A 144,179-nucleotide genomic window follows, 5' to 3' on the forward strand; every position below is an offset into this window, starting at 1 on the left:
TTGCAGAGCATGGATCGAACCCAAGTCTCCTGCATTGGCAGGAAGATTCTTTACCACGGAGCCATCAGGGAAGCCCTGGGCAAGTTATTTAAATTTTACGTGTGGTGCTCAGTTTATAGTCTGACCCAGACAGAGAGGAACAAGACAAGGGGAGGCCAGTCTCAAGTACAGCCGAGGGACAACCCGTACCCCCTACAGAGCTCCTCAGCCCCTCTGGTAACATCCCTGCTTCTGCAGAATAAAGTTCCAACCTCCTGTCTCTGCTGAAACTTAGGATGGTGGGGAGGGAAGGCAAAGGCAGAACACGGGGACAACTGACTGCAGAGACTGGGCCATCTGAGTGTGACTGAGGCCAGTGTGCCTGGGTCTAATCTTGGGATCTTTCCCACAAGGGCAGCTGCCGCAGCTGCCTTAAGATTCCAAAGGGAATCTCACCCTCAACCTTTTGTCCTCTGCCAAGTCCAGATCCAGCCTTGCTCGGTGCTTGCACCTGTGCTTGGGGTTTGAACGCCCCCAAATAAATCACTTCCTGTCCCATTACTCCTTGCAGTGGGACTTGTAAACACGAGAGGCCTCTGATACAGGAGCCTGCTTTGACCTTTGGCCCAGAGGTATCATAGAGCTAGCTCAAAAGTCTCAAGAGAGTTGACTGTTCAACTGCCAGGAATTTTGTGAGCTGGTTGTTAAACACAGACACTATTAGAATACAATTATTTAAGATAAAAGATTGTATTAAAAACACAGGTTAAGGGACTTCCCTGTGGTCCAGTAGTTAGGACTCCATGCTTCCACTGCGGGGGCATGGATTCGATCCCTGGTGGGGCAACTAAGGTGCCCTGCTGCTGCTGCTAAGTCACTTCAGTCGTGTCTGACTCTGTGTGACCCCAGAGATGGCAGCCCACCAGGTTCCCCCGTCCCTGGGATTCTCCAGGCAAGAACACTGGAGTGGGTTGCCATTTCCTTCTCCAACTAAGGTGCCCTATGGCCCCCCAAACCACAAAACTCATAGGTTAAAAAAAAACACATAGGTAACAAATACTTAAACCATTCCACTTCCTAATTATTTTACTCTATTTCACTATTTGTTGTTGTTCAGTCACTAAGTCATGTCCAACTCTGTAACCCCATGGACTGCAGCATGCCAGGCTTCTGGGTCCTCCATTCTCTCCCAGAGTTTGCTCAAACTCATGTCCCTTGACCTGGTAATGTCATTCAACCCTCTCATCCTCTGTCGCCCCTTCTCCTCCTCCTGTCCTCAACCTTTCCCAGCATCAGGGTCTTTTCCAAGGAGTCGGCTCTTTGCATCAGGTGGCCAAAGTATTAGAGCTTCAGCTTCAGCCTAATTTTACTATTATTATGTATTTAAGGTTAGTTAAAGAATGGATGCTTTTGAACTGTGGTGTTGGAGAAGACTCTTGGGAGTCCCTTGGACTGCAAGGAGATCCAACCAGTCCATTCTAAAGGAGATCAGCCCTGGGATTTCTTTGGAAGGAATGATGCTAAAGCTGAAACTCCAGTACTTTGGCCACCTCATGCGAAGAGTTGACTCATTGGAAAAGACTCTGATGTTGGGAGGGATTGGGGGCAGGAGGAAAAGGGGACCACAGAGGATGAGATGGCTGGCTGGCATCACCAACTCAATGGACGTGAGTTTGAGTGAACTCCAGGAGTTGGTGATGGACAGGGAGGCCTGGCGTGCTGTGATTCATGGGGTCGCAAAGAGTCGGACACGACTGAGCGACTGAACTGAACTGAAATGAACTGAACCCCTAATATATCTGTACAGTAGAAATATCAGATAATGGTGTTACTATTATACCTCTCTCTCCAAGTTTAGTGACTTCATGTTGCTGACGTGAAATCAGCCACGGTGGGGAGAATTTACACGGTGACCATTGGTAAGCAATACAAACCAAGGCTTATTCTCCCAGAAGGTAGACAGCTACACTTCTCAACATCCCTTTCTGCCTCTCCTCTACAGCTCTCCATCCATGGGCACATCCTCGTCCTCAGCCTGCTGAAACCATGCTGTCTGTTGTATTTGGAGAGAGCAAGGGGCAAATTAGATGGCAGCACAGCTAAGAGAATCCAGGAATACTTTCATATCTTCTCAAATCCTGTCCAATCTTCCCCATGAGGCTCACAAGACTGATTTCCTGAGACTTCCTTGTTGGCCCAGTGGTAGAGAATCCACTTTCCAACGTAGGGAACATGGATTTGATCCCTGGTCAGGGAACTAAGATGCCACATATTACAGGGTAACATGCCTGCCTGCTGCAACTACTGAGCCCATGCACTGCAACTAGGGAGCTCGCACACCACGACAAAGATCCAGTGCAGCCAAAATTACACACATACATAAATAAAAGACTAATTTCCCAAAGCCCACTGTGCGTCTACAAACCACCTCATTAGCTGGACTTCTGCTGGGAGCTTCTGGTGTAAGCCTCTCTCCAAACAGGGCTTCAATTTTCACTTCTCATTCACTCTTCTACTCTTCCCCCTCCTTTCTTTCTCATGCACACACAAGCTCTAGCCTTCATTCCTTGAGGACCCTATGCCAGGTGTTCAGAAACTCAAAGCCTGCAGGGCCCACCTGAAGGGGCAGATGTTCTCTGCACCTTGGGCATAGCTTCTGCTCAGCCTGGCTGACTGAGCAATGGAGGGGCGAGGCCCTGCTGAGCTCTTATTTTTTTGAGTAATCAGAAATCTGGATTTTTTTAAAAAGAAAAATCTCCCTTATTGTAAATTCAAAGGTATTCCAAATTTCATAAACTGCAAATAACTATGTGAGGTGACAGATGTGTTCACCAACCTTATTGTGGTCATCATTACGCAATATATATTAAACTTACACCATGTGATGGGTCAGTTATTTTTCAATGAAGCTGGGGAAAAAGAGGAAAAAGGAAAATAAAACATATTACTGTTGGCCCAGTGGCTAAGACTCCATGCTCCCAATGCAGGGGTCCTGGGTTTGATGTCTGGTCAGGGCAATGGCACCCCACTCCAGTACTCTTGCCTGGAAAATCCCACGGATGGAGGAGCCTGGTGGGCTGCAGTCCATGGGGTCTCAAAGAGTCAGACACGACTGAGTGAGTGACTTCACTTTCACTTTCCACTTTCATGCATTGGAGAAGGAAATGACAACCCACTCCAGTGTTCTTGCCTGGAGAATCCCAGGGACGGGGAGCCTGGTGGGCTGCTGTCTATGGGGTTGCATAGAGTCGGACACGACTGAAGCAACTTAGTAGCAGCAGCAGCAGCAGGGAACTAGATCCCACATGCTGCAACTAAAGATCCTGCTTGCCACAACTAAAACCTGGGGCAACCCAATAAATAAATATATATTAAAAAAAAAAAAAACACATTACATCTCTCCACTTTGGGGGGAAAATGTTTTTCATGCATACTTGGGCCAAATCAAATGATTTTGGTTGTTCATTCTCTAAGTCATGTCCAACTAACTCTTTGTGGCCCCATGAACTGCAGCACACCAGACTCCTCTGTTCTGTCCTTCATTATCTCCTGGAATTTCCTCAAACTTATGTTTGAGTCAGTGATGCCATCCAACCATATCAGTGGCTACAGTCACTGTCCACAGTGATTTTGGAGCCCAAGAAAATAAAATTGGTCACTGTTTTCACTTTTCCCCCATCTATTTGCCATTGAGTGGTGGGACCAGGTGGTTAGAGGTATTTAGCCCCCAGGCCACCTGTAGCAGACCGGATGCAATACATCACATTCCCTGGCCCACCTCATTTTACTGAGATCCCTCACACACCTTTCCAGCACCCCTCATCAAACACGGGGTGGCCATCATAGGGACACAAAACAGATTAGTAGCTGCCCAGTGGCGGTGGAAGGAGGTGACTAGGGAAGAAGCAAACTTCCAGGTAGATCATGAAAATGATCTGCTGATTAAAGAGAAGACTGCTGCTGGGTCTTGGGAGACGGTGTGAAAAGGGACAAAGGACATTCTAGGAAGGCTATTTCAACACAGATTACAGTTTTGTTGTCTTGAGAAACAGGGTCTTCTGCCGAGGCTTCGGCACACGGCACAAATTTCATTCCTATGTTCTTTAGAACATCAGTGAGGAGCTGGAAACATAAGACTCTGTGGAAGACTGAAAGTACCCTATCAGCTGAACCCTAGTTTTATCTTCAAAAGGCCTTAAATGGATTTAATTATGGTTCAACTTTTTTTTTCCCCTTTGACTGCACCATGCGGCATGCAGGATCTTAGTTTCCAGACCAGGGATTGAAACCCAGGCCCCTCTGCTGTGGAAGTGCACAGCCCTAACCACTGGACCACCAGAGGACAGGGACGCCTGGCATGCTACAGTCCCTGGGGTTGCAAAGAGTCAGACACCACTGAGTGACCGAACAACTACAAGAATGAATGAAATACTAGAGACAGTTAAGAAGTGACAACATGAAGACTTACATTCTCCCAAGTTTTAACAATGTTCACTGGATCCCAACAATCCCATTTGTAACAGAGAACAAATCTGACTCCACATTGAGTCTATTCCTTTAGCTCGAACCCTTGGGCTCTGTTGCCTATGCTTACTCATGCTGGTTCTCCATCTCCTGTAAAAATAATGTCATCTACAGCCTGAAATATATAGGAAAGCCCATTCTCAAGGCTTTGACCATTAAAGGTATAACACTTTTCTCATCACATAGAGATGAAAAGTTGCAGAATAGAGAATATTTGTGTTGTCGGAGGTTTACAGGAACAGAGTGACCTGACCTACATGGACAGCTGCAAGAACAAAGGATTCTTGACACCAAATAGTTTGCAACAACCAACCAACCCCCTCTCCCCACAACCATCCCTTTCTATCTCGGGTAACATGGTTGTTTGGGACATGAGTCCACCATCTTCTCAGTTTGTTGGCTTTCCAGATAAAGGTGCTGTTCCTTGCCACAACACCTTGTCTCTTGATTCACTGGCCTGTCATTTGGTAAGAAGTATGAGCTTGGACTTGGTAATACAGTCTCCTTCTTATTTTACAGGTGAAGAAGCCAAAACCCAGAAAACTGAATTGAGACCAGACTGAAATCACAAGACACTTTTTCTTCCACCTAGCTACGGTAAATCTGAGGCTTCGTGCCCAGCATTAAAGTGATGAACAGCAGTAGTCAGGCAGTTCCCAAGGTTAATAATTTCCCAAAAGCATTTAACCAGCACCCAGACAAAGCCATCTCAGGGGAGAGGGGTGGAAGAAAAGTAGGTTAACTGGACTTGAATTTCAGCAGTTGCCTTTCAAAGGAACATTTAAAGAGCACAAATACAACCCCACAAAAGAGTGAAGACAAGTTTTTGTTGCTTTACATTGTTTCAGATATGGTATTTTTTTTCCTCTAGAAGTTCAATTGGGATCTTTTTTATATGTTCCATTTTCTTCATCACGCTCATGTAGTCTGCCTTCCAGAACACGTGAAGAATGATTATAATGGCTGTTTTCACATCCTTGTCTATTAATTCTATCATCTGTTTCACTTCTGAGTCTTGTTTTTTCTTTCTTGATTTTTAATATGAAAAATCTTCAGATTAATGACTCAGACCTCTTTTTGGGATAATTGAAAGTGAAAGTCAATCAGTCATGTTTGACTCTTTGCAACTCCATGGCATTCTCCAGGCCAGAATACTGGAGTGGATAGCCATTTCCTTTTCCAGGGGATCTTCCCAACCCAGGGATAGAACCCAGGTCTCCCGCTTCGTAGCCAGATTCTTTACCAGCTGAGCCACTAGGGAAGCCCAAGAACACTGGAATGGGTAGCCTATCCCTTCTCCAGTGGATCTTCCGGACCCAGGAATTGAACTGGGGTCTCATGCATTGCAGGCAGATTCTTTACCAGCTGAGCTACCAGGGAATCCCTTAGCATAATTAGTAGTTTCTAAAAGTTACACTCAATCATTAGTAGGGTATCAGAAAATAAGATCTTTAGAAAAATAGCTAATACATTTAGTTCAAAAGAATTCAATGTAATATGGAATTAGAGGAGATATGAAAGACAGAAAAGTTCTAAAGGACAGAAACTCAGTGTCTATGTTGACATAAACATTTGACACAAACCATACCTTCAGAGTCCCTTGGACAGCAAATTAGTCAATCATAAAGGAAATCAGTCCTGAATATTCACTGGAAGGACTGATGCTGAAGCTGATGATCCAATACTTTGGCCACCTGATGTGAAGAGCTGACCTATTGGAAAAGACCCTGATGCTGGGAAACACTGAGGGCAGGAGGAGAAGGGAGTGGCAGAGGATGAGATGGTTGGATGGCATCACTGATTCAATGGACAAGAGTTTGAGCAAATTCCAGGAGAGAGTGAAGGACAGGGAAGCCTGGTATGCTGCAGTCCACGGGGTCATGAAGAGTTGGACACGACTTAGCCACTGAACAATAAATATTTACCAAGTACTGGCTTCTCCCTCTATTTCTAGGAAAATGTTTAAAAGTTTGGGTCTGAATTGTATCAATACATTAGTCACTGAAAACAACTGTATTTCCCCAAGTATTTTTTTTAATTCAAATAGCTTATACATTAAAGCAAGGGCCCAGATTTACCTATAGTTTTACATAAACACCAAAAAAGTTTCTAAACCATTTCGATTTTAGAAGCACCATGTGAAAAAAAAGAAGTGCACATATAGCTTAAACTTTGTAACTTACGTGTTGTTAAAGTACTCTGCTTGAAATCCCATTTTCTTCAAATTCTACCTGAAATAAGAATGGCTATCTCCAACATGCAGATTAGAAAACTGAAGCTGGCAAATGAAGCCAAGTCCTGAACTCAGAGGTCCTGGGTAATTTCTTGGTCAATATTTTCAAGTTACAACTAAAACTTCGCTGCCATGAAAAGATTTTGGTCAACTCATCAAATAACCAATCAAATTGAAAACTCTTATCATTTTTGCTTAGTCACTCAGTCGTGTCCGGCTCTTTGCAACCCCATGGACTGTAGGCCCCCAGGCTCCTCTGCCAATGGGATTCCCCAGGCAAGAATACTGGAGTGGGTAGCCATTTCCTTCTTTAGGGGATCTTCCCAACCCAGGATTGCATTTGGGTCTCCTGTATTGCAGGCAGATTCTTTCTCATCTGAGCCAGTGAAGGAACTGGTACTTAAACCTAGAACTGATCCTAAAGCTCTGCTTCCTACAACTAGGAAGCAGAAACCCTACAGATGGATTTAAGAATATATACCAAATGTATTTTCCCAAGCCTGACTATGTATGTGTGTGTACATGTATATGGGATTCCCAGGTGGTGCTAGTGGTAAAGAACCTGCCTGCCAACCTTATATGCAGGAGATGTAAGAGACAGGGGTTCAATCCCTGGACTGGGCATGGCAACTCACTGCAGTATTCTTGCCAGGAAAATACTATGGACAGAGGAGCCTGGAGGGCTATAGTCCATGGGGTTGTATGGGGAAGGAGGTGGGAGGGGGGTGGTTCAGGATTGGGAACACGTGTACACCTGTGGCGGATGCATGTGGATGTATGGCAAAACCAATACAATATTGTAAAGTAAAAAAAAAAAAAAAATTATAATAATAAAAAAAAAATTTTTTTTACAAAAAAAAAAAGTCAGGCACAACTGAAGCGACAGAGTACATATATTTTGTGTGTGTGTGTGTGTGTGTGTGTGTGTAATGAAATTACATAACCAGGTTGTGTGCTCACAGTGCTGCAAAGGTTCCCTAACAGAGTAGACTGCTTGGACTCAGGACACCCATCCCTCCACTTACAATGCAGGGAGCCCCACAATGAGGTTCCTCATTCCTCACTCTTGCTGAGACCAGAAATTTTATCTTCTTGAGGAAGAGAAAGGCACTACAGAGCCACACCCACTCAAATCCTTGCTCTCAAGTATACTGATCACCTTTGTAGGCTACAGTCCATAGGGTCGAAAAGAGTCGGACACGACTGAAGCTACTGAGCACGTGTGTGTATATACACGTATCTATTGTTTATAGGTAACATTTTGAGAATGAGTGCGGTTTTTCTTTCCTTTTCATAATCTCCCAGGTTTATGGTTTTCAAGTGAAATGCAACACACATACATATGGTACAGTGCACAGATCATAAACTCACAGTTCAATGTAGTTTCAAAACCTCAGTACATCCAGATAACCAGCATCCTGATTAAGAAACAGAGCAGTACCAGTCTCTTTTGTTTCCTCTTCTTAAGCTTACCTTCTAAGGCAGCCTTCAGTATTCAGAATCCGAGACGAATATCTATCAGGAGCCACAGGGAAACAATATTCATTTTCTGACTCAAAGACCAGAAAGAAAGAGATAGGGTAGAAGGCTCAAGAGGTTCATTTTAAAAAATTATCTTTATTTAGGTTCTGATTCAGCACATGTATCAAAGGCTAATCAACATAAAGAAGTAAATAAGACATTAATTGGAAGTCTTACATCTCTCTAAATTCTGACCAAGAAATGTCAAGATTGCCACTATTAGCAGAACTCCAACCTAGTCAAGTTGTAGACAAGCTATTATGAACGACATACAGTGTGCACAGATACGCAGAGGCCGAAGACATGCTAGCACTTGGCTCTCTCCTCTTCCTCGCTGATGTCTTTCCTCGGGACGGCCCACTTTTGCTTTCCATGCCTAGTTCCCAATAAAGTCCAAAGAAGGCTCAGGGTCAACCTGATCCAACACTCTGCTGGAGGAATGCATTCGCAAACTGTTGTGCCTGCAACTTTGTTTTTGCCAGGATGAAGTTCAGATCGAGATGTACAATACAATCTAGACGACAGTGCAGACTAGGTCAAGAACTAAAGTTGAGCAGTAACCCCAGTTAAGGCATGAATGCACACACACACGCTTGCACACACACATCACCCACACTATCATGAACAGAAGATTCCTTCCATTGCCTAGCAAGAGGCAACCAGGGCTTGGCAGTTAACCGCAACTGCTGAGCACTCTGGAACATGCTCCCTAAAATTTTATCCTAACAGCTGTGTGTGTTTTATCCAAAAAAGAAAAAAAGAGAGAGAGAAAGAAAAAGGAAAGAAACTAAAAAAAAAAAAAAAACAAAAAAAAACACCCCTAACAACAAAAAAAGCAAAACCAAAACAAAACCCCAAAACCTAAAAACCCCTTAATCTCTTACAATGGCTCTTGAGCATGGAACTCACGTAGCAGCGTCAATGGCTGGCTCTTTAGTAATTTGGAAATAAAAGGTTGTTTTACTATGCATTTCTTTGGTAGTCATCACTACAAAGTTATCAGTGTTGGTTACCTATAATACAAGTACTAGATAGAAGAATCAAGTTATGCAGAAATTATTTCTTCTGTATCGATAAGATAAAAATAGTGAGCTCTCCAAGCACAAGTTACTATGCTTTTTCTTGCCTTATTGTAAGGGCATCCTCTATAAGCAAGGCTTCGTGCAGGAAAAGTTCATGTCTACCTAACAAAGGGCGATAACATATTCTATCTTTCTACAATTGGAACAGTTAACAAAAATTCACATTATCCATTATTTCTGGTCAAATCAGTGAGAAGCCAATTACAAAGGGGCGGCAGCAGCACTTGGTGTCAAAGCCACATTCTGGTCACACATTCATTCCATGGTTGTGGTCAGGCTCTCAGGAGCTCAAAATTTCAAACTCCTTTCAAAGAACAAAGGAGTGAGTTAGATCAAATCTTAAATACTTCCACCATCTGCCACATCACTAGAAGTCTGTCTAGAAAGCCAGCATGCTGAATGACAGAGAGCAGTTCAGAGCCCAGAGAGGCATCAGGTGTCAGGGAAAGTAATTTGGTTTTGAATAAAAGGCATGGTCATCTGGCGACAAGTACTTACTCTATTAGCAGCACAGTGATAGCCAAGGGTCTCTGTCAGTGAGACAGGAAAACGAAGCTATTGAACCTGCTGTGCCTCCCACCTGCCTTCCAAGGCCTCTGGGAGTCAGTCCAGGGTTGCGGGTGGGCAACAGGAACAGCAGAAACTGCATTCAGCCCCCCAAAGACATGCTCCAGGTATGTCAGCTTCCTGTGGGCGAGGGGGCTTTTGCCTCTGTGCTCTTGACGTGGAAATCTCTGGGGTCCTTGGGGGCTAAACAACTGCCAAGGAGCTGCCCTAGCAGGTACTCCCCAAGTGTGACAGGCTCCCCACGGGGATACAAAACACTCCAACAGGACCCAGAATGGCATCAGTTCAGAAGAGTAGTGTTTGTTCTATCAATCCAGAATGTCCACTGGGAGAGGCAACAGATTTACAGTGAAAAATGCTATTTGAAGGAGCTGTGTATCATTTTGCAATGAAATGACGAGTCTAGGGAAACTGGCGTCACCTTCCTGTAGAAATCTGAATGTTAAGGACTGTCTCTAGAAGGCATTTATCAGAACTGTTTGCTCCTCCAAGTGCTTTTTCAGTCACCATAGGACAATGTGTTAACTTTTGTGCTTTCCGGAGATCGCTAAATTGCTAGCAAGCAGAGGGAAGATCATTACATTTTAGACTCTCTTGTTTGAATGCAAGACCCTCTATCCAACAGCACTGAAACCTACAGTCTTGTAGAAAATTCTTGTAAACATAGATCATATTTCTCCTCTAAGAAAAACTGAGAACTGTACCATGCAGGCAACACCTGTTTGCCTGCTCTCAGAATTCCTCAAAATGGCCAGATACCAGGAGGGACAGTGAGCCATTGGTGAAATACCCAGGTCAGACAGGACCCCATCTGATTGAATTAAAAACCTCAAGCCTCAATAATCAAATGCCAAACTTCTTCCCCGTATTTGAGAACTGTACTATGATTATGTATATTACACATTATAAATAAAATTTATATAGACTTATGATTTCTTTCAAACAATTGAGGAGCAATGCTCTCAGTTTGGGGGTGGAAACTGAAAGAGCTGGAAAAAAAAAAATCCTATTGTTGCTTTTACTTTCAAGTTCTTAAGATGCTAGTCAAACACTATTAGCCAACAAGACTTTTTCTCATTCTGTAACTCTTAAATATGCATTTGAAGGCAAAAATGGAGGTTTCTCTACTGTACAATATTAAGTATCTACAATGTTATGGTTCCTTATACTTAGGAGTGTGGTCAGTAAAGAGCTAGCTATGAGAGGTGGTAGTCACAAAACATGGACTCTTAAAAATTATGGATAAATTAATTTTCAGTTCTCCGATTATATCCAACAGATACACATTCTCATCATAAAATATACATTCTCTAGTAAGTTATTTCCGTCCACAGCATATATAAATATGCAAACACAGGTGGTAAAAATCACTTTACTACCAAAGTACAAAACAGTAACTGCTGAAAAGCCAAAATAAAGGTGTTCCAAGTGTTAAGAAAAGAGTGACTCAGTGTTCCACTTTAAAGTGAAACCAAACAATTTATTTGTGCTGAATGAATGAAAATAACGCATTCAGGATATATTTCTTTGAACACTGCACTTGTTTTTACTGGGCAAAATAAGCAGTCCTCAAGGCTAATGTGCTACTTGCCTCTACAGCTCTTTCCTGCTAAGAGATAAAGTATTTTGTGGCCATTATACCAAGGTATTCCTATAATGTTCATTGCAAAGTCTTTTCTAATAGTATTTTTGCACCTTTAAAATATCTGTTCGAAGTCTATTTTAGGGGAACACAAGTAAAGAATGGAAAGGGAAAATAGCTGTTTTTGTTACAATCACACTGCCTTTGGCAGCAGAAATCACACGGCACGTTCTTATCAGCCATCGCAACCACCGGTGGGTAGTTAGCAACTCACAGGAGAGGGGGCTAGTGTGGGTAGGTTAACATCAAGGGTAAAGACAGAATCACACCTAGATATACAATAATTATCCATCCCACGTATATGGAAAAGATACAGCCATGTGAGCCAATACTTTAGGTGACCTCTTTTACAAGAGATGTGGGTGTTGAGATATACTGAACATACCCCATACAAAGTGTATCTGTTAGAAAGCTCTGTTAAACATGATCTTGGGCACTGATCCAGCTAACTTTCTGTTCTATACTGAGAGCTAGATTTTCAAAGGTCTGAACTGTAGTGCTGAATTATTGGTTTGCTTGGTAAACACCATTATAATGGGGGGTGGGGGGTAGTCATAACAGCTCAGTAATTTCCTGCAAATTCATGGAAAAAAATATAAAAAAGAGATCCCTTTTTATTTTACAAACCTAAAAGCCAGGAAAATGAAGCTCTGGGGGCCAAGCGAAAAATTGCACACTGCTGCTTAACTACCAAAGAGTCGAAAAGCCGAGGTCCCAGCCAGGGAATGGACGCACATGTAGATTCAAGTAGAACACCGATGGAAAAAAGTCGTCTGTTTAGTGTTGTAGACCCACAACACTGGCTGCGTTTCCGACACACATTTACAACACAATGAATGGTGAAGCCTAGATAACCTCAGTGCAAATAAGTCAGATCCGAATATGCCAGGGAAGGAAGCCTTTGGCGTCAAGTCGACGGCTCCACTGTATGAACGAGTCCCCAGGTGGGGTCTGGACTAAGCACATGCGTTAAGGCTGGGAGGAAGGGTGCACCGAATGTTGCGAGGGGGCAGGCTGCGAGGTGGCTGCCGAGGGGACCGCGGGCTGCATGGGTGGTGGAGGTGGAGGCGGCGGCGGCTGGACGGGGGTCTGTGTGTTGGGAGACGGAGGCGGCGTGGGCCGTTTGAATTTGTCAGGACTGTTGCTTCTCCGCGGTGAAGGCCTCTGTAGAGAGGACAGGAACAGCAGGTCAGACCAGGCATACAGGCTCACCCCTAACCCAGCTTGACTCGGGGCTAAGGCTGCCCAGAAGTGGACCCACGGAGACAAAACACCAGCCATGTCCTTGTCCCTCCCCAGTGGTTTTCAAACTCGTCATGAAAACTTCAACAAGGTAGAGTGTGCACTGACACCTATGAAAAGGCTACACAAAATCACCATGACATGTGATCAAACGACTGGACTTGGGGCCTTCAATGAGACTGTCTGAAAATGAAAAAACAGCTGTCACATCCTCCCCTTAAACTTTTTCTCTCTGTTGTATGCCTCTAGTTCCTTCAATCCCTCAAATAAGCTGAAAGCTATGGCTCAACCAAAAATGCCTGCTTTTATGTAAAGCTCATCAAACCAGCAAAACAGCTTCAGAAATATCTTACACACTCTTTTTTTTGTAGAATAGGGTTCTTCTTTTCAAGATTCCCTCACTGGGAACACCCTCCATTCTACCCTGTTCTCAAATCTCTTTTAGTGACATTTCCAACAAGCCTCTTATTCAACTACATAGCCAGCTCTAAAGAAAACACTCCGCTGAGTAGGGTCCGAACCAGATACACATAAGGTTCCTTCTAATTTCAGGAAAGAAAATTCTGGATGAAACTAGAAATGAATCTAATTTCAGGAAGAATATTGAGGGTCAGCGAACTGTGAAGATGCAGACAATAAATACTTTCAGATGTGATGGCAACCAACAATAATTCACTATGGCAAGGAGCATAGAATTCAATCACGGCATTGGCCAGAGTTCAAAGTACATTTCATGAAGGGCAATCTTTCAAAGAAAGTGAAGGTCAAGTTTTTGCCTCCTGAGAAGGATTTCAGTTTCAACACCACAATGCGGCATCGGATTGCTGGGAGATATCTAGAAGTTTAGGATGAACTGAAGGAATAAGAAAGGTAAAGTTCTAAGGGCATCAACATCAGCTCCCACGTCGCTATACCAGTCGCTACCACCATCAGGCGTCAAGTGCTGCTTCCTGCGTGGATACTTACTGTGATACCATGGGATGCTCCCATATGCTGCACATGAAGACCTGGAGAATTGTAATAAGACATTCCGGCTCGAGTCAGTGAAGTTGGTGGCGTGAAACCAACTGTGTGACTTGCATATGAGAGACCTGAAATATAACAACAACTTGTGAGTACTACTCTGGACTCAACTCTCTGGTGTCTTAAGCATCTAGGAGGCTTAAAAATAGGGAAGTTCTGGAACTTCCCTGGTGGTCTAGTGGTCAAGACTCCAAGCTGCCAATGCAGGGGGCACAGGTTCGATCCCTGGTTAGGGAACTAAGATCCCACATGCCTTGAGGCCAAAAAAAAAAATGTAGAAGTTCTTATTCATCCACAAAAATGCAAACAGGTAAGAGGAGTGATGGGCTTACCAAATGGCCTGATGGATGGATAACAAAGGATATAAAAGTCAAGCCCTAGAACAGACTAGACAGTCCAGATATAAGTCCACGCATAAATGGTCAGATGATTTCAATGAAGGTGCCAGGAATATGTGATGGTAAAAGGGTGGTCTCTTCAACAAATGGTGCTGGGAAAACTTGACATTCACATCCATAAAGAATGAAACTGGAGCCCTAACTTACACCACACACAAAAATCAACTCAAAATGAATTAAAGACTTACACATAAAACCTGAAACCATAAAACTCCTATAAGGAAACACAGGGGAAAGCTTTATAACGTTGGTCTTGGCAATGATTTCTTACATATGACACCAAACACACAGCCACAAAAGCAAAGATAGCCAGATGGGACTACAGCATACTGAAAAGTTTCTGCTCAGCAAAGGAAATAATCGACACAAAGGTAACCTATGGAATGGGAGAAAATATTTATAAATCATGTATCAGATAAGGGAATAATATGGAATAATATCCAAAATATGTAAGGAACTCATCCAATGCAAAAGCAAATAAATAACCTGATAAAAAACGGGCAGAGAACCTCAGCAGACACTTTTCCAAAGAAGGCAAACCGATGGCCAATAGATACATGAAAAGATGCTCAACATCATTAATCATCAGTGAAAAGCAAATCCAAACCGCAACAGGATATGATCTTACATCTGTCAGCATAGCTATTAAAAAAAATAAAAATAAACATTTCTAAAGGTCGGCAAGGATGTGGAGAAAAGGGAACCCTGTGCACTGCTCATGGGAATGTAAATGGGTGCGAATGCTACAGAAAGCATTATGGAGCTTCCTCAAAAATTAAAAATAGAACTACCATAAATGATCCAGCAATCCCACTCCAGGGTATTTATCCAAAAGAACTGGAAACAGGATCTTGAAAAGAAATTTGCACCCACAGGTTCATAGCAACACTCTTCACAGTAGCCAAGACATAGACATGACCCAGAAGTTCCATCAACAGACGAATGGATAGGGAAAACATGATGTAAACATGCAGTGGAATATTATTCAGCCTTTAAAAAGAAGAAAACTCTGTTTTGTTTTTTTTTAAAGAACATGATGAACCTGGAGGACATTATGTTAACCAATACAAGCCAGTCACAGAAGGATGGATACTGCATGACAACAGATACACAAAGGATCTAGGTCAAATTCACAGAAGCAGAGAGCAGGACGGTGGGTGACCGGGGGTGGGGGTAGAGGGAATGGGGGAATTATTATTTGATGGGTATAACGTTTCAATTTTATAAGAAGAATAAGTTACAGAGATATGCTGCACAACACTGTATCTATTTAACAGTACTGTACAGAACAGTTAAAAAGGTGGTAAGAGGGTGGATCGCATGTGAAGTGCTCTTACCTCCACTAAAAAAAAAAAAGTCCAGGCTTGAGAGGAGTACAACTGAGACATTACAAAAGTAGAAGACAGACGAAGTAAGAGTAGAGTGGAAAAAACAGAGTGAAGGGGTAAAGACCAGATGCAAGAAAAGGGAAGGTGTCAAAAGATACACCAATAATAACAAGACCAAACCGCCATGTTTGTTGTAGCCACAAAGGCAAACAGAAAGCCACCACGGAAAACTTGGCGACTTCAGGATATTAAACGAAGAAAACGAGAAGCTCTATAGATTCCAATGTTCCTCCCCAAAGAAACAGGTATTTAACCACTTCCCGAATTGATGTTCTCAAATTGTGGTGCTGGGCAAGGCTTTTGAGAATCCCCGGGACAGCAAGGAGTTCAGACTAGTCAATCCTAAAGGGAATCAACCCTGAATATTCATTGGAAGGACGGATGCTGAAGCTGAAGCTCCAATACTTTGGCCACCTGCTCTAAAGAGCTGACTCACTGGCAAAATTCTGATGCTGGAAAAGATTGAAGGCAGAAGAAGGGGACGACAGAGGACAAGATGGTTAGAGGGCATCACCGACTCAATGGACATGAGTCTGAGCAAACTCCGGGACATAGTGAAGGACAGGGAAGCCTGGGCTGCATGCAGTCCACAGGGTTACGAAGAGTTGGACACAACTTAGCAACTGAGCAACAACAACCTCTCCTTCAAGGCTCGTCTCAAAAGCTCTCTAAGCTGGTGGCTCTTTCTCCTTTGAATTTTTCTTGAAATTAGTTTTTTTTAATTATACCTTCTAATTTTATCATAAATTTTTATTTAGAAATAGTTCATGATTCATAAGAAGTTGCAAAAATACTCCAGGATCTCTGTCTACCCTTCATCCAGCTTCCCTCAATGATGTCTTACATAACCTCAGCACATTGTCAAAACCAGAACAAGTGACTAAGAGACAAACTCACTGTGTGTGTGTGTGTGTGTGTGTGTGTGTGTACACGTACAGGTGTAACTTTATCACCTGTGCTGATCCAAGTAATTGTCACCACAATCAGCACACACAATCATTACAAAACCACAAGCAAACTTCTTTGTGTTGTCCCTTTAACTGTTACGCCCTCTCTCTAATCCTAACCCCTGGCAAGGACTGATCTGTTTTCCATCACTGTAATTTTCTCACTTTGAGCATGCTATATTAATAGATATGAAATTATACAGTATACAATCCTTTGAGATTAGTTTTTCATTCATCACAATGCCCCTATGATCCTTCCAAGTTATTGTATATATCAAGTTAATTCCTTTTTAGTGCTGGGTAATATGTCATTGAGTATGGATGCACCACAACTTAACATTTTAGGGGATATAAAATACATGAAACTCATTATATTTGGCCTTGCATTAACAGTATTTTATTTCTTATGTTTTCTTAGGCCCTGTTGTTGGTCATAAGCATTAGAGGCCAGAGACCATGTCTTAAAATTTTCTTTTTCTCCTAAGTTATAATCATCATATATCTGACCCTCAGGCCCAGGAATATAATAAAGGATAAAAATCCCCCCAAAAATCTAAATAGAAAATGCCTCCTAAACAGAATACTGCGGCTTTATGAAGTTATTGTTGGAATAAATTGCTCTTGCTCTACTACAGAAATGCATTGCCTAGAGAAAAATTTTAAGATTTATACTTCATTGTCCACTAGCTCAAGATTGTGAATTGAAAAAAAATGATTCATTAAAAGCAATTCATGACAAAATACCACTAAGCAAAATGAAGATACCAATGTATACATAAACAATAGAAAATCAACTACCGAAACGGAAGTTGCAAGACATGTGGGAGGGGAGACATGGGGAGAGAAGACACCTGAAAACACTAAAATCTGAACACTTTGGATATAAGGATTCTGGATGGTTTTATGATTATTTCTGCTTCTTCCGACTGCCCCCAAATTCCCTCTAATGCACCTCTGCTAAAGGAAAAAAGATGGGATGGATGTGAGAGTTGGACTGTGAAGAAAGCTGAGTGCCAAAGAATTGATGCTTTTGAACTGTGGTGTTGGAGAACTCTTGAGAGTCCCTTGGACTGCAAGGAGATCCAACCAGTCCATTCTAAAGGAGATCAGTCCTGGGTGTTCATTGGAAGGACTGATGCTGAGGCTGAAACTCCAATACTTTGGCCACCTCATGCGAAGAGTTGACTCATTGGAAAAGACCCTGATGCTGAGAGGGATTGGGGGCAGGAGGAGAAGGGGATGACAGCGGGTGAGATGGCTGGATGGCATCACTGACTCGATGCACATGAGTTTGAGTGAACTCCGGGAGTTGGTGATGGACAGGGAGGCCTGGCGTGCTGCGATTCACGGGGTCACAAAGAACAGGACACGACTGAGCGACTGAACTGAACTGAACTGAAAGGAAAAAAAAAAAAAAACCAACCACCATACAACCAAACAAAAGGCAGAAGTTTGAAGATTCTGTTCCTTTGGATATTATTTTAGTTCTACAAGTCATTCATGAAAACACTGTCTCTGTGAACATTGACACACTAGAGATAAGATTTCTCCTTTAGCCCTCCCTGATCTGGCTCTGTCCTCATCACTCCATCAAGGCTGCTCTTGCCAAGGCAGGCAGCGTTCCTGCGCTGCCAGCTGTATTGCTATTCTCCGTTCTTTATTGCAATTGGCCTTTATTGCAATTGGCCTTTATTGCAATTGGCCTTTATTGCAATTGACCTTGGGGCAATGAGGACAGAGCTGACCCCTCCCTTCTTGCTGAAAGGCTGGTCTTCACCTCAGTGATATTGGATACTGGTTTCCTTCCCCTTCCCTGGGAGCAACTTCCCAATCTCCTTTGCCAGGTTTCCTCCTGTACATGACCTCTAAATATTACAGTCACTTCTGGATCAGACGGAAGGGCTTTTCTCTTCTCCCTGTACCTTCCATGACTAGGTGATCTTCTCTATTTTAGTAGCTTTAAAATAGAGTTTTTATTTTAGAATAGTTTTTGGTTTACAGAAAAGTGGTGAAAATAAGTATAGGGAGAGCTCCTGCACTTCACACACTCAGATTCCGTATTATCATTATTTGATCACACCACATGCTTTGGAGGATCTTAGCTCCCCACCCACTCCAGTACTCTTGCCTGGAAAATCCCATGGACGGAGGAGCCTGGTAGGCTGCAGTCCATGGGGTCGCTAAGAGTCAGACACGACTAAGCAACTTCACTTTCGCTTTTCACTTTCACGCATTGGAGAAGGAAATGGCACCCCACTCCAGTACTCTTGCCTGGAAAATCCCACGGACGGAGGAGCCTGGTGGGCTGCAGTCCATGGGGTCTCTATGAGTCGGGCACGACTGAGTGACTTCACTTTCACTTTCATGCACTGGAGAAGGAAATGGCAACCCACTCCAGTGTTCTTGCCTGGAGAATCCCAGGGACAGGGGAGCCTGATGGGCTGCCGTCTATGGGGTCACACAGAGTCGGACACGACTGAAGCGACTTAGCAGCAGCAGCAGTTCCTCAACCAGGGAGTGAACCCATGACCTTGGAATTGAAAGCGTGCAGTCCTAACCACTGGATTGCTGGGGAATTCCAACAGATTCCCTATTACTAACTTTTTATGCCACTGTGGTACTTCTGTCACAACTAACAAACCAATGTTGATACATTACTACTAACTCAGGTTCATACATTATCTGGATTTCCTGAGGTTTTCCCTATTGTCCTCTTCCTGTTTCAGGAATCCATGTTCTACGCATAGTTGTCATGTCTCATTAGGCACCTCTTGGTTGAGATAGTTCCTCAAACTTCCTTGTTTTTTTATGACCTCGTCAGTTTTCAGGTGTACTGATCAGGTATTTTACAGACAGAGTGTCCGTCTACTGTCTGACATTTTCCACGTGGGGTGATGAGCTTTGGGGAGGAAGACTGCAGAGGTAAAGGGCTCTTCTCATCACATCATATCAAGGCTGTGTGTGTGCTAAGTCGCTTCAGTTGTGTCTGATTCTCTGTGACCCTATGGACTGTAGCCCACCAGGCTCCTTTGTCCATGGGATTCTCTAGGCAGGAATACTGGAGTGGGTTGCCATGCTCTCCTCCAGGGGATCTTCCTGATCCAAGGACCGAACCTGCATCTCTTATGTCTCCTGCATTGGCAGGCGGGTTCTTTACCACTGGTGCCAAATGGGAAGCCCTCATATCAAGGGTACATACTACCAACATGACTGACCACTGTCAATGTTGACCTTGATCTCCTGGCTGAGGCAGTACCTGTGACGTTTCTCCATTATAAAGGTACTCTTTCCCCTTCCTTCTCACATGACATTCTCTGCAAGTCCTCATCTGCAGTCCATATTTAGAGATCAGGGAGCTAGTTCCATTTCCATGAGGACAGACTATCTGCATCAATTATTTGGCATTCTTCTGTAATGAGAGATTTATCTCTTCTCCCTGTCTATTCACTTAGCCATTTATTTAGATCAGTGTGAACTGATGGATATTTGTTTTCTGTTTGGGTTACAACCTACCATTACACTGCTTATCGTTCAAATGTTCCAGCTTTGGCCTCTGGGAGCCCTTTCGGCTAGCTCCTGTGTCTCTTGGAACTATCCTTATCTTTGTGTTTTTTGCGCTTCTCCTTACTATGTTGGCAGAACTGGAATGTCCACATTCATCTCATATATTCCCTGCCCCAGGCCCCAGAAACATACATTTCTCCAAAGAGCCTCAGTTCTTTTACCTGGAGACAGGAATTAGAAACCAAGGTAGGGGCAGCAGCTATGCTTGTTGCTAGTGCAGTATAGATCCTTTTAACAACTTCATTATCCCCCATGCCTACTGTAGGCACATGAAAACATGCTAAGTGGGAATGGCTTTTTCTTAGGCTATATAAAATAGTGAACAACTTCAAAAAAATTGCTGGAAAAAATAATACTCTGTATAATCCACATGTACAAGTCCACATATAAGCGAGAACTTTTTGTCAGTTCTGGGAAACGTTCCTTTCAATCAAGTTGTGAGATAGCCCTCAAAATATTCCAACAAGTTAATGAAAATACAAGACTGCCAATGTTAACCAGAAATGGTAAGGGAAGAAGAGCCAAAATACTTAAAATGGAAATGAAAACTACGAACAGCACAGTTCCACTGAAGCAGTGATTAGATATTCATAATATTGAGAACCACAAATTCTTTCAATAAAAAATAAAGTGAAAAGAAAACTTGAAAATTCAGATGTTGCTCATATATTATGCATGCAACGGACTAGAGAGAATAGGAGTAATTCCACTGCCAAAAGGAGTTTATAATCTACTTTGATGATATTCTAGAATTTCAAAGATGGTACAAATGTTCTCACTAAAGCTGGCTGAAATTTAAAAAGAAAAAATCTAGTTGTTCCTTACTATGATGTAGTATTAATGGATAACCAACTAGCTTGTCTATACAAGGAAGCCTCACGTTACAGCAACAGGGACAGCAAAAGCCAAAATTCTGTGCAGGCAATACATCTTCCTGCAGAGTATTTGTTACCATAGAAGTTAATACTCCCAACCAAGGTCTCACTTTCGTTTCCGGTTTCTTCAGTGACCACAACACTACATTTAATGAATTAGAAATCACATGCATTTAGGTTTAAATAAAACAAAGAGAACACTAAATTATACTTAATATGAATCAGTATCAGTATGAGCTATAAAAGCCTTCCTCTTTCTTGCTTCTTCCTAACTCACGACTTTCTTCCCCATCAATAAATCAGAAAGCAAAGAAGACCTTTATCCTCCTGGTAGTGAAACCCAAATGCTCTTTGGGGAAACCTGAGAGGCAGCTCAGGAGAGAAGCTTCTGGAGAGATCTCAAGGCCACTGCAGAGCAGGAGAAACAGATTCAGGAACATCCTTTGGGGCAAGAACAAGTGATGATTGTGCTGAAGATCCACAACAGAAAGTCCTTTGGATTTACAAACAGCCCCTCTTCACCCTGTCAGATGCCCGAGAGCATGCCGGCCCCAAGTGGACAAAAGCTGCCACACTTTGTGTTGGGCTTTTACAAATGACCCTTCTAGAGATGTCCTTGGTGGACCAGTGGTTAAGACTCTGCACTTCCACTGCAGGCAGCATGAGTTTGATCCCTAGTCAGGAACTAAGATTCTGCACGCCACATGGCTTGGGCAAAAACAGGCAGGCCAACAAAACCAAAAAGTGTGACCCCTCTTACAAAAAGTCATAACAGCACAGTGCTGGGCTGGATCCTAAACTCATCAAGCCATTTCTGCCTCCTGCTATCCTCAGCCACCTGCCTGGCTGCAGCACTTCCCCTTTGTCAACCTGAAGGGCATCCATGCTTGGTGTCCCATTATTACAACAGACGAAATGAGATGACACCCTAATGTGAAGCTGTTTCACTGTCCCAGACCACAAAACCTTTATTGCTGCCACCCTTTTGAACCATCACCTCACTTTATTCTGCTGTGAAACTGTCCCTCCAGCTCCCTTCCCCCACCCCCAACACTTCCCCCCCCCCAACTCTGTTGAAAATCTGTTTACCAGCGAGCACAAGAAGAGCAGCCTGGACACTTCAGTCACAAGACACAGCCCTTGGCCAGCTACCTTTTCCTTCCTCCCTCCGCTCACTGCCCTCCCTCCCCTGCCTTCCTCTTTCTTCCCTGCTGGATCATTAATTTGCCCTCCTGGCCCGAGAATCCCATGCTGTGCGGGTATGGAGCCAGGGACCCCGGGGAGAGAGTTTTTCGGGGTCAGATGAAGACAAGCCTGCCTTTGAGGGGAAGGCTTCTGAGGAGCAAAGCCAGAGACAGAAGCAAAGCCAGTTCCTTCTCGCCCGGTCTGTGTCCCAGGGCCGAGGCCCACTCACCATCACTGCAGAGAGCAGGAGGCAGCCTGTGCTCGGAAGGACACAGGCCTTGGAAATAAGACACGCCCTGCCTCGCCACTTCCTGGCCATCTGACCAGTAGCTGCAGAACCTCCACATCACTGCTCCCTCAATTTTAATACAACACCTGCATTAATTATTCTGAGGGTAAAACGGAGATGGTGAACCCATAAGAAGAAGAGAGAACCCATAATAAGCTTTGATGCATCTCAGAAAAATCTACCCAAGGTTCTTGTCAATTCATTGGCACCTAAAATTATAGTCAAAGATAGTCTTTTCACAAAGGTTTTGTAGACTTAAATTACATTTTTTGGTTCCAGAAAAACTGAAGAAAACCACCAGCTGGCATTACAATATTTGTGCTTAAAAATTTGAAGCAAAGACTCTGTTGTGATGGTATTGATCATTTTTTTTTTTTGGTGTTTCTGGACAACACATGACCCCTCTCTGTTTACAAGACTTTTATATGCTGGGAGGGAACGTATTCCGGGGTAGCTAATAAATACAGCAGAAATGAGTCGCAGAGGCAGCCGAGAACACATACTCACCAGGTGATATTGGCCGGCTTGAACTGGGAGAAGGTGTGTAAGGGATCGGGCTGGACACAGTGCGAGGTCTTAATCCTTGTGCAGACATCTCGTTAAAATACCTAAGAGGCAGGATGACATGGTTAGCACCGCCTGCATCCCAGCAGTTCCTCAGAACGCTTCCCCGAGAAAATGTCAGACGTTTGCATCATGAGGTAGAACTCATGAGCGTTCAGAAAGTGCCGCTGCAACGAGGACACGTGTATAATGCAGGCGCCAGAGCCACGCTGCTGCACTGCCTGGCACAGCACTCTCTGCAGGGGTGTGGGCGAGGGAATCCAGGCTGTCTTTACTCAGGATGGAGGCCTGGTGACAGCCGGGTCACAGACAGGACCAGGCTTTTCTCCATCACGGAACAGTTACGTAGGAATTCACTGCCCCTGTCCCAAGAATGAGACACAACCATGTTGTAAGTGTGTGTGGTGTGTGTGTATGTTAGTTGTTCAGTCGTGTTGGACTCTTTGTGACTCCATGGACTTACAACACTCCATATGTGAGTGTGGGTTGTGTGTGTGTACGTTAGCTGCTCAGTCATGTTGGACTCTTTGTGACTCCTACCAGGCCCCTCTGTCCATGGGATTCTCCAGGCAAGAATACTAGAGTGAGTTGCCATTTCCTTCTCCAGGGGGACCTTCCCGACCCAGGGATCAAATCCAGGTCTCCCACATTGTAGGCAGATTCTTTATGGTCTGAGCTACCAATGGGGCTCAATGGCTACATGTAAATGCTATAATGGCTACATGTGAATTGTTCCTTGAAAAGCCAACCCAAACAAGCCCTCTGAGATGTATGTCATCAAATTAAAGGTACGTGGTTCCCTGAAGTGGATGTCAATTGTTTACAAGGCAGGCCTTGCTTAACGAACAGTCACATGTTTGAATGGGGGATGTAATAAAAGACACTCGGGTGAGTATCTCAGTAGGTCACACCGTGCGCATCAGACTTCTTCCTGGATTCAGAAATCATATTAGACCTCACTTGGTAAACAAGCACAAAGAGCTGACGAAGGCGAATTTCTGCTTGAGAGACTCTCTAAGAAGTGATCCTTCCCAGGCTTTCCAGCCAAAGGAAGGAACACGTGCAGACATGTCTACCCTAGAGGCAATCTCAGCCCTGATGTTTAATCAGCTCACATGAGGAACTTGAACACAGTTATTTCTATGCCGGTTTAGTCAACTCGAAGAAAACAAGGCTCCCACGTTTGGCACGCACCTGTTAGTGAGCTCTCACCACCAGTTCTCCCTGCTCTCCTTAGTGTAGCCCACCATGGTGCTGCTAGATCAGACGCCTTGTAATTCTGCAGCCAGCAAGGCTACTAAGACCACTTCTTGGTCTTTAAGGACTTAAAGATATACAAGTCTCAAGTGCCTATTTTCTTTCTCCCAAATGTGATATTATCCCCAGTAGGGACAGCAGGTGTCTTTATTGGGCAGCTGTACTTGACTCCTGATAATCCAACCTAAAAAAGCTAACGAGGACCTACGGCACAGCACAGGGAACTACATTCAATATTCCGTATTGAGCTACAGGGAAAAGAAGAGACAGATGAATAGGTGTTAGCTGCTCAGTCATGTCTGACTCTCTGCAATCCCATGGACTGTAGCCCACCAGGCTCTGCTGTCCATGAAATTCTCCAGGCAAGAGGACTGGAGTGAATAGCCATTCCCTTCTCCAAGGAAACCTTCCTAATCCAGGGACTGAACCCTGGTCTCCTGCATTGCAGGCAGATCCTTTACATCTGAGGCACCAGGGAAGCCCAGGTATCTGGATTTGTATAACTGAATCACCGTGCTGTATGCCCGAAACAAACGCAATGCTGTAAATCAACTATACTCCAACATTAAAGAAAAAGTGGGAGAGCGGGGCTGGGAGTCAAACCTTGTTTCTGATGCTACCATGCACACTGGACAAGTCAAAAAAAAGAAAGCAAGAAAGCAAGGCAAAGCTTCTGCAGTAAATACCAATTCTGGGGAAAAAACGATTTTTGTCCAGAAGCCTGAAGTAGCCTTAGTGTTGTCACTGTAGTCAGAACTTGTCCCTCAGAATGTGTCATATTCAAAATTCAAAAGAGGAGATATGTGTATACAAACAGCTGATTCACTTAGCTGTACAGTAGAAACTAACAACAGTATAAAGCAACTATATCCCAATTAAAAAAACAATCAAGCATAGGGTGCTGTGTATATTAACACATCCTCTGCTCCATGTCTTCAGGTATTGCTAAAGTAGTAAGTTAATTAATATTCTAGCTGATGTTTTTAGTCAAAATGGTTTTAAGAGGATAAGAATTTCAGGAAGAATGAGACACTGTCAGAAACAGATCAGTGACATTCAGAGTTAAGGATGAGAGTTTTAGAATATAAACTTCTGAGAAAAAGAGACTCACTTTTATTCTTTTCAAACAAGGAAGATAGTTTTAAAAACAGATTTAAGTCTGTTTTTATTAAACTATTTTAGATGGTAAAAGTAGATCTTCATTATAAAAAAATCATACATTTTTTGTGAAATGATAATACTATCACTGCCCACAGTGAATTAATCAGAACGCCTGTTAGCCCCCTGGGTCTGTTCAATAAGAGAAATGGAGTGCTGATCTGCTAGAACTGCCCACATGTGTTCAAACAACACACTCTGGTGTCAACAGCAAGTATGAGTCATCACAGCCATTGGCAGACCCTGGTCGGAGACTGGCTGCCCCATCCTGTCGGATGGTGGTTGTCTTAACCATCACCTCTCTTCAAAGTACAGAGCAGGAGGGCGGGTAGGGAAGGAAAGGAAAATCTGACTAGCTGACCAAAGGATGACTCTCTTATTCCAACCCATTTCTCAGTGGGACAACGAGGGGTCTTGATATTGAGGCCTGGTCAGATAAATGTATTTGTTTCGTTTTCAGCAAAAAGGCTGAAAAGTCTCCAAGTGTGTAAAAGCAAAACCTCTGGCTTTCAACAACTTTCGCCCATCTCTGGCAGATTCTTTCACCCCCTGGACACGTCTGCTTTCTCAGGCTGAACCATGCATGGCCTGCTCATTTTTTCTGTGAACTCAGATGCTCCCACCCATATTCTAAGGGCTTCCCCAGTGGCTCAGTGTAGCAAAAGAAGGAGACGTGGGTTCAATTCCTGGGTCAGGAAGGTTCCCTGGAGAAGGAAATGGCAACCCACTCCAGTATCCTTGCCTGGGAAATCCCATAAACAGAGAATCCTGGCAGGCTACAGTCCATGGGGTCGCTAAAGAGTCGGTCGTGACTTAGCAACTAAATAACAATTACCCATGCTCTAAAGAGACATGACATAGGATCAGATGAATTCAACAACACGTTGATGCTGCCTCTCTACACATGAGCTGCCCCATGTCTCTCCTATCAGTAATTTGGGAAAGGCCACTTTCTTTATCTTTCTGTGTTTAAGGAGGATGGTCAATCGTCTTCATTTATCCCATTCTCAGCAATCACTTTGAGGTGACAGTATTCATCATGACAATAAATAAACATTCCAGCCATCTCCTACCACATCTCACAGGAGGTGAAGCGGGGCTGGAGGCTGGTTTTTGTTGCTGTCGTTCTCACGAGGTCTGCGGGACACACACGTACCTTTCATCATCCATCTCTAAGCTGGACTCGCTCTCAGAGAGCTGTCGACAGAGGGCCTCTCTTCTCTCCATCTCCCTCTGCAGCTTCCTCTGCAGCCTCAGGTTCTCCTCTCTCATGTGACGTTCCTCCTCCAAGTACTGCGCCATTTTCTCGGAATCTGAAAAGCCAGAGTTCTCGATTAAACCAAGGTCCGTGCAGTCATAGTTCACTCTTAAAAAGACAAGGCTGTGCCACAGACCAAGAATAAGACAGCCGTTCTCACTCCCCACACACAGACACCTGGATTTCAAGTTTATCCCAAGTACCAAGGTTGACCAATGATCTGCACTTAGGAAAAAAAATGTGAAAAGCAGTGCTAAAGGGTTAGGCAGCATCAATCCCGCTTCCTCGCCTTCTAAAGTGCTCTATGTCGAGAAAGACATGCTGGAGCTATGTCTGGCCTGAGTGGTTACCAGAGCTCTCACTACTTTGCTGGAGTGGAAAGGGGAAGGGGTTTAGATAGGGAAATAAATTCAGCCCATGGGCTCCCCTCAGGGCACCAATTCTGCTGCCTGTCAACACCAGACACGGTGGGGCACGTCATCTATGGGAGCACACCCAGAGATCACACTTGTTAGCACACCCCCAGTGCAAGCGGTGGGGGCGGGGTTGCACATGGAAAACCTGCTAACAGTTAATAAATCTTTTTATAAAACCAGAAACCGACGTAGTAAGCACTATGTGATCAACATCTCCAACATTAGATCAACATTTCCCATCAGTCTAATTTTTGGTGTATGTGTTACTGTCTCCTCACTGATGCACAGTGTTTTGGAGGCAGACAGCAAATCAAGACGTACGTGCAGCCAGGTTCTGGGGATGGCTCTTGCTTATGACAAGTACCCCTTCCGCAGGAGCTGCTCCACATGTGGTACAGTCAGAACTAATCGGCCCCAGGGCAGGACGCTATAGACTCAGGCTGAACCTACCAGATTATCTCTTGGAGGAATCGGAAATGTGCAACCAACATCTTCCTGGGGCTTTGGAATCCCCTTCTGCTGAGCTGTCTGCCCTCCGGAGTGACTCTGCAGGATTCTGTGGCATCCTTGCCACCAAAGGTAAAACATGACCCTCTAGCCCTTTCCCGGTTTACCCTAGGCAGACCTCCCTCCTTTCCTGGTTTACCCCAGACAGAATGTGTTGCTACTAAGTAACGAAACTTCATACAAAACTCAGTGTCTACCCATCTTCTTGGCTCCTTCATTTTCCCCTGTCTCAGCCAAGGAACTTGGGAAAAGTACAATCTCCATTTACTTCTCTTTTCTGAAAAGTACTTACAAGTTTAGACTGGCCGTGACCACGTCTAACAGATAGTCCTACAGGATACTACCCCATATTATCAGTCTGGTTCAGATTTAAGAAGGAAGCAAGGTGGTGACTGCTACACTGACAATTTCTCTCCCATAAACTGAACCTATTTTGACTCCCAAGTCTACCAAATTAGTTCCAGTTTTACATAACTCAATGGAGGTCTGGCATTTTTAGCAAATAATGACTTTTGATAAGTACTCAATGATTTCCAAGAAACCATCATGACAGAATACATCCAAGTTTTTGAAAATCCTTATTTTAGAAATTCAAATGAAAACACCCAAATTATCAAACACTATTATGTGCGCTAAACACTAAATCTCTCAGCTGTTTTCAATCTAACCAGAAACCCTGCTGTCTAATCCAGATGCAAAAATCTCCTTAATTGAAGGCATGCTGGGAAAATATTTACAAAGTACACTTTTAATATAAATGATTAAAGGTATTTCATCCCAAATATGGGGATGCAGAATTTTTCACTTGCTCTACAGGAAGTGCTCTATCAGCCTCTTGGAATATTTATTGTTTCTAGAACTAGAGGGGCACCTGTCAGAGAAAGTTGCCTTTCTTTTCTATAAATAGGAGAGAACTGAGGATTCGTGAGGCTTTGAGAATAATTGTTTAAGAGGAAACCCTGTCTTTCAAAGAAAAATGGCAATCCTTTAGCATCTGGGGAAACCAGCAGGGGAGAATCCTTAAACAATAAGCTGTAGACAAGAACATCAGTCACCAGGAGCGATGGCTGAAAAGATTGCCTGGCAGTTTGGCAATTAACCCAGAAGCCAGAGGCACAGAGAAGGCACCAGGCCCACAGCCTCTGGGTGTGAGAGACCCAGGCACAGATGGCTGAGACCGTGGCATTCCTTGGCTGCCCTCTACCGGCAGGTCGCCACACCTGATTTCACGGGGCTGGATTTACTCTCAGGGCTTCCCCGGTGGCTCAGATGGTAAAGAATCTACCTGCAATGTAGGAGACCTGGGTTCAGTCCCTGGGTCAGGAAGATCCCTTGAAGAAGGAAATGGCAACCCATTCCAGTATTCTCACCTGGGAAATCCCACGGACAGAGGAGCCTGGTGGACTACAGTCCATGGGGTTGCAAAGAGTTGGACATGACTGAGCAACACTTCAGTTACTCTCAGGAGTCATCCTCTTTCTCCCACACTGAGCTCCCTAAAGCTTTGAAGTCACAGCTTATACCTCTACCATCTTCAGCCACCTCACAAATTCAGTCAAAAATAGTGTTAACTGAAGGTGATTTCTAGTCTCCCAAAAGATGGTTCCTATATGATCCTAAGGTGGCCTGTACCTGGCTTTTTTTTTTGGCTGGTATGTGGGATCTTAATTCCTGGACGAGGGATTGAGCCCATGTCCTCAGCATCCTCAACACTGGACCACCAGGGAAGTCCCAAGGCCTGTACCTTCTGCATTCCCTTTCAAGTTTATGGTAAGAAAATACTCCTGCCCAGATCCCATCCAAACCACTGAAATTAAAATCCACAAGGATGAAGCCTCTCCACTGGTCTACAAAAACTCCCCTGAGGCTTCTAACGTTCATCCAGAGTTGAGAGCCATCTGGAGAGAGGTTCAAGCTCAGACTCAGCCTGACTTAATGGGAAAAGGCCCTAGTGCCCTAGGAGCTTTCAAAGGGGACTAGATTATACGACCCAAGGAGACAGATGCAGGTATGAGGAAAGTCTCATGAACTCATCCTCTAAACCCAACCTAAACAACTGTGAGCAGCTAGGAGCCACACGCAGCTGCTTCAGGTCAGCTTTCCCTGTCCTCACAAAATCCAAACAGCATTTACAGATGCCTCTGCTGATATCCACAGTCTCTCCCGGGACCAAACATTGCAGTAGGAAGGAAGTAGAAGAAATAAGATACCCTTCCCAAATTTCTTCCAAAAATGTTGTCTGGGGAACAACAAGGCAAGTATACACAGGAAAGAAAAATAGCACTTGAAAGATTTCAGAAAGGGGCTAAAAGACCTTTGCCTGTGCAACACAGCAAAAACTCAAAAAACACCCAAACCTAAAACAACCAATACTTGAGAACCCTCTCTGACTTGTTTTCACGGAATACACATCCATGGTGATTCTCAAACTGGGTACATGATCAGAATTGCCTTTATTTAAAAAAAATACAGATGACAAGGCTCCACCCCTAGAGTAAGCCCAGAAGCCTGTATAGGGTTAGACAGGATGGTGGCCTCCTACAGATGTCCACATCCTACTCTCTGAAGCCTGTGGCCATGCTGCCTGACGTGGGAAGAGAGACCTGTCGTCATGGTGAGGTTAAGGACCCTGAAATGGGAACTCATCCTGGATTATCTGGGTGGGTCTGATGCAGCCCCAGGGTCTTTAAGGGGAAGGCAGGAGGGTCAGAGTGAAAAGATGTGACAAGGGTGGCAGAGGTGGGAGCGGTACCCATGCAAAGGAGGAGTCATGAGCCAAAGAATGCAGACGCCTTAGAAGCTGAAGCAAGCAAGCAGTTTCTCCTTTCGAGCCTCTTACAAGGAAACGAGCCCTGCTGACACCTTGATTTTAGCCCAGTGGACCTGTTTTGAACCCAGACCTCCAAAAACTAAAACATAATAAATTAGTGTTGTTTTAAATCAGTGAGTCTGTCTCTTTTTTCTTCTTCACCATCCTACGTGTGGTTGAATTTGTTCCTCGCCATGTCTTTCTTCTCATGAGACTTTCGGGGTCAAGCGACTCCTGGCCGAGAAACAAAAGCAGAATTGTCCCACTTCCCAAAGGATTTGAATGAAAAGTGGTAATAAAATCAGGTACAATTCCGAGGGAAGACATGGGAGAAGAACGAAGCTGGGTCTAAGGAGCCTCACACACGAATGGCACACATTTATGCTGTGTCAAGGTCACTTGCATCTTAACCACACAACTGCTGTCTCAACAGCCTGCACGTGTTTTATAGAAGAGATGGAATGGCTGGTTCTCCTGTTGTGTCTCTCAGCTAGTACTCTATCTTACTAATAAATATGTGAGATCTTTTGTTGGAAATAAAATAAATGACTAAGTTTGTGCTCATTTGTTAACAATAGGACACATAACACACTATTTCTTAAAGGTTCCCAAGATGACCTTGATGTCCCCTCCCAGACACAGCGCTGGACGAGAGCTTGCAATACACTTCAGAGAAGAAAACATAAAGATAAGAATCGCTGAAATTTTAAATGTGCATTTCATCTGACTCAGCAAATCCATGCCCTGGAGTTTACCCTGACGGTATTCTTACACAGGTATCGAAATATGTGTACAGAGATGTTCTCTGTGGTTGTGCATGGCAGCTCAAAGGGGTCTGTTGATAAGGGATGAGTTAAATAAACTACAGCATATCCATACAATCAAATACTGCACAGCCTTTAAAAGGGGGAGTAAGGCAGTTCTGTATGTATCTGCAGGGGAAAAATTGCAAGAGATAGTAAGTGAAAAGAGAAAACTTAAAAAAAAAAAAAAAGTATGTTCATTGTGCTACTATTTATATAAAAGAAGTCTACACACACATCTGAGGACTGTATTAAAAATGTGTTAATTGTGAAAATTGGGGGGCTGGGGGTCAGGGGTGAAAGAGACTTATTTTTTCCCTGCATATTTTGTACTGTATTATCTATTCAAATACAGTCTAAAAGCTGAAATAGGAGAAATGCAAGCAAATACACAGTGACCGATCATGCATCCAGAAATTAGTTCCTTTGCTTTCCAAAAATAAAAAGAATGTACTTCAAAAGCATTGATTCGGCAAGTACCATGAACAACTGTTAGCTGGGGCCCAATTCTGGTAGTAAAGAAGATAAATACTCTTCTCTGCATTAATGCTCCCAGAGTGCGCTGAGGCCTCCAGCATCGCTTGTGTTAGCACCATCTAAGGGATGAACACCAGGGAGCTGGGGAGGAGTACTACCTCTCATATAAAATAGATAACGAATGGGGACCTACTGTATAGCACAGGACACTCTCTATTCAATATTCTGTAATGACCAATATGGGAAAAGAATCCCCGAAAGAGTGGATGTATGTAAACGGACAACTGACTCACTCTGCTTGCTGTATAACAGAAACTAACACACACTGTTAATCAACTATATTCCAATTAAAATTAATTAAAAGAAAAGAAATAGTGCCTCTGATCCTGGACCCTCCTGAAATTATGTGATTTTCTAGTATTCTTAACTATTTGCCCTGCCCCACTGTAATTTTTTTAAAAATCAACTATTCCAGGATGACAGACATATAATTATGTACTGGCAATGAAACACAATATGAATTTAATTTATACAAATTCAATGGGAAATACACATATTTTATAAAACTCTCTCCTTGGTGAGTGGATTACTCCTGTGGACAGATGACCAGTGACAGCAAGCCTACGTACGCTGTAACTGGGCAGCTCTCAGTTGCTTCTTCAGCCTCTCCACTTCATTCTTTAAAAACCTGATGTGTCGCATCATGTTTTCGGGAGAGTCGATCTCCATGGAGATGTCTCTAGGCGATGGGGGAGCAGACACCGGCTGATCCAATTTCTCCTGCAGGATTCTTCATTGAAAAGAAAAATCCAACAATGAAAAACAGTTTGTCTTTAAAACATAAAACACTGATCTGATGCTCACCATCATCTATTTTTAAAATACATAAATAAAATAAAATAAAATACATAAATTCTTAGTAATTGAAAAATAAAGACAAAACAACACATTCTAGCTGGGAGGTTTGTTTTAATAGCATGCTCATATTAATCACCAAAATTCACTAAATTAACTCCTCTGCCCATCTTCCAGTATTTTTAATCGCCCTTACTTGACAGTCAAGTCAAAGGACAGAGCTGAAGAATCCACCTTCCCTTTCTTCCTGTTAAATGGCCGCTGGTAATTAAGCCTTACATAAAAAATCTCTAACACTGGCTTCTGATTATCATGCCGGGCATACCCTGGGCAGTCAGGATGATTTGCTGACTAAATGGTACACATGTTGGGCTTGAGGGAATGGAGACCCTGGAGGAATTTCCTCTCAGTGCTTTTAGTTGAAACTTAAGAACTATAGATCATGAATCTTTTTGGAGGGTTGTGTCAAATAGACAGATACACTTCTCAACTTCCCTCCTGAAAAACCAACCCTAAGATTTCCCTGGTCCAGTGTCTAACACTCTGTACTCTCAATGCAGGGGGCCCAGGTTCGATCCCTGGTCAGGGAAGTAGATCCCACACACAACTAAAGACCCTGCTTGCTGCAACTAAGACTTGGCACAGTCAAATTAAAAAATAAATATTTTCAAAAAGAAAAAACAAGGGCAAGGCCAACTGGATGGAAGGCCCTTTGCTTCTGGCCACAGCAAAAGGAAAAACAGTTAAAGACAAAACAAAACCAAAAATGTACTGGGTTAATAAGTGGGTGGTACCACCTTCTCTATCAAATATTTTTAGTCTGAAGTACATAAAGCTCTAATATTTGACAAAATGACAATTTCATAAAGTTCCATGCAATAATCTGGTATTTATATATATATAAAACCTTCTACTGCTTTCTTCAAAGAAAGATTGACTGGCAGCAGACCTCTCTGCCTCCTTTTTATAAACTGCTGGGAAGTTTTTGGTTTAGTTTGGTTTTTACCTTTGAGTTTATCCCTTGCTGAGAAAACTAGGTGGTTAAATATTGTAATGGTCTCTCCATCTATTAGATGAAATAACTTTCCATGATTCAATTAGTACTACTATAATAAGGCAAAACAAAACTGATTCAACTACTGCTTCAATAATTCCATATAGGTACACCTTGGATCTTCACTTTTTTTAAAGCCTGTGGAAGATTCCCTGGAGAAGGCCATGGCAACTCACTCCAGTATTCTTGGCTAGAGAACTGGATGAACAAAGGAGCCTGACGGGCTACAGTCCACGGGCCGCAGAGTCAGACACATCTGAGCAACTAACGCACAACCCACACCTGAATCTGTTTTGCAGATCTTGAGATGAACTCAATCTATGGTTAATCATCCGAACCAAATATTTATGGCAAATATTTCTGGTCAGTAAACTAAAGTTCCTGGTGAAGTAGGTGAATGAATATTTTCAAGAAGTTTCCTTTCTACACCCAAACACACATCCCATCTACAGAACTTCCCTGCCATTAGCCCTGTTCCACCCACCCCAAAGCACACAGTGCTTAAATCTAAGGGCCCCACCAGATCTTTTTTTGTGGGGGACTGTGTGGCACAACATGTAGGATCTTGGTTCCCCAAACAGGGATTGAACCCATGCCCCTTGCATTGAGAGCTCAGTCTTAACCACGGGACCACCAGGGAAGCACTCCCACCCCAGTTCTTGCACAAAGGGATTCAAGATTACACGTGTTGCTGAGTTTTTCATATCCATGTACATATATTTAACAGTAAAAACACTAACCTTAAATATGTACAAGTAAGTCTATAAAAAACAAAGTTTTATAGACTTTAGTAAGTCTTAAAACACAAAGATGATGATTTCGCTATTAAAATCTCAGCCTTCCTAATGAAGTACGCTCTAGAGATATGTGATCAGTCATGGTACACAGCACACATCCTAAGCACTTCAGAAAATAATGGGGGAAGCAAGTTCAATAAGAAATTCTACCAGGACAGTAAGAGGGGAGTATAAAGATGGACCAACAGAAGGATAGTTCAGTTTAGCTGCTCGGACTCTTTTGCGGCACGCCAGGCTTCCCTGTTCATCACCACTCCCAGAGCTTGCTCAAACTCATGTCCATCGAGTCAGTGATGCCATCCAACCATCTCACTGCCTTCTCCTCCAACCTTCAATCTTTCCCAGCATCAGGGTCTTTTCCAATCAGTCAGTTCTTCCCATAAGGTGGCCAAAGTATTGGAGTTTCAGCTTCAGCATCAGTCCTTTCAGTGAATATTCAGGACTGACTTCCTTTATGATTGACTGGTTTGATCTCCTTGCAGTCCAAGGGACTCTCAATTGAGAGCCTTCTCCAACACCACAGTTCAAAAGCATCAATTCTTTGGTGCTCAGCTTTCTTCACAGTCCAAGTCTCACATCCATACATGACTACTGGAAAAACCATAGCTTTGACTAGACGGACCTTTGTTGGCAAAGTAATGTCTCTGCTTTTTAATATGCTGTCTAGGTTGGTCATAGCTTTTCTTCCAATTCCAAGGAGTAAGTGTCTTTTAATTTCATGGCTGCAGTCACCATCTGCAGTGATTTTGGAGCCCCCAAAAATAAAGCCTCTCACTGTTTCCATTGTTTTCCCATCTATTTGCCATGAAGTGATGGGACGGGATGCCATGATCTTAGTTTTTTGAATGTTGACTTTTAAGCCACCTTTTCCACTGTCCTGTTTCAACAAGAGGCTCTTTAGTTCTTCTTCACTTTCTGCCATAAGTGTAGTGTCATCTGCATATCTGAGGTTATTGATATTTCTCCCAGCAATCTTGACTCCAGCTTGTGCTTCTTTCAGCCTGGCATTTCGCATGATGGACTCTGCCCAGAAGTTAAATAAGCAGGGTGACAAAATACAGCCTTGACATATTCCTTTCCCGATTTGGAACCAGTCTGTTGTCCCACGTCCAGTTCTAACTGCTGCCTCTTGACCTGCATACAGATTTCTCAGGAGGCAGATCAGGTGGTCTGCTATTTCCATCTCTTTAAGAATTTTCCACAGTTTGCTGTGATCCACACAGTCAAAGGCTTTGGCATAGTCAATAAAGCAGATGTTTTTCTGGAACTCTCTTGCTTTCTAATTTGATCTCTGGTTCCTCTGCCTTTTCCAAATCCAGCTTGAACATCTGGAAATTCATGGTTCACGTACTGTTGAAGCCTCACTTGGAGAATTTTGAGCATTACTTTGCTAGCGTGTGAGATGAATGCAACTGTGCGGTAGTTTGAGCATTCTTTGGCATTGCCTTTCTTTGGGATTGGAATGAAAACTGACATTTTCCAGTCCTGTGGTCACTGCTGAGTTTCCCAAATTTGCTGGCGTAATAAGTACAGCACTTTAACAGTATCATCTTTTAGGATTTGAAAGAGCTCAGCTGGAATTCCATCACCTCCACTAGCTTTGTTCATAGTGATGCTTCCTAAGGCCTACTTGACTTCACACTCCAGGATGTCTGGCTCAAATGAGTGATCACACCATCATGGTTATCTGGGTCATGAAGATCTTTTTGTACAGTTCTTCTGTGTATGCTTGCCACCTCTTCTTAATATCTTCTGCTTCTGTTAGGTCCATACCATTTGTGTTCTTTATTGTACCCATCTTTGCATGAAATGTTCCCTTGGTATCTCTAATTTTCTTGAAGAGGTCTCTAGTCTTTCCCATTCTATTGTTTCCCTCTATTCTTTGCACTGATCACTGAGGAAGGCTTTCTTATCTCTCCTTGCTATTTTTTGGAAATCTGCATTCAGATGTGTATATCTTTCCTCTTCTCCTTTGCCTTTCACTTCTCTTCTTGTCTCAGCTATTTTTAGGCCTCCTCAGACAACCGTTTTGCCCTTTTGCATTCCTTTTTCTTGGGGACGATCTTGATCACTGCCTCCTGTACAATGTCGTAAACCTCCGTCTATAGTTCTTCAGGCACTCTGTCTGTCAGATCTAATCCCCTGAATCTATTTGTCACTTCTACTGTATAACTGTCGGAGAATGCAATGGCAAGCCACTCCAGTGCTCTTGCCTGAAGAATGGGGTTGCTACAAGTTGGACGCGGCTGAGCGACTTCACTTTCACTTTTCACTTTCACACAGTGGAGAAGGCAATGGCAACCCACTCCAGTGTTCTTGCCTGGAGAATCCCGGGGACGGCGGAGCCTGGTGGGCTGCTGTCTGTGGGGTTGCAGAGAGTCAGACAGGACTGAATCGACTTAGCAGCAGCAACTGTATAATTGTAAGGGATTTTATTTAGGTCATACCTGAATGGTCTAGTGGTTTCCCCTACTTTAGGAGGACAGGCTATCAACATTTTCCCCATTTGTCGAATTAAAACAGCGTGTGTCCACTAAGGCATTAAAATGTCCTGTTGTTACTCCTTGGTCACATTCAGCACGGTCCCCTGACCCCACATCCAACACACACACATTTACAGACACTACACAGAACAGCAAGACTCAACACACCGCTTTTCAGCTTCAAGTTTATCCATCCTCTTCCAGAGACGGTTCACTAGTGCTTCTTGTTCTTGTTCCAAAGTATTTTCAAGGTCAATCTTCTCCCGTCTCAACTGGAGAAAAAGAAAGAAGTTTTACTGAGAATTGTAGGCCACTTAAACTTTGTTAATTAGATTTTTTGATTGGAACACTAGGATCCCTTTCCATGGAGAAAACTGCAAAGAAACAGTCAATTTTCTGGCACAGACACATTAAGTGCATTTAGTTCTTAAACTTTAATTGAGAAAACTGAGATACGTTCATTCTTTGATGTTAACACTTAATTGCTCTCTGGTAGGTCAATCACAGTGGTTGCTTCAGCAGTTACTCAAGACACATGGAAAGTCTTCCTTAAAGAGAGTTTGAGGAGCTTTGCTTGCCAGTTGTCTCAGGACATAAGCGGATTTGTCTCCCTAGTCCTGCATGCATTTCAACATTAAACCAGAAAGGTTATACTTCCATTTACAGAAATAACTCCAGCACTGAAGACAATTCTACCAAGTGGTTAATGGGTACATAGAAATGTGTCCTAAGATATAAAAACATGTGTGAAAAGGATAAACACCACATTCACAATACTGGTTACTTCTGGGGAGGTGGGGAAGAAGGAAAATGTGATTTAGGGGAAGGCAAACGGTTGTAGAGGGAACCCTACACTGCATTCTACTTCATAAAAAGAAGCAATTTGGGGAAGCAATTAATTTAATCTATTAACATAGAAAGTGAAAGTGTTAAGTCGCTCAGTCCTGACTCTTCGCGACCCCATGGACTATAGTCCTCCAGGCTCCTCTGTCCATGGGACTCTCCAAGCAAGAATATTGGAGTGTGTTGCCATTCCCTTCTCCAGGGGATCTTCCCAACCCAGGGATCGAACCCGGGTCTCCCGCATTGCAGGCAGATTCTTTACTGTCTGAGCCAACACAGAGCAACATGCAAACACTGAGACCAACAGCAGACACAGGTTAATAGGGATGTAGCGGAGAACGCGATGGCACCCCACTCCAGTACTCTTGCCTGGAAAATCCAATGGACGGAGGAGCCTGGTGGGCTGCAGTCCATGGGGTCGCCAAGAGTCAGACACGACTGAGCGACCTCACTTTCACTTTTCACTTTCATGCATTGGAGAAGGAAATGGCAACCTGCTCCAGTGTTCTTGCCTGGAGAATCCCAGGGACGGGGAAATCTGGTGGGCTCCCATCTATGGAGTAGCACAGAGTTGGACACGACTGAAGCGACTTAGTAGAGAACTGGTTGGTGATGGACAGGGAGGCCTGGTGTGCTGTGATTCATGGGGTTTCGAAGAGTCGGACACGACTGAGCGACTGAACTGAATTGAACTGAGGAATCAGAAAGGTCTGCCCTCTGGGGACTCTTTTGGTTGGCCAAAAAGTTCATTCAGGTTTTTCCATTACAGCTTGTGAGAAACCCAAATGAACTTATTGGCCAGCCCAATATATTTTAGTAGTGGTGAAGACATTAAAAGAAACCATTTATATGTTTTAGTAGAGAGTGAGAGAGATATGAAGAAAAAGAGGGCTGGTGATGGGGACAGAAAGTGCCATGATCAACAGAGTTCACAGCATCAAGAAGAAGGAAATGTGTGGTATCACTTTTGTATACTTGTCTATCTGCTTGGGATATTAAGTAATTTTAACAGAAATCATTTTTTAAAAAGGGGGCAATGTTATATTACCGCCCCCATGCTGTCTCTTCAACTAACTGGAATTTATCTTTTCAACTACTGACTTAACAGATTATTTTTGATTGCACAGCTACACACAGCTGTCCAGGTATTAATAGCAGACTTCACACTTCTTTAGCAGGTGAGAGGCAAGCTCCTCACTGAGCCTATGTAGACATAAAGTGAGACCCATTCCATGGACAAAATGCAGCCTTTTACAGCAACCAAAGCAGACATACCTTACTCCACCAGTCAATGAGCCAAGATCACACAGTCAACAGAAAATACAGCTTCACTGTATTTTCTTTGCATGGGCAAAGGGAGAGGAATCAGCCTAAGCTGGAAGCATCCTGTGCAGTGAAGCTGGGAGCTGGCTAATGCACAAAAGCTCCTCAAGATATTAAACAGCTCCTTTTCCCCACAAGGAGGAAAAACCCAGGAACACCTCACAGAACTCCTATGAATCTTTGTGACCCCCTGACCACATTTTGGGCCAAGGTTTGAAGTACTGATACAATTCACAGTCGTTTATTTAAAGAAACAAAATGCCAAGTCATTTACCCTTTAAGGACCCTATTGCCATGTTTAACTAAAACATGACAAGGGGTACTTGGTAGGTGAGAAAAAAATTCAAGCAAGGCATCGTTTTGTAGTATAGACGCCTAGTAGAAAAACTAATGCCCAACGGCTTATTTTTAGAGTAATTATGCACCATGCAAATCTATAACTCCAAAAAACAAAATCAAGACAAAGCTGTCTTTACCCACATATGACTGACTCGGCATGTGGTTTTGAGGGTGTCGCAAAGAGTCAGACACGACTGAGCGACTGAACTGAACTGAACTGAACCTGCCCTCAGGCTTCCTAGGTGGCGCTAGTGGTAAAGAACCCACTTGCCAATGCAGGAGACGTTAAGAGATGCAGGTTTGATCCCTGGGTGGGGAAGATCCCCTGGAGGAGAGCATGGCAACCCACTCCACGTATTCTTGCCTGGAGAATCCCATGGAGAGAGGAGCCTGGCGGGCTATGGTCTATAAGATCAGAGAGTTGGACATGACTGAAGTGACTTAGGATGCACGCACGCACCTGCCCTCATCTATGAAATGAGAAGGCTGGCCTCAATGACATCTGAGGTCCCTTCCAGGGCCACCCATTCTATCATTCTCTGTCAATCTCAAGATGGCACTTGTCTCAGTCTGCGCTAGTTCCGTTGAGATTTTTAGAAACAAAAGCAGCAAAAGAAATCATCTAAATCCACTCTTTCATTTGAGAGCTGAGGAACCACTGATTCAGGGAAAGGAATGGGGATCAGTCACCATGGTGACCAGAGAAGCTGGGTCCCCTCTAACCAGCAAGTTCAGAGCATCTGGAGGGGCAAATAGGATTTGGGGTAAATTATCCAGTAATTCTTGGAAGTAGTGGAGCAGGGGGTACCTTAGTGAGTCCAAGAGTATGCAGGAGCAGATAAGAAAGCAGGAAAAACAGAAGTTGAACATGAATCTCAGCTCCTTTTTGGTACCAGTTAGTACAGCTATGTGTGAGAGAGTGTGTGTGTGTCTGTTAAGTCACTTTAGTTGTGTCCCACTCTTTGCGAACCTATGGACTGCAGCCTGCCAGGCCCCTCTGTCCACGGGATTCTCCAGGCAAGAATACCGGAGTGGGTTGCTGCGTCCTCCTGCAGGGGATCTTCCCGACCGAGACTGAACCCACGCCTCTCATGTCTCCTGCACTGGCAGGCAGGTTCCTTACCACTAGTGCCGCCTGGGAGCCTGTTAGTAGAAACCAAGTTTCACCCTCTGGAGGCCTGGGTTCACGTGGGCAGTAGACTGATAGCTGGTTGCCACCTGAAGAACTTCAGAACCTCCCGAAGTTATCAGCGCTGCCCTTCCATCTCCTGTCCATCTAATCCCACAGCCTATTTATTTATAGCCAAAGAGTACAAACCAGTACTGCTGTTTCAGACCTAAGTAGATTTTCAGTGCTTGCATTGCCGTGATATCAAACAACCCTCAAATCTGACAGTGTGTGTTAAACTGACAGGGTACTGAGTCAGAAATTCTTGCTGGAATGGAAACATCAGCTCAGTGCTGCATTCACTGCTTTTGCAATGCTGATCTCCATCTGTAACAGTCCTCCCTGTCTCCTTTTAAATTCAGTGTTCATGTCACAGGTACCCACTCTTCCATTACCAAACATCAAATTCTCAGGCAAACCCAAGCCCCTACTGACTACACTGTCTATGAGCACACAGCACCAGTGGATACAGCCGATTTGTAGAATATTCATTTGGAGGGTGGCTTTGTAATTAAGTCAGGTCAATGGACTGTCAGCTGAACTCCTTACTCGTCTTCAGTAGCTCTTCCTCCCATTGCAAGTTAATTAACATTGCACCAAGAGTTATTATGCTTCCCAAATAAATAACTTCTTTAATGGATAAACTTAGTGTATAAAAGTAGAGCTGGCTCATTTGAATTCACAGCCCTTCTCAGTGGACTGACACTCACCACCCAAAAAGCAGAAAAAGCAGGGGGCAGCCAAAAGACAGCTCCAACATTACCACACTTCTCTCTCAGGAGAGCATTTTCCCACTTAGAGAGAACCAGGATGCTCGCAGAGGTCAGGGAAGGAATACTTGGCAAAAAAGCCTGATGAGAATTGCAGCATGACCATGTGCTCAACTACAGAATTTTGAAAGGTATTAGTGGATCATCTCAATCTACTTTGAAAAGTTTTAGTCTGACCACCAAATTACCATCATTCCTATGTGAAAATATATTTTGAACTCCAAACATTTGACTTAAAAACCCAATTTTGGAAGGCAGCCCATGACAACTGCCTGTTCTGTGTACACCAGAAATACACAGAGAAGGGACTTCCCTTGCGGTCTGGTGGTTAGGACTCCACTGTGTTGCTGAGGGCCCAGGTATGGTCCCTGGTCAGGGAACTGTGATCCTACATGCTGTGTAGTGTGGCCAAAAAAAAAAAAAAAAGAACAGAAAAAATATATATACTGATAAAAAGACACAAAAAAATCACAAAGAATAGCAAGATAAATAGGGTTAGCCCTTGGGTTAAAGTATTAATAATATTGGTGGTAATTTATCATCACATCTTTTCCTGCTCCCACACAATTTTTAAAAATATTTATGTGTTTTGGCTGTTTTGGGCTTCCTAGTTGCAGCTCACAGGCATGGCTGCCTTATGGCACATTCCTTAGTTCCCCACCCAGGGATCGAATCCACATCCCCTGTATTGGCAGGTAGATTCTTAACCACTGGACCCAGGGAAGTCCGCCCCACACAATTTTTTAATGAACATTTACTATGCTTATAACAAAAAAATGGGAAGACAATATTACAAATTAACAATTTCCTAATTTAGGATATTAATTCACATACATAAAACACAGAATGAATTCATACACTCTGTTGCTGCTCCTGCTGCTGCTACTGCTGCGAAGTCGCTTCAGTCGTGTCTGACTCTATGCAACCCCATAGACGGCAGCCCACCAGGCTCCCCCGTCCCTGGGATTCTCCAGGCAAGAACACTGGAGTGGGTTGCCATTTCCTTCTCTAATGCAGGAAAGTGAAAAGGGAAAGTGAAGTCGCTCAGTCATGTCCGACTCTTAGTGATCCCATGGACTGCAGCCCACCAGGCTCCTCCATCCATGGGATTTTCCAGGCAAGAGTACTGGAGTGGGGTGCCATTGCCTTTTCCGTCATACACTCTAAGAGGAGAAATTATATTGAAGGCTCAGCTAGTTATCTGGAAGACTGAGAATCTTCCAGACAGCCTTGAGTTACTAACCTTCTTTACCACAGCTTGTGCATCTGTATAAAAACTAGATTTGTTCTTTGAAATGGGTAGAATTTTAGGACGATAATAATACCTTATTAATATTTAATATATGAAAAGTGACACTTTCATAGTTTACCAGCTCAATAAATTTTGCTTTTGTTCAGTGATAATGAAAAATCAAGGTCTTTTATGAAACAGATACACATATAATTAGTCATATTTATATGGTTTCCAGGCTTAAGTTTCCATCACTTTGACATCAGTGCAATATTATACAAATTTGCACAGTGGGTTCATAATTCTAGGGGACTCTTTTACCAAATAATCACCATCAGTGGAAAGCAAGCAGGTTTCAAAGTCTTGGGTATACAGGGTGTTTTTGCTACATCAAGAACACAATGGAGAAATCCTCGGGAAAGAACACATACCACAGTGCACGCTGCAAATACACTGTCACATCAGGGGCTACCTTCAGCTCATCATCTAAAATAAGCCTCTTTGAGAGACAAATATCATGTATCATGCAGAATTCAAAAAGGATACAAATCAACTTATTTACAAAAACAGACTCACAGACAGAGTAAACATCATTACTAAAGAGGGAAGGTTGGGGGAGGGATAAATTAGGAATTGGTGGGTAACACATAGATACAGGATTTAGCCATTTGCCACACATGTTTAGCTAAGGAGAATACTTTTTCTAAGTTGCCCACCAAATTCTTGTACTTTTTTTTTTTTTTAATGGACTTCGTGAAATGAACTTATGGTTGCCGGAGGGAAGGAACAGTTAGGGACTTTGGGAAGGTCATGCACACACTGCTATATTGAAGATGGATAACCAACAAAGACCCATTGTACAGCAATGGAACTCTGCTCAATGTCATGTGCCATCCTGGATGGGAGGAGGGCTTGGGGGAGAATGGACACATGTATCTACATGGGTGACTCCCAAGTACCACAACAGTATTAATGGGCTATACCCCAATCAAAATAAAAAGTTTAAAGTTATAAAGAACTGACTTCATCCATTCTAATTCCAAGCAACTAGAAAGTCTCAGTACAGTATCTCTGGATTCTATTGCCCTTACAGTACGTAGCACACCCATGCCCTACAAGTTCACAGGCAACGGCTTTTCCACCAGTGCGTGACCAGGGACATACATGCTTGGATCATGGTGAGGTGCCTCTTTCTTTATAAAGAAAACTCATTTTTAATTTTGTCCCTGCCATCATCTGTTCAAACTGATGCACAAGGCAAATGTTATCTGGGTGCTTCAAAATAATACCTGACAAGATGGAACACAGTCTTGGTACTTAATTGAAACAAGGCCTAAGGAAGGACTTCTTTCATTTCATATCCTGCAGAGGGACTTAATCTGTGTCCCTGACACAGCTCAACGTCTGCTCTCACAGGTGTGGAGGGGAGGCCCCTCAGCTGGCTTCATCACACTCTGACAGCTCCTCAATTACACATCAGCTGAAAAGAGAGCCTGCTGAAGCTCCTTGAGTACCACCTACCACTGCCCCTGGTTTGTTTACTACCAAGCCACAAACTCTCACTTATATTCCAGTATGCTCTGAGGCTTTTCTCCACCTCTCCCTGATAAGCAGTAGGTAGGGCTTTCCTGGTGGCTCAGACAGTAAAGAATCCGCCTGCAATGTGGGAGACCTGGGTTCAATCCCTGGGTGGGGAAGATCCCCTGGAGGAGGGCATGGCAATCTATTCTAGTATACTTACCTGGAGAATCCCATGGACAGAAGAGCCTGGCAGGCTACAGTCCATAGGGTCACAAGATTCAGACATGACTGAATGACTAAGCAAAAACAGCACAGGATGTCTGTACTTGACCTTCAGGTGACCCCCCCATCTTCAAAGATTTGCTACAAATCCCCATCAAGTTGACTTCAGGGTCTACTGTGACTATGTCTGGCTGTGTACCTTGTCTAAAATGTGAAGACACAGGTTGTAATATTTTACTTTACAAAATTAAAAGCAGGGCAGCAAATTATAATACACTATTATTCAGTTCAGTTGCTCAGTCACGTCGGACTCTTTGTCATGCCATGGACTACAGCATGCCAGGCCTCCATGTCCATCACCAACTCCCGGAGCTTGCTCAAATTCATGTTCATTGAGTTGGTGATGCCATCCAACCATCTCATCCTCTGTTGTCCCCTTCTCCTCCTGCCTTCAATCATTCCCAGCATCAGGTCTTTTCCAATCAGTCAGTTCTTTCCATCAAGTGGCCAAAGTTTCAGCTTCAGCATCAGTCTTTTCAATGAATATTCAGGACTGACTTCCTTTACGATTGACTGGATTGATCTCCTTGCAGTCCAAGGGACTCTCAAGGATCTTCTCCAACACCATAGTTCAAAAGCATCAATACTTTGGAGCTTCGCTTTCTTTATAGTTCAACTCTCACATCCATATGTGGCTACTGGAAAAACCATAGCTTTGACTAGATGGACCTTTGTTAACAAAGTAATGTCTCTGCTTTTTAATATGCTGTCTAGGTTGGTCATAGCTTTTCTTCCAAGGAGCAAGCATCTTTTAATTTCATGGCTGCAGTCACTATCTGCAATGATTTTGGAGCCCCATAAATAAAGTCTCTTACTGTTTCCATTGTTTTCCCATCTATTTGCCATGAAGTGATGGGACCGGATGCCATGATCTTGAATGTTGACTTTTAAGCCAACTTTTTCACTCTCCTCTTTCACTTTCATCAAGAGGCTCTTCAGTTCCTCTTCGCTTTCTGCCATAAGGGTGGTGTCATCTGCATATCCAAGGTTATTGATATTTCTCCCGGCAATCTTGATTCCAGCTTGTGCTTCATCCAGTCCAGCATTTCGCTTGATGTACTCTGCACAGAAGTTAAATAAGCAGGGTGACAATATATAGCTTTGACGTACTCCTTTCCCAATTTGGAACCAGTCTGTTATTCCATGTCCAGTTCTAACTGTTGCTTCTTGACCTGCATACAGATTTCTCAGGAGGCAGATCAGGTGGTCTGGTATTCCCATCTCTTTAAGAACTTTCCAGTTTGCTGTGATCCACACAGTCAAAGCCTTTGGTGTAGTCAATAAAGCAGAAGCAGATGTTTTTCTGGAACACTCTTGCTGTTTTAATGATCCAATGGATGTTGACCATTTGATCTCTGGTTCCTCTGCCTTTTCTAAAACCAGCTTGAACATCTGGAAGTTCATGGTTCACATACTGTTGAAGCCTCACTTGGAGAATTTTGAGCATTATTGTGCTAGTGCATGAGATGAGTGCAACTATGTGGTAGTTTGAGCATTCTTTGGCATTGCCTTTCTTTGGAATTGAAATGAAAACTGACCTTTTCCAGTCCTGTGGCCACTGCTGAGCTTTCCAAATTTGCTGGCATGTTGAAAGCAGCACTTTAACAGCATCACCTTCCAGGATTTGAAAGAGCTCCGCTGGAATTCCATCAGCTCCACTAGCTTTGTTCATAGTGATGCTTCCTAAGGCCCACTTGACTTCACATTCCAGGATGTCTGGCTCTAGGTGAGTGATCACACCATCATGGTTATCTGGGTCATAAAGATCTTTTTTGTACAGTTCTTCTGTGTATTCTTTCCACCTCTTCTTAATATCTTCTGCTTCTGTTAGGTCCATACCATTTCTGTCCTTTATTGTTCCCATCTTTGCATGAAATGTTCCCTTGGTATCTCTAATTTTCTTTACTATTGTTAGATGACACTTATTAGTGTTATTGCTAGTGTTAGACAACACTATATATTGTTAACAACACTATCCCTTGGTATTTCTAATTTTCTCTACTATTGTTAGACACATTATTATTAGTGTTATTACTAGTGTTAGACAACAGTGTGCATTGTTCACAACATTATTGTTGGAGGAAAAAGAAGACAAAGGTAAGGAAGATGATGATGAATATGAACAGCAGCTGTTGGGGGGGACTATCGTCGAGGTGATGTTTTTCATGTTTCTATTTCCATGTTTAGGTTTTCCACATTTTCTGGAAAGCGCAATGGATTAGTCTTATAATTTAGAAAGTTTAAGACTTCCATAATTTGAGATGAGTCTGTGAAATCAAACTTCAAACATGCACAGGGGTCATTAAGTTTCCTCTGTGCACGCGTGTGCGCTAAGTAGCTTCAGTCGTGTCCGACTCTGCGACGCTATGGCCCACCAGGTTTCTGTGTTCATGGGACTCTCCAGGCAAGAATACTGGAGTGGTTTGCCATTCCCTTCTCCAAGGGATCTTCCCCACCCAGGGGTCGAACCTGCGTCTCCCGTATTGGCAGGCAGGTTCTTTACCCGGGAGGCCCCAAGTTTCCTCTCCTTAATGCAAATGAAGGCTCGTGCAACATGGTTGTTCTCTGAAGAGCTCCTGCAACAGAGCCTGCCAGGGCAGCCGCCAGCATGAATGGAATTCTAACTAAACCCACTATGCCCAAATTACCCATGAACTGAGGAAATATCTTATTCCAACTTAAAAAAAAAAAAATCCACCAATCAAAGATGCAGACCTGAACACAAGCCACTAGCCACTCAATTAGCTGCTAAGTCACAAGGACAACAGATGATCTGTGCAACTCACTAGAATTAGTCATTGCAGCCATTAAAAATAAGCAGCACCAGAATTGTATGTGGACTGCTTGTGACATCAGCTGGCTTGTATTACCCGCTGGACAAGTAAGGCAGAGAGGCAGTCTTATATTCTTCACTCAGAACCACTGTACTAGGAGCTAGAAAGCGACACTGTTCCTTTCTTATTTGTGAAACTTAAAATATGCTAAATGTTTCCTTATTACCTTTTTAAAAAGTGAACAAAAAAATAATGGACTTTGCTGATAGTCCAGTAGTTAAGAATCCACTTGCCAATGCAGGGGACGCAGGTTCAACCCATGGTTCGGGAAGATTCTACATGCCGTGGAGCAACTGATCCTGTGCACCACAACGACTGAACCCAAATGCTGCAACGAGAAGAGCCACTGCGATGAGAAGCCTGCATACTGCGACTGAGCAGCCCCTGCTCCCCTCGACTAGAGAGAGCCTACGCAGCAAGAAGACCCAGTGCAGCCACAAACAGATACATAAAGAGAGCAAGAGCAACATGAAATTTCGTGCTGAGGATTGAAATTCATTCTAAAGCCTTGCTTCTAGGATAAAGTTATATATGGTGATGGACACTGGGAGAAGTGGGTGTTGCCCCTGGAAGCTGGGGTCTTCTCAAACCTCTGCAGTCACCTGACGTTGGCTAGTGGCTGAAGGGAACCACTTGGGCACCTTCCAACTCTGAGGCCTGCAGGAGTCGTAGTACGGCTCCGTGGCTGCCTCTGCAAGACACGCACTTTAAAGGCAAGGGTATGCCCTCAAAGACACCGCGTGTGCAGACTGTCGAAACCCCATCTCTTCCCCTGCCCAGTAACAAAGAAGACGGATTCAACTTTACGTCTTCGCCATCTTCTCTGTGTTCTCAGGACCTCTTCGCCATGCAGAACCTCTATCCACTGTTCACTGCGTAGCGTTCCCATTTCCGTCTCCTCACACTTCCTTGCTCCTGCAGCAAGGCTGGGCTTGGGTCTATCCAAGTCCATTACCCATGCCCTGAACCCACCCGACCCTACACTGCCTTCTGAAGTACAAATGACAGCTCTCCAGTAACCTGTCCAAATCCACACTTTATTTAAACTCTTCAACAAAGCAGAGCTAAGGCACCAGACCCAAAGGATAAATGCCTTCAAATAGCTTTTAGTTCTAAAAATGGGTTGTCAGAGAGAAGAGCAAAGGCATGACCACATATATATCCTCATATTGAGTAATATAACACCTGTCTTGGCTCTTCTTATAGTAACTTTAATATAGGATATATTATATTATACAGACTATGACATATATAGTATATATTATAATACAGATGACAATCCCAAAAGATGGCCACAAGAGAGGGTCAGAGCACACCCATGGAAACACAGACGAGACTTGTTTCTACTGTAGAACAGAAACGTTCTCTCCAAACACAGACTAAAATTACTCGTAGCTAAACAAAATAGAGTGAAATCCCCAACATTTAATCATCCTTGACACACCCAAAAGAAAGGGGGCAATGTTTTATGATGATGTTACATTTCTCCATCTTAATTAAAACAAGGACTTGATGTAATGACCTCTAATGGGAAAACACTCTAAAAAAGAGTGGAGGTATGTGTAACTGATTCACTGTGCTGTATACCTGAAACACGACACTGTAAATCAACTATACTCCAATAAAAAAAATTTTAATTAAAAAAAAACACAGACTTGATATCCCACAAACACTTTCACTTTTTTTTCACTTCATCCCACATCTGAAGTTAAGTTTCCAGTTAAGGACTTTACAGTGTACACGCTCCATTGTGGAAATCCATTTCTTTAGTGTTGAGTCTTACAATGGACTAAATCATTAACTGGGAAGAAGGTATAACTTGTGCCTAGTTTTCAAAGCATTTAGTTACTGAAGTTTCCAATGAGCCTTAACACGGGGAAGCCATCCATCCTTTCTCCCTTCTCTTTCGGACTAGGCCACTACTCCACCTTGTGGCCACAGCTAAACTTTGGGGGTCAGGGTTCCAAAGTCTCCTCTGGGACCTATGAGCAAATAAAAGGCAGAAGCTGCTTCCGTTACTGACAGCCATCACAGAGAAGGTGCCGACCAAGTAAAGTTCTCACAATGCCAACCAGGGTGAGGATTCCACTTGGCCACTTGGTTACATCTTGATTAACAATTACCAGTAACAAGTTTGTGGGACGTCAGGGGCTTACACAAGAATTTTCAAAACTAATGTGAATGGAACTGGCTACCATCTATCCTGGAAATTAAACAGGAGAACTTCGGAACAAGATGTTTTTAAGCTGTGAGAGGTGGAGGAGTCTTCTAAATTTGGAAACTGCATCTGAATTCCAAAGAGGAATAGTAGGACTAGATTACTCTGGATTTTTGCAAAATAGCCAGCCCATGGAAATGGAACTTTTTTGTTCTTTAACCTAGAAGGAATGGAAAAAAAATTTCAAGAGCATTATCCAAAGTCTTGGAAATCACTGTAACGCATCCTTTGATATAGGTAGATAGAAGAATAATACAAAAACATAAAAGTCAGTTCAATTAGTATAAAATAAACTCTCACTTTCTCTTACACCTGATAATCCCATAAAGATTCAGTCTCATGTACAGTGATGAAATGAGAATGGTCCTAAGGGTGATTCAAAAACCAGTTAGCATGGACTAAGCTCCATGTATGAAAGATGCTAAAGTTGCGATAAATCAGACAACTTTGCACAGAAGCCTTGGCCAAATCATCAAAATGATAATTGGGATCCAAATCATGAAGAGCTAGAAAATGTCAATACACTGAATTTTACATGGAAGCCAGGTAGCAAGCAGTACATTATGCTTGATCTCTTCCAACTTCAGGAAAATAAATTAGTGTGGGAATACTAAATAAATTATGCTAATAAATGCTAAATAAATTAGCGTTAGGGGCACTTGGGCCGGAGACAACAGGAACCTCTGCCTGGCACACCACCCGGCAGGACAGATAATGGTGGGCCACAATTCTGGGTTGGCAGATAAGGACCAGCCTGGCCTCCTAAGGCAAATGTCTACCAAGGGCGACACACAGACGGACGGTGCACCGTTGCTTTCTACCTTTCACACCTTTCTAAGCTCGCCACTCCTGAGTGGAGCTTGTGCTTCTCTTATTTACACATGGAAAACTTGGACCCCCACGAAGTTGATGAAGTTAATGCAAGGTCACAAAACGAATTAGTGGCTGAACCAGGATGAGTGACCGAGTCTAGGACTCTATACCTATATCAATAAATCTAGGTGGGAAAAGACAAGGTTCATACAAGGCTGCTAATAATTCAAAGACAAAAATGCTAATTGTTCTGAAGAACCCTTGAAGGAGAACTTTTTGCTCCACAGTCTCACTGTCTCAAGAACTTTCACAGAAGGGATCCTGTGGTTCAAAACATATTCTTCCCTCTTTTGCAAAAGGAACCTAACATTTCCGGCCTATAAATCAGTACATCACAACATATCTCTCAAAACCATATTAGTTGTGGTTGAAAAGAACAAAAGAGCACGAGGGAGTAAGGATGTGCTCTGCAGAACTGTCAAGGCATGCTTCAGATAGAAGTCCCCACTGTGTGAAGACAAAGGTGAAAAATGTTTTTCACTGATATTCCACAGGACCTTTTAAAGTTTGAAAGAACAGTCGATATGAGAAAAAAAAAAAAAGAACTATCCTAATTAAGGATACAGAGAGAGAACCATACATTTTTACCTGTTCTAAGGTAAGCTGTTTAGAAATGGTATCATTCTCCAGTTTTTTAATTTTCTTCATCAGTTTGTTGACCTGGAATTCCTGCTCCTGCTCAAGATGCTGTTCTAGTTCAGCTTTCTCATGCTGCAACTGGAAAATGAAAAAAAAAAACACAGATGTGGAAATCAAGACACTCAAAAGCCATGATAATGCTGGTTTTAAAAGCTGGTTAAACCAAGTATAGGAGGTCATCATAAAACTTACCTTACTCATTTCTGCTCGTATATCCAAATGTACACCTAACAACCTGCTCCTGATTCTTCTAACTTATAACCAAAAATTATAGTGCATAATCAGAGGCACTTGTCTGTATGCATGTACACATATGTGTGTGTGTGTGTGTATATATACACGTATACATATGTGTGTATGTATATATATGTATATCAGAACATCAAACCATGATGAAATGCCTATTTAAATTCTGAAGAACATGTAAGTGGTCATCTCTGTAGGGAAGAACTGGGGATGAGGAAAGGAAGGAAACGTACTTTTCAGCCCATATATAACCCTTGGAGACTTGAAAATTTTTATACCTTGGCCATAAAAATTATTTAAAAAATAGAAAATTTGCAACTGTCAGTTTTTATTAAATGAATTACAGTTTACCTGCATTCACGCCATTTACTTGCATTCATACAATGTATGTAGAGAGGGAAGAGAAGTTACAATCACCAAAAATACCTGGTCAAGTATTCTGAATGCTATTTACGAGTGTACTAGTAAGCATACTTGGCAAAAATCAGTACGAATAATTAACTTCTTGTAATGACAACAACCTCACACCTTCTACATTTTTTCTGAAAACCAAGAGGGAAAGCCTCTTATTTATGCAATTTAAAGATAAGGTTATGGTGCTATTACAAAAGAAATCTTAAAAAAAATGTACTCCAAACTTCAAAAGAGAATAAAAGAAATTCAGTGACACACAACTGGGGTTCTCATGAATCACTGTGCCTTATTTACAATGTTCTCAGTTGGGAGGGGCTGTTGATTCATAGTAGGGGAATAGGAATGAGCCACAGGGCCTGATTTTTCAGAACCATAGGCAAATTAAGCAAAAGCTATTAAAAACAATGAAGCACACAGTTTGATTTTGAGGTCTAAGATGACCACTGCTCCCTAATTCTACCTCCAAAACCATTTCTTCAGGCAGGTGCTGCATACCATGCTTGTGTTAGGCAAGCATGACAACCCCCATATCTACTGTGATAAAACAGGTTACCAGACCAAGGTAATTCAGCTGGAACGTGGCAGAGCCTGGGGCCCAAACCATGCTCTAAACTCTAAACCAGAGTCCTCCTACCAGATCCTGAGCAAACCTGAGGGGCTGGCTGAACACTCTTCCGTCCGCAAGTGCCTAGTGTGGCCCTGGTGTTCGGAAGGTTAAATGGCTAAATACAGACATGGATGCGTGCCCAGGGAAAGCTATGTGTCTTTGTGAACCCGTAGAGGGTGCACTGGACAAGAGAGAGCTCAGTGGGCCTAAATACCCCAAAGGTTATACTTAACCATCTCCTCATTTGAAACAATTTCCATTGCTCTGAAAGTACTGTGCTGCTGCTGCTGCTAAGTCGCTTCAGTCGTGTCTGACTCTGTGTGACCCCATAGACGGCAGCCCACCAGGCTCCCCCGCCCATGGGATTCTCCAGGGAAGAACACTGGAGTGGGTTGCCATTTCCTTCTCCAATGCATGAAAGTGAAAAGTGAAAGTGAAGTCGCTCAGTCGTGTCCGACTCTTAGCGACCCCATGGACTGCAGCCTACCAGGCTCCTCCGTCCATGGGATTTTCCAGGCAAAAGTACTGGAGTGGGGTGCCATTGCCTTCTCCAGAAAGTACCATACTTGGTGTTTAAAAAGAAAACAAAATGTTCAAAATCTGACATCGTCTTTCAACATGGGAAACCTTGACTAAACAGATGCTGGGTTTCCTCCAACTGTTTTTTATATGCAACTCCAAAAGAGCTGGTCAACCTTGCAGGGACTCAGAAAGCAAGCAGATGTGAAGAGGTGCTTACAGTGACAAGTCTATTTTTAGCTAGCTCATTAAAATTCAGGTTCTGGAAGATCAAGCAGTAATTAAAAGAACTAAGAGGAATGGTCAGAGACTGAGAACAGTTCTCAGCATTTCAGACACAAAGACTCCCAATGGGACAGGCATCAGTTATGAGGGAAAAAAAGCAGAACAAGTACATCTTCATCTGACTCTTGCATTCTATAAAAATCACCTGTGTGGTGTGTCTTCCACCTGCACAGTAGAGGCAGAAGGGAGTGAAATCTATAGTTAAGACCTTATCTTTGCCCTAAAATAGTTTATGAATGCTAAGCTTAAATGATATCTACTGGTTTTAGAAAAATGAATTTCTGTCTTAAAACTTTTAAACTTTTTGCATAGTTTTCTTTAAATATTAGATGTGTTTTCCTCCAATATGTTTTTTTTAAATATTGGCTGCACCATTCTCAGTTGTGGCACGCAGGATCTTTGCTGCATCATGCGTGACTTTTCACTGCACAAGGATTCTCTAGTTGTGGTGCACGGGCTCCATAGTTGTGGTACACGGGCTCAGGAGTTGTGGTATACGGGCTCAGGAGTTGTGGTACACGGGCTCAGGAGTTGTGGTACACGGGCTTAGTTGCTCCACAGAATGTGGGATCTTAGTTCCCCGACCACGGATCAACCTGCGTCCCCTGCATTGCAGGGTGGATTTTTAACCACTGGACTACCAGGGAAGTCTCTCCAATATGTTCTCAACTGCTGCCACTTTTATTTCAAAGAGCCTCCTTCTTCCCTTTTTTTTAGTGTTATACTTGTGCTCTTAAGTAAATTAAAATAATAAAGAGAAATCGCTCAGTTGTATCCATCTGTTTGCGACCCCATGGACCATAGCCTGCCAGTCTCCTCTGTCCATGGAATTCTCCAGGCAAGAATACTGGATGGAGTGGGTAGCCATTTCCTTCTCCAGGGGATCTTCCCAACCCAGGGATCAAACCTGAGTTTCCTGCATTGCAGGTGGGTTCTTTACCATCTGAGCTGCCAGGGAAGCCCAAAACAATAAAGGATGCAATCTAATGTCAAAAAATCTCTCCCCCAACCCAGGCAGCAATTTGTCACAGAATATTAATCTGAGCAAAGGTAAGATTCTCATTGTCCTAAAGGAGAAGACTCATATACAGACAGATGGGCTGATACCGTCAGTAACTGATAAGGTATTTCCTTTAAGAACACTGATTCAGCTAGTAATGAAATCTATAAAAGCTCTCAATTTTAAAAGGCTTTTTCCTTTCAAGAGCTGTACCCAAAGGAAAATGTGATGGTGAAGCTGTTGTTACCAAAACTCAAGCGAGGTCCCTGGGTTATACGAACCGTTTGGAAAATATCAAGCCATCCTCAGATATAACTCAGCCAAACACTCACAGTTTTCAACATCCCCCAAAGACAGACCTGGAGCAAGCAGCTGTGCTGCCTGTTTTGCTCTGTCATCTCTCGGGTGACAGACCATCTAGGGGCAGGGAACAGAGTTAGTGTTCCAAACAGAACACTGGACACAGAAAGTCTGGTTCTTCCCTGGAACCAAGAAACCACCAAGAAAAAGAGAAACACAGCAAGAAATACAAAACAACCCCCCAGAACAATCATGAGAAGAGAGTTAAGATGGGCAAGAAGAGAGGGCAGAGAAAGAGATATTGAGGAATTAACAGCCACAGAGTTTTCCTCGTGACAATGAACCTGAGAAAATTTCAGAAATTATTTGTTTCAAACAGATACCATGTAAATTCAAGCTATTTGGCCCCAACAGGACTTGAATCAACACCCTGAATCCATCTATTTTATTTTAGTTTTTATTTGGCTGCGCCTCACGGCATACAGGATTTTAGTTCCCCAACCAAGGACAGAACCCACGCCCCATGGAGTGGAAGCATGAAGCCCTAACTACTGGACTGCCAGGGAATTCCCTCCACCTGCCTGTGTTAAAGCTGTAGTCCATGACACCATAAACAAAAACCATAAAAGGAAGACTGGTTTAGGTGACCCAGGACATATCAGAGATGATTTCCTGGTGGCTCAGTGGTAAAGAATCTGCCTTCAGTGGAGGAGACCCAGGTTGGATCCTTTGGTTGGGAAGATTCCCTGGAAAAGGGAGTGGCTACCCACTCCAGTATTCTTGCCTGAAGAATCCCATGGACAGAGGAGCCTGGTGGGCTATGGTCCATGGGGTCACAAAGAGTCAGACACAACTGAGTGACTAACACTTTCACTTTTACTTTTCAGGACCTATCAGAAAAACTAAACTCCAGGTTCATTTCTGAGTAGCATCTTCAAGATGGGTATAAAATTTAAGACATGATTTTAAATTTTTAATCAAAGGTCTAAACGTCGTAAGCAATTCTTAACCTTACTAATCAGGTCAGAGATCCTAAACTGGAACAAAAATCAAACTGAGAAGTAAACAGGCAAGTAAATTCTATTAATGTGCTTGGAAAAAAAAAAAAAAACTCACTTGCTTGCCTTTAATATATCTAAAGTAAAATGCTTAGGTAGATTAAAATTTGTTGTCAGAATCAGCATTTCCTGTAAATATACTTACAAAGTCAATCTCACAGATTATGGAAGAGCTTTAGAACTCTTAACTGTGCAATATATTGTACCATTAACAACAAAAAAACCTTGTAGAATGGAAATTACATAACTGACGATCCACAGCAGCACATTTACAATGGAATTAGGGTTATATAAATAAAGATCTGCTCCTTGGGATTCAGCATGAAAAATATATTAAAATAAGTGAAAAAGCCATAAGCAAAAACACACCTACAAACCTGGAAAATTCTAAGCACTCAAATGTGAGCATTTTCTCATTGTATCCACTCACATATGAAATCCCAAAGCCAATTTCCAGCCCATTAAAAAACATGAGTATAGCATTAAGTTGATCTAACGACAGACTAGCCTTAAGCATCACTGAATTACCAATAATTGTTGTCTTTCTCATAATTTCCAAAGTTTTCTGGAGCCACTTTCAGTGAACCAGGCTTCTTATATCAGAGATTCCAAAACTCTTCACTGAATGGCTTTTATTCTGGGCAAAACCTTCTCCAGCAGGTACAGGCACCACTGCAGGCACACGTGAAGGTTGGCTGCTACGCCAGCCCACCCACCCAGCATGCAGCAGGTTTGCCAAATCCCAGGCTTGGCGAAGCGTGTTTGCAAGTCTGGGCCTGTTGTTAGTCCACCCAGAGCCAAGGGAGGCACGCCTTCTTGCCACCAGCCCCGGACTCAGCTTTTTCGATTCAACTCGAGGATAAACGCAAGATGCCCCCAGTTCTATTTACACCAGTCAATGCTAACCATTCTCTGTACAACTTGCAGTTTTGCAACCAACATCCCTCATTTATTGACAACTACCAAGAATTAGAGCCATCTGCACTAAGCCAAGTAAAGGCCACCATAGAACAGTGACTACATTAAATCACTGGATTGCCAAAAATAATTGTCATGTAGTTAACACAGTAAGCCCCCTACATGTGAACAAGTTTTGTTCCAAGGGTGTGTTCTTAAGTCCAATTTGACCAAGTAAGCCTAGGTACCTAACACAATCAGCTATATAGTGCTGCTTTTATCCTTGCTTCCAGACATCTTTGGCTTGAAATAAAGATACTGTACTCTATACAGAACTGTACAGCAAGTACACAAAAGCATGACCACTTGTAGAGGAAGCACGTGTGTGACAATGTACCCTAGACACGAGAACTAACTCACGTGAATGGACAAGTGAACAAACATTCGCATCTTTTAAAGTCTGCAGCTTAAAGGTTCATGTGTAGGGGACTTACTGTTCCAAGTAGTTAACACAGGTTTTGAAAAAAAGAACTGTCTCTCACAATATTGAGTCTCTAAACCAATCTGAACAGCTCTGCTGAGCAGAAAGTCAACCTCCCACCTTCAATTCAGTGCATCACCACTAAACGCCTCCTGGGCCCAGACTTAAGCCCACCTCCTTCCCCCTTCTGTTACTGGCACTGTTATTCTCAGTCAATATCTCACATCTCATCAGTTACCAAGTGGCATTAAGTCAGCCCCCAGAACAGCTGTCCAACACATCCTGCGCTTTCTGTGCTCCAGCTCAAGTCTTTTACTCCTCTTCACTGGGCCACCGCCAAAGCTCCTAATCGATACACCAGGTCCAGTGTGTAGATCACGCTGAACTAAACTAGTAAGGTTTTCTCTTCATTCAACACCCTGCTCAAAACCTTACAATGGCTCCCTCATTCCTGCAGAGTAAGCCCAAACTCATCGCTACGATGTTCAAGTCCACCTTCGATCCAGTCCCCATGCAAGTTCCCCATACTTTCACACTCAGCCCCAGGGACAGCCTAAGGTTTGCACACACAAATGCCTTCAGGGCCCAGGCATCTGACAATGATAAATCTCAGCACAGAGAGTGGTGCTGGCAACTATGATTAAAGGCCAACTTTATGTCTTTTTCTAAAGACTCTTTTCCTAGAGGAAAAAAAAACAACCCACGTTTTAAAACCTGAAGGGACTGCCCTGGCAGTCCAGTGGTTAAGGCTGCACCTTCCAACGCAGGGGGTGTAGCTTTGGTCCCTAGTCAGGGAGCTAAAGACCACATGCCTCACGACCAAAAAACCTAAGCATAAACCAGAAGCAATATCGTAACAAAGACTTTTAAAACATCGTCCACATCAAAAAAATAAAAAAGAAACCCATCATCCTGGGCAAACATGTCCAGAGATCACTCTGGTCCAGGGGCTTCCAGACCCCATGTCCTGCTGGTCACCCACTAACAAGAGCCACTGCACCCCAAGCCCAGTCCTGATCATTCTGTATCCTCTGCCTAGAGTACCTGAAGCCGTTTCCTCCAAATTTCTGGAACTTTGGGACAGCTCCAAAGACGCCTCCCACAGCGCCTTCCCACACACGCTAAGCATCATGTACACTCCCCCTCCTTCAGGCTGGGATGAGCACGGTCTGCCTTAATCCAAAACCAAAGTTTTGTGTTCTCTGATTCATCCAAATGAAGCAAAAAAAAAAAAAGGTTCACTCTTTTCCGACGGTATAGCTCTTCATGATTCCAGATTAAAGCGGGGGTGATTTATCTTTGTCCCCACCTTTAGCCAGCCCTGAGCTCTGACTTCTGAAACCCCAGCTCTACACAACTGCCAAAAGCACAATTCAGCTTCTTAGCTGTTCTGTTACAAATAAATAGCAAATGTGCTCAGGAAAAAGGGAGCCTTGGGTGCTGGGTCTCCTCTCGATTTCCACCTTCCCCAGATCTCCCCCCAGCAGTTCTTCATGATCTTGTTAATCCTTCCACTTATCTTCAGTGAAGCTTGCCTGAATTAACTAATTGTGATTTTCAAAAAGGGAAAAAGTATACCTAACTTTTGCAAGGAAAAAAAATTGGTAGGCCCTTCCAGAATTTTTTGGATGTTATTTTCTCATCAAAACTGAGGACAAGCTCTCACCTGAGTGGAGGGCTCCAGTACATGAGGCTTCCTGCCCACTTAGAATACCTCAGGGGCTAAGTCTGACCTTCCTAGATTTGATTCCTAATAGCATCATGCTGCAGTACTCTTGCCTGGAAAATCCCATGGACAGATGAGCCTGGTAGGCTGCAGTCCATAGGGTCACACAGAGTCGGACACGACTGAAGTGACTTCAGCAGCAGCAGCAGCAGCAGCATGCTGCTTAAAATATTAACACCTTTGAAAAAAATCTAGTTAGGAGGAAGGTTGGAAAAAAAGATGCTCCATGAATAAGATAAAGGAATTCTTGAGGCTCTGGACTCAACCTGCAAAAAAAAAAATCCATTTTGTAAAAATTAACCCTTTCTTCTTTGAGGAGTAGAGAATATTTAACCCAAAGAAAGAATGTACTCAAAGCTGAGACCTTATCATAAATTAAAAGGAAAAAAGAAAAAGGAAAGTAAAGATAATTAGTAGTAGGATATCTCTCTGTATTTTAAGGTAATTAATAACTGGGCTGACTGTAAACTTTTTAAAATGAAAAAAAAAAAAAAATTACCCAAGAAATGCACAACACTGCAACATTTCTAACTGCAAAGCTTTAAAATCATTTGCACAGCATTTCCAGCAATGGTTCAAGTCCATCTACAGTGCAGACAAGTCTTTCAATCTCCAAGATTCACCTTTTCAACTAGAAATAACAATGCTTACTTACCCCTACCCTAGTGAGTAAAGCAACTTCTCATTCCAGCTTCATCTCAGTATTTTTCATTTCCTTCTCCTACTTTTACTTTCTACCTGCATTTCTCCATATTTTGTCAAAGAAGTCAACCTGAAAAGCTGCTAAGCCCTGACCCTTGCTCTTGTACTTTGGGGAATCCAGGCTGGCACATTTAACTCCAGCCATAATGGTAACATACTACACACATTTTGGAAAAAAAAAAAAAAAACAAACCCTCAGTGATTTGTGAAGACTAAAAGAATTGCCTCAAGTTTATTGTATTTTCTAATCATAATGCAAATTACGTTGCACTGAGAGATTTCTGGCATGCTGCTACCAGGAAAATTCTGCCTTATAATTTGGCCTCTGGTGGTTGTGGCATTTAAAATGCAATAAACACATCCCAGAAGCCCTCTGCAGATGTATCGTGAACACAATGTATAAGCCCCCTGTTCCATGAAAAGAAACAAGAACACACACAGCTGAGAGTCAGATAATGTGGAATGAAAAACAACAACGAGGACGACAAAAAAAAACCCCACAACTCAACTTTGCCCCAAATGTTCTGTCAGCTATTAGGTGATAGCCAATTTTTCTGCTCAGCATTAATAGCCCTGAAAAACTAAGCCAAGAGGGCCACTGGTCGAGCCAGCTTAATGAAGAACATATTTCAAGGTCTCCCTGCCACAGGAGAACAAGTCTTCACCTGAATGGATGCGACAGCAGCATTCGCCTCGGTGCCTTTAAAATGAACTAAACAGGGTTTCATACATATTTATCACCCTGACATGTGATTCTGCTGCCTGAACAAACAAGATCACTGCACTGCCATCTTAGTGACTTGGAGAACTTGGAGTAAAAGAAGGCAGCCTCAGATTCTGGCGTACAGGCTTGAGAAGGGAATTAGGCATCTACGCTCACTCCTAGAGCCTGTAGACAAGCCTGCCCTCCACAGACACAGCCTTGAAGGGACTAAAGAAGAAAACCTGCCTCTGTTCAGATGCGAATGGAAGGAGAAACTACTACTCCAGGTTGAGGGGAGGGGAGAGAAGAGGTACAGGAAAGTAAGCCTTTGTCTAGGTCAATGGGCAGATTCAGGGACTTCTCGCAAGCCTTACTCTGTTTCATTCCTGTGTGAACACAGATGGAAGAATAATGCTATGACAGATCAGCTTTCTGAACGACTCAGCTCTGTATCACTTGGCAATGGCGGCTTCAGCAGCGGTTTTTGCCCACAACTTCCTTCCTTCCCTCCATATATCATCTTTCCACAGATGCTAGGAAACTGCAACTGCTGTAATTCCCGGAGGCATTCTCACCTCAGGGACCAAGTCAATAATAGTAACAATAAGTCGTGCCACTTAACAAGAGATCCAGAAAACTTGTGTTCTTAAGTGCCTTCCGCCATCAATAAGAAAGATGTGTCTCCTCAGTAAGAGAATGAGTACAATCATTTCTATTATATTAATAGCTACAGTGGCATTGTTTTCTGAAGACTAGATCCAATTTCAAAGATGACTCTACAGTACAAGGCTACAAACTTATTTGTTATTTTAAGGTCTAAAATTTGAAAATTGGATTAGAGTGAAAACATTCAGAGCGATATATAATATTCAGTACTCCTATCTCAGTCCTGTTCCAGGCTTTTAAATAAAGAAAAAAAAAATATTCATTAACTTTTGGCAGCAGTATTGGTGGAGAAAAGGGTAGGCAACAATTGAACAGAGCTTCCCAAGAGCAGGAAGTGAACTTGATGCCTTGGGCTTACATAAAAGCAAGTGAGAAAATCCACAGGGGCTAAAATCACTATCCATCTCAGCAACAATAGGTCTTCCAGTTGGTATTGGTGACTGGTGCTTAACTGTTAGCCAGAGGAATTAGGGGGCTTTGTGTGTTTTTTTTTTTAAAGAGCGGCCAGTGGAATGAATCGTATCACAGCTGGCAAGACAGTTAAGCCAATCATAAGAGCATTTTGTTTATGCTAGCTCTAAATGAACAATCTGGGTAGTCCAGAATCTTCCTGACTTTGCAAGGGGCTCCACTGCACTGCAGTCTATGCGGTCCATGATAAACAGATGCAATTACGATAGTGAAACCGAGTAAGACCCTGCAGGACCACCCCAGGGATAGACCTCCATCTTATCCCCGCCCCTGCCTCTCGTTTGTAGAAAAGCTTTAAATTTGCTCTTTGGTTACAAAGCAGATTTAATTAGAGAAGTGAGAAAATAGTCAAGCAAGACAAATAGCTAAGTCATACAACAAAGACAAAGACCTTTATTTTATTTCCTCCTCAGGGCTGTAAATAATATCCTGAGCCATGTCCTTGAGTTGTTGTGCAGATATTAAAACCCCCACTAGGTGGAAGAAGTTAGCTGCATGCTGACCACCAGTACACATAAATCCCAGACTGGTCGGAACCAGAAGACTGATGGCTGAGATTCCTGAAACATCACTATTTGCTCACCATCAACCCACCAGAGAACTGGGCATGAGCTGAACATGCACCCTGTGTCTCTCTCCCCTCAATGTCTTTCAAAACCCTTCCTGAAAAGCCATCGAGGAGCTCATGTCTTTTGAGCGCAAGCTGCCCATTCTCCTTGTTTGGCGCCCTGCAGTAAACACTGTACTTTCTTTCACCACAGCCCCGTCAGTGGGTCAGCTTTGCTGCACATCGGGCAAGCAGACCCCAGTCTAGTTTGGTAACAACTGCAAGACTGTGAGCTCTCAAGCTCAGTGATACAGCTGGAGGTTTCAAAACATAAGGACAAAATAGGTATTTTTAAAATTTTCTTCTTAGGAAGTAAGATATTTTTTAATTACAAAAGTAATGCGTGTTGCTTCTACAAACTGAGAAGGAAAGGAGCACAAGAAAATTAACATCCCTAAGCTCAGCACCCAATTATAGCCAGCATTCCAGAGAATAGTCTTTTAGACTTTTTTTTTCCCTAGCATAGATATTAAGAATCAAATTCTGATGAAGAATTTGATCACAAAACATTCCTTATACATTTTAATTACAAATTATGATTAAGCAACAAACATCTCTTCAAGGCATTCAGGAGCTGAATTTAGTCCTAGTGTAGGCTTGCCATTAGACTAGAAGGCTCCTTTTTAGGACAGTTCTTACCAGTCAAGTCATCGATCCCATGGTCCAGGCTCAGAAAGAAGCAGATTTTTCAGACAAGAGTCTTTGCAAAACCAAGGTATCTATCTAGCAGATGTATACAAAAATAAAGGAGAAAAACTGCATGCTGTTTTGTGCATATTTCTTTGTTTGCTTTAGACAGGATTAACATATTTGGAGGTGTTGAACCTATCTTCCAAACATGATCTTTTAACAGGAAAAAGAGATTTCTATTCATCTACTTAAATACATTTGATTCAGTTTTTAAAGGTATTTGACACCATCTGTATCACAGCAGATGGAAAAGGAGGTATCTCCTTTATAGTAATAATCTCATTTTGTTCTTAAGACCAAAGAATTCCTTTGAAATGCACATAAAAGCCACACTCACTATCAAAGACAACAGCCATAGCACAAGCAACAAAACCAAAATTGCTCCATAAATAGCCTCTAAGCGGCCTCTGGTGAAAAATGTTAAACACCTCCCTGGTGAACAGGTCAATTTACTCCTCTGTCCGTCAGTGTCTCCGGCAGCACAGTTTCTCTTAGTAGGCTATCATAACAAGTTCTTATCCAGAAGCAAGCATCCTAGAGAGTCATATTAAAGTAATTACACAGTTGGAAAAGTCTATTGGTACCAATTACTCCAAAAATCTTCCAGATGGAGATTAGTTCTACCACACTGGGTGGCAGAAAATGTGAGACTGCAACAAAGGACTGGCAGAAATCCTTCAGGAAAGCCTGGGGGATGGGTACAGTAGGCCTACAGCCCGTCTTTCCAGCGGTTATACAAGAGCCTTCCAGCTGCCCAAAGGTACAGGGACTTACCACAAAACGGCGTGCAGTTGATCCCTGGTGTAAAGTGCGGGATCACTATTCATGTCACAGTAGGCACAGCTCTGGAACTTGCCAGAGACCGCAACCTCACACTATCTGCCGTCCGTGTCTTTTCAAAAGTCTTAGAAAGAACCAGGAACATGGAATAAGGGGTTATTTCTTATGGATTCAGTTTCAATTTGAAAAAGTTCTTGGGGATGGGTGGTGGGAATGGTCGTACAACAATGTGAGTGTATTTAATGCCATTGGATTATATACTAAAAAATGGCTGCAATGGCGAGTTTTACATCTATGTTATATATTCTTTTGTGAAAGTTGTCAGACGTGTCCCACTCTTTGTGACCCCATGGACTGTACAATCTACGGAATTCTCCAGGCTAGAATACTGGAGTGGGGAGCCATTTCCTTCTCCAGGGGATCTTCCTAACCCAGGGATCAAACCCAGGTCTCCCACATTACAGGTGGATTCTTTACCAGCTGAGCTATGAAGGAAGCCCAAGGGTACCGGAGTGGATAGCCTATCCCTTCTCGAGCGGATCTTCCCGACCCAGAACTCAAACCAGAGGCTCCTGTATTTTATTACTATATGCTATGCTATGCTATGCTAAGTCACTTCAGTCATGTCCGACTCTGTGTGACCCCAGAGACGGCAGCACACCAGGCTCCCCCGTCCCTGGGATTCTCCAGGCAAGAACAGGGGAGTGGGTTGCCATTTCCTTCTCCAATGCATGAAAGTGAAAAGAGAAAGTGAAGTCGCTCAGTCGTGTCCGACTCCTAGCGACCCCATGGACTGCAGCCCACCAGGCTCCTCCATCCATGGGATTTTCCAGGCAGGTGTACTGGAGTGGGGTGCCATTGCCTTCTCCGTTATTACTATATACACATATGGAATTCCCTGATATAGGGCTTCCCTGATGACTCTGGGTAAAGAATCTGCCTGCAATGCAGGAGACACAGGAGACATGGGTTCAATCCCTGGGTTGGGAAGATCCCCTGGAGGAGGAAATGGCAACCTGCTCCAGCATTCTTGCCTGAAAACTCCCATGGACAGAGGAGCTTGGTGGGCTACAGTTCAAAGGGTCACAAAGAGTCAGACATGACTGAGAGACTAAGCACGCACACACACACACACACACACATTCTCTCTCTCTCTCTCTCTCTCTATATATATATATGCATATATAATATATGAAAATAAAACCTAGGAACCAAGCGGGGATTTATGTCTCCCCGCTTGGTTCCCCGCATGGTCAAGAGAGACATGTTGACCATCCATTTGCCCAGGTTCTGCAAGTGGGATTACTAATAAGCTACAGATCACCTAGAACTCCCCAAACAACAGACTTACATCCTCATACTGAACACTTTGTTTTGACTGAGGGTGAACATAAGACCCAGCCATGTGAAGACCAGGGCTCCACATTACAAACTACTTTGGGAACATTTTTTCACACTGTCCAGTTTGTATTAATGTATTACCCAGTCTCTTTAGAAAGATCCATGCCCCTCAAAAAACTTAAGTTTTTAATATATGAAAATTTTTCTCCTGACCAAGTAAAACTATTTATTTTAATATAAGAATTCTGAAAAAATAATCTGAAAAAAACAAACAAACAAACTACATTTCTCCAAGTTATAGCTTTATTTATTAAATTTTAAGTTCAAACCTTCTTATGCCAAATATATTACTATAATTAACCTCTTTCTGTTGCACATGGCTCTTAGGTGTTCACTCTATCCAGTAGCTTGCTTCAAGGGACATCAGTATCCTTGGAAAGTAGGTGGGTCATGATAAGAAGCTAATGAGATGCTAAATTACACATTACAGAAAAACTCATAATGAAAATGAGTCTTTCTAGAGAAAAAGAAAGCATGATCTGGCTAGGATATTGACTGCTTTATAATGTACTTTAATCAAAGGTTCCAAATACCAATGACTATGCAAATTGAAAACAAAAAAATGTTTCTCGAAGTGTTAAAAATTAGGGCATCTGATTACACACAAAACACAGAAAAGGAAGCCATAATCATATCCTTACAGTTCTGGAAGCAACATGCAGAATAATTAGTCTAATGCTGCCAAGGTACGATAAGAGTCAAAAGTCAAACTAATCTTCTGCCTCATTTTTCCTCTAAATCAGAATGCACAGGAATAAAGAAAACATTTCAACACAGAAATTCCACCATAAATCTCCACTAGATAATACTGACCGAGGATCTCTATCCTTCACATTCCAACAGCTACCATATAAATAAATTTTTGTACAAGATTATAGTGGTATCTTTATTCAATAATTAGGTAGGAAAATAAGAATAAAAAGATGGGGTAAAAGGTACCTGGACCATTGCATGGTCTTAACACTAAAGTTTCTGGAATCTTCTTCCAACATTTGATATGTCAGAAGGCAAGAGAAGAATTTAGGCTCCAAATATCCTTTTGCTATAATCTCATTAGAATACATATTTCGATCAAATTAATGAGTGAAATTGTTAGTAATGCCAGTGAATAGAAAATACAAGGAAAGATTTCTACCTTTTACAGCCATCTGAAAAAAATACCAATAATAGTCCTCTTTGGATAATTTTATACCTATTCACTATTTTGGACATGTTGTGTTAAATAGTGAAAACTCAATGTCCCACTTGTTCTCAAGTTCATACAAAATAACCTGCATGATATTTGCCCTAAACAAATCTTACTTTTATAATTTACTAGTAAGCTTCAAGGAGAGGAAAACAAAACAAACAGGAGGGGAAGGTAGAAAAATCTAACTAGAAAAATAAAAATTTCTGTATGTTTTGTGTGTTGTCTTCTATACACTATTAGTGATTGATGTTAAGTTTCAACATTTGTTATTTGTTCAGTAACATATTACTCACCCATCTGAATACAACTGACTATCACAGATACATATATTTTTCTCTCCTCAAAGTGGCATTTCCCTTTGTATCTTCATATATTAGTATAAAAGACCTACTTCTGGTTGCCAAAAATGTCCATATATTCATTATAGATTCAACATAAAAGGAGAAAGAAATCTCACATTTGGCGTTAACTCTCATAATCCCAAAATACTGCATACATCATTGACTCCTGTGCTAAGGCCTCAGGCTCATCAGCAATTTCTTAAAACGGTCAGAGTATAAAATACCTTACCTCACCTAAGCAGATGAGCTGGGAACCACAGTCTTGAGTATTACACTGCTGCCATCTTCACTTAGGTATTTTAATCTCTAAAGAATTTTAGCTACAACCTCATCAGCAAATGTTTCAAGCAAAGTGCTAGATCAAAGTCATTTTTTTTCCCCTGGAGAAGAAAACAGGCAGGGAAGATAAGAGGGCAGAAAAGGTAATTTACCTGCATCAATTTTCTGGAGAGCTCATTAGTGAGGAACTCTTCTTCCTTCTCGTAATTTACAGCAAGGGTTTCTTTCTCCTTTTGCAAAGCTTGAATTTTCTTGAATAAAGTGTTACTTATGAATTCTTCTTCCTGCTCAGCCCGGGCTTGCTGTTAAAATTTTCAAAAAAAGAAAAAAAAACAAAACAAAAATACGTTAAGCAAATAGGAATTTACTAATTGAAATATAGTTCTTATTTTCAGAGAGGGCGCCCATTTTAATTAGAGCTCTATTTTTAACTGAACCAATATACCCCAAGATGACAAAACAGAGGAATTGAGTAGCAACCATAAAAGTAAATCTGTTACCCCAAAGGGACTCTCTGTACTATCATCTTAAATGGATAGTGTCTCAGTCTCTCAGCTGTGTCTGATTCTTTGCGACCCCTTGGACTGTAGCCTGCCTGCTAGGCTCCTCTGTCCATGGGATTCTCCAGGCAAAAATACTGGAGTGGGTAGCCATTCCCTTTTCCAGGGGATCTTCCCAACCCACGGGTCGAACCTGGGTCTCCTGAATTGCAGGCAGACTGTTTACTGTCTAAGCCACCAGCAAGCCCTATTAAGGAGATATTTCAAAGAAATTAACAAAGATGGTTTGCAGTTTTTAGAAGCTATCCCAAATCAATCACCAGAATACAGAAAGCTCCTTCTCCTATGGCAGACGGGTCCAATGCTGTGGTATGTGTATCAATTCATGACAACTCTCCATAGTCTTCTCATTTGAAGGGTTCAGAGTTAAAACACCTAGGTAACATCTTTTACTGAAGCAAAGAAGTACCGTTTACCAAAAGTAAAATTGTGTCACCTCTTCAAGATGTTACTGAAAGGGTTTGGATATGCAATTTGAAAAGCAATACAGATAGATATAGATGAATTTACATGTTCATTAAATACTTATTGGAAGGAAATATAGCAAACAGCTAAAAAGTAGCTGTTGCAAAGAGTCCAAGGGATGAAAACAAGGATGGATGAGAGGAGCATCATTTTTCACTTATTTATTTCCCTACTGGGAATATTTTGGAGGTGAGGGCAAGGACAGGCATTACTAAATGTTAAAAACAGAAGAAAAGGGAGTCAGGCATCATTCAATGGAGATGAAAATATTCTCTCATAGATTCCCCCCTCCACTTGTGTTTTAACAGAATAAACAGAAAAACCTAGTCATCCTTGCAGGAAACTAATTTTTATAGAAAACTGGGGCTTGTTCCAAATGGACTCAACTCTCTTCAAAGCATCTTTTAAGCTGCAACATTTTGATGCATGAGTCCCCAGTAACGCAGTCCTATTTCATCTGCCAAGGCCAGGAAGGAAAGAACTGCAGCAATTCCAAGCCTCCAACACCTGTCACTTATACAAGACAGCCAGAGGGCAAGAGAAGAAAGGGGACCTACCTGAAACAATCGCCACCTTTTATTGTAAAAGGTCCGACAGCCACTCCTAACTCGCCTGGCTGGGCTGGCTGGGATTGTCACCCCCACCTGGAGAGCCCTGGTTTCTGAGGAGTTCATCCTCCCTGCTCCCCATCACAGGCAGGAAGGACGCCAGTGCCTGGAACTGCCTGCCAAGCAAATCTATCGAAGAAAGTCACGTGTATGTAGTACTAAGACTGAAAAAAGAGCTACATAGAAAATGGAAGCTTGGGGAGGAAGTCTGGCTCTCCAGTTCTTTAAGACACCATCTGGCATAGGCCGGGAGAGGTAAGCAACAAAGAACACATCACTCAGCTAATAAGGTTTTATGACCAACCAAGCGCACCCGGGGAGCAGGCCGGAAGTTCTCAGGGTTCCCTTACACGCTCTGTAACTCATCAGTGCTTCTCAAGGTCATGCTCTTTACCCAATGGTCAAGGGAGCACAGCCCAGGACCGGCGCACTTCTTCTCCCCTTTAAATTGACCCCCAACTTGGCTTCAAAACTCTCAGACTTTAAGATCTCATACTAGTGCACTGGGCAGGAATCCAAAGCATTTCTTTCGGGCATATATGACACACACATCCAAGCCCGCAATCTGTTCAAGTTACCTGTTTTTCTGGTTTTGACTGACAAAGTTCTATATGATTTGAATCTTGATTATTCTAAAAGGAACAGGACGAAAAGGTAGAGAGGGGAACTGTAATGCCTTTAGCAGGTGATTCTGCACTTAAATTTCAAAAGGATGTTTACCATAAACTCACTTCATTATCAGATCAGACTCAACTTCTTGTGTGTTACCTGGCATTCTCTATTTAGATGACTGGTAAATTTACCCACAGTCCAGGAACAGAGAACCAGGCTCCACGGCCCAGCAGACTACCACTCCCTTTGCACAGGGACCTAGAAGTGAGAAGCTGAAAATAAGAGGCCAGGCCCTAAAAGTTTAAAAATAAAAAGGATTGGGGGCAAGCTAAGTCTGTTCTGTCAGTGCTTTCCAAAGTAAGTGATGGTTGTGAGAGACCCAGGCTTTAAGCCAACTAAACTTGTCACCATTTTAGAATAGCCACTTATTTCTAGGCAATAGAAATAGGAAAAGCCCTCCAAGGACCCACCAACAACACGAGGAACTGTTCTATAGAGGCTGGCTAAAGTCTGTCTAATTTAACAAGGGATTAACCAGGCCTGACACAGAGCTCCTTTCACTAAGTTTTTGCACTGGGGACTGTTACTCTGCTTCCCATAGCATCTAAACACACAGAGAAAAAACATCTATCTGGGAGATAAGACTCAGGTCCCCAAACAGAAAACTAGTTCACCCTTTCTCCAACTGGTCACAGAGCATTTTTAGGAATTAACTCACAAATGAGGGAAAAAGACAGGCTGTTATATCCAATACGGCTCCAGAGAAAATTGTTTAAAGACTCAGCTCTAGTGTACTGACGACCATGGGCAAACATGATCATCGCAGTAGGTGCCAGGCATTACAGACAAGCAAGAAGCATCCATTTAGATTCCCCTGCAGCTCTCCCCCTACTCTTTAGGCATTAATCTCAATCTTCATCTCAAATCCTGGCTTTTTCTTCCCCTTAAGTCCAAAACAGGCTTCCCAGGTGGCATTAGTGGTAAAGAAACTGCTTGCCAATGCAGGAGACGCAAGAGAGAGAGAGAGGTTCGATCTCTGGGTGAGGAAGATCCCCTGGAGTAGGGAATGGCAACCCCCTCCAGTATTCTTGCCTGGAGAATCCCATGGAAAGAAGAGCCTGGCAGGCTGCAGTCCACAGGGTCGCAAAGAGCTGAACATGCCTGAAGTGACTTAGCACATATGCACACACACACATTCCAAAAGAGGCCTTTTTGTTTAGGCTGTAAAAGCAATCACTTTTCCAATTTATCTCCCCCAAAGAAGCCAAGAGCTAGGTAGACCACAGCCTAGGAGCAAAACAGGCCAAGTGTTATTTGCAAGGAGCTTGGGGTTGGACAGGTGGACAGGACAGATATAAAAACAGGCTGACACGAAATCTAAGTTTTATCAATCTATTTCCCTTTTATCTGAAATGCTTGAAAATCTCAGCATACCTAAACACATCCAAATTCAAAAATCAAACTCTCTTCTCAAAACTTAAAAAAAAAAAAAAAAAAATCAATCAAGGTTAGCTTATAACTCCCTAAACTCTCAAAAGAAAATATGAGCCAACAATTACAAACTCTTTGTTTTGCATATGTTTGCAGAGTTGAAGACTGCAAAAATCTGGGGGAAATCAAAAAATCTGTGATTACAGATATAAAGAACAAACTAGTGGTTACCAGTGGGGAGAGTGACTACAGAAGGAAGGAAGGAAGAGGTACAAACAATCAGGCATAAAATAAGCTACAAGGAAATATTGTACAACATGGAGAATATAGCCAGTACTTCATAATAACTATAAATAAACTTTTAAAAATCGTTAATCATAATATTGTACACTTTGTAATTTACATAATATTGTGCAGCAACTATACTAATATTTTTAAAATGTGATTATATTTTCATGTTCGATAAGGTTCTAACTGCTATGTTCAGAAGTTGAGTGAATGCTAGCATTACCTTATTCATTTATCAGTGTCTGCTACTTTGCCCCCCACCCAGCAGGGTTCACTTGACTTCTGCTGATGTGACGAGTACAAAGCAATTCTCAGTCTCCATCACTCTTTACTCAGTCTACAAAAGTCTGATTAAAAAAAAGAAAAGAAAACGAAACAAAGAAAGGGACGGGTCGGGGAGACACAGGAGCAATTTACCAAGGTCTTTGGAAAAAGTGGCAACCCATTCCAGTATTCTTGCCTGGAGAATCCCATGGACAGAGGAGCCCGGTAAGCTACAGTCCATGGGGTTGCAAAGAGTCAGACACGACTTAGCTAGTAAACAACAAACTGGGAAAAGTAAACATCCATCAAAAAATTCTTAGAAAACAATTATTTCCTCCTGAGTCACCACATATTTATTTAGGCAACCATACTCAAATGAGCACAATTTTTTGCTGATAAGGAAATCATTCTGACCCACTGCTATTATGAGCAGGGCACAGATTTGATAGGAGATTCCCCCGTGATTGTTTAGTGCTTCTATTCTCTATCAGTGATATTCTGCAGACCAAGGGTTAGTACAGAAAGAAGAATTTGAAAACTTTCAACAAGAGCACTCACTGCTGGCAAGAAACTCCAAGTACCAAGACCAAAATTATGTAAGATGATGCAACTCATAATCTGTTAAGAGTAAGAAAAGGATGGTTTCCAAAGCAAAAAAAAAAAAAAAATACAGGCATTTATCTATCTGACAGCTGCTGCTGCTGCTAAGTCGCTTCAGTCGTGTCCGACTCTGTGCGACCCCATGGACAGCAGCCCACCAGGCGCCCCCGTCCCTGGGATTCTCCAGGCAAGAACACTGGAGTGGGTTGCCATTTCCTTCTCCAACTATCTGACAGCAGGCGCAGGTAAAGGATATAATGAAGAGAAAGCTCAAGTGCCTACCAAGATTTTGCAACTGTTTTACAAAATTACCTTTAATTTGAATGCTGTTTGCTTTAATTACAAAAAATCATAATACTAAGATACCTTGGGGGTTGGGAGGGAGGCTCAAGAAGGAAGGGGAATATACACACATATACACACTTAATGGCTGATTCAGGTTGTTGTACTGCAGAAAACAATACAACATTGTAAAGCAGTTATCCTCTGATTTAAAAAAACACCTTGGAGCTCTAATTTTTAAAAATTCAGACAGGCTGGTATTTATTATTTTAATTATTTAAATTCCTTAAATTTAGGAACCTATTTACATACATTATTCTAATTATTTAAATTTATTGTTCTGTTGCTTAGTAACTTACAACTCAAATTTTAACGACCTTAACACCTCAGTTTGATAAAGCATCTGAAACCAAATTGTCAGGATGGCAGAAACCAATACCAAGCCAGGAAACTGAGTAACACTGTGTTCTCTCTCTGCTCTCATTTATGAGGTACACCACTGCCTGTATCGATTGTTCTGGGAGATGCTTGGCATTCGGTGGAGCTCATGACTGATGGCTGGCACCTCTTACAAGATTAACCTGGACATCGGTCATACCCATGGGTTTATCAGAACAAACTACTATCCTGCCATGGTCCTGCACGGGCTAACGTTTTAAGTGCCAGTAGATCCCCTGGAGAAGGGGATGGCAACCCATTACAGTATTCTTGCCTGGAGAATTCATGGACAGAGGGCCTGGCAGGCTACAGTCCATGGGTCACAAAGAGTCAGATAAGACTGAGCGACTAATACACACTGCAGTGGTGGGTGACAGGGAGGACATGCGACAAGCCCAAGGCCCACACCTGTGGTTCTTCTATTAGAAGAACTAAGGAAGTGATGTCAATTACATGCCTGAGAATTATAATCCTCTATTTAGGCCATGGAAGCACCAGGTTATCTCATGCTTCCTCCACACACTGTGTACCAGCCCTCAGTAAAAGCAATTAATAACTGATAGATGAAAGCATTTATATTATTTATTTCCTCCCAGTATCGTCAGCAGATCACTAAGTACACAAGGGCCAGAAAGGAGTCATTATTAGCCCTCACAAGTGTGCTAAGCTGCCCCAGACACTGTGCTCAGGCCATTGTTCCAGGACTGCAGGGCAAGGGCGGAAACCACAACAAAGGGGACTTTCAGGACAAGAACTCGGAGAATCTTGATGTTAAAAAGGACCTTAATGGTTAGCCAGTTTCATCAAGCTGCAAGGCCTCTCAAACCAGCTTAGTGAAAGACCAGCCCTCACCACCAGTCCGCAGGGGGCAACACATCCCTCCATGCGTGTCCTACTGGACACGAGCAGAAACAGCTCTACAGACATGCTTCGCCCCATGAATTCAACAACACCCAAACCGGTCCATGCCCAGTTCAGGAAGATAAGCGCCCTGGTCACTTGCTTGGATACAGAGCAATGAGAAATTGCTAGGGAAGTTACTAAATGTTTACAGTGGATTATGGGTTAAGAATTTGTCTCCCCTTGGGCCAGTGACAAACAGAACAAGTCCATAGGCCAAACTTTGAACAGCATGGCTTGGGGTGGGCGAGGGGGACAGTGCATACATGCCGTCAGACTCTGGAGTCAGGCTGCCTGGTTTATAAGGTGCCTATGCCCACCTCCAGCTGTGAAACCCCAGCTGAGTCACGGGACCTCTCTGGGCCATGACATTCTCCTCTAGAAAGTGAAAATAATGGCACCTCCCGCCAGGTTGGTTATGAAGATAAATTCACACAATTCACATCAAGAGCTTACCATGCTCATACCTTGCATGAGTAAGCACTCGAGAGACATTTAGCAGAAGAGCTTGAAGAGGGGGTATGTACAGGATGATTCATGAGACAACAGTGAAGTCTTAGGGAATCTCACTTCATTTAGCTAAAAGGGGCAATGAACCTATTTGCAAAAGCACAAATAAAGACACAGACGTGGAGAACACACACACACGGACACCAAGGGGAGTGAAGGAGTAGGATGAACTGGCGGATTGGGATTGACATAGATACACACTATAAAACAGATAACTAATGAGAACCTAATGTACAGCTCAGAGAACTCAACTCAGTGCTCTGTGAGGACCTAAATGGGAAGGCAATTCAAAAAAGACGGACTGTATGTATACATATAGCTGATTCACTTTGGTGTACAGCAGAAATTGGCAAAATATTGTAAAGCAACTATACTTCAATCAAATTTTTAAAAAGAAAAAAGGAGAAATGGACACAGTTGTGGCACAGAAAAATAATATACAGTGGAAGAATTAAGGGAAAAAAAATGGTTTGTATGTACTGTCATAAAAAGATGTCCAGGGACTTCCCTGGTGGTCCACCAGTTAAGACTCCACGCTCCTGATGCAGGGGGCCAGGATTTGATCCCTGGTCAGGGAACTAGATCCCACATAACCACAACTAAAGATCCCGTGGGCTGTAACTAAGACCCAGTGCAGACCAGTAAAGAAATAAAATGTTAAAAAAGCAAAAAATGGTTAAGTGAAACAGAGAAAGTAAAGGTGGAAGGGCTCTACATTGAGCTCCGAAACAAAAACCACATGCCAAGGACACAAAACACTGGAAGTCGGTTAACAGAAACTGTTGACAATCCACACAGACACTAACTGCCCTACTCTCATGATAAGCGATGGCTTCAGACCTCCAAATTCTCATCAACCGTACAATAATTTTACCTAAAACATGTACAAACAAGAAGACCAAAAATATGGAAGATATCAATAGATACAGGAAGGAAAATGAAAAGATTTCAAGCACAACTAATTATAAGACTAGGAAGAAAAACAGGAAAGAGAAAAAGAGAGTGAGAATATCTAAAAAGATGATGGCTTCTATACAATCTGAGAATATCCCATAACTAATCCAACGAACGGAGAAGGCAATGGCACCCCACTCCGGTACTCTTGCCTGGAAAATCCCATGGATGGAGGACCCTGGTAGGCTGCAGTCCATGGGGTCACTAAGAGTCAGACACGACTGAACGATTTCACTTTAACTTTTCACTTTCATACATTGGAGAAGGAAATGGCAACCCACTCCAGTGTTCTTGCCTGGAGAATCCCAGGGATGGAGGAGCCTGGTGGGCTGCCGTCTATAGGGTCACACAGAGTCGGACACAACTGAAGTGACTTAGCAGCTGCAGTAATCCAATGAAAGACGTGAGGGAACTCCTTGACTGTCCAATGGTTAGGACTCTGCACTTTCACTCCAGGGACCTGGGTTCAATCCCTCATCTGGGAACTAAGATCCTGCAAGCCGAGGGGTGTGACCAAAAATAAAAAAATAAACACAGCTCCTCATGCTGTGTTTGTTTTGGCCGAATCTGGCCACCCTATCTGGTTTCCAAGTGGCTCTCTCTTAAAGTTCAGGTTTGGGGGTACAGCACCATACTCACATCCCTGCCCCTTCTTTGGCAAAAGACTGCTGTTCAAGATAGTTTTCAAAAAGTTTCTTTGGTATTATTTTCTCATTTTTCCCTCTCAAAATTTTTTATTTCCTACTGTAACATTTCCCAGATCCTGTAGAATACAGGAACCCTGAGTTTCGAACCGTGTCCCCACTGTTGTGACACAAGCAGTGCTCAGCCTCAATGCTACTTCTAGAAGCTTCTCTTCCCCCAATAATAAACTCCCTTGTCAGAACCGCTGACAAGTAAAAGCAAACTACAGTCATTAGATTCTTAAATTGCAATCCAACACTCATGACACAGCATCTCCTACACAGTAAGCTCTATGTGGACAGGGCAGCGAATACCACAGACATTGCCCCTGCCCTGGAGAGATATAATCCTTCCAGCAATTAAAGAAAAGTAATATAGTTAATCCAAACATTTAGCAGTTGGCTTTGGAATACTCTTAGCTCTATAAAATAGCCTAAAGAATCAAGGGATTTAAAATGAGATTGAGCGGGTCAGATGGTAAAGAGTTTGCGTACAATACATGAGACCTGGGTTCAATCCCTGGGTTGGCAAGTTCCCCTGCAGAAGGGAATGGCTGCCCACTCCAGTATTCTCGCCTGGAGAATTTAACAGACAGAGGAATTTAACCCATACATTTAGCAACTGGCCTCAGAATGATCTTGGCCATATAAAATAGCCTGCAAGAACCAAGGGATTTAAAATGAGATTGAGATGCACAGAAACTGTGGAAAATTCTGAAAGAGATGGGACTACCAGACCACCTGACCTGCCTCTTGAGAAACCTATATGCAGGTCAGGAAGCAACAGTTAGAACTGGACATGGAACAACAGACTGGTTCCAAACAGGAAAAGGAGTAGGGCAAGGCTGTATATTGTCACCCTGCTTATTTAACTTATATGCAGAGTACATCATGAGAAACGCTGGGCTGGACAAAGCATAAGCTGGAATCAAGATTGCCGGGAGAAATATCAATAACCTCAGATATGCAGATGACACCACCCTTATGGCAGAAAGTGAAGAGGAACTCAAAAGCCTCTTGATGAAAGTGAAAGTGGAGAGTGAAAAAGTTGGCTTAAAGCTCAACATTCAGAAAACGAAGATCATGGCAACCGGTTCCATCACTTCATGGCAAATAGATGGGCAAACAGTGGAAACAGTGACAGACTTTATTTTTTGGGGCTCCAAAATCATTGCAGATGGTGATTGCAGCCATGAAATTAAAAGACGCTTACTCCTTGGAAGGAAAGTTATGACCAACCTAGATAGCATATTCAAAAGCAGAGACATTACTTTGACAACAAAGGTTCGTCTAGTCAAGGTTATAGGTTTTTCCAGTGGTCATGTATGGATGTGAGAGTTGGACTGTAAAGAAAGCTGAGCACCAAAGAATTGATGCTTTTGAACTGTGGTGTTGGAGAAGGCTCTCAATTGAGAGTCCCTTGGACTGCAAGGAGATCCAACCAGTCCATCCTAAAGGAGATCAGTCCTGGGTGTTCAATGGGAGGACTGATGTTGAAGCTGAAACTCCAATACTTTGGCCACCTGATACGAAGAGCTGACTCATTGGAGAAGACCCTGATGCTGGGAAAGATTGAGGGCAGGAGGAGAAGGGGACGACAGAGGATGAGATGGTTGGGTGGCATCATTGACTCCATGGACATGGGTTTGGGTGACTCTGGGAACTGGTGATGGACAGGAAGGCCTGGCGTGCTGCGGTTCATGGAGTCAAACATGACTGAGTGACTGAACTGAACTGAACTGAGATGCACAGAAGAAAAAGCTAAGTATTTTATGCACTATGGTAACAGAAGAAGTGGCCTGGTACATGAGCACCCATACACCTGTTGCATAATGAGGAGCGTAATCATATATGATGATACAAATTTTAAATTATATACATATATATGTGTTTGTATATATATTTATAAATGAATGCTTAACTCTATGGACTCTCTTTCAATAATAAATGATAACAGCACTCAATGGTGAAGCATTGATTATATTTCTGGCACTGCAGCAGGCTCCTTCATACAGTCTCTCATTTCATCCACACCTTGGCTCCACCATTTCAGCCTTACATCATACAAGGGGAGAGAGGAGCTGAGAATGGTGAAACAACTTGCCCAATGATCCAAACTACTAAATATCAGGGTTACAATTCAATCCTCAATCCTGGACTAGCTCCCAAGCGCCTAGTCATTCCATGGATCCAAGAACAATGTCTTTCACTGGTTCAAGAGATGTAGAACCAACCAAGCTCCAGAAGCTATACCCACTAATTACTAAAACCAACATCATCTGCACTGTCACAGTGCCTGAGCATCACAAAGCAGTTCACCTTTGGGAGGAGACACCCTGTAATTTCCTTGCCTGAACAAGGTAACAAAATGTTAGGTGAGTGACAGGTGATCTTTAAGAACTGCAGAAGAGCCACTTTTTGCTACTGCTGCCATTGCTGCTACAAGGAGACCACATGTACCCTGGTGGTACACGCGCCATGTGTGTACGTGTATGTATCGCTTCTGGGTGTTGACAGGAAGCTCTTCTCCCCTCCTCCTTCAGACAGTGAATAAAGGGGTAGTTTTCAGGGCTACAGAAAGACATGTCAAGGAGACGAGGGGGACAGGTCTGCCTTAAGCTGGTCAACGAGGACATGGATTCAAGTCTACAAGGACGAACTGCAGGATAAGAAAAGTCACATGCTGTGTAGAAAAGAGTTAATGCGGCAGGCCAAACTTCTATCTTCTGGAAGACTGTTTGCAAAGGTAGCTCTGGGCTGGTGACTGAGAACTTGGATTTGGGGTGGGTTCCCATCAAGTTGATGAAAGTGGCTCTACTGTGTCAAAAATTTTCAAACAAAATGGTCTGTGGGACTTGCCTGGTGTTTCGGTGGTTAAGTATCTGCCTGCTAATGCACAGGACACAGATGCCATCCCTGGTCCAGAAAGATTCCACATGGAGGGGAACAACTAAGCCTGTGCATCACAACTCCTGAGACCACACGCTCTAGAGCCTGTGCCCCACAACAGGAGAAGCCACGACAGTGAGAAACCTGTGTGCTGCAACCAGAGAGCAGCCTCTGCGTGCTGAAACCAGAGAAAGCCCATGCACAGCAACGAAGACTCAGTGTAGCCATAAGTCAACTTAAAAAAAACTGAAAAGAATTGGTTTGTGATGAACACCTGCTTTCCTGAAGGAGTCTCAAATGTTGGTGTATGTTAAGCAGAGGGTGCCTACAGGCCCAGTCCCCAGTAAGAAGCATCCGTGCTGCGTCTCTTGGTGAGCTTCCCTGGTAGACAGCATTTCACAGGTGCTGTCACAGCTTGCTGCTGGGGCATTAAGCACATCCTGATTAGCTCTCCCAGGAGAAAACTCCCAGACGCTCATGCCTGGTTTCCCCTGGACTTCACTCCGTGTACTTTTCTCCTCTGCTAATTTTGCTTTAAGGCCTTTCACTGTAATAAATCTTAGCCACAAGTATGACTACATTCTGAATACTATGAGTTCTCCCATCAAACCAGAGGGTGGTGTTAGGGACTCTTGATAACCCTATATCTAAAAAAATCCCCTGCTCTGTAGTGACCTAAATGGGAAGCAAATCCAAAAAAGAGGGCTTATATGTATACATGCAGCTGATTCATTTTGTTATATGGTAGAAACTAACAGTCAGTTCAGCTCAGTTTCTCAGTTGTGTCCAACTCTTTGAGACCCCTTGAATCACAGCACGCCAGGCCTCCCTGTCTATCACCAACTCCCGGAGTTCACTCAGACTCACGTCCATCGAGTCAGTGATGCCATCCAGCCATCTCATCCTCTGTCATCCCCTTCTCCTCCTGCCCCCAATCCCTCCCAGCATCAGAGTCTTTTCCAATGAGTCAACTCTTGGCATGAGGTGGCCAAAGTACTGGAGTTTCAGCTTTAGCATCATTCCTTCCAAAGAAATCCCAGGGCTGATCTCCTTCAGAATGGACTGGTTGGATCTCCTTGCAGTCCAAGGGACTCTCAAGAGTCTTCTCCAACACCACAGTTTAAAAGCATCAATTCTTCAGCACTCAGCTTTCTTCACAGTCCAACTCTCACATCTATACATGACCACAGGAAAAACCATAGCCTTGACTAGACGGACCTTTGTTGGCAAAGTAATGTCTCTGCTTTTGAATATGATATCTAGGTTGGTCATAACTTATCTTCCAAGGAGTAAGCATCTTTTCATCTCATGGCTGCAGTCACCATCTGCAGTGATTTTGGAGCCCAAAAAAATAAAGTCTGACACTGTTTCCCCATCTATTTCCCATGAAGTGATGGGACCAGATGCCATGATCTTCGTTTTCTGAATGTTGAGCTTTAAGCCAACTATTTTAACTCTCCACTTTCACTTTCATCAAGAGGCTTTTTAGTTCCTCTTCACTTTCTGCCATAAGGGTGGTGTCATATGCATATCTGAGGTGATTGATATTTCTCCCCTATACGCCAATAAAAATTAATTTAAAAAAATTTTAATATAAAAATAAAAAGAATGCCCTTTCATCTTTCTAAGGCCACAGGGAGCCATAGAACAGAGCACACCTCACACCTACTGTGCCCTAATGATCTCAGTGCAATGGTATAAGCTATAACCCAAAGACCTAAATTTAAGTGCAACCTAAGATGGACCTGAGACCACTTAGCCAGAAAAATCTCCCCCTACCTCCAGACTCTGGAGCTCATTACGGCACCTCAAACAAACCAAACACGTCTCTTGAGTGGACCTTGGTTTTCCTTTTCTTCCCTGCTATGTGCCCATGCAATCTATCAGAAAGCCCCATTTCTAACTGAAACAGATCCAGAATGTCCCTTTCCCTTCTTCTCATTACCTAAGGGGCAGCCACCACCACCAGTTCTCTTCATGTTTACAACAGCCACCTTGCTGACCCTGCTGATTCTTCTACTCTTGTTCTCATACAATCTACACTCCAGCTGGCATCCATAGTGGTATCAGAGGCAGAAAACTGATCACTTCACTGCCCTACTTCAAGCTCTCCATAGACTTCTCACCATCCTCAGAAATAGCGATTTCCTCCCGTAATCCACCAGTCCTCCCACCTGTGATGGAGCCTCTGCCTGCCTCTTCTGCCCAAGCTCACAGTACATGGGCCACACCAGCAAACCTATCCACACCCAGGCCATGGTCACGATTCCTGTGGTGGGAGTTACACTAGACCCTCTGACCCACGGTGGGTTGGCCACCTGTCATTTCCCATCTCCCAAAGAGGCTGGCTCTGTACCAAACTTAGAGGCAGCCCTAAGTCATCTGCCGCCCCATAACCTTGCTTTCTTTTCATCAGAGGATCCACTGGGATTTCTTTTTCTCTTCCCTCTCTTGTTTGCCCCCCTGTCACTCCTCACTAGAGTATGGGCTTATGAGGCAGGGCTGGGTCTACTGGGGCCTAACGTGGGCTCAGAGCCTAGACCCGCACCTGGCAGAGGGCAACCGCTCGGACGCTGGATCAACAGCTGCACACACTTACAGGCAGGAAAAACCTCCTCTTCATCTTCGGGCCTTTTCTCCCTCCCCTCCTCGGCTGGCTACCTCATAGTCAAAGCATTAGGAAAGGTTCTCAGGACAGAACAAATGATGGAAGGTACTATCTCTGCTCTTGGAGGATCTCACAGTCCAGTGTCTCCAGACCCTTCCCAGCCTTTCACGACCCAACGTCAGCTCTCACAGACGCTGTCACTGCCAAATTGTAGCCTGTGCTTGGCAGCTTGGACTTCCATCCCGTTCCCCATCATCGGCGCTGACCATACTCACGCTGCACCCGACAGTAAAGTGATGGACTCTCTCCTTCCTCCTCATGCCACCAGTTATCTCCCACGTAAGAGCTGAACTCGTGTCCCCCCAGCTGGACTACACCTCCCAGCCTCTCCGCCAGCTAGGTGCTGCCATGAGACTCATTTCTGGCCAACGGGAGGCAAATGGAAGTGGCAGGCAGTAACTCTGGAGGCACATCTTTAAAAAGGGAAGAGGTTTCACCCAGGCTCACGTCTGCTTCCCACAGGCTGGAAGCAGACCTGGCAGGCAGGAGCCGGCTCCCACCCCAGAGGCCAGGTTTACCAACCCTCACGGTGCCCCACTGGTAAGTGAACAACCTCATGGAGCCCTGGGCTGTTCAGTGGGAGCAAAAGACACGCGGAGCCACCGAAGTTGGGAAGGGGGGTCTCCCTTCCAGCAGTTTAGCATCTACTGTAACTAACACAATTTCTGAAATGAAAACATCAGTATGAGAGGAGAGGCAGGTCTAAGAAAATCTCCCCCAAATTAAAAAGACAGAAAGCTACAGCATAAGCGTTATGATCCCATGAACAAAGGTATATGTAACAAGGATATGTAAAATGCACTCATTTAATAAAAAGTATAAATTATAAAAGTGTATTATACAAATGTATGTAAATATCACACATCCAAATCACTGTAAATATTTTAAAAATTAATAAAAGTGCACCCCAGAAATGTTAAAAGTGCCTTCAGAATTGTTAGGTGACTAATTTGTCATACAACATCCACTAGTCTAAGAGCATCGCCTTGTACATACTAAGCACTCAAGTACTATAAAAATAAATACTCATCTTGCATTTGTATGTGTGTATGTACATATACACACACACACCCCTGGTAGGGACTGCCTTGCAGTCCTTTCGGGAATTTAGGGATTCCCAAAATCCAGTACCAAGACTGCATTGTGTTTAGTCGCTCAGTCGTGTCCAACTCTTTGCAACCCCATGGACTGTACCCTGCCAGGCTCCTCTGTCCATGGGGATTCTTCAGGCAAGAATACTGGAGCGGGTTGCCATGCGCTCCTCCAGGGGATCTTCCCAACCCAGGAATCGAACCCAGGTCTCCCACATTGCAGGCGGATTCTTTATCATCTGAGTCACCAGGGAAGCCCAAGATGGCATTAGCATCACCAAATAATCATTTTTTTAAAAAGGGGCGGGGGAGGTGGTGGTAGTCAAAATTATTGATGCCTAGCCCCTTTCCCAGCACTCTGGGCCAGCTCTGAGAAGGGGGGCCAGAGGTTCTGGCCAGCAGTCCAGTTGGCAAACCCGGAGCAGAAGAATGGACACTGCAGCAGCCCTTGGAAGACCTCAGAACTGGTCCTGGCTTTGCTGTTAACGTCTAATGAACCTCAGCAAGCTTCCTTCTCCCCTAAGCCGACACTCCCCCTCTGTAAAATTGGGAGATAATCCTTTATGACACAGCAGCTGAGAAAAATCAGTCACTTACTCAAGAGGGACTCTAGGGAAAACCTGTTGTCATGGGAGGAACAGAGGCCATGCAATCGGGCTGTCCAGTAGGGAAGCAAAAACCAGAGCCAAATATCTCTCTTCCCCATCAGGTTCTCTTTCTCCATCACCATCCTGCCCTGGGGGTACAAGGCATCCTGCTTGGAACAGTAATTCCTATGACATCACCCAAACTCAGCTGATACCTGGCTGCAATGAGGATAGTGCTGTGATTGAATATAAGAGAATACAATTTTCCCCGCAAAGATAGCAGGCCCCTGGACCAAGGGACTTAGTTGGGAGGAGGGGAAAGAAAAAAGAAAGAACAGATCTATTACAGAGAAGCAGAAAAGACTCTGAAGTAAATAAGCAATCTATTACAAAAAGCATTGTTATCCATCCCTGTTAGACCTTATGCTTATGTATTTGATTAAAACTGGTTCATGTTATAGGGCTTCCTGATAGCTCAGTTGGTAAAGAATCCACCCGCAATGCAGGAGACTCTGGTTCAATTCCTGGGTTGGGAAGATCCCCTGGAGAAGGGAAAGGCTACCCACTCCAGTATTCTGGCCTGGAGAATTCCATGGACTGTATAGTCCATGGGGTCGCAAAGAGCTGGACACGACTGAGCAACTTTTACTTCACCACATAGGGATACTGCGTCCCTTCCCCACACTTATATTGTAAGTTTTCTTTGTGACTAAATGTTCCTCTGAAGATTTCTGATATCACGAATGTCCCATCTCACGGATAAGCATCTCCCTGACATTCCAGATGTTTTCAATACTTCTGCCCTAAGGACTGTTACAATGAACATGCTTCAGCAATGTCTAATACTGTTCTGGATGTTCCTTCTAGCAGCTTTCAGTAAGCAGTTACGATGTGGGGATGTAAGCAAACTGCTTCCTACTTTCGCAGCTACGAAGCTGTGTCTGTTTCCTCTGCTGTTGCTGGCGGGGAGGTGGTAGCCAGTTGACTTCCCACTCATGCTCTGCTTGCTTCTTCTAAGGTAGCTAGGGGTTTGGCTTCTGTGCTGACGTTCTGTGGACGCCAACCCCTCTGGAGAGGGGAGAGGCACGATGCTTTGGTTCAACAGAAGCCTGCCTGGCTTTGTGACTTGGGGGTTGTTGGTATCTGGAGAGTATCTGCTTTGCTGTGAGGGAGACAGAAGGTTTAACATCGAGCAAGGGATTAATTTTCAGAATAAAGTTTCTATTCTGGTTGGACATGAAGATGTGGTGGTCAAACTAAGTCAGCTTCTTGATACCTCGGGTTGAGTCACTTTCCAGATAGGAGGAGGGAAAAAAAAAAAAATTAGTCCATGTGTAGTAACTCTCCCTTGACAGAAGTGCCCAGAAAGCTCACTAACCCACTGTTAGGAATCAAGGATTGATTAAGTTGTCAATCCAAATCCAGGAGATTTTGAAAACCAAAAGCTGCACCCATTGGGCACGAAGCCAACCAGCTTGACCTGAGTTCATTTGGTGGCGAGGCCTGACCCAGCAGCACATGAGGCTGCTTGCAGCTTTATTATGAGCCCTCAAGCGGGCTGCGCGTGCCTGCTTGTGCGTTTGATGATGGACCACTGTTCCAACCCAATGGACGTGTTGTGCTGTATGTGGCAGATGCTCAGTGTGACCTTTCCACAGCCCACCCAGTTATGGGTTGAAAAGTGTGCCCCCCCCCACCCCCACCACAAAAAGATACACTTAAGGCCTAACCCCATGGTACCTGTGAGTGTGGCCTTATTTGGAAATAGAGGGTTTGCAGATGTAATGAAATTAAGATGAGGTCATTAGAATGGGCCCTCATCCAACATGACTGGTGTCCTTACAAGAAGGGGAAACAGACGCACAGGGACAATGCCATGTGACTGCGGAGGCAGAGACTGCAATGCTGCAGCTGCAAGCCCAGGAACGCCTGGAACCACCGGAAGCTGGCAGAGGCAGGAAGGATCCTCCCTCAAGGCTGCCGGGGGAGCACAGCCCTGCCAATGCTTTGATTTCAGACTGTCAGCCTCCAGAACAGTGAGAGAATACACTTCGGTCATTTTGTGTGTGTGTATGTGTGTGTTTTTTTTCATTTTGGCTGCACTGGGTCTTCCCTGCATGCAGGTTTATACCCTGTAACATATGGTAGTTCCCTGACCAGGGTTTGAACCCGTGTCCTCTGCATTGGAAGGGAGATTCTTAACCACTGGACCACCAGAGAAGTCCCAAATTTCTGCAGTTTTAGGCTACCAAGCTTGTGGTACTTTGTTATGGCAGCCCTGGGAAATGAAGACATGTTCATTCCTCCCACCCAAAAGCCTTAATTCTCAAAGACATGTGGTCCCAAGGAAAAAGGGCTGTAAGGGTCATTTCAAGCATTTTATTCTGTCCATATCAAAGTAACGCTTGGTATCATTCGTTCTGACAACTGGTATTTAAATAAATTTGTGGAGTTCTTGTAATAAACTTTTTGTATTAAAAAAAGAAGAAGAAAGAAGGAGGGAATGAGAACACAGGACACATGTTTAGCCTTTAAAATGAGCAAAACAGGGGAACTGCCTGGCGGTCCACTGGTTAGGACTCAGTGCTTCCACTACAAGGGGCACAGGTTTGATCCCTGGTCGGGGAACTAACATTCTGGATTCTTCACAGTGTGGCAAAAAAAAAATAAAAAATTGCAAAACAGAACAACTAAAATCATCCAAGTACATGCTTGGTATGAGAACCAACGTCCCCCATTTCCATGATGTTGAGACAGTACTACATTTAAACACAAAACAGCTGGCAGTGTCCAAAACACTAAAGAATTAACCACGGTAAATCTACTAAGATTTAATATTAGAAAAGAATGGAGTGAAAAAAAAGGTGTTTAATGGTGGTATGTGTGTGTGTGTGTGTGTGTGTGTGCACGTGTGTGTAACTTCCTTGTTTATTTAGCAAATAGATACCAAATAAACGTGTCTAACACGCGTCAGAAGCCACAGGGAATACAAAAAAGCTATAATGAGAAACAGAACCATACACTCTAAGTGGGATGCAACAGAGGGACAAAATGATCTCCTCCCAGCTCTGAAAATTTCTCTTTAGCACTAAACTTGCCTCCTGTTCTCCTACCCAATCAAGACTGGAATTTTAATACCTTGATTTTTTTTTTTTTGGTCAAGCGTATGAAAATGATCACTTTGAAATATTCCATTTACAGGAAGGTGGTCCATAGGATTAACCAGAGATACACAGAGATGTACATATGAAAGTGTTCACTGAGTTGTCATCCACACTAACGCAAACAACCAATCCATCAACCACAGGAGACAAGCAAGGGCAGAAGTGCCTCCCGCCCCGCCCCACAGGCACAGACATCCTAAATCCCAGAGCCTGTGAATACGTAACTTACATGACAAAGGGGAATTAAGGGAAGAGATGGAATCCAGGTTGCTAATCATCTGACCTTAAAATAAGGAGGTTATCCTAGGTTATCTGAGTGAGATCAGTGTAATCACAAGGGTCCTTTAAAATGGTAAATAGAGGCAGAGAAGAGGTTAAAGTGAGGCCGAATGAGAGGGACTTATCTTGCCATTGCTGGCTTGGAACACGGAGGAGGAGCCACCAGCCAAAGAACAGAGACAGCCTCTACAAGTGGGACCAGGCAGAAGTGGATTCTCTTGAACTTCCAGAAATGAAGGCAGCCCTGCCACACCTTGGTTTTAGCTCAGGGAGACCTGTGCTGTACTTCTACGGAACTGTAAGAAAATGCATTTATATTGTCCAAAACCACAAACATGGTGGGCTACAGTTCATGGGGTTGCAAAGAGTTGGACACAACTTTGCAAATAACCACCACCAAACCGCTACATACACTGTATGTGTAATCTGTTATTGCAAACAGATTGTTCTTCTAACAAAGGAATAATTACACGACCATAATTAAGAACAAGCAATGACTGTCACAGGCACTCAACAGCAGAAGAACAGGGTGGGATGAACAACACGATCCCCATTTTGCTTGCTGAAAAGATCCACATCAATCCTTGGAGGCACTAGAAATGATAGAAGCACATAACCCACAGCAGTAAAGGGGGTTCTGGGGGGTGGCACTGATGACACAGTCTTTGTACAATGGATCTGTTTTTCACAGTTTCTACAATAAGTAGTTGTTTATCCTCCAGAAAAAAAATACTGAAAATATGAAAATACTGAAAATAGGCAGGGGTCTGCTCATCGAGGGTGACTGTAACAGGCCCCTTCACGCCTGAACCAGGGAAGGCCTGAGACAGACAAATTCTAAGGGGTGACGAAGAACATGCAGAGGGACTAAGAGGTCAGAAGACCATAGAAGTTCAAAGACTCTTGTCCAGGTGAACTTCAAGGACAAAGACCTTTTTTATCTTTCTATCTCCAAAGGCTGAGTCCTGGGCACACAGCGGGCACTCCTAGCATTGGCAGCTCACTTGAAAGTTGCTGATCTATTGAAAACTACTCCACAAGTCCAAGTTACATCTCCCAAGTTACCAAAACTGTCTGGTTAGTTCTCCGGTTACATGACATAGCAGCTGGCCTGCCTTAACACTATTGTCCCCGTAAGCCCTGATACCTTTAGTGTGTGATTTTGCAGAATCCAGTATTTTTAAGGAACACATAGATCATGTAGTATGTTAGAAAAGAAATCCTGTACTCATTTGGATGTTTTGAGACCTGCACAGGCACAGAACTGGCCAAAACTAACCAAGCTGAAAGCTCTGACCAGCCCAAGTCTGCCAAATGGTATTCTGAATATGGCTGATGATAATTACGCAAAGAATATTGATACGTGGACATAAATCTGGTACTATTTACTCCGACCAAAATACTAAGGTAAATTCTGCAATCCTGAAAAAACAGTGGTTACTAAAAAGCCCTGAGGAGCATTTTCATGACCCCAACCATGTGTGAGCAACACACACACATTTTTGTCTCAATACAGACAAGAATGTGTGGCCACACCTGTCATTTTTTAAAAAGCATCATTACTGATGTGTGACAGGCCCACCTGCATCCCGAATAGGTTACTTGCCAGGACTATTTTCCCACCACGAAATCGCCTTATGTTTCTCAAAGTCTCTCCTATCTAGAAAAGATACCATGCCAGATTTTTTTTTTTTTTTTACATAAAGTTCCACCAAATATTTACGATAAAGACAACTGCCATGTTATACAAACCGGAAAAAAAAAAAAAAAAAATCAAGGAAAGCTACCCAAAATGACCCCGCTTCCAAAACTGTACAACAAAGAAGCCAAAGGCCATTTCTATATAATACATGTAAGGAAACCTTGACTAAAATATTAGCAGAATGAATATGAATACAGCAATGTATTAAAATGAAAAATCTTACCTAGTAAAGTTTATCTCAAGAACAAGTGGATAGTTCAACGTGAGGTGTTATATTACTGTACTTCATTATATTATATTAAGATTTTTAAGATATTAACAGATGCAAAACATTCACCAAAAATTCAGCTCACACGAGATACCAAACAAAGCAAAATCCTGTGTCCAGGCTTCTACCCAAACGCTCTTGTCAGACAATGTATTCATCAATACAGCACTAGAAGCACTCCCAGTTGAAGCACTGAAGGTGGGAACAAGAGAAGGACACCGGCCCTCATCAGTATTATTCAACTCTGTACAGAACATCTTAACACAATTAAACCGGAAATACGGTGCGGAGTGGGGGCGGGGTGGGGGCTCTTACACTTAGGTTAGCTTCCAAAGTAGGCTTGTGAGTGGGAAATGACAAAGTCAGTTTTCCTTTGACTATGATATGGATGGGGTATGTTTGTTTCAAACAAGCAAAAAAACACATGTACCTGTGGAAAGGTACAAGGAAATATCAGTAACCAACCAAGGGAAGGAGAGACCGACCCAGGGCCTAGAAATGTTCATGCAGTAAGAAAGAGGAGCCAGTACTGTTGAAATCTATACTCTCTTCTGTTTACTAGGTGTAAATAGCTGAACGTGCTAAGTCACTTCATTCGTGTCCAACTCTTTGCAACACTATAGACCGTAGCCTGCCAGGCTTCTCTGTCCATGGGATTCTTTAGGCAAGAATACTCGAGTGGGTTGCCATGCCCTCCTCCTGGATCTTCCTGACCCAGGGATCAAACCCATGTCTCTTACGTCTCCTGCATCAGCAGGTGGGCTCTTTATCACTAGCGCCACCTAGGAAGCCCCAAATAGCCAACATGTTCAGTTAAATGTATGGACTGATTCTACAGTAAAAGATTAGAAGTTGCTAGAAAGGAGTCTGTCATTTTCAGATGTCATCCAGCTAGAAACCAAGAGAACCAACCAATAATTGTTGAAAAACACACTAAAAACATACATACACAAAAATCCTTCCTGACTATGACAAAGTAAAATAGCAAGTTCTTCATAATGGCAAGAACAAGGTACCTAAGAAAAAGATGATGAATTTGCAAAATCTACATGAAGGAAAACACTTCTGAAAGCCTCACTAGAGGGTTAAAGAAATAAGAACTGTGTGTGTGTGTGTGTGCAAGCTGTGTCCAACTCTTGGCAACCCCATGTAGCCCTTTGTAGCCCTCCAGGCTCCTCTCTCCATGGGATTTCCCAAGCAAGAATGCTGGAGTGGGTTGCCATTTCCTCCTCCAGGGGACCTTCCCGAAAAGGAAAATGATGGAGAGTCTGCAAAACCTAAATGAAGGAAAACAGTTTCAAAAACCTCACTAGCAGATTAAAGAAATATGAACCTTCATCAATGGACAAACGGGAGATTTTTTAAGATGTTAATTCTCCTCAAACTAAAACTCTCACAGGATTTAAGGGCTGTGATACGGAGGGGGAAAGTCATAACAGCCATGACAGTACTGAAAATGATGTCAGGACTTGCTATAGGGCACAGTAAAACCTACTATAAAAGTATAGTAATCAGTAATTATTAATACAGGAATACAGAGATTGAAATATCAGAAAAGTACACACAACTAAATTGGGTATTTATGAATTTAGATGCCATTTCAAGGCATTTCAATGGGATAAACAGCCATGTATTTAGACAAAAATAAAACTAAAACGTAAATCAAAACATGCAACAAAGTACCACACAACTCCCAAAATATCTACTTTCTAGCTCCCCTCTTGTTTCTTTCACCTCCTTGCATTGGTTTGAGGCTCTTATTCAATTGCTCCAAGTCCTCCTCTCTTTTCCCCTCCCTTTTCTTGAATATGGGCATGCTGGATGATGCAAGGTAAAACTCGCCACTCGCAAAGCTGGTTTCCCATGCTGGTCCACGAAACACACAGCTGCAGCTCACAGATAAGGCTACATTTACAAGCACTGAAGCAGCAAAGGAGGGGCCAGGGATCAGCAAGTAAAATGCTCTGTTAGACAAGAAAATTAGAAAAGCACATGCTCATCAAGCCCCGTCCCTTGCCCCTGTGAAAGGGCAGGAGTCTAAGAGGATCCCACGTGACATACAAGCCCCTAACGCTTCGTGAACCACCAGAATGCAGGGTTCATCCAAGTAAGATACTTCTGCTCACTCCTGACTTGAAAAGCCCTCAGGGACTTCCCTGGCAGTCCAATGGCTAAGACTCCATGCTCCCAATGCAAGGGGCCTGGGTTTGATCCCTGTTCAGAGAACTAAGGTCCCACATGCCACAACCAAGAAATCCTTCGAGCTGCAACCAAGACCCGGTACAGCCAAATAAAAATAAGTATTTAAAAAAAGGAAAGCAAACAAGCAATCAGAACACGTATGGAGAACTAGTGGCTACCAGTGGGAAGAAGGAAGAGGTAAGGCCAAGTTAGGGATAGCAGAGTAAGAGACACAAACTACTATGTATAAAAATAAATAAGCTACAAGGATACACTATACAGCACAGAGAACACAGCCAATACTTCATAATAGCTAAAAATGGAGGATAACCTTTAAAAGTTGTGAACCTCTATGCTGTACACCTGAAACATGGTATTGTACATCAACTGCACTTCAATTTTTTAAGCTAAAAAATTATGAAAAAATTTTAAAAACATTTTAAAGCAAAGACAATGAATTTTTTCAGTACTTCCATGGGATATCCTTAGATGTAGTTTTCTTAGATGAAGAACCACCCCCACTTCCAAAAATTTTTTTTCTTTGCAGGCAAAGAGCTGTCTCACAATCATGACTGTTCATTTAGGCCAGGCCATAAGGGAAAGGAAAGAAAAAAGGGGGGGAAAGATGTGGCTGGAATGCTCAGAGGGAAGGAATATCACTTTGGCCACCTCAAATTCTTTTTGGAGGCAAGTACAGTATAAATTCCCTGGTGGCTCGGACCGTAAAGCGTCTGTCTGCAATGCAGGAGACCTGGGTTCAATCCCTGGATTGGGAAGATCCCCTGGAGAAAGAAATGGCAACCCACTCCAGTACTCTTGCCTGGAAAATCCCATGGATGGAGGAGCCTGGTAGGCTACAGTCCATGGGGTCGCAAAAAGTCGGACACGACTGAGCGACTTTACTTACTTACTGTATAAATTAGCAGGTATCATACAATCATGAGACTAGAACATGACATCACATAGAGCCATTAAGAAATTTGGGTCACTGTTATAACTGCCCTCACTCAACAGGTAAGGAGAGAAGGGTCTGGTGTGAAAGAGCAACTGCCAAAGGCTCATGTGACCTCACGTGGATTACCTAAAACCCCTAAAAACCAGTCCACACAGGGCAACCCAGTCACTTAAGAAGCCTGGAAACAAGAATCCAAAGGGCAATGTTCTAAATATACTTTCTGTTTAGAATTCTTATCCAGCATCTTAAGGCATCAGTATCTACCAAAGGTCAATCCTATGTTAAGAACACCCATAAAGTGCAGATTTATGGCAAACAAAAGCCTAGAAGTTTTCCTTGAGAAAAACAAAACAAAACAAAACAGAGGCCCCAGTATCCATGAGGTGATCTGAGGCTCACAGCCAAAGCTCAACATTACAAACCCATGTGACACAGCCAGGGCATCATGTTCTCCCGTAGGACGTGAACAATTTCATAGAACATCCCCATCAAACAAGGTCACTCTGAGACCATGACAGAATGAGACGAAACAAGATCACCGTGAAACCCACAAAATACCTAACATCCCCTCTCTTGGCTGAAGTCAATGACTGCTGCTGCTTTTCCAATTACAGCTTTCAACCGACTCTACTCTGCTCTCATTTGAAATGGTGGGTTCAATCCCTGGTCAAGGAATCAAGATCCCACAAGCAAGTGGAGCATCGAAAGCCCCCCAGCCACAACAGCTGAGCCAGTGTGCTCTGCAGCCTGTACGCCACAACCAGATGAAGACCGCACGTGACAACCAAGACCCAGTGCAGTCAAAACCAGTTATACAAGTGCCTTCAATCAATACAAGTACCTTGTGAAAATTGGTCAAGCTGTACATTTAGCGTATGTGTAAATTATTTAAGTTATACTTCAAAGGAAGTTTTTTTTTTTTTTTTTTTTAAGGGAAAGATGAAGCAGCATGTCACAGAGCAGCCTCCACTTAACTAAGACTCTGGAGGCATCACAGGTCCACGTTTTAAGGCCAGTTTCTGAGCCTCTCTAAGCGTAAACTTTCCCATCCGTAAATGAGGAAAGCTCCTTATACTTCACAGGGTTCCAGTGGGGGCTACTACACGAGATGACGCTTGCACACAGCCTGGTGAACAGAACACGGTGGATTCCAACTGGATGTCCCGCCATCCAGTCTCTGCCCAGGGTCCCCTCCCTACACTCAGGGAGGGTGGTCACTTCTGGCATGATCCGAGCAGATCAACCCCACGATCTGACCAACCCCATCTGCAATCCCTTTATCTCCCCTTCCCCTGACCTGGGACTCTTGTCCTGCTCAGCAGGTCTCAGCAAGCTCCTCTAGCTTGCTTGTACCTTCTGACCATCTCTACTCATTCTGGCGATACCCATCCCCATTCTCAAAACTGCACAGCGCCGTCTGTACCATACAGTCAAGACCCTTCCTATTATCTTCACTTCTCACAGATGCAACCCTCAAAGGATGCTCACCCCAGGCCCCAGAGCTCTCTCAAATAGACCATGAGGCCTGGGGATTTCTCTGAGAGGTGGGTGTGGGTGCGTTGCAGTGTGACACGTCCCGTGACACTTAAGATGAGAATGCCTTTAAGATGAGCATCGAGGCGGTATATTCAAAAGAAAAAAAGAAAGTAGTGGGACTTTAGGTGGGGGAAATTCCACCCCCTTTGCCCTGAGGACCCAGAAGCGGCATGAGGAGGCTGGATAATGAGGTTCCTCTGGGAGGGACCGGCTGAGGGCACACCGCCATTTCAGATTCACTCCGAGTTAAGCTTTGCAGGGGTTGGGTAGGGGTGGGGGCCCATGCTGCACAACTCACAGGATCTTAAGTTTTCCAGCCAGGGATTGAACCTGGGTCTTCAGCAGAGAAAGTGCTGAGTCCTAACCACTGGACTGCCAGGGAAGTCCCAAGTTAATTTTTATTCACCAATTCATTCTCAGGTTCATGGGGGTTCTCTGCATAAACATGTAAGATTTTTAAAACGAAAAGAGATATGAATGGTCATGGGCGGGGAAAGAGGCTTAAGAGTCAAACAAAGTTAAAAGTTGTACAGATGCTAATCGACAGGTCGCATGCATTTTGAAACTCTAGTCCTGACTATCCTAGCAGCCAAGCGGTTGGTATGGCCTGAAAGCTGAAGAGCTTTACTTGGTATTAAGACTGAAGATAACAGTGTCATCTTTGAGTCCCCAGAAAGGGGACACAGTGCGACAGGGTGGATAGCAGCCTCAAAAATATTCTCGCTCGCATGTCCTTGCTCCTGGGAGATGCACGCTGACTCCTTAGGAATGAAGTGGCCTGATATTTGAAACCTCCTTTCAGATGGCTGGGCAAAAGGAAACAGACAGAGACAGGAAGGGAGGAATGGAGCGGCTTGTGTGATAGAATCCTACGTTAAAAATCGGTGAGCTCAGGCGAGCAGTATAAAGGTGTCCATTGCCCTGATCTATATTTTTTGTTTGGACGCGCAGCTTGTGGGACCAACCAGGGATCGAACCTGGGCCCACAGCAGTGAAAGCACAGAGTCTTAACCACTGGACAGCCAGGGAATTCCCCAATCTGTCTACATTTTAATTAAAAAAAAAAAAAAAAAAAATGTAACTCAGTAGGAAAAAGGAAAAAAGGGATATATTGTTACCCCCAGAGTACAGTGAGTAACAGGGATTCTAAAGGGTCATGTCAAGTCAGTAATTGGCGGGGTTCACTACACATGGCGCTCTCTCTCCATTTCTCTGTTCCAGCAATGCCCTCAGCATCCTAGGCTTTGAGTTCAGACACTATGAGTCTTTGCAATATACATCAGTTCTGCAAAAGACTGAAGTTTAGCCATGAATGTAAATGCGATAGCGAAGCTGGGGGACTGGGAAGGGAGATAAACGCACCACTTTACGATCGCCAAGTGAGCGGACAGCACTGACATCTTACAAAGGGTCAAAAACAGACACACTCGGACGTAGCTGATGACTCGACTTGTCACGAGCGATACTAGAAGCGGTGAGACCACTTTCGTGGGAGCCACCACCTCACGTGGCTCTGTTTTTATAAATCCAGGCTTCCCTTCTCCCTCTCTTTGCATGTTCCTTTTCTGTCAACTGAACACATGTAAGCACAAGTTAATGATAGGAACTATTATTAACTAACTAGAAAGTTTTACTGAGACGTTGCTCAAATTATAAGTCCTGTCTGACCAAACCGTAACATTAAGAGTGTTCCTTTTACTGGTTCAATTTATATACTTTGGAGTGAATTCAATTGATTATGTATTTAATGAGGAAATCCACTTTAAAACGCCCTAAAATATATTTGAGAACATAGAGCTAAGACTCCTATCATGACACTGACCTGATGGAGATGGGAGTACAGCTCGTTTTGTGAAACTGAACCTATCGTGTAGATCAATTATACGCCGATACAAATTTAAAAAATGAGCCTGAACCCTGACTCTGTACACGCTACACACCGGATGAAGTTTAATGTGTCAATGTCAGAGTTCAAAACCTTCAAACTTCTGGAGAGAGCCTCAAACTCTGAACAAACTTCCTAATGTTTCCTGGCATTTTACAAAAACCATCACCTCTTTCTGTCACTTAAAGCAGGAGGTCACACTAGTGACAAGTCTTGCGTGGTATTCCAAAAACAGTTTTGAACTTTCAATATCTAGCAATTCACAGGTTCTTAGTAAAAGGAGAGTTTGGTCATAAAAGTCATGTGTTCAATTTATCTCTGTTCTCTCACTGACTTCTACGCTGTTGAGAATTTCAGTGCTAAGTTTGGGGGTGAGGTAGGTAAGTAACATGGCAGTTATTTTGAAGGAAAACCAATCCCTTCAAAACTTGATAAAGAATAAAGGAAAGAGATAAAGAAAAGGCCAAAACACACAAGAGAGTGAAAAGAAGAAAGGATGACAAGTGCAGAGAGATGACAATCAGCAAAACGTGACTTAAAACTGCCCAAGAGAATACACGAGAGCATTTAAGAACACACGCTCGAACTCGGGCTTCCCTGGTGCTTCCGTGGTAAAGAATTTGCCTGCCAACGCAGAAGACGCAGGTTTGACCCCTGATCCAGGAAGATCCCACATACTGTGAAGCCACTGCGCCTGTGCGCCACAACTACTGAGCCTGTGCTCCGTAACAGGACAAACCACCAAAATGAGAAGCCCACACGTTGCAACTATGGTAGCTTCTGCTCACTGCAATGAAAGAAAAGTCTGCGCAACAATGAAGACCCAGCACTGCCAAAAATAAATATATGAAATCACATATATATATATATATATATAAAGAACACATACTCTTTCAGACTCCCTTGGTGGTCCAGTGGTGTAGAATTTGCCTTGATGTGCAGGGAAAGCGGGTTCAGTCCCTGGTCAAGGAACTAAGATTCCACATGTCACCGAGCAACTAGGCCTGCGTGCCACAAATACTGAGCCTGCACGCTCTGGAGCCCATGTGCCACAACCAGACAGCTTGTGTGCTGCATCTACTGAGGCCTTGCCACAACTAGAGAGCACGTGAGCCACAACAGAAGGTTCCCCATGCTGCAACTTAAGATCCCACGTGCCGAAACTAAGACCCAACACAGCCAAATAAACATTAAAAAAAAAAAAAAAAAATCAAACCTACTCAAAAAAAAGAACCCATACTGCTTGAATCTATAATTCCAACCCCTAGATATTTATTCCATAAATACTCACCAACTATTGCTAAGATTTATGCAAATATATTTTAAAAAGAATGTTTACTGTAGGCAATTTCCTTGGCAGTCCAGTGGGTAAAACTCGGGCTTTCACTGATATGGATCCAGGCTCAATCCCTGGTAGAGGAACTAAGATCCCATAAGCTGAGCGTGCTAAAGCTGCCTCAGTCATGTCCGACTCTTTGCAACCCCATGGACTGTAGCCCTGCAGGCTCCTCTGTCCATGGGATTCTCCAGGCAAGAATACTGGAGTGGGGTGCCACGCCCTCCTCCAGGGGATCGTCCCAACCCAGGGATTGAACCCATGTCTCTTACATCTCCTGCACTGGCAGGCAGGTTCTTTACCACTAGGGCTACCTAGGAAGCCCCATAAGCAGTGCAGTGTCGCTAAATAAACAAATATTATTACAGGTGCCAAAAAAAAAAAAAATCAAAGAAAAGAATGTTTACTGTGGTTTTGTTTGTAAAAAAGCAAATGCCTGGAAACAATCGAAAGAGGAAGAGTTGCAGAAATACAGAGCTCCCATTTCATGGAACCCTTATGAATGAGTGTGTGCTTGGTCATTCAGTCGTGTTCGACTCTGCAACCCCCATGGACTGGAACCCTTTATAGAGAGCCCATTCTAAGAATGAGGCAGCTCTATGGCCAACAGGGATGAACTCATGAGACATGCTGCTAAGTGAAAAAAAGCTGTCTCTGTTGTCTCTCTGTTCCCAGAGACAGCACAGCACGTACAGTGCGCTCCCACTCCTGTGTATGGTTTAAGGGGGACCACAGAGGCCCACAAGTGCATCTGTATAAAACATCCAGAAAATACCTTAAGAAACTGCCTAAGAAACCAGTGTCAGCATTTACGTCTATGAGAACAAACTAGGGTCCACAACAGGGGGGACCTATCTTTGATTTTGATGTGGCTTGCTTTCTAAAAGCACCAACTATGTAACTTTTTAAACCCATCTTTCTTAAAAAAATAATAAAACCATGTATGTTTTTTCAGTGTGAACATGGAGCCTGTGCATTTTCGATCAGTGAAAGAGGGGCCTCAGATGACCTCCACAAGGCGAACAGCAGTAGAGAGCTCAGCCCTGGGGACAAAGCATGAGCAGTTAGTACGAGTTAATGACGCAGGACTTTTCCCAGTGGTCCCGGGGCTAAGACTCTGCACTCCCAAAGCAGGGGGCCCAGGTTCGATCCCTGGTCAGGGCACTAGATTCCACATGCCACAACTGAAGATCCTGCATGCCACAGTGAAGATCAAGGATCCCAAGTGACAGGTCCCAGTTGCGACGACTGGGATCCTCAATCGTCTCTGAGGCATGAGGGATCCAGTTTTCTGACCAGGGATCGAACCTGGGGCTCCTGCGTTGGGAGCATAGTCTTAGTTGCAACTAAGACCCAGCACACCCAAAATGGACAATAATATTTAAAATAATAATATTTAATGGTGGAAGGGAGAAAAGAAAGAACACAGAATACAAAATGGAAAAACGCCAGGAGGACACTGCTGGTTGTCTTCATCTATAGACTTAAGCAGAGATTTGACAACCTTGGGCAGAAATACAAAAACCAGCTTCCTACATTCCCACCTTGATAAGCAAGTCCTGTCCAGGCTCCTTGTGCCCTCTGCTGACCAGACCACTTCCTAAATAACCTGACTCTTTTCTACCCACTCCCCCAGGCAGCTGATCCCAACAGGAAGGAACTTCCCTATGTCTGACCCCTGCCTATCTAAGACCCTAAAATTAATTGTTCCTCCCCACTCACCTTAACCTCCCCCACTGGTGCCAGCCTCTGGCCTACCTCATTGCTAACACCACTGAATCCACCTTTTCTTCCAGACTTCCTTTCCATTCCCCACGTAAGCAGCCAAGACCTGAAACATGCACACGAGACACTTCAGAGGTAAATACAGCACAAAAATGTGTGTGCTAAGTCACTAAGTCGTGTCTGACTCTGCAATCCCATGGACTCAGCCCACCAGGCTCCTCTGTCCATGGGATTCTCCAGGCAAGAAGACTGGAGTGGGTTGCCATTTCCTCCTCCAGGGGATCTTCCCAACCCAGGGATCAAACCTATGTCTCCTGCGACTCCTGCATTACAGGAGGATAAATGTACAGGGTCCAATAAGGGAAGGTCTTGAGGCTTTGACTCACTCAAGGGGCAGGTTACAGAACTCAACACATCAATAAGATGTCAAGGAATCCCACTGAGGACAGGCAAGAGCCCTCCACCACCTAAGGACCTAAGACTCTTATAGATGTAGGAAGAACAGACCCTTGACTATCTCCCCTTTTTCCTTCCCTTGTACAAAAAAAGCACAGAGCAGGCTTACCCATCCTTTAATTTCAAAGGGGGACATAATCAAGTGTGAACCAGGGGGAGGAAGGACAAAACCCGTTTTTGGACACATTTGCTACATACTGATGGTCCTCCCATCTTTATTCCTTCTTTAGTCCTTCAGTGAAGTGGAGGTTTGCTTGATTAGCAGTAAATCTTTTGGCTACATATGGTCTTTGAAACATGAAGATGATTGACAAAAACATGTCCTGAAGAAAAACTAAAAAAGGATGGATTAAAATGCCATTTTTGCAGGCCAAATTCATTCATCCAAAGAATGTTCTAGATTGGCACAGACCCTAGAATAGACACCTATTCCTGATTGAAAAGACACATATGCCCGCACTGCTACTTGAATTAGACACTCTAGATAATAAAGCATATACAGAACTGTAAGATTAGAGGCATGTACATAGTCTCAGTAGATCTCTCCATCTAGAAGGCAGTCTCCCCTTTTGCATGGTGTTTTTTTTAATAAATGTCATTCAATGAACTTCTTAAAGGATTTACTTTTCATACCTTCATAAGTGTTCTCATGAAAATCAGAAAAAACTACACATCAAAACACATTTCCATTTTTAGACAGAACACATGTTCTCTAAGGGAAGAGGAAGTGCAGAGTACAAAGAGCACCGTCTACAAACCAGGAGACCAAAGTTCAAGTTCTGACACTGGCTACCAGCATGGACTCCTACCAGTCACCGGCTTTCCCTGGACTGTCATCTGTAAAAGTGAGCATCAGATTAGCAATAAGCAACATTGAAGGTATTCTCCAGCTCAGAAATTTGAAGACAAAGCTAACGAGTAGGTCTGTTCTCTTCAAATGGACATCTTACAGATTTCACTAAGTGGTCAAGGTTTATTCAAAGGAAAACTCGGTAGCGTAGGAGGCAGACTGTCAACCTCATCAACATGGCCCCACCTACTTCCAGATCCTTCCTCAGCCCACATCCAGATCGTGCTCTGATCACACATCTTTCAGTTCCTCAAACTCACCCTGCTGCTGTTGCTTTCAGGATTTTTGCATGGCCTGTTATCTTGGCCCAGAACATGTTTTACCAATCCTCTGTGTAGCTAACTTTTACTCATCTTTCAGAGGACGGCAGCCCACACGCCGTCTCTGGGGAACTCTGCCGGGCTGCCCCACACTTGTTCAGTTCCCCTATCATATCCTCTGAGAACCACAGGCGTATCTTTTAAAGCATCTCTCACAATTTTAGTTCTATAACTTAAAGTTAGATGTCTGATGTCTATTCCCCCTAGAATATGAGCTCCAAGACTCAAGGACTGTCTCCTAAAACCCAGTACAGTAGCTGGCACAAGGCCTATCCTCAAAAATATTTGTGAGACGAACAAAGATGACTTGCTAATTGGTCAATATGGAAGATGATTAAATTTAAGGTCCAGAGTTTCTAACCTCTCTTTAAAGCAGGGGAAATGGAAAATACAGCAGAGTAAAATAAAACCACCAGATAAACAGTCTGAAACTGAGCAGGAGAGAGAAATAATGCCAATTAGACGGCAAGTCATTTAAGAAGGTTCTGGAGAGAGGAAATGGCTACAGTAAGAATATCCAAAATGCACATAATTCAGGAATTGACCAGTCCCTCATAGAAGACGATTTCTCCTAATACAAGATCTTACATGAAATATAAAGTGATACTGTAGAGGAAGATGTGGAGAACATTGTTAAATCAACCACACTCCAATAAAAACTTTTTTAAAAAAGATGAGGCACACCAGTAGCTGTACCTCTATTATTCAGCTATGAATTCAAGTTTAATGGAACTCAAGAGTATCTAGCATGTTTTCTTCTTTGATGTCTTCTGAATCCCTTTTAAATGTACTGTTTACCATTGAAACAAAATCGCAATCATCTGTCCTACTTTTTTTTCCCAAAAGCATAAATATACAGTAGTTTTACCATAATATCATAACAGTAATTCCTGTAAATTAAAAATGGCATTAAGAAAGCATAAACATGTTTCACTGTGGCTTAAAAAAAAACCCACCAAAGCCAAGTCAAAAGATAAATGACAAGTGGGAAATTTTTTTGCAACTGGAAATTAGAAAAAAATAAAGGGGGGAAGCAATTCTCTGTAATAAACAAAGTATTGAGAAAAATGGGTTAAGAGGAAGACCAACGTCCCCGAAGAGAGATGAGAAAGACTATAACTAGGCATTTACAGGAAAGAAGTCCAAATATTCTTCCACACATATGAAAAGACGCTGACCTGTTTTTCCTTGAGAGAAATACAGAGAGACTATGTCAACATCACATTTTTGATCTACCAGACTGGCAAAAATTCAAGTCTGATAAAAATGAGGTTTGGGCCACACACACCCTCTCTCATACCCTGCACATGGAAGTGTAAATAAATTAGTATAAGACCTGTTGAAGGCAATTTGGGAACATCTATTCAAATTACACATGCATAGTGCATCTGACCCCACAATGTCATGTCTGGGAATTTACCCAGAAAGGCAGTATCTCAGAGTGAAGGAGCTCCTCTGCAATTAACTTGCCTAAGTATGAATTTTGACTCTGCCACTCTCTGGGCTGTGACTTTGAGCAAATCACCCAACCTACTCTAAGACTCAGTTTCCTCATCTGTAAAATAGAGGTAATAATACTGGTTACCTCACAGACTAATGTGAGGACTGAGCCAATACAAGAAAATGGTCTAAGAGAGTGGCCAGTGTATAATATGTGGTTGGTAAGCATTAACAAATGCAATATATCCCCTTAGAAATACTTACGCATGTAGAAAATGATCCAAGTTCAAGGTTATCGTAACACTGTTTCTGAGACCAAAGACTGAAAACAAGTGAGGTACCCAAGAGTAAGAGCCAGTCATACAATGGATTACTATGCAACTGTAAAGAAGAATGAGGAAGCAGTCAGTGGATCCTTACGAAAAATCTCCAAAATATAATTAAGTGCGAGAGGCACTGAACAAAGACTCAGTTAACCACCTTTTGTGTAAAAAAGGAGAAAGCATATAATGGGCTGCCTCTGCTATTCAAAAAACACAATGAAAAAAATCAAAGAACATTTTAGGTAATTACATGACTGACGCCATGCAGGTAGTTAACGGATGCTATAGCAGTTAATCATTTTGCAATTTAAAGTCTCTCAGATCAACACCTTCAACCTACACAATGTTTTATATCCACTCCATCTTCAATAAAGCTGAGAAAAAATAACCAATAGGGAAAAACACACAAAAGAACTGTTTAAAGGGGCAGTATTTTTTTCTCAGGGCTTCCCAGGTGGTAGCACTAGCAGTGGTAAAGAATCTGCCTGCCAATGCCAGAGACACAAGAGATGCAGGTTCGATCCCTGGATTAGGAAGATCCCCTGAAGTAGGAGGTGGCAACCCACTCCAGTATTCTTGCCTGGAGAATTCCATGGACTGAGGAGCCTGGCGGGCCATAGTCCACAGGGCCAAGAAGAGTTGGACAAAACTGAGCACACACACACATTTTTTTTTTCCTCAAGACTCAGATGAGATTGATATATATTCACAAATGTATACTTTTAGATTTTATTGCTGAGTCCAAAGCAACTTTGAACTTACCTAGGAACCTTAAACAACAACAACAACAAAAATAACGCCTGGCTCTGATCCCCAGACTTTGAAGGATGTGACACCAGGTATCAGGATGTGTGAAGTTCTCCAGGTGACTTATCTGGAGAGCAAAGTCTGGGAATCACACACTGAAAGGTGAAAGGCTATTGCCTGCAGAGGTCAAATGATTCCTACAAAGGGCAGTGGCTCTGAAAGTAACCAGAGGCCCAAGCCCCCCAAGTCAGTGGCCCACTTTAAACACGAGCTGACATAAGAGCAGAGTCAAATAATGCGGATCATCCCTTGGATGTCAACAGCTGGGACCACCCACCCTTTCTTTTCCTAGACTCACATAAGTGAAGGGCCTGGCCATCCTGCCCCAAGCCCCACTGAGGCTTCATTACCCACGTGGACTGGTCCTAGCTGGCAAGAGATCTGGCAAGTATTTGGGTAATTTTTGGTAAAAGAACACTTGCTACTGGTCACCTCACTCTCCTTCACGAATTACTGTCAAAGCTCCCTTAAGTTCCCCTTGTTTCTAAGTGCTGAATGAACAAGTCCCTTTTTTCCCCTTTTCTGATGAAGAGCTGACCAAATGGAAAGCACCTCTGCCTGGAAGTCAGGCGGCTACCTTGCAATCCCACTGCTCCACCTACCAGCACTCCTCCCTGGCCAGGAATTTCAGTTTCCCCTGAGCCTCGGGTCCTTTATTTTTCAGGTGAGATTCCCACTGAAGAGACTTTGCTGTGAGAGTCCAGAGAAATAACTGAGTTGGAACCACTCTGTGGATGCTGCATGAGCTGCAGATTTCTAGCTGGAGATTCTGCACCGGGACGCTCATTTTCTACCTGTCCAGAAGCCATCTGCCTGCACACGCTGCCCACGGCTTCCTGTCTGGTGCTCTCGAATCCTGAGTGGCCTCACACCCGACACTGTGCCAGACTTTTTAGAAGCCCTCGATGCCGGCCCACCTTGCTATGTACAGCATGATTCCTCCCAGGATGCTCGGCAGACGCTTCCCAGCTCAAAGCTTCCAGGGGAAGACTAAGATTTTCCTGCAGCAGAGCTGCAAATGCATGCCAAGATTCTCACCCTACATATACAAGGATGGTGGGTGACCTGAGACTCACACCCCTGTGTGGGAAGCCAGTCCACATACCTTCCTGAGGAGAGGCAGCGGCAGCATGACTGAGATGCTTATACCGAGAAAAACAGGGCAGCAGGTAAAAGGTCCCAGAGCCTGCCGGCAGCACACTAAGGAGAAAGACATTTCCATCTAGGGCGAACAGCCTCGGGTCACACAGGTAAAGCTTCAAAGCAGAGGGGAAGCAAGGATAACACATATGATTCCAGAAAATTCTCTGCTGTTGACTTTCCAAACATAAATGTACTAGCGGAAATACTACTTTTTTATATAAGTGAGATAATGGTGTGGTGGTTATAAAACCCTTATCAGAGATGTGAATGAAACTTTCCCAGTGAAACCACTTGAAGACTGACTGTGATGGTCACCGGTGAAGCCGGGTGGTTTGTATGTTCACTCTACTTTTGTGCTTGCTGGAAATTTTTCATAATAAAGAAAGTTTCAACAATATCCTCTATCATCATAAAAAACGAATTTCACAGCAGGGGGATGTGAGAAACGTATTCTAACAGCATGACTGAGTGCCAGCCATTCAGGGCTTGGAGACAAGTCGCTGAAAGTCACTAACACGAACAGCTCTGTTTCCTCCCAAGCATCTGCATCTTCATCAGAGCCCTGGGGGTGTGACAGGTCCCAGGTATCAGAGGTAACTCGCCTCAGCCCTGAATTGCTGCTGTCTGGAACTTGTGAAACGCCCGAGGTGTGAGCACTGTGGAACACTTGTGTTCTGTGAAGGAGGCAGTGGGTCTTGAGGATATTCGGGGTGCAGAGCTGCCCACCCAGGCTTTCCCTGTGTCACCACGGACAGAAGAAAGCACTCTGGGAAAGTGGCTTCTGAGGCAGAAGAAAGCGGGACGGGAACAAGACCACAGGCACCCCTGCAGCCACTCGGAGCCGCCTGCGATGCTACAAGTGCAGCCTGCGATTCCGGCTGCCGGGCCTTGGTCCATGCAATGCCTGGAATGCCCTTCGCACCCTCCTCCAGAGGGAACAAAAACCTCCGAGTGCTCCAACATCCTGCCATCTGTGAAGCGTTCAGCAACCACCCCGATCGACCGTCATCACTGCACTTTCATTTCTGCTGAGCCAGTCCTCGTTGGTCTGGCCCAAGCGTCCTGCACTGCCCTTGTCCTGCTCGGCAAAGGAGAGGGGGAAACCTCTGCAGGCTTCCTCTCCCTGCTCCCTCAAGTCAGAGACTTCCAGGCTTCCAGCCAAATTCAGCCAATGAAAAGTACAGGCAAGAGGCTGGAGGCTGGAAGGAGGGAGGGTGGGGGAATTTCTCCCTTCTCCTCCCCACCTTGGGCAGCATTCTGGTCTCAAGGCCCTCGTGCTTCCAGCTCTCTGAGTGACCCCTGCCCTGGGCTCTGATAACACTACCTCCACCCTTTGTCCTCCAGAGGAGTGGTGTCCTGCTGCTCCAATCCCCTGGGCTGTCTCACTGCACCTCCTGGTAAGTTCTATTCTCAGCAACTCTACCAGTAGGATAACCAACTCCCCAGATTGAATTCTCTCCCTCCTACTCTACAGGGTCTACTTTCCTGTATGAACCCTAAACAGGTTCCATCTTTCTTCAACCATGCTATGGTCATCACTTTCTCACCAGTTTCCTAGCAGCCTCTGAGCTCCTTCACAAAGTCTTCTTTGGCTTTAGATGTCCTCCACCCAGGGCAGGGCACTCGCTCACTACTTATACCCTGCCTTGCTCCTCAAAGGACACCTCAAGCATATAGCTGGCACTTAGTAAGTGCCCCCAAACTAAACTTACTTAAATGAATGCCAAGGATACCTAATCATTTATAAAGATGCCAGGCACAGGAAGAGAAAACTCTTGGAAACATCTTTACAGTGTATGCAGATAAGAGTAGGGGGTTCCTGGAGAAAGAGAACCAGCCACGGCTCTCTTGACATGAGAAGCCATTTTTGGCTTAAGCCACTCTGTGATCTAAGCCTGGCCATACATAGTACCTTACTTGAACAGGTCTCAGTAATTAAAGATCTTAAGGGAAGTGAGGGAAGCAGAAACAAAGGAAAAGCAGTCAAGAGACAACAATCCAGCGACATATAGAATCCCAGTTCCTCCTCGAGGGGTATTCATTACAATCTGATACTGATCTTTGAGTTCTGCAAGAACAAAGGCCTCAACCCAGTGGAAGATGGAATGATGAAGTTGACCTATTCTGACCCTCACAACTTCAATGAACTAAAGCTTAGACTTTTGTTAAACCATGCCCCAATTCTACACTGAATCCTCTGCCCCAGCCCCTTCACAAGTATAAATGTTGCTGTTGTTTAGTCGCTAAGTTGTGTCTGGTTCTTTGCGGCCCCATGGACCATAGCCCACCAGGCTGCACTGTCCATAGGATTTTTCAGGCAAGAATACTAGAGTGGGTTGCCATTTCCTCCTTCAGGGGATCTTCCTGACCCAGGGATCGAACCTGGGTCTCCTACATTGGCAGGCAGATAAGATTCTTTACCTTCTGAGCCACCTGGGAAGCCCTGAATATGCATGTACCCTTAGCTTAAAACCTCCCCAGTTTTGCTACTGGGGAGTCGCTGCTTTGGGGAAGATCCCAGGTGTTCTCCTTACTTGCTGCAAATAAATCCTTCCTTTTGTGGATCACTGGCTTGGCTTTGTCTTGTGGCTCAACACCCACTAAGATGTGAAGCCGGTTTTCAGGATACGAAGAAAAAGAAGAATGATCCTTGAGAGGAAACAGAATCTAAGGATTCACTACCCAAGAATACAGACTCTAAGGCAAGGACTGGAGATTATGAATCTAAAAGACAAGCAAACTGTGCTCTAGTCTGAACTCCTGCAAGGAATTTCATAGACCCTCACAGCTGCACCTGGTCACAGAAATACAGCACAGTGGTTCAGAACAAGGGCTGCCAATCCAATGACTCTGGCAAGGTACCTCCCTCTACCTCTGCTCTCCCAATCTGTAAATTTGCACCAACTGTGCCCTGTGGCTTTGTTTCAAGAGCTCAACTCGTGAAGGACTGCACGCTGGCTGCATCAGTCATTATCTGCAGCAGAGCTCAGCAGTCTCAAACCCAAGTGCCATCAGGGCACAAAATGAATCAGCCTGAGAAGCTGACAGGGAGGTTTGCCCAAGGCAGGCGAGAGCATCCGTGCCGTTCCTTCCTTAAGACCTCTCTTTTCAAGGGCTTTCCAAACTACTCACCTGTGGGCCAAAGGCAGCCCGCCAGCCTGCAACCCCTGAATTCTCAACAAGCCTTCTCAGCAAACCGAGACAAAAACCAAGGCCCTGAAAGGATGTGTGTGTGCTGCCTGGCCCCCCAGTAAGGCCAAAGGGTCCCATTCTCCCTGAGTCACTATAGGCTCAGAAGGAAAGGAGAAACTGAACAAGAGGGTCGGTAACATGCAGCCAAATAAAGGGAGCTACTTGAGACGTACGGTCAAAGACGGCTTCCAGGGAAAAAGAAAAAAGGAAGCTGCTAGAGGAAGGGCAGAAAAAGTGAAAGCGAATTCAGAGCAGCTTGAGGAAGGAGAGGAGGTGACACCCTGAGAAGACCCAAAAAGCTACACCAGGTAGTCCAGTGGTTCAGACCCTGTGCTTCCACTGCAGGGGGCATGGGTTTCATGCCTGGTCAGAGAACTAGGATCCTGCATGCCGGCGGCACAGCCAAAAAAAAACCAAAACAAAATAGCCACACTAAAGGAGAGGACAGTGGGCTGGCTTCACAGGGGAGGAGAGGAGGAAAAGGAAGACAGGCAAGAAGCAAACCCACCATCACTGCATAAAGGCAGAAAAGGAAGATACTGAACACGTCCTGAGGGCTCCCATGAGCCTCATCAGGTATCCCTCAAACCTGAGTTCTGAGAGACCATGAACCCTTCTGAGAGAAGATACGGTGGCTTAGGGGTCACATAAGATGCCATGTGATCACAGAGGGAGGCCGGAGCAGAACTGAGATTTTTTTTTTCTAAATCTTAGGGTTTCAGGATTTCCAGGTGAAATACAAGATGCCCGGGGACTTCCCTGGCAGTCCAGTGGTTAACACTGTATACTTCCAATGCAGGAGGGTCAGGTTCCACCCCTGGTTGGGAAACTAACATCTCCCATGCCAAGAGGCAGGGCAAAAGAAAACAAAACAAAAAATCAAGAACCCAGTTAAGTTTGCATTTCAGACAAATACTACAAATAATTTTTTTAGTACATATATATTCCATTTAGTACATATATGTTCCACAGTGGGAACACATATACCCTAAGAAACTACTCATCATTTACCTGAAATTTAAACATGGCTCCTCATCTTGTATTTTTGCTGAATGTGGCAACCCTATCTGGTTTCCGAGTCTTCATTATACCAAGCTGTCTCCAAGAACCCCGGTGTGGAAAAATAGAAAAGAGTTAATGAATAAAAGGAAAACAGGGATGATTCACACAGACAGCCTTATGGAGGATGCTAATCTGCAACACATCAACTTAAAGCTAAAGAACAAAGAAGGGGGAGCAGTGGAACCCATGGGAATTTGAGAACAGAATGCACCGGACTTATGAGAAGCAGCGCAGCCTACTGGCTTTTAAGTGTGGGCTGGCAGGTGGACCCCAGGTGCCTCTTCACATCCCCATCAGGTTCCAAGTACCCAGAGCTGCAAGGCACGGGGCCAAGAAAGAAGCACACAAATCAGGGATTCAAAGTCATCAACGCTGATCTCCTTCAACCTGAAAGAATCTGACAGGCAGGCCCCCCAAGTGGTCTAGGAAGAAGGCAGGGAGAAACCAAGAGACCCCAGCAGCCTTGGCTGAAGCAGACAGGTGAGAAAGACGGAAGGGCACTCCTGGCTCCCAGAAGGCTTACTTCAGCTTGTTTATGACTTCCTGAAATACACCGACTGTCTTCTTGCCCCCTCTCATGACAACAAAAGCCTTCATACCAGGCCACTAAAAGCCCAACAGTGCCCTGGTGAAAAGCACGTTCCTTCAACCTTCACGAAACCCCTAGGCTGCCACTGCTACCGCTACAGAGACAGCCAGAGGTGACAGACAGAAAACCAGTCCCACCGCAGACCTCCACAGACCCGCCCTGGGCTCCCAGGCCACGCAGTCCCTCCAGCACAGGGGCACTGCAAGCCTGCAAAGGCGGGCAGCTTCAAAGAGTCCTGTTGTGCTTTCTGTGCTTCAGAGCAGCCGCTAAGCAGGAGTGGAACGCATGTCTCGCCATCAAAGTCCACCCTCTGGAACCCACACCCCCGTGGAAAAGGGTCAAAAGTCACACAACAGAGAAGCAGGCTGTCTGCCTGCTGCCCACGGCGCTAAAGGCAGAAAACTGGGCAAAGGTGCACATTGGGTCTTTTTTCATGAAATAATGGAAAGAGCCCGACAACCGGCCTAAAGAAAAAATGGGTCTTTTAGGAAACTTGATTGCCTCTCATTACTTACGCACAGCCACACAGGTCAGTTTTATCCTGACTCATCAAACCCTAGGAAATCAGCCCAGCTCCCAGGCATCCCCAAGCACCAGAAAAACACAGGCCCTGAGAAGTCAGACTGCACAGCTCCCCAGCCTGAGGTTTCCAGAGAGATCGCCCCCTCTCAGCAATTCAGACGTTTTTTTGCACCATCATATTACATATAAACAGGGTTATCAAGAACACTTTTGATTCTGAAGCACAGTTTGGAGAACAAGAGAAAGTATGTATGTACATTTGTGGGGTGGGTGTTTACGAATCATCTTTAATATTATTTTCTACAAGAATAACTCACAAATTATCAAAACACTTTGACGTGCACTGTTTCATCTGATCCTCGTAATGACAGTGGGTGGAAGCAAGACTAGTATTAACCCTAGAGACTATGGTTTTACCAGGTGAGTCCATGGAGGCTCAAAGGCTCCGAGGGCAGCATAACGAACTACCAATGTAGCCAGAACCTCAACTGGAAGCCACATTCCGTAGGGCCCGTGCTGCCTCCCAATGTCCAGTGATCAACACTAGGGAAGGAGGCGGGGCTACGCAAGGGGCAAAGCTAAGCCAAAGGCAATTCCACAGTGGAATACTGCACAGCTGCTGCAAAGAACCACTGCCACAGGTAACACGGACGCTGTTTAACGTTCGTCAATGTAGGAACTAGGATGTGAAACCAGAGAATCTGCATGCATACAAAATACATTCTGTATAAAGCTACTTACAATATAAAGTTCAAAAAGAAGCACAAAATTAATCCACAGAGTTAGAAGTAAGAACAAGTCACTCTGGGGGTGTGGTGTGAGTGGAACAGAGTACAAGGGAACTTGGGGGGGGTGTTTGGGGTGCTGATACTAGATGCATCTTAAGTGGGGTAGTGATTTACACTGGTGAATTTCCGGGTAAATTCACTGAGCACTTTTGCATCAGTTTGTGCATTCAAAGCTTGGAGACTTCATTGCAGTGGTCCCCAACGTTTTTGACACCAGGGACTCGTTTCGTGGAAGACAATTTTTCCACAGGGCCGGGGTGGGGTGGGGTGGGGGGTTGGTCTGGGGGTGATTCAAGCGCATCACATTTACTGAGCACTGTGTTTCTAATCTAACGCTGCTGCTGTGAGTCCATGGCTGGGAAGCTGGGGGCCCCTGCTTTACTGTATGCTATACTCCACTAGCGAGTTTAACCAAAGTAAACCTGGACAGCCCCCAAATACATTCCATGAACTTTACTGAGCAGTGGCTGTGCTAAGACTGTGGAAAAAGGCAAATGATGCTTCAAATGGCAAGGTTTTATATGCTGGTCAAGCTACCGTCACAGACGACCTGGCTCAAATCACTGTCCCGCCGCTCCCGGCACCACCACCAGGACTCCGAGGCTGTTCCACCTTGTTTCTTCATCCAGGACACAGAGGAAGCAAAGGGGTTGCAGTGAGCATCAAGTGAGGCCCTGAACGTAAGGTGTTTTAGAACCGCGCCAGGCATAGAGCGAGACCAAAATACCGAGCTGTTATTACCATGGGATAAGACAGATCATCTTATAGATGACAACACAGTTTAGAAGGAAAACACAAATGTCTCCACTAAGCAGCCAGAGCAGATTTTGAACATCCAGAAACGTTCCAACTGTTTCCCCGTCCCTGCCCGTTTCTGTCATCAGCCCCCAGAAGGGACCCAAGAACAGAGGCAGCCAGGCCCTGCTCACCACCCCCCACTTTCCTTTCTTTCCCCACATTGATGAAAGGCCTCCTCCTTCCACCACTCCCGCCTGCGCCTAGATGAACTTCATCTTTAGGTTCTCATTTCTACACCACCTCCTGAGACAGAGCCCTCCGTGACTGCCGCCCCTCTCCCGGCCTGAGTCAGGGGCCTTCCACCAGCTCTCCTCGCAGCTGCTGTCCGTGGCGCATGCTGTCCGTGGCGCACTGCCTGGCATACAGCGGGTGATCAATACAGTGGCTGAAAAAAATCCACTCCTCTTGTGCTCGTCAGACTATTTTTAAGTAGAGGTTATACCTTAAGTATAAAGAGACTGGTTCCAGCCTTGGATGAGGCGGAAGAGCGGAGGAGGGGGGCCCCCATGGCACAGCTATCAGCAGAGGTGGCACAGTCTGCAGTAACACGAGACAGGGTAAGGGGTGCAACAGACCCAGACCCAACACTGGAGGCCAGTCAGTCAGAAAGTCTGCACACCCCACGCACTGAAGGCACCCTCTTTATCGTTGTTTCTTTTCCAAAGCAGAGAGTTTGCAACCCTGGAAACACTCCCTGAGGCCTGGGCTGGCATCCTGGGAATGTGCGGCGGGAACGGGGCAGCCCTGACTACTCTAAATGAAGGAACACGATAGTGTGGGAACACAGCTAAGAGAAAAACGCCCCCAACAGGATCAAGACACAACTGTTCATAACTTTGTTTATGGGTAGCCTTGTGCTTAAACTCTGAGGTCAGAGTTCCCATTCTAGCCACAGGTCCTCAGGCAAGTTGTAGAAGGTCTCTGGGTGTAAATTTGCAAATCTGTAAGGCTACACATCAGAGGTGCGGATTAAATCAGGATATAAGTAAACCCCTCCCAACAGTACCCACGCCACAATAAGCACCGGGTAAACATGGGTGGTTGTCATAGCAACTACTTGCAAGTAGTTCAATGCTGATAAGGAAGAATTTCAAGCATCTTTTTTCTTTTTCAGACTTTCTTAAAGGATGGTTTATCTGCAATGCTATCAAGGAAATTAAACATTAGATTTTTTTTTTCTTAATGGCAAACATCATCTACAAGGTGCTAGGGCTAAATCCTTTTCCTTTCCCAGAAGACAACCTTTCCCTGTGCATTAGTCCCTCCCCAGTTCTCCACATCTGGGTGCCCCCTCTGAGAGCAAATTCAGACCTATGGCGTGGAGCCTAGAGCTAGGGTACCATATGTTTGCTGAATGACCAAAAAGAACCAGATACGGATTAGCCAGGAGGCAATAACACTTGAAGTTGGAGCAAGATATCAACCAGCATTTTAATTAAAGCTTTAGGTCCTAATTCACAACTTCAACACTAAGACAAGAAAAAGCAGCTAGCTGCTTTTGCACACCAGACTCCATTTTTCCTTTAAAAATTAAAAAAAAAATTTTTTTTTCAAGTAACTAGAAATAGAGGTTACCAGGGGCTGGAGGTAGGAGGGAAATGAAGAGTTACTGTTTAATGTAAACAGTTTCTGCTTGGGATGTTGAAAAAGTTCTGGAAATGCATAGTAGTGATGGTGGCCTAACACTGTAAATCTAACTAACGTCACTGAATTGTACACTGAAAAATGGTTCAAGGGGCAACACTTATATTGTGTATATATTACCACCAAAAAACGTCATTGTATCTTCAGTACTTCAAAATGATAAGCTACATGCGCTCAAGGTTTAAAATGATGTGAAACAGTTAATAACGTTTTTCAAAAGACATGGTACCTCACCAGGTAGTCACCTGGACCGAAAGAAGTCCAAACTGCTACTTTATAGCATATACACTTAAAACTGTACTCTGGTTAACAAAGACTTTAAAATCATCTAGCCGATTTTTTTTCTCTCTCAAATTTTTGTGTTTCTATAATCAGAGGTTACTAAACGAAGCAGAGGCACAATGCTTTGACTCTAAGCAAATGTCTTTGTTTAGATAAATTAAGGCCTGCCTAGTGAAGAACCAAAAAAAAACCCAAACAAAAAAATCTCAATAGAATAAGTTATTACTTGAGTTAGTGTATTAAGATAACTGGGAAAAAAAAAACATTGTTTATATGCAAATAATTTCATATGTTGAGAAGCTCTTTCTATAATTAAAACACCAAGTAATTTTTCTCTCAGGACTATTTTTTTTTCTAATTTTATTTTATTTTTAAACTTTACATAATTGTATTAGTTTTGCCAAATATCAAAATGAATCCACCACAGGTATACATGTGTTCCCCATCCTCTCAGGACTATTTTAGCCCTTCTAATTCATTCTCAAAATCCTTGACTGCCCAAGACTCAGCTCACTAGTGAAATAAACATGGGAAGGGTTTAATGCAGGTAGTAGATTTCTAAGAACTTTCCTCAGCCTCACCCTTAGCCCATGCTGTTTTCCTTCTCTCACTTTCCTCTTTCCTTCTATGGAAAACTTTTTTGAATTATGAGCTACATCTGTCTGGCTAAATATCCCAGCTCTGCTACTCAGTACCGAATGGCCTCATCTGATCCCAAGTGGCCCGAGATGCCCCGGAGGGTGTTAACCCGCTCACTCGGGACACACACCTGGCACCCATGGAGGCTGGTCTGATCTGGAGCAGATGCGTGTGCAAGATTATCCCATCCATCAACACTGCTTTTTTACAAAACCGGAGTTTGCAACTGCCCATAAACTAGTATCTCTAATCCATTTTAACCTTAAGAAGGCTTTGTTTTCACAGTTTCCATTAAAGAGTTAAGAAATTTGGTCTATCCAATAATGTCTGTGTAAGGAAAGTGGGTGGGCCCCGGAGTGTAATAGGAATAGATGAAAAAACCACCCAGATAATTTCTGTCTATGGGCAGATGTAAATTATGAAATTAAAAACATCACTGACATTTCTTTTCAATCATCACCACATTAAAAGAAAATTAAAAACAAACAAAAAGCCTTTCGGTGCCACCTGGATACAGACAAATTGAGCAACAGTTCTCTCCATCGCTGCCTTACAAAATAAACTCTAAGCTAATTAAACTGTGAGTGAATACGACACATTGTTTCCCTTAAAGGTATTCACCATAAGAGATGAACTTTATTTTGGAAGGTGGAAGGTAAGCCAGCCCTCCCTGGAACCTTGGCACCTGTCAGCCTGGACCGCCTTTCTGGCTTCCACTTGTATGTTGGTTATTTCCGCACCTCACAACTCTCTGGGCTGCAAAGTGCTGGAGAGGGAAGGCCAGTTCTCTCTGCTCTGAATTCCCTGCCGCAACCAGCCAAGGCCAAGCTGAACACCAGTCAAGTGCAATCCTGCTGGAGAAGCCCTTACATTCCTTCTGGGTATTTTGGAGCATCTGACACCCGGTAGGCAGTTCCCAAGTACTTGTAGGTTGAATCCTGCCTATTGTAGGCTGTATTTATGACTCGTCATTCTGTGCCTTACTGAAGAGGTGAAAATTTCCCAGCGTTAAACAAGTGAGTATCAAAATGAATTTTAAGCACTAATCTGCACCCCATGCCTCAGATCTAGGGATGAATAATAATAAGGGGGTGAATTCATTCTAAACAACCATCAAACTATTAATCCTTTGTTAGTTCTCCCTAAAAAAGAACACCTACACAAAGTGATATTTGCAATTTATGAGTTGGAGCACTGGGATAAAATCCATAGCTGTGGGCTTGACAAGCATAAAAGGTAAGAAAATCTGATAGCCTTGGGGAGGTAGGAAGAGTCTGCAAGTTAATACCTCTCCAAGATCCTGACTATTAGAAATACTTTTCAGAGCATTCGTTTCACTGTCAGGAAAATTTCAACCACCACTGAGCAGGAACACCCTGAACCTGTGATCGCCAGCTCTGACGATCATTCAATCCATCTATTAATAAAAGCAACTAACTGCCTATGATTGAAAACAAAAAGCAACACCTAACCACTGAGGGACAAAGTACATGAGGGAACAAAGAAGGTGACCTTACTCCTTCCTCAACCTGGCTGTATGAATCCAAAGGCTCAGATCAGCATTTCTAGGAGTAAATGCTGCAACGCAGGATTTGAGGAAGAAGAAAACAAGAATGCAAGTATACATTGTGTGACACTATCAACCCCCCCAAAATCCACTCTGCAAACCACACACGGAAATCCACCAGGATTCAACAAATCTCGCCGTCCTGTTTGCAGGTACCGCCCCAGTTGGAGCTTCAGGTGCCCGCTATTTGCACTGATACCTCCTCGCTGTGATGGCCCACAGACTGTTTTCCAGAAGCAACCATGGGGCATTTCAACATCAAATAAGGCTATGAGGAATGCCTGGAGTGACCTGTCACCATCAACAAAACGGAAGTGGCAAATGTGAACCCCTCCAACAGAGCCCTTTCTCCTCTAAGCCTTGTTCAAACAACCCTTGGAAAAGTGAACCCAAAGACACTGTGTCCCCTTTTAGAGGTGAAAACGTTATCACAAATGCCTAGGTATGAGCTCCAAGGTTGCCCACAATATCACCCATAACCAGAAGGCAAAGGTTTGGGACACACACTAATTGAGGTGGCCCCCCAAAGTATACAGTGTATCCATTCATCCATAGAAGGATGGTGAAGATGGTGTTTGCTGTTGTTGCTGACACAGTTAGGAGAGCAGCTCTAGGAGCACAAGGATTGGAGAGTCTTGGCTCCCTCGCCCAAGAGAAAACAAAACAAAACTTCATAACTTAATGCCTCTGAGGTCAGCCCAACATACTCTTGTGTCTACTGCATGCCAGACACTGAAGAATGGACGTGAACAAGGCAAATTCTGCTCCCAAAGGAGAGACCTACATGCTGGGGGTCTGGAGAGGAAGCGGTCTCATGAATGGGCAACTAACCCAGCGTGTGGCTGGCAAAGAGGCGGTACTAGTGCACACAGAGGTCAGAAGGAAGTACAGTCTGTTTGGATTTACAGGTTGAAGGGTAGGGAAGGACATTTAAGGGCAAGGAGGTACATCTTAGAGAAGCCAGAGAAACCTACTGAGATTCAGGAGCCGGCAGTTCAGTAGAGTGAGAGCTTTGAGAATGTGAGGGGTGTGTCTCTGAAGCAGGCAGGGGCCAGATCACAGAGAGCCTGGTAAACCACAGAAAGTTCACGGAGCCAGAGGGCAATGGAAGCCATTGACAGTCTGAGCAATCAACAGTCCCTTCAGATTTCGGCTCCAGCCCAGTGTCTCTGGTCTTGAACAAGAGTCAGCACAAACCAGATACTGGTGCTTCTCTGAACTATTCCCCATCCTCAGCAAAATAAATAAAAGCCCTAGAAAAGACTGTCTTGACCTCCTCTACACTTTTGTAGGGCTTTGTAAAAAATCAAATACAAAGAGATTATATGAAACACACAGAAGAAATCTAAGAATAGCCTCTGTAAGAAGACTGGATTTGTGTATAATCAGACCTAACTGTGAGGTCATACTTTTCTCAAAGTTGCACCTAAAGTTGGGTGCTTTCACTAGAATCTAAGGGGGAAAAAAAAAATTAAGGCAAGGGGAAAAAAAAGTCACACACTACCCCTTTTTATAAGGGCAATGTTGATCTGACAGCTTCATAATCTGCCAAAACAAAGTCTTAAGAAATGGAAAATAGTGTATTGGGCTTCCAGAGTAAATAATCCGAAATCCACAACGTTAACTATATGGTGGCTTTTATTGGTTAATGAAATTGTTACACTGTTGGTATTTAAAATAGCCAAGTTTTCTAATCTAAATGCCATACCAACACATTTTTCTTCTATAACTTCAAAAGATCTTTGTATTCCTTTATTTCCCTCAACTTCTATAATGAAAGACGAACTTTATAGATAGAGAAAGACACTTAAATTCTAGTAATTTGTCATGGGCCTTTACTTCCAAACCAAACACATGGCAAAGGTCTGAACTGGTCCAGAAAACACACCTTGGTGAACCAGCATCCCAGGAATAAGACCCTGCTTATACTTGGAGAAACTAGTCCAGAACTTAGAAGCCATTCAATTACTGCCCACAATTACATTTCATCTTCCCAGAGACCGCGACCCCTGGATTCCTCTATGTTGACTCAGATAATCTCCTATTACATTTTAACCCACAGGACAAGTCAGAAAGATCAAGCCTAACATCTGAAAGCTACTCAACAGTGTAACTGAGCATTTTTTGTTTTGTTTTGTTTATTTTCTCCACTCCAAAGAAGTAGTTATGATTGATAATCACCAGTCTGGCTCCACTGCTGATTTACTGGGAGAAATTGGATAATCACTCAAAACATTCCATTCCACCCCTAACCCAAATAAAACACACCGGGGAAAGCTGTAGCAGTGGACACTTGTAGACAAGGATGAAGGGCCTTGTACAGTTGATTCTTCCCCACAGATGTGGAGAATACAGACCATGAAACCGATCCTTTATTAAAAGGGTAGCTTGACTAGAAGAAGCACCTACATACCAAAAGAGATAGAAATGACTGCTGGTTAAGAACTTCTATTAGCCTTTGGACTTGGCTTAAAAAATGAGGGCCCAATAATGAGATATCACTACGCACCTACTAGGATGGACAAAATCCAAGACAGATAACACCCAAAACCAGCAAGGACGTGGAGCAACAGGAACTCTCATCACTGCTGGTGGGCATGCAAAATGGTACATTTTGGCATGTTAAGTTTGTTAAGTTTGGCAGTTTCTTAACAAAATGAAAATATTTTCACCATACTACCAGCAATTAGCTCCTCCCTACTTACCCAAATGAGCAGAAACCTTCTGTCTACCCCAAAATGTGCACACAGAAGTTTACTGCAGGTTTACTCATAGCTGCCAAAACTTGGAAGCCACCAAGTCAAGTCCTTCAGTAGTTAAATGGATAAGTAAGCTGTGGTACAGCCAAACAAATATCACTGGATGTTAAAAAGAAAAGAGGGACTTCCCTGGTGGTCCAGTGGTTAAGAATCCGCCTTCCAATGCATAGGACATGCGTTCAATCCTTGGTCAGGGAACCAAGATCCCACACGCTGCAGGGCAGCTAAGCCGGAACCTCAACTAGAGAAGCCTGCGTGCTGCAACAAAGACTCAGCGTAGCCAAAACAGAAAAAAGAAATGAGCTACCAAGCCATGAAAAAGCAGGGAGGAAACTTAGATGTATCTTACTAAGTGAAAGAAAACCATCTGAAAAGCCTACAGATTGTATGATTCCAACTATATGACTTTCTGGAAAAGGCAAAACGGGGACGACAGAGGATGAGATGGTTGGATGGCATCACCGACTCCGCGGACATGAGCTTAAGCAAGCTTAAGGAGTTGGTGATGGACAGGGAAGCCTGGCATGCTACAGTCCATGGGGTTGCAGAGAGTCGGTTACGACTGAGCAACTGAACTGATGGAAGACAGAAAAAAGACTGGTGGTGGCCAGGGGTTAGTGAGGGATGAAAAGGCTGAGCACGGGGGATTTTTATGGCACTGGACCTGCTTTGTACACTATCATGGTGCCACAAGTCATTGTACACTTGCCCAAACCCATAGAATGTACACCACCAAGAGTGAACTGTGTAGACTTTAGGTGATTATGTTGCTTCAAAGTTGGTTCATCGGTTTAACAAATGTACCATTCAGGTGGGGGATGTTGATAATGGAGGAGGGGAAGAAGGGCAGGGAGTATTTGGGAAATCCTGGTACCTTCTGCTTAAGTTCGTTGCTAACCTAAAACTACTCCCCCTCACCCAAAAAAAAGCAACACCTCTCTCTTCCCAGGGTGTAGCTGATCAGCAAGGTACCTTGCTGAATACGTTCAAGGAAAAGACATCCACAATCACCTTCTGTGCTCAAAAATATTAAAGTTAATATCATAATTAGAGAAACTAGTAAGAGCCATGAAGACAAATATAAGATTCTGGTACCATCTTCTCTTCAAATAAAATTAGTGAGAAATCTACCAAGGCCTTCACTTAACTGAATATTTAAGTCTTTTCACAAACTTCCTGGATTGCTAGCAGCAAATTTCATGCAGCTTAACTTTGACACAGACTATGGCAGTGTTGCACATTAGACGGAATCCTTACATCCACAGACTTACTTCATGTAGTCACACACATTTTTCCTCCCAAATTACAAACCCTAAAGGTCAAACCCACTCACCACAATCTGTGTCCTAAGTCAGTCAACTCCAACAGAACCCTCAAAGGAATCTCTACTCTGCATTTGCCTGAGTAACACCTGCCAGGTATCAGGGAACTCAATAAACCACAAGCACTTTTTATTTATCTCCCTGAATATATTCATCAGAGATTAAAGAATGGAGAGGTTTCTGGTACCTATAGGCTGTCATCCAAAGCAATTCTAAAATTTGACTCAGTGAGGCCTCAGAAGTTTTCACAAAGCATATTTGGTGAGATGTCAGTTTTAGTTGAGGGAAGTTAGTTCCAAGGAAGCCACCACCTCGCACAACTCTTCATGCCAAGTGTTCAGTGGCCTGTGATCTTACACACTAGGAATGAATGTGACTGTGTACAATTTACAGACCTACTTTTAATATGGTCAAGTGTCAAACAGCTAACCCTTTCACAGTCTCTCCACCCCGCCATCCTCCTTCCCAAACAAAAACAGCCTGAATTGCTCACAGTATGCAAGAAGCCAGAGGTTCCATTTTATGCAAGTTTTACAACTTTCGGTGGTTCACATTCTCCAAGAGACCAGACTCACCCTCTCATTTACTAACTCCAATCTTAAATAAACTGCTTCCACCAACTTCCCCCTCTTCTCAAACCTCCACTCACCAAAGACATCTCTCTCAGCCAAGAAAGCTTCAGAAAAGGCTTGGAAGTGGCTGCCTCTGCAAATTCCTCCCCATCCTACCAAAAGGGCACTTCAAGAACTTTACAGTCTGAATATTGCTCCGATGCCATTCACCAGAGCTGGATCGGAGCATGCGGGGTGTCTTTCAGCAATCGATTTCTATTTCGGCTGCCCATCCCAATGAAACTTTGGTGAAAACCTGCTTTCTAAGCAAATTCAGAATGCCATCCAGTCCCCAAGTGCAAGCCAGCAGAGGGCGGGGGGTTGGGTGGGGTGGGGGGAGGGGGGGTGGTTGGTGGATACACACAGTCCATCCTCCACTGAAGACTTTTTTCTGGTACAGGGACATCCTAAACTTGCCGCATTTCCTTTGCAGAGTTGTGATCTTCCATCCATCCCCGAATGCACGATTTTTTCTCCATCTGAAGGTTCAACCTAATCAGCTATTGTGGAGTAACTATGGCAATTCATCCCCTTGCTTTCTTGACATTTTCCTCTCTCCTCCTGGCTGGGAAACTGTTTTGATCTCAACAGGGTTGCCAGTATGGGGATTCTGCATGTCAATGATGTGGCTAGCCGGCAGGGATAGTAGGTGAGAGCACACGTTGTACTTTTCCCAGTTATGTTTCGCCTCATCACAGCTAATAGTGGCCTTTCCAAAGGCCTGCTACACGAGAAGGACCTACACACCTAATCTTATCCTCTTTGGGGGAGCCTCCGGGGACCAGGTGGAAAGAGAACAGACAGCCCGTTCTCCCGTCAAGTATCTAGACGCCGAACCAAAATATCCCCCAGACAGACACTCCACCGCCAAGGAAGCAAACACACGCAAAAAAAAAAAAAAAACAAACACCAAAAAACAACAACTCCCTCTTGCTCGGCGAAGGAGTCAGTCGATTCCCTTCACCCTGGTTTCAGCCGGTCCAGGCTTCATACCCTTCGCTCCGTCCAAGCCGGTGTAAGATGCTGCATTCTCCCAGCAGTACACGGCCGCCGCCACCCCCCACCCAGGGAAAGGACTTCCAACGGAGGTGGGAGCATCAGCTCCGGTACCCGCCCTTCCCTCTCGATCCTGGCCAGAAAAACTGCACTTCCCGGATTCCCGGCCACTCTCTCCCGCCCCCTCCCCGGGCGATCCAGCTAGCGCCGTTCTGATGCCAACCAAGTGCCCAGCCCAGCTGCACACCCCCCGCACCCCCGGCCAGGCCCCCGGAACAGGCCCCGGCTTCCTGCCTCTCCCTCAGCGTAGGACTCCCCGATTCTGGACGCACCCCTCAAGCAAACTAGGACTGAAAAAAGTCCCACCCCGCCCCCCCCTCCCCCAGCCACGCCGCCAGCTTCCAGCTCCTCCCGGAGGAGCCTCCTCCCCCAGGGGCGACAAGGGAACGTGGGGGGTGGGGGTGGGGTGGGGGTGGTCCCAGCAGCCTCCTCCCGCACCCCGCGAGGGGCCTGGACCCCGGGGAGGGCAGACCCGCGCGGCTCCGAAGGGACACCTCCCACTCCCTCCACCCTCTGGGGCCGGCGGGTCTTGGCAGCGAGTGTGCTCGCTGCAGGTCATCGGAAGCCTCGAAGAGCCCGGGGGCTGCCCCAGGTCGGGAGGCAGCATCTCCCAGGGGCGGGCGGAGGTCAGCACCGCGGCGCACCCCGGGGGGGCACTCACGATGGTCACGCTGGCTTTGCGCAGGTCGCGGTTCTCCTCCTGCAGCGCCTTGCACTTGAGTTTGTAGGTCTCCAGCTCGATCTTGAGCACCTTGTTCTCCTGCTGCAGCGAGGCCAGGCGGTTGGTGAGCTCCTCCAGGCGGAACGGCGAGATGACAATGCCCCCCGACTTCCCACCGCCGCCGCCTCCTCCGCCGCCACCACCGCCGCCGCCGCCGCCCGAGGTCGACGAGCAAGACGACTGCATGGCGGCCGAGCTACCGCTGTTGCCCCCCGCCCCGTCCGTGTCGCTCTCGCTGGCGCTGTCCGCCATGGCCGCGGCGGGCTGAGGAGACGCGGAGGAGGAGGAGCAGGGAGGCGGCGGCGGCGAGGGCTGGGCTGCGAATGAGTGGGCGCCGGGGCGAGCACAGGGGAGCGCCGAGCTGGGCGCCTGGCACCAGGGCGCAGACTCGGAGCGGCGGCGAGAGAAAGAGAGGGAGCTTCCCGCTGCCAAGGGACCTCCTCTGCCAGAGAACAGAGACCCCGCCCGGGCTCGGGCAGTATTGCACTGGGGCTCGCTCCAGCCGGGCCTGGCGCGCTCGCTAGGCCGCTCGGCTAAGCCGGCGGAAAGCTCGGAGACTCGCCCGCCGCCGCCCTCCTGGCGTCCCCCGGCTGGCTGGGGACGCGCTGGCCGGACCCGGGCGGGAAAGCCAGGCCAGCCTCCGCACCAGCCGCTCGCCAACCGCACGTGTTCTGAGGGAGGGCCTCCCAGCCCCCTGACCTAAGCCCGCGGCCGCCCAGCCTCTTCCGGGCTCGCGCCCGCTCCTGGGAAAAAGAAACCTAATGCCCCACTAGCCTCGCAGGTGCTGGGGACACGTGGAAAGGTCAGCCCGGCTCGGGGATCCAGCCCCCGCCGACTCCGTGGCCCCATCTTCCGCTGACCGTGTGTGCTCCTGTCTCCCTCTATCTGTTTCAAACAGACACGCAGCCCTTTTAGTTTGATCTCTCAGTGAGCTTGCCTGGGAAGCTTCGGATAGCGCTCACGGAACAGAAAGTTCCCCTCCGAGGAGCGGAGGAGGGCGACGAGACAGGAGCCACAGGTTAACCTCGTTAAGAAAAGATCTGCAGAAGAGACACACCGCCCTCTTTACTTCTCCTAATAATCCCATAAACCACCCTGCGCTCAATTGTCTAAACGAGGTGCAAGTTTTTTCTTTTCTCTCTGCATTTTGCAGACAATGCCAGGACCTGTTGGGCAATAGGATTAAGACAGTAACATTTATCTAATCCAAAAAGAAAAAAAAGACAAACAATTTTTGTGGATTAAAACATCTCTTTGAAGTGCCAGTTTTCCAAAGCAACTGCAGGCAGAGCATTCTGCTATACGAATAGTGATGAATGCAAGTGGGAATGCAACATAACCATCATTTTCTTTCCCATCATCTTGCCCACTCCTAGAAGACTTAAGTAGGTCAAAACTAAACACAGATTAATTATGCTAGTGTGGTTTAATTCGGGGTTCTAGTTTTAAAGAATAAGTAATTCAAAATCAAAACTTGCATTTCCCTTTCTCCCCTCCCAAACAAAGGCTTACAGGAAATTGGCCCAGCAGGTGAGATAATTCTTAACACTTTACACTGTTGACACAAAACAACTTTCACTTATGTATGAAAATCAGAAAATGAAACCGACCAGACTAGTTTTATTACCCAAGCTTAGTCAACAGAAGAACAAACATATGGAAGCAAAATATAGAGGGAAAATGGAGTGAAGTTTTTTCTATTGCTTTGAACTTTGGGGAAAGTTTATAATGTGTTAGGAAGGATAAAGAAGTGGCTTTAATGATTTTTATTTCAGCTCCTCCATTATCTTTAAAACTAAATTTAGCCTAATGATTACAGTTATTCAATGGCTAATGAAAACTGGTACTCAGGAATAAAGTGAAACCTCCAAGTATTCCAAATGACATCATCCTTTACCAAGATGGCTGCTTTCTGGCAGCCAGCTCCAAAATGCCAACCGCAATCAAACCCCAAATTTCTAATTATTTTTTAGTTTAATACTAAACTTCTGAGTTAGTCACTGTTGGTGTAGCAGGAACAACAACAACAGAAGAGTCGACTTTGCGCTTCAGAAACGTTCAGCCAATGTAAATAACTGTTAGAAGTGACCAGTTTAATCATTTTCGCTGAAACTTGCTCTTCTCTCTGACTTTTCCTTTTGGGAATCTGCTAGAGGAGACAAACAGCTCGTTAAACTGGAAACAGCTTCTGTAAAACTCACTTGCTGGGTGAAATGGAGGAGTAAAGCTATCAGGGAGCAGCTCCACAGGGGGAAACCCAGACTTAACATTCTTTCCACTTCACCCAGCACTGTGATAGAATCTTTTAAGAGCCAGTCTGGCTTCCATTCTTCACAAGTTTCCATTGTTCCCTATCCCATAGTATCTTAAAGCTTCCACCTCTAGAGCTTACTTAGAAACACTCAGGAGACAAGTTGCCTTTCTCTTAGCTTTATCACCAACTGCATTCAAAGAGAGGACTTAACTGCTACCAGTGGGCAGAGGGGTGGGGTTTAAAGTGCTTGACTTTCTTAAAGGGCCCACAGTTACTGTAATTTAAAATGGATTGGTTTTGAATTGGATTTGGAGGAACACTGCATTTTGACATGATACTCACAGGCAGTAACTGTGTTTAGAAGGCCTCAGGGAGAAAGTCATCTTCTAAAGCTTCCCTGCTGATACAGATGGGAATAAACTGGAGAATACTTTTTCACTGTGGTTTTTATTGTTATTGCAAAGCAGAAGCATGTCTAATTTTCTACTTCTTGTAAAAGTGGTTCCCCTTATAAACAGACCATTTATCACAACATTGGTTCAGTAATAGAATTACAATGAAAACACTAGTTACAAAACCAATAATATCATTATAAAATTTCTTCTCAGCTTTCCCGGGGAAATGAATCAAAAGAATAAATGGTAGTATGTGTTGCCTGGAGGAAGAAGAAACAAATACGGACCATCAGTTCCATTGGACAAATAACAAGATTTACCTTTGTCCAAAAAGCAAGCTGCAAAAATATAACAACAAAGAAAAAGAATACATATAGTCTAATTGCAAGGTACAACGTCTCTTTGTCTAATGCCATTTATTCAGCTGACTTACTCTGTGGCCTTGGAATGTTCAATAATAAAGTTAAGGGACTTCCCTGGTGGTCTAGCAGTTAAGAATCTACCTTCCAGTGCAGGGGCTGCGGGTTCCAGCCTTAGTCAGGGAACTAAGACCCCACATGCAACTGAGTCTGCGCACTGCAATGAAGAATCTGCATGCTGTAGCAAAGACCCAGTTCAGCCTAAATAAATAAATAAAATTTTAAATTTTTAAAAATAATAATAAAGTTAAAATATAGACATACATCACTGGTGATTTTTGTTTAACTTTTAATGGTTAACAATAAATTGCTGTACCTATTACATTAGCATTAGATACAAGTGATTTCACTCAAGCTCTGAATAGACAGTGGTTGCGGAACCTATCATTACAGTTGTTTGTTTGTTTGTTTCTAATTTATTTGGCTGCAGCGGAGAAGGCAATGGCACCCCACTCCAGTACTTTTGCCTAGAAAATCCCATGGACGGAGGAGCCTGGTAGGCTCCAGTCCATGGGGTCTCTAGAGTCGGACACGACTGAGCGACTTCAGTTTCACTTTTCACTTTCATGCATTGGAGAAGGAAATGGCAACCCACTCCAGTGTTCTTGCCTGGAGAATCCCAGGGACGGGGGAAGCCTGGTGGGCTGCCATCTATGGGGTCGCACAGAGTTGGACACAACTGAAGTGACTTAGTTTAGCTGAGCTTAGCTTAGCAGGTCTGGGCGGCCTTTGAGTTCTAGTTCCCCTACCAGGGATCAAACATGAAGTCCCAGCCACTGGACCACCAAAGAAGTCCCCAGAATCCATCAATACAGTTTTAAAAAGAACTGGAGTGGCCTATTGCCTTCTGAGATAGCTTACAATCTGACTGTAGAATGTGTTTCTCTCAAATCTACCTCTTATATATCAAAAAATAATAATAATTAGAGTGAGCCACATATGACCTGGCTTTCACAGAGTGCCTGAATTTGAATAGAATCATAGACTGTGCCACTGTAGTGCTATTATTTCTTGAAAGGTAACTGATAGTAGAGATAACTGGAGTAACAGGCAAGTTTGGCCTTGGGGTACAAGATGAAGTAGGGCAAAGGCTAACAAAGTTTTGCCAAGAGAACACACTGTTCATAGCAAAGACCCTCTTCCAACAACACAAGAGACAACTCTAACATGGACATCACCAAATGGTCAATACTGAAATCAGATTGATTATATTCTTTGCAGCCAAACATGGAGAAGCTCTAAACAGTCAGGAAAAACAAGACTGGGAGCTGACTGTGGCTCAGATCATGAACTCCTTACTGGAAAATTCAGATTTAAATTGAAGAAAGTAGGGAAAACCATGAGGCCATCCAAGTATGACCTAAATCAAATCCCTTAAAATTATACAGTGGAAGTGACAAATAGATTCAAGGGATTAGATCTGATAGAGTACCTGAAGAACTATGGACGGAGGTTCGTAACATTGTATAGAATGCAGTGACCAAAAAGAAGAAATGACCATCTTAAAGAAAAAGAAATGCAAAAAGGCGAAATGGTTGTCTGAGGAGGCCTTACAAATAGCTGAGTAAAGAAGGGAAGCAAAAGGCAAAGGAGAAAGGGAAAGATACACCTACCTGAATGTAGAGTTCCAAAGACTAGCAAGGAGAGGTAAGAAAGCCTTCTTAGGTGAAGAAGAGGTGGCAAGAATAAACAGAAGAACTCTACAAAAAGTGTCTTAATGACCCAGATAACTACAGTGGTGTGGTCACTCACCTAGAGCCAGACATCCTGGAGTGTGAAATCAAGTGGACCTTAGGAAGCATTACTACCAACAAAGCTAGTGGAGGTGATGGAATTCCAGCTGAGCTATTTCCAATCCTAAAAGATGATACAGTTACACTCAATATGCCAGCAAATTTGGAAGACTCAGAGGTGGCCACAGGACTGGAAAAGGTCAGTTTTCATTCCAGTCCCAAAGAAAAGCAATGCCAAAGAATGTTCACAGTACTGTACAGTTACACTTGTTTCACATGTTAGCAAGATAATGCTCAAAATCCTTCAAGCTAAGCTTCAACTGTATGTGAATCAAGAACTTCCAGATGTTCAAGACAGATTTAGAAAAGGCAGAGGAACCAGAGATCAAATTGCCAACATGCATTAGATCATAGAAAACAGCAAGAGAATTCTAGAAAAACATCAACTTCTGCTTCATTGTCTACACCAAAGCCTTTGACTGTGTGGATCACAACAAACTGTGGTAAATTCTTAAAGAGATGAGAATACCAGATCACCTTACCTGCCTCCTGAGAAACCTGTACGCAGGTCAAGAAGCAACAGTTAGAATCAACATGGAACAACAAACTGGTTCCAAAGTGGGAAAGGAGTCCTTAAGGCTGTATATTGTCACCCTCCTTATTTAACTTATATGCAGAGTACTTCATTTGAAATGTGGACTGGATTAATCACAAGCTGGAATCAAGATTTCTGGGAGAAATATCAACAACCTCAGATATGCAGATGATACCATGATAATGGCAGAAAGCAAAAAGGAACAAAAGAGCCTCTTGATGAAGATGAGAGAGGAGAGTGAAAAAGCTGGCTTAAAACTCAGCATTCAAAAAATGAAGATCATGGCATCTGGTCCCATCACTTCATGGCAAATAGATGGGGGGGAAATGGGAACAGTGAAAGATTTTATTTTCTTGGGCTCCAAAATCACTGCAGAATGGTGACTGCAGCCATGGAATTAAAAGACACTGGCTCCTTGGAAGAAAAGCTACAACACATTTAGACAGCATATTAAAAAGCAGGGATCACTTTGCCAATAAATGTCCGTATAGTCAAAGCTATTATTTTTCCAGTAGTCATGTATGGATGTGAAAGTTGAACCATAAAGAAGGCTGAGCACCAAAGAATTGATGCTTTTGAACTGTGGTGCTGGAGAAGACTCTTGAGAGTCCCTTGGACAGCAAGGAGATCAAATGAGTCCATCCTAAAGGATATTAAAAAGCAGGGATCACTTTGCCAATGAATGTCCATATAGTCAAAGCTATTGTTTTTCCAGTAGTCATGTATGGATGTGAAAGTTGGACCATAAAGAAGGCTGAGCACCAAAGAACTGATACTTTTGAACTGTGGTGCTGGAGAAGACCCTTGAGAGTCCCTTGGACAGCAAGGAGATCAAATGAGTCCATCCTAAAGGAAATCAACCTTGAATATTCACTGGGAGGCCTGCTGCTGAAACTGAAGCTCCAATACTTTGGCTACCTGTTGTGAAGACCCTGATGCTGGGAAGCTTGAGGGCAGGAGAAGGCAGCAACAGAGGATGAGACTGTTGGATGGCATTACCGACCTAATGGACATGGATTTGAGCAAACTCCAGGAGATGGTGAAGGACAGGGAAGCCTGGCATGCTGCAGTCCATGGGGTTGCAAAGAGTCAGATATGACTTTGTGACTGAACAACAACTAGTTCCTAGGTCTGGAACAGAGTTTCTCACCCTTGGTACTATTTACTCTTTGAGCTGAAAAATTCTTTTGGTTTGTTTGCTTTACTGAAGTATAGTTGATTTACAATATCATGTTAGTTTCAGATGTATAACACAAAGATTTAGTTATAATTAGACGTGTTATAACTATATATGTGTGTGTATTCTTTTTTCAGATTCTTTTCCCTTATGCATTATTACAAAATATTGAATATAGTTCCCTGTGCTATACAATAGGTCCTTGATTATATGTTAATCCTGTTCTCCTAATTTCTCCCTCCCCCCATTGTATTTTTTTTTTTTTTCAGGTTCCATATAAGCAATATCATATGTTATTTGTCATTCTCTGTCTGGCTTACTTCGCTTAGTATGATAATCTCTACGTCCATTGGAAAATTCTTCATTGGGGGCATGGGGAGAGGGGCTGTCCTGTGAATTAATTGTAAGATGTTTAGCAGCATTCCCAGCTTCTACCCATTAGATACAAGTACTGTGCCAACCAAGCATCTCCAGACATTTCAAAATATTCCTTGAGGGGGGGAAAATGCCCACAGTTGAGAAACACTGATCTTGTGAAACAATCATTTTTGGAGGGCAAAAGCAGGCCCACTTTGGAGTGGCTCTTCTGGCAACATTTTTATAACATAGCACTGAGCCATTAAGAGAGGTTCCCTCTCATTTCAAATTCCCAGTGTCAACTAGCGAAGAGATTCTGCACCCAAATAGCTTCATCCACACTTCTCACTCTTGTTTGCCTTCAACTACCCATTTCTTTAAAATGCCTTTTCAATATTTTATACTTAGTAACATTTATCTAGCCTTGCATATGTAGTAATCCACGCAAGCAAGAGATCAAACCTAAAAATTAATTACATATCTCATCTGTATCCTGCTATTTCTGTTCATTATTTGTCACAAGAATCAAGACTATTTCTTCCAACAGCAGTCTAAAGAAATGAGTCATCAGCGTAAGTAAATCAGGTGAGAATCAAGGATTTCAACAATAAAAAATGAAATACATGACTTATATGTCTGAAGATTTGGCAATCTACAAAACCTAAAACATGTCTTGACACAGATCATGCAGGACTACTGAGCAGGAAGTGCTTTTTAAATCCTACTAAATACACAGCAGAGCTTGAAAGAAAGAAAGGGAAATCCCAGGCTCCAAGAGCAAAGGGGAAAACTGGAAACAAACCAAATGTCCACCTACAATATAAATCCTGTTGTATTCATGCAATGAAATAACATACAGCAACGAAAATTAACAAACTACAAGTACATGAAACAATATGAGTGAACTACAGGAATACAATGATAAGCGATGGAAACCAGACACAAAAGAATATATGCTATATGCTTGCATTTATATAACATTCAAAAGTAGGCAAAATTAATCTGTGTTAGAAGTCAGAATAATGATTCTTCTTGGAAGGAGATACTGGTCGGAAAGAATATTAGGAAATTTCTACTGCTGCTGCTAAGTCGCTTCAGTCGTGTCCGACTCTGTGCGACCTCATAGACGGAAGCCCACCAGGCTCCCCCGTCCCTGGGATTCTCCAGGCAAGAACACTGGAGTGGGTTGCCATTTCCTTCTCCAATGCGTGAAAGTGAAAAGTGAAAGGGAAGTCGTTCAGTCGTGTCCAACTCTTAGCGACCCCATGGACTGCAGCCTACCAGGATCCTCTGTCTAGTAACCTTTTTCCTTATCTGGGTACTTGTTACCTAGGTATATTCACTTGTGATATTGAGCTAAGTATTTATAATCTGTATGCTTTTCTATATGTATGTTATACTTCAATAAAATGTATAAATCAAAAAAGGGGAAGAGCAGAGTACTATAAGCCAGAGTAGTGACCTAGTAGCTGAAACAGGAGCAGTAGCACTGTGAGTCTTTCTAACCACCATAGTTGAGTTTAATGTCCATCAGGGATAGGACTTTGAGGCCTTGGGCCTTATAAGGCAGGAAGATGTAACTAAGATACCTATAAAATGGCAGCCTGTCCAAGAGCTACACCACACTGAAAGGCTGGATTGCAGGGATGGAGGTGGGGAAACAGGAAGATAACAAGGAAGACTGTTTGCCTTAAACTGAGTTCAGAGTTTAAAAGAAAATCTCTTTGGAAAATTTGTAATCTAGACCCAAGCCTCATGGAGTCAAGGACTTCACATATATACCTCATACTACTACATGGTCCAGAAATCCCCCAAATATCTTCAAAGTTGGGCTGGCATGGAAGCTTGCTGGGTGATGGAGAGGTTCTATATCTGGACTGTGGTGATAGTTATGCAAATGTATACATTTGTCAAATCTTACCTAACACACTTTTACAAGGTATTTATATTCTGTGCAAAATCCTACCAAAAAAATTAACTGTTTTTTATTTTATGCCAAAAAGTAGTTGGCATAGAGATGGTAATATTCCTAGTGCAAGCTGGCAGAAACAAACTCAAACTCACTCTGGAAGCAGTTTCAAAATGAAGATGGGGTTACAGTGAAAATTACAAAACACATAGAGAAATAATCCACCTTGAACAAAAATTAGCATATAATAAACTACAGGATGGTATTACTATCCCTACAACTTCAGTTAAGACTAGTATTGGATAGTGGACTTCCCTCGTGGTCTAGCGTCTAAGATTCCATACTTCCAATGCAGTTATCCCAGGTTTAGCCCCTGGTTAGGGAACTAGATCCCACCTGCTGCAACTAAAGATCTCATGTGCCATAATGAAGATCAAAGATCCCACACACCACACCAAAGACCTGGTATTGCCAAATAAATAAACAAATATTTAAAAAGACAAGTGTCGGAAAGAGTTGAATTGGATAAAATTAAGTATATTTAAAATAACTAGCCCCATAAAAGAAGGAATAAGACAGAAAAGACATGATCAAAATTGAAGACAGAACAATCAGAATCACAAAATAATGAACGAGAACATTTAGAGCTTAAAAAGACATTAACCAGGAACACACCTGTAGTCAAAAACACACACTTTATCTAGCTTGTTGGGGCAAAGGAGAAGGTACACCAGAGCAGTCGTGAGAGGGATTAACTATAGAATTTATGCTTGAACTAGGTGAAATATGTAGGGTTTAAGAAAGCGGAGATTGGTTCTGAATCAGATGTTGTCAAGAAGTGGAGGAAATTTGGTGACTGAGTATCTTGATAATTTTAATCTGAAAAGCAGGAGTATTAAAGCATGACTGAAATTATCATTGGCAAAGAAGCACTCATATTAGTCAAGGAGGCTATGTTATTTCTGTGGCTGCAGAGGGTCCTTCTTTTGGTCTTGTTCCAAACACTTAGATGGAGGGGTTTATCTGGTCTTTGTTTTTACTCTGTTAGCATTATCTTCTTTCAATTAGGAACACCTGAACTGCCACTTCGGAGAAGGCAATGGCACCCCACTCCAGTACTCTTGCCCGGAAAATCCCATGGACAGAGGAGCCTGGGGGGCTGCAGTCCATGGGGTCACACAGTCAGACACGACTGAGCGACTTCACTTTCACTTCTCACTTTCATGCATTGGAGAAGGAAATGGCAACCCACTCCAGTGTTCTTGCCTGGAGAATCCCAGGGACGGGGGAGCCTGGTGGGCTTCTGTCTATGGGGTCGCACAGAGTCGGACATGACTGACATGACTTAGCAGCAACAGCAGCAGAACTGCCATTTGCTCAGTTTTTAAATGATTAAATTTTAAAACCCTGAATTAAATTATCAATATTTAGCAGGTTGACATAGCTGAAGAGAGAATTGGCAAAGCAGAATAAGACTCAGGACTTCCCTGGTGGTCCAGTGGTTAAGATTTCATGCTCCCAATACATGAGGTCTGGCCTTGATCCCTGGTCAGGGAACTAGATCCCACATGCTACAACTAAGAGCTGGTGCAGCCAAAAAAAAAAAAAAAGACTCAACTAAAGACATTCTAAAATAAAAACAGACTACTAACAAGTCCAGGTGAAGAATTTCTAGATGTTCTACTGAAAGGATCAAGATACAAGAAAGAACCATGAGCAAAGGAACTGGGAAGTTTAAGTGAATAACTGCCTACATACATGTATAATAATAATGATAATGAATAATGGGAGTAAAAACCAATGTAACAACAGTTACTATTTAAGGGAGAACTAAAATCCTGTAAAACAATAACAAATTAGTAGAGAGGAATTAGAGTTAAGGCAATATAAAACCTTTATGTTCAATAGGAGAATCGAGATAATGACTCACTTGTGTTTCTGTTAAATAGAGTAATTCATGTTAAAAATTTAAGGTAAGCTACTAAAGGAATAGAAATGGAATTTTAAAATTTCAAATCAGTCAAGGGAAATAAAAGAGAAAAGTAAAAACTTGATCAAGTCATGAGGAGATTTTTTAAACTAAAAGGAGAAAAGAGAACAGAGAAAATCAGAATAGAAATCACACACATAAACACAAAAATTAGAGACATTTGTGCAAAAATATGAGATGCATAATAACTGTAATTGATTCTGCCTATAAAAAGACAGAGATAATCACACTGGAAAAAAGAAAGGAAAACTCAGCCACTTAAAAATAAAACTATAAAACATTAAAACTAAAGACTTAAAAAAACTGAAAGAATGAAAAAATGTATATTATGTTAAAACCTACTAAAAGAAAACTGACCATCCATCCCCAAGAAAAAGAAATGCAAAAACGCAAAATGGTTGTCTGAGGAGGCCTTACAAATAGCTGAGAAAATAACATAAGCGAAAGGCAAAGGAGGAAAGGAAAGATACACTCACCTGAATGCAGAGTTCCAAAGAATAGCAAGGAGAGATAAGAAAACCTTTCTCAGTGATCAACGCAGAGAAATAAAGGAAAACGAATGGGAAAGAGTAGAGATCTTCCCAAGAAAATTAGAGATACCAAGGGAACATTTCATGCAAAAATGGGCACAATAAAGGACAGAAATGTTATGGACCTAACAGAAGCAGAAGATATTAAGAAGAGCTGGCAAGAATACACAGAAGAACTATACAAAAAAGATCTTCACGACCCAGATAACCACAGTAGTGTGACCACCATTTGGAAATGGTGGAATTTGGAAAACTCAGCAGTGGCCACAGGAAGGGTTAAAGTCAGTTTTCATCCCAATCCCAAAGAAAGACAAGGCAAAGCATGTTCAAACTACCACACAGTTGCACTCATCTCACATGCCAGGACTAAAAGAGCCTCTTGTTGAAAGTGAAAGAGGAGAGTGAAAAATTTGGCTTAAAATTCAACCTTCAGAAAACTAAGATCATGGCATCTAGTCCCATCATTTCATGGCAAATAGATGGGGAAACAGTGGAAACAGTGACAGACTTTATTTTGGGGGGCTCCAAAATCACTGCAGTTGGTGACTGTAGCCCTGAAATTAAAAGACGCTTACTTCTTGGAAGGAAAGTTATGACCAACCTAGACAGTTTATTAAAACCCAGAGATATTACTCTGCTGAAAAAGGTCCATCTAGTCAAAGCTATGGTATGGATGTGAGAGTTGGACTACAAAGAAAACTGAGCACCAAAGAATTGATGCTTTTGAACTGTGGTGTTGAAGAAGACTCCTGAGAGTCCCTTGGATTGCAAGGAGATCCAACCAGTTCATCCTAAAGGAAATCAGTCCTGAATATTCATTGGAAGCACTGATGCTGAAGCTGAAACTCCAATACTTTGACCACCTGATGCAAAGAAATGACTCATTTGAAAAGACCCCGATGCTTGGAAAGATTGAGGGCAGGAGGAGAAGGGGATGACAGAGGATAAGATTGTTGGATGGCATCTCCAACTCAATGGACTTGAGTTTGAGTAAATGCCGAAAGTTGGTGATGGACAGGGAGGCCTGGTGTGCCGCAGTCCATGGGGTCGCAGTCAGACTCGACTGAGCAACTGGACTGAACTGAACACACACCAGCAAACTAATGCTTAAAATTCTCCAAACCAGGCTTCAACAGTATGTGAACCATAAACTTCCAGATGTTCAAGCTGGATTTAGAAAACACAGAGGAACCAGAGATCAAATTGCCAACTTCCATTGGATCATTGAAAAAGCAAGTGATTTCCAGAAAAATATCTACTTCTGCTTTATTGACTATGCCAAAGCCTTTGACTGTGTGGATCACAACAAACTGTGGAAAATTCTTGAAGAGATGGGAATACCAGACCACCGAAACTGCCTCCTGAGAAATCTATGTGCAGGTCAAACCGAAATAGTTAGAATGGACACGGTACCTGGACTGGTTCCAAATTGGAAACAGAGTACAATAAGGCTGTATATTGTCACCCTGCTCTTTTAACTTATATACAGAGCACATCATGAGAAATGCTGGGCTGGATGAAGCACAAGATGGAATCAAGATTGCTGGGAGAAATATCAATAACCTCAGATATGCAGATGACACCACCCTTATGGCAGAAAGCGAAGAAGAACTAAAGAACCTCTTGATGAAAGTGAAAGAGGAGAGTGAAAAAGTTGGCTTAAAACTCAACATTCGAAAAACCAAGGTCATGGCATCTGGTCCCATCACTTCATTGCAAATAGATGGGGAAACAATGGAAAGAATGACAGACTTTATTTTCTTGGGCTCCAAAATCACTGTAGATGGTGACTGCAGCCATGAAATTAAAAGATGCTTGCTCCTTGGAAGAAAAGTTATGACCAACCTAGATAGCATATTAAACAGCAAAGACATTACTTTGCCAACAAAGGTCTGTCTAGTAAAAGCTATGGTTTTTCCAGTACTCATGTATGGATGTGAGAGTTGGGCTATAAAGAGAGCTGAGCACTGAAGAATTGATGCTTTTGAACTGTGGTGTTGGAGAAGACTCTTGGCAGTCCCTTGGACTGCAAGGAGGTCTAACCAGTCAATCCTAAAGGAAATCAGTCTTGTGTATTCATTGGAAGGACTGATGCTGAAGCTGAAGCTCCAATACTTTGGCTACCTGGGGTTTCCCTGGTGGCTCAGAAGGTAAAGAGTCTGCCTGCAGTGCGAGAGACCTGAGTTTGATCCCTGGGTCAGAAAGGTGCCCTGAAGAAGGAAATGGCAACCCACTCCAGTATTCTTGCCTGGAATATCCCATGGACGGAAGGGCCTGGAAGGCTATAGCCTATGAGATCGCAAAGAACCAGACACAACTGAGTGACTTCAGTTTCTTTCTTTGGCCACCCGATGTGAGAACCAATTCAGTGGAAAAGACCCTGATGCTAGAAAAGATTGAAGGCAGAAGGAGAAGGGGATGACAGAGGATAAGATGTTTGGATGGCATCACCAACTCAAAGGACATGAGTTTGAGGAAGCTGAGGGAGCTGGAACAGGGAAGCCTGGCGTGCTGCAGTCCATGGGGTCACAAAGATTTGGACAAGACTGAGCGACTGAACTGACTGAAAAAAAAGCTGAAGAAGCCATGTTAAAATAAGCCCTTTAACCAAAAAGGCAATAAGTGCTATAAACTATAACAGAAAGCAGACACCTAATAACCAAAGAAACAAATAGCAAGGAAAATTTAACAATTACAATGTTTTTGTACCTACTAACATAGCCTCAAATATATGTATTAAAAATTAAGAGAATTATTAATGTAAGTATAAATGGACAAATCCACAATCATTTGTGATGTGTGACCACAGCACATCTCTCTGTTGAAAGATTAAGCAAATGAAAAATGGAAAAGAATATGGAAGATGTGAACACAATTGACAAATTTGACCAAGTGTGTATACACCTGCAGGTTGAACAAATAGAACAAGCATCCTATTCCAGCTCACAATTAATCAAAACTGACCATGAACTAGGCCACAGAGCACATCTCAACACATAATAGCTTATGTTTATTAGGTGCTTACTCTGTGTCAGGCACTGGCTAAATGCTTTGGTGCTTCACACATATCAACTTGTTTAATCCTCACAATAACCCTACTATTATTATCCCCATATTAAAGATGAGGAAACTCAGGCTAAAAAGAAATCAAGAAAATTGCCTGAATTTATCAACTGATAAATTGGACTAATTTCAATTTAGTTCAAACTAATGTAGTCTGCAGATACGCAATTTTTTTAAAAAACAGAAAATTTGATACATGCAAGTACTCATCCTAAGCACCCTGAATTGATCTAAGTTTTACCATTTGGTCATTTTTCTTCTAGTATATTCCTTTTTATCAAAAAGATGTAGAAACCTTACAGTTAAGTCCTCTTTAACAACCACTCACAGTTTGATTTCCAATCTCTTCCCGATGATATATATGAATCCTTCTGGCTTTGTGTGTTTTATAAATTTATAATGGCCAATATGTAACACCATTAAAATATTTAATATTGGTTTTGGTGACCATGTATTTATGGGTGAAGGTACACATATACATGGACATCAGTTTTAACAGTTACATGGAGAAGGTAAAGAAGGGCAGCTTGCATAGAAAAAAAAATGACTTGTGGTATAGACAAAGAAAAAACTGAGAGATTTAGTGACTTCAGAACATAAGCTATGTGAGAGCAAGTGACTAGGGATGTAAACTGAGATCAGAGTTTGAGCATTTTTCTGTGCCACAGGAAGGGGTTTGAATTTTATCCTGTAGGAAATAAATCAGTACGGTTGATTTTTTCCTTTCTAAGGAGGAAAGTGATTGGTTGATCATAAAATAAAATAGAGACATCATAATGCTTCACTCCAAATAATTTTCCTACATAACCACAATACAATTATTATCCTAATAAAATTAACTGCAATTCCCTTAATATCATAGAATATTCTATTGATATCAAAAATTTTCCAGTTGTCTTCAGCATGCCATTTACTGCTGGCTTATTAGAACTGGACATGGAACAACAGACTGGTTCCAAATAGGAAAAGGAGTATGTCAAGGCTGTATACTGTCACCCTGCTTATTTAACTTCTATGCCTAGTACATCATGAGAAATGCTGGGCTGGAAGAAGCACAAGCTGGAATCAAGATTGCCGGGAGAAATATCAATAACCTCAGATATGCAGATGACACCACCCTTATGGCAGAAAGTGAAGAGGAACTCAAAAGCCTCTTGATGAAAATGAAAGTGGAGAGTGAAAAAGTTGGCTTAAAGCTCAACATTCAGAAAACGAAGATCATGGCATCTGGTCCCATCACTTCATGGCAAATAGATGGGGAAACAGTGGAAACAGTGTCAGACTTTATTTTTGGGGGCTCCAAAATTACTGCAGATGGTGATTGCAGCCATGAAATTAAAAAACGCTTACTCCTTGGAAGGAAAGTTATGACCAACCTAGATAGCATATTGAAAAGCAGAGACATTACTTTGCCAACAAAGGTCCATCTAGTCAAGGCTATGGTTTTTCCAGTGGTCATATATGGATGTGAAGGTTGGACTGTGAAGAAAGCTGAGCACCGAAGAATCGATGCTTTTGAACTGTGGTGTTGGAGAAGACTCTTGAGAGTCCCTTGGACTGCAAGGAGATCCAACCACTCCATTCTAGAGGAGATCAGCCCTGGGTGTTCTTTGGAAGGAATGATGCTAAAGCTGAAACTCCAGTACTTTGGCCACCTCATGAGATGAGTTGACTCATTGGAAAAGACTCTGATGCTGGGAGGGATTGGGGGCAGGAGGAGAAGGGGATGACAGAGGATGAGATGGCTGGATGGCACCACTGACTCGATGGACGTGAGTCTAGGTTAACTCCGGGAGTTGGTGATGGACAGTGAGGCCTGGCGTACTGGGATTCATGGGGTTGCAAAGAGTCGGACACGACTGAGTGACTGAACTGAACTGAACTATAAAAAGTAAGATTTAATTTTTAAAAACCACCCATTGCTTTGCATTTGAGTTTTAGTTTTTTGTCTCTTTAGTCTCTTTTATCTTAATAAAGCCCTCCCATCACTTTTTCATGTCATTAAAATATTAACGATAATTGTAGAATATCCCGTTTCTAGATTTGCCCAATTTTTTCTTTAGATACTGTTTTAACATTTTTCTCTACTTTTTGTGTATGCTGCAAACCAGAATTTAGGTCTAAACCTGGTTTAGATTCAGGTCAATAGCTTGTTTATATTCAGGTTAAATATTTTAAGCAAGAACACTTCATATGTAATTCTATGTGCTTCACATTCCAATACATTAGGAAACACATCATGTCTGTTTGTTGACTAAAAGGGAATGCTAACATTAATCACTGAGTTAGAGTGGTGACACCCAGGTTCCATTATTGCAATGCTATGGTTTACCTTTTTCTTTTTTCCAGCAAATAGTTAATGGGTGGTAATTTGGCAACAGATATGTTGTCATCCTATCTTCTATCATCACTTGACCTGATGGTTTCAACACTCATGGATGACCTCGTTTCAAGTAGTCTTTTCTTTAAGGGTTCCAAAATGGTTATTGTCTAGCTCTGTTGTTTCTTCTACATCTGTATTAGTGGTCATTCTTTTGTAAAGACGAGACTTTTCTCATTAGCTGAGATTATTTGGTTGCCCTGAGATGATTTAGTTGCCCTGATCACACAATTCCTACCGGAAATGGGGGATAAATACTTAATTATATGGCATATACTCTTTTTAAGTATCTTTATTTATTTATTTCCATGTGCAGTTGTAACTGTTGCTTCCTGACCTGCATACAGATTCTCAAGAGGCAGGTCAGATGGTCTGGGATTCCCATCTCTTTCAGAATTTTCCACAGTTTGTTGTGATCCACACAGTCAAAGGCTTTGACATAGTCAATAAAGCAGAAGTAGATGTTTTTCTGGAACTCTCTTGCTTTTTTGATGATCCAGCGGATGTTGGCAATTTGATCTCTGGTTCCTCTGCCTTTTCTAAAACCAGCTTGAACATCTGGGAGCTCACAGTTCACGTACTGTTGAAGCCTGGCTTGGAGAATTTTGAGCATTGCTTTACTAGCATGTGAGATGAGTGCAGTTGTGTGGTACTTTGAGCATTCTTTGGCATTGCCTTTCTTTGGGATCAGAATGAAAACTGACCTTTTCCAGTCCTGTGGCCACTGCTGAGTTTTCCAAATTTGCTGGCATATGGAGTGTAGCACTTTCACAGCATCATCTTTTAGGATTTGAAATAGCTCAACCGGAATTCCATCACCTCCACTAGCTTTGTTTGTACTGATGCTTCCTAAGGCCCACTTGACTTCAAGGAGCAAGACAGAGAGGAGAGGGAGATGACTCCAGGAATGGGCTGGCTTCAGTTCAATTCAGTTGCTCAGTCATGTCCAACTCTTGGCGACCCCATGGACTGCACCACGCCAGACTTCCCTATCCATCTCCAGCTCCCAGAGCTTGCTCAAACTCATGTCCATTGAGTCAGTGATGCCATCCAACCATCTCATCCTCTGTCGTGCCCTTCTCTTCCTGCCTTAAATCTTTCCCAGCATTTGGGTCTTTTCAAATGAGTCAGTTCTTTGCATCAGGTGGCCAAAGTATTGGAGTTTTAGCTTCAACATCAGTCCTTCCAATGAATATACAGGACTAATTTCCTTTAGGATTGATTGGTTGGATCTCCTTGCAGTCCAAGGGACTCTGAAGAGTCTTGTCCAACACCAAATTTCAAAAGCAACAATTCTTCAGTGCTCAGCTTTCTTTACGGTCCAACTCTCACATCCAAACATGACTATTGGAAAAACTATAGCTTTGACTAGATGGATCTTTGTCAGCAAAGTAATGTCTCTGGTTTTTAATAAGCTGTCTAGGTGGGTCATAGCTTTTCTTCCAAGGAGCAAGCATCTTTTAATTTCATGGCTGCAGTCACCATCTGCAGTGATTTTGGAGCCCCAGAAAGTAAATTCTGTCATTCTTTCCATTGTTTCTCCATCAATTTGCCATGAAATGACAGGACTGGATGCCATGATCTTAGTTTTTTGAATGTTGACTTTTAAGCCAACTTTTTCACTCTCCTCTTTCACTTTCATCAAGAGGCTTTTTAGTTCTTCTTTGCTTTCTGCCATAAGGGTGGTGTCATCTGCATATCTGAGGTTATTGATATTTTTCCCAGCAATCTTGTGGTTCACCCAGCCTGGCATTTTGCATGATGTACTCTTCATATAAGTTAAATAAGCAGGGTGACAATATACAGCCTTGACATACTCTTTTCCCAATTTGGAACCAGTCCTGGTTCTACGTTGATTCTAACTATTGCTTCCTGACCTGCATACAGATTTCTCAGGAGGCCGTCAAGTGGTCTGGTATTCCCATGTCTTTAAGAATTTTCCACAGTTTGTTGTGATCCACTGAGCACTGAAGAATTGATGCTTTTGAACTGTGGTGTTGGAGAAGGCTTTTGAGAGTCCCATGCACTGCAAGGAGATCCAACCAGTCCATTCTAAAGGAGATCAGTCCTGGGTGTTCTTTGGAAGGAAGGATGCTAAAGCTGAAAGTCCAGTACTTTGGCCACCTAATGCGAAGAGTTGACTTATTGGAAAAGACTGTGATGCTGGGAGGGATTGGGGGCAGGAGGAGAAGGGGACGACAGACGATGAGGTGGCTGGATGGCATCACCGACTCGATAGACGTGAGTTTGAGTGAACTGCGGGAGATGGTGATGGACAGGGAGGCCTGGCGTGCTGCGATTCATGGGGTCACAAAGAACAGGACATGACTGAGCGACTGAACTGAACTGAACTGAACTGACACAGTCAAAGGCTTTGACTTTATTGAAGGCTAGTCAATAAAGCAGAAGTAGATGTTCTGGAACTCTCTTGCTTTTTCTATCATCCAATGGATGTTGGCAATTTGATCTCTGGTTCCTCTGTCTTTTCTAAATCCAGCTTGAACATCTGGAAGTTCATGATTCATGTACTGTTGAAGCCTGGCTTGGAGAATTTTGAGTATTACTTTGCTAATGTGTGAGATAAGTACAATTTTGCAGTAGTTTGAGCCTTCTTTGGCATTGCCCTTCTTTGGGATTGGAATACCTTTTCCAGTCCTGTGGCCACTGAGTTTTCCAAATTTTCTGTCATATTGAGTGCAGCAGTTTTACAGCATCATTCTCTAGGACTTGAAGTAGCTCAGCTGAAATCCAATCATCGCCACTAGCTTTGTTAGTAGTGATGCTTCCTAAGGTCCATTGACTTTGCATTCCAGGATGTCTGCCTCTAGGTGAATGATCACACCATAGTGGTTATCTGGGTTATGAAGATCTTTTTTGTATAGTTCTTCTGTGTATTCTTGCCACCTCTTCTTAATATCTTCTGCTTCTGTTAAGTCCATACTATTTCTGTCCTTTATTGTGTCCATCTTTGCATGAAATATTCCCTTGGTATCTCTAATTTTCTTGAAGAGATCTCTAGTCTTTCCCATTCTATTGTTTTCCTCTATGCATTGATCACTTAGGAAGCTGTTTCTCAAGTAACTTTAATCAAAATAGTCAATATCCCATTGAGGCATGCATATTTTGGGGTGGCCTTCTCTGAGCCTCAACAGCTAATTATTTGTGGAGACAGTATAGATCATCATTACCATGAATAATAAGGATCAACTTATTGAATTTTAAATATTATGACATATATGTCCAAGAAAGATGCAGGCTGTTGTATCTCCATGCAATTCCACTCCTAGATATACACTGAAAAGAACTAAAAACATATCTTCACACAGAAACTTGGATGCAAATGTCCATAGCAGCAATATTCATAATGGCACCAAAGTTACAACAACTCAAATGTCTATGAACTGATAAATGGATGTATTAAAGTTGTATATCCATACAATGAATAAGACAGGCGACAATATGCATGAACCTTAAAAACATTATGCATGAAAGAAGCCAGACATAAAAGGTACACATTGTATGATTCCATTTCCATAAAGTGTCTGGAATAGAGAGCTCTACAGAGAAGAAAGTAGATTAGTGACTTCCAAGGACTTGGAGAAGGGAGAAATGAGGGATGCCTGCTAAAGGGTATTGTTCAAGGCCACATATACAAGACTTCACAGTTCTTTTTTTTTGTTTTTGTTTAAGCCATGCCACTCAGCCTGAGGGATACTAGTTCGCCAATCGGGAATTGAACCCATGACCCCTGCAATAGAAGCCAGCAGTCTTAACCAGTGGACCGCCAGGGAAGTCCCCATAGTTCATTTGCATTTAAAATGCTCATTTGGGGAAATTCCCTGGCAAGCGGGTGGTTAAGACTCTATCCTTCCACTGCAGGGATTGAGGGTTCAATCCCTGGTCAGGGAGCTAAGATCCTGCATGCCATTCAGCCTAAAAAATAATAAAAATGGTAAGAATAAAATTCTTGTTCTCATGTGATGAATCAGTGGTCACAAAGCAAGGTCTTTTAAGCCTGAGTGACCATCTCATTCGGGTTTGTCTCTCTTTTCTTTCCTTCCTCTCTTCCTCTATTCCCTGCTTCTTTCCTTCCATTTTGAATTTTTCACTACGGAAGTTTTAACACAGATTCAAAACGGAAGTATAATGGACTTCCTATTCATTCGAGAGTATAGTGGATGGTCAGACAGACCCATTATCTACCTCCAACAATTGCCATCATTATGTGGCCATTTTTTCACCCTTCTGTCCCCTTTGATTCTTGTGTTAGGTTTGGTACTCTGACAAACAAATGTAAAGGCAGAATAAGATGAACAAAGGATTTACTGAGGAAAATACTTGAGGGAAAAGCGGAAGAGAGCCAGAGGAGGCTAGAAGTGCCAGACTGCAGGGGAACGTCTAAGCCCTGTGGAGAAGAGACGGGAGGTTAGGCAGGAAAAGTCTTAGACCTTGATGCAACTTTAAGAAACTTTTAGCAAAGCTAGTGTGGAATTTTTGAGCCAAGGTGACATGTCAGATGCGTCCCCATCTCCTAGAAACTGGTGCTTTAGATCTTTACTCTCTGCTCCACTCAATCATTGTCTGTAAATAGTCCATGAGAAGCACAGCCTAGGTGGAAACCGGTAGTTTCAGAGTAAGTTCAGCTGCATGGAGTTTTCTATGTTTACCCAGTGTTTTCACAGACAAAATTGCATACAAATTCCAAATCTGCATCATGCTCAAATCATTTCCTAAGAAATCAATTGCACTGGATTAAATTCTCATTTTTAATACAAGTGTTAAACAGCAAAACTGATAGAATGGCAAAGGGCATCTTCACCTTCCCTTCAAGTAGAACTAAGAACATACATTGAAAACAAGGGGAACCTGATCAGTCACCCAACTTACACCTACTCTGGAAAGATTATGTGCCCAAAAGGTTAATATTATTATTATTTTTTGGTCATGCCAAGGCAGTTTGTGGGATCTTAGTTCCTCATACAGGGATTGAACCCAGGTCCTTGGCATTGAAAGATTCGTGTTGTAACCACTGGACTACCAGGGAATTTCTGGTTGTCATTTTTAAAAGAATTTTTTCTAAGGTTCTCTGGAATGGCTCACCGCTAGGAATATTAAATATTAAAATTTAATATTAATATTTAAATATTAAATTAAACATTAAATTTCTGTCCATGATAGTACTAATCAACATTTTTAAGGGCCTTGAATTCTCTATTCCCCCAAAAGCAAAATAATAATAAAACATTTAATGTTGGCAAAATCAGCACAGTATTTCCTTACAGTAACAAGTGTATAAAGAAAGTTTTCTTCATATTTCTGTAATTTGGGAAGAAATGAAACAGTACAGGAAAAGGTACCAAATGGATATAGGAGATTCAGTTATGTAGGTTTTTTTTTTTTTTAATTGTGATATATTCATAATTTCAAGCCATACAACATTCCTCAGAATAACTACTTACTGGAGCCTGTGAAGTGAAAGTCGCTCAGTCATGTCCAACTCTTTGCGACCCATGGAATTCTCCAGACCAGAATACTGGAGTGAGTAGCAGTTCCCTTCTCCAGGGGATCTTCCCAACCCAGGGATAGAACCCAGGTCTCCCACGTTACAGGCGGATTCTTTACCAGCTGAGCCACCAGGGAAGCTACTGGAACCTACTCAAAAATAAATTTTATCTTTAAATTCTCCCATGTTGTCCCTTTTTCCATGTTAAACCATTACAGTTCCGCTAGCCATCCCTCATTTGGTACAGTCTTAAGTTCTTTCATTACCATCTTTGCATTTCTTCTGGAAAATCTTTTTGTTCTTCAGTGGCCCAGAGTTCCTCAGTTTTGGAACTACTAACATTTTAGATCAGATAATTCTTTGCTGTGGGAGACTGTCCTGTGCGTTGCTGGTAGTATAGCACCATCACTGGCCTTTATGAACTGCTGCTGCTGCTGCTGCTGCGAAGTCTCTTCAGTCGTGTCCGACTCTTTGAGACCCCATAGACGGCAGCCCACCAGTCCCTGATGTCAGTAATACAACACCTCCCTCCCGCAGTTGTGGCAAACAAAACTGTCTACAAATGTCCCCTAGGGACAAAATTAGCCTTGGTTGAGAAATACTGGTCTAGCCAGTGGAGAAGAACAAAGAAGAAATTTCAAGTGCAATAAGGATTTTTAAATTTTTATTTGAGAAACAAAAAGCCCTTGCACTTTGGGAAGAGCAGGTTGCTCTCCATAATAAAGGATTATTTGTAGTTTAGAAAGGACAGGATGAAGAGAGGAAAGATGCTTACCCCGGGAAATCCTGTTTTCCTGTCTGAAGGGATTTCAGTACAGAAATATCTAATATGTGATTATAGAATCTGCTGCCATGCTTACTGTATAACAGATCTCAATGAAGTTTACTGTATCCTGGAAAGCTTTGGGTCAGATTGTATGATTTGCCAACTTAAGAAAGGAACTCAGTTCACCATCTGAGTTGAAAACAATGCAAAATACAAACAACTTGTACACACTGGAGCCTGGAGACTGTGGAGTCTACAGAACTCTCCTTTGACATTCCCTGAGATGTGGACTCCAATCAGCTCAAGTACTTAAGGACTTGTGCAATTCCAGCAGACAGTTGTATATTATGTGCATCTTAACCATCGCTTCATGGGAAATAGATGGGGAAACAGTGGAAACAGTGTCAGACTTTATTTTTGGGGGCTCCAAAATCACTGCAGATGGTGACTGCAGCCATGAAATTAAAAGACGCTTACTCCTTGGAAGGAAGGTTATGACCAACCTAGATAGCATATTCAAAAGCAGAGACATTACTTTGCCAACAAAGGTCCCTCTAGTCAAGGCTGTGGTTTTTCCAGTGGTCATGTACGGATGTGAGAGTTGGACTGTGAAGAAAGCTGAGCGCCGAAGAACTGATGCTTTTGAACTGTGGTGTTGGAGAAGACTCTTGAGAGTCCCTTGGACTGCAAGGAGATCCAACCAGTCCATTCTGAAGGAGATCAGCCCTGGGATTTCTTTGGAAGGAATGATGCTAAAGCTGAAACTCCAATACTTTGGTCACCTCATGCGAAGAGTTGACTCATTGGAAAAGATTCTGATGCTGGGAGAGATTGGGGGCAGGAGGAGAAGGGGACGACAGAGGATGAGATGGCTGGATGGCATCACTGACTTAATGGACATGAGTCTGAGTGAACTCTGGGAGTTGGTGATGGACAGGGAGGCCTGGCGTGCTGTGATTCATGGGGTCGCAAAGAGTCGGAAATGACTGAGCAACTGAACTGAACTGAACCATCAGGAGATGAAAATATGAAATATGAAACTGTGCGTCCTAAGTC

At 43.3% G+C, this 144,179-nt stretch overlaps 1 protein-coding gene across 1 annotated transcript; it reads right to left on the reverse strand.

Moving 5' to 3' along the window:
- Nucleotides 1-8,333: 8,333 nt before the first annotated feature.
- CCDC6 (coiled-coil domain containing 6) lies at nucleotides 8,334-120,765 on the reverse strand. The gene is made up of 9 exons (XM_070781841.1): nucleotides 119,993-120,765; nucleotides 66,453-66,602; nucleotides 50,888-51,016; nucleotides 37,066-37,169; nucleotides 32,338-32,498; nucleotides 26,595-26,751; nucleotides 22,967-23,067; nucleotides 13,757-13,881; nucleotides 8,334-12,712 (listed from the first exon to the last, which is right to left on the reverse strand). The coding sequence occupies exons 1-9, from the start codon at nucleotides 120,302-120,304 to the stop codon at nucleotides 12,518-12,520; spliced, it is 1,434 nt and encodes a 477-aa protein (XP_070637942.1). The 5' UTR covers nucleotides 120,305-120,765; the 3' UTR covers nucleotides 8,334-12,517.
- Between the last annotated feature and the right edge of the window lie 23,414 nt (nucleotides 120,766-144,179).

The sequence above is a fragment of the Bos indicus genome, chromosome 28, assembly GCF_029378745.1.
Source record: "Bos indicus isolate NIAB-ARS_2022 breed Sahiwal x Tharparkar chromosome 28, NIAB-ARS_B.indTharparkar_mat_pri_1.0, whole genome shotgun sequence".
NCBI lineage: Eukaryota > Metazoa > Chordata > Mammalia > Artiodactyla > Bovidae > Bos > Bos indicus.

What these genes read in the sequence shown, in the direction of transcription:
- CCDC6 (XM_070781841.1), bottom strand. Translation starts at nt 120,304, where the DNA reads ATGGCGGACAGCGCCAGCGAGAGCGACACGGACGGGGCGGGGGGCAAC. An exon ending in AACAGCTTACCTTAGAACAG is followed by an intron (nt 37,170 to 50,887) that starts GTAAAAATGTAT and finishes CTTTTTCTCCAG; the next exon opens with TTGAGACGGGAGAAGATTGA. An exon ending in AAGCCGGCCAATATCACCTG is followed by an intron (nt 13,882 to 22,966) that starts GTGAGTATGTGT and finishes GTTATATTTCAG; the next exon opens with GTCTCTCATATGCAAGTCAC.